General features: G+C 34.8%; 3 protein-coding genes, 4 long non-coding RNA genes and 1 pseudogene across 10 annotated transcripts; 2 read left to right on the top strand and 6 right to left on the bottom strand.

The window, feature by feature from the left end:
- Positions 1–7,890: 7,890 nt before the first annotated feature.
- Positions 7,891–16,016, bottom strand: LOC144568114 (uncharacterized). Of its 2 annotated transcripts, XM_078318348.1 has the most exons (9): positions 15,225–16,016; positions 14,711–14,817; positions 14,268–14,466; positions 12,699–13,774; positions 12,489–12,617; positions 10,592–10,645; positions 8,723–8,803; positions 8,432–8,504; positions 7,891–8,313 (listed from the first exon to the last, which is right to left on the bottom strand). In XM_078318348.1, the coding sequence occupies exons 1-9, from the start codon at positions 15,928–15,930 to the stop codon at positions 8,057–8,059; spliced, it is 2,682 nt and encodes an 893-aa protein (XP_078174474.1). In that variant the 5' UTR covers positions 15,931–16,016; the 3' UTR covers positions 7,891–8,056. The 2 variants fall into 2 exon arrangements, with proteins under 2 accessions (XP_078174474.1, XP_078174481.1); XM_078318355.1 differs by lacking the exons at positions 7,891–8,313; positions 8,432–8,504; positions 8,723–8,803 and adding an exon at positions 8,810–9,025.
- Positions 16,017–18,818: 2,802 nt separating this feature from the next.
- On the bottom strand, positions 18,819–20,880 carry LOC144548631 (small ribosomal subunit protein RACK1z-like). The gene is made up of 5 exons (XM_078297348.1): positions 20,628–20,880; positions 19,955–20,182; positions 19,296–19,594; positions 19,111–19,216; positions 18,819–18,983 (listed from the first exon to the last, which is right to left on the bottom strand). Exons 1-5 carry the CDS (start codon positions 20,874–20,876, stop codon positions 18,861–18,863), a joined length of 1,005 nt encoding a protein of 334 aa, XP_078153474.1. The 5' UTR covers positions 20,877–20,880; the 3' UTR covers positions 18,819–18,860.
- Positions 20,881–42,279: 21,399 nt separating this feature from the next.
- LOC144548705 (uncharacterized) lies at positions 42,280–45,124 on the top strand (annotated as a pseudogene). Its single transcript, XR_013509429.1, has 6 exons — positions 42,280–42,527; positions 42,622–42,731; positions 43,512–43,766; positions 43,869–43,971; positions 44,065–44,195; positions 44,851–45,124. The product of XR_013509429.1 is annotated as an uncharacterized LOC144548705 (transcript).
- Positions 45,125–45,438: 314 nt separating this feature from the next.
- LOC144550666 (uncharacterized) lies at positions 45,439–58,904 on the bottom strand. Its single transcript, XM_078298646.1, has 19 exons — positions 58,467–58,904; positions 57,560–57,957; positions 57,217–57,273; positions 56,151–56,288; positions 55,829–55,962; positions 55,515–55,725; positions 55,183–55,426; positions 54,916–55,066; positions 54,415–54,745; positions 54,234–54,289; positions 53,207–53,383; positions 49,459–49,874; positions 48,093–48,490; positions 47,312–47,449; positions 46,989–47,122; positions 46,668–46,878; positions 46,336–46,579; positions 46,069–46,219; positions 45,439–45,904 (listed from the first exon to the last, which is right to left on the bottom strand). The coding sequence occupies exons 1-19, from the start codon at positions 58,817–58,819 to the stop codon at positions 45,566–45,568; spliced, it is 4,281 nt and encodes a 1,426-aa protein (XP_078154772.1). The 5' UTR covers positions 58,820–58,904; the 3' UTR covers positions 45,439–45,565.
- An 11,389-nt stretch (positions 58,905–70,293) lies between these two features.
- Positions 70,294–71,190, bottom strand: LOC144548642 (uncharacterized). Its single transcript, XR_013509406.1, has 3 exons — positions 70,886–71,190; positions 70,612–70,668; positions 70,294–70,435 (listed from the first exon to the last, which is right to left on the bottom strand). It is a non-coding gene; the product is annotated as an uncharacterized LOC144548642 (long non-coding RNA).
- A 17,108-nt stretch (positions 71,191–88,298) lies between these two features.
- Positions 88,299–88,895, bottom strand: LOC144568148 (uncharacterized). The gene is made up of 2 exons (XR_013515601.1): positions 88,685–88,895; positions 88,299–88,514 (listed from the first exon to the last, which is right to left on the bottom strand). It is a non-coding gene; the product is annotated as an uncharacterized LOC144568148 (long non-coding RNA).
- Positions 88,896–89,053: 158 nt separating this feature from the next.
- Positions 89,054–92,806, bottom strand: LOC144568140 (uncharacterized). 2 transcript variants are annotated; one of them, XR_013515600.1, is made up of 4 exons: positions 92,579–92,806; positions 92,293–92,496; positions 89,892–90,004; positions 89,054–89,407 (listed from the first exon to the last, which is right to left on the bottom strand). It is a non-coding gene; the product is annotated as an uncharacterized LOC144568140 (long non-coding RNA). The 2 variants fall into 2 exon arrangements; XR_013515599.1 differs by lacking the exons at positions 92,293–92,496; positions 92,579–92,806 and adding an exon at positions 91,359–91,394.
- Positions 92,807–95,208: 2,402 nt separating this feature from the next.
- LOC144548647 (uncharacterized) lies at positions 95,209–95,912 on the top strand. The gene is made up of 2 exons (XR_013509407.1): positions 95,209–95,388; positions 95,745–95,912. It is a non-coding gene; the product is annotated as an uncharacterized LOC144548647 (long non-coding RNA).
- Positions 95,913–110,997: the final 15,085 nt, after the last annotated feature.

Genomic DNA, 110,997 nt, shown 5'->3' on the forward strand with positions numbered 1-110,997 from the left:
CAATTGTTGTATTAGGCTTGTAAATGCCCTATTATCACGCTATATAGAGTCACTGCTAGAGTGCCCCAAACGGCTTCTAAATGCCTTGTTATTTTGCTATATAGAGTCACTTCTACAGTGCTCCAAACACCTTCAATTGGAGTGTTGTATTAGGGTTGTAAATGCCCTGTAATCATACTATATAGAGTTACTGCTAGGGTGCTCCTAACCCCTTCAATTGGAGCGTTATATTAGGGTTCTAAATGCCCTTTTATCTTGCTATATAGAGTCACTACTAGAGTAGTCCAAACACCTTCAATTGGAGTGTTGTATTAGGGTTGTAAATGCCCTATTATCTTCCCATATATAGACACTTCTAGAGTGCCCCAAACAATTTTTATTTGGAGTGTTAAATTAGGGTTGTAAATTAACATATTATCTTGCTATATATAGTCACTACTAGAGTGCTCCAAACGCCTTCAATTGGATTGTTTTATTACGGTTTTCAATGCCCTATTATATTGCTATATAGAGTCACTACTACAGTGCTCCAAACACCTTCAACTGGAGTGTCGTATTAGGGTTCTGAATGCCCTATTATCTTGCTTTATAGAGTCACTACTAGAGTGCTCCAAACACCTTCAATTGGAGTCTTGTGTGACGGTTGTAAATGCCCTATTATCTTGCTCCATAGAGTCACTAAAACAGTGCTCCAAACACCTTCAAATGGAGTGTTGTATTAGGGTTCTAAAGGCCCTATTATGTTACTTTATAGAGTCACTAGTAGAGTGCTCCAAACACGTTCAATTGGAGTGTTGTATTATGTTTGTATATGCCCTATTATCTTGCTATATAGAGTCACTACTAGAGTGCTCCAAACTACTTCAAAAGGAGTGTTGTATTACGCTTGTAAATGCCCTATTATAATGCTATATAGAGCCACTGCTAGAGTGCTCCAATCAACTTCAATTGGAGTGTTATATTAGAGTTCTAAATGCCCAATTATCTTGCTATATAGAGTCACTACTAAAGTAGTTCAAACACCTTCAATTGGAGTATTTTATTAGGGCTGTAAATGCCCTCTCATATTGCTATATAGAGTCACTACTAGAGTGCTCCAAACAACTCCAATTGGAATGTTGTATTAGGTTTTCAAATGCCCTATTATGTTGCTATATATAGTCACTTCTGGAGTGCACCAAACACCCTCGATAGGATTGTTGTATTAGAGTTGTAAATGCCCTATAATCTTGCTATATAGAGTCACGATTAGAGTGGTCCAAACTCCTTTAAATGGAGTGTTGTATTGGGGTTCTAAATACCCTATTAACTTGCCATATATAGACACAAGTAGAGGCCCCCCAAACACCTTTAATTGGAGTGCTGTAATAGGGTTGTAAATGTCATATTATCTTGCTATATAGAGTCACTACTATAGTGCTCCAAGCACCTTCAATTGGAGTGTTGTATTAGGGTTGTAAATGCCCTATTATCTTACCATATAGAGGCACTAGTAGAGTGCACCAAACACCTTCAATTGGAATCTTGTATTAGGTTTCTAAGTGCTCTATTATCTTGCTATATATAGTTTCTGCTAGAGTGCTCCAAACAACTTCAATTGGAGTGTTATATTAGGGTTGTAAATGCCTGTTATCTTTCTAAATAGAGTCACTACAAGAGTGCTCGAAACACCTTCAATTGGAGTGTTGTATTAGGGTTTTAAAAGCCCTATTATCCTACTATATATAGACATTACTAGAGTGCCCCAAACAACTTCCAATTGGAGTGTTGTATTAGGGTTGTAAAAGCCATATTATCTTGCTATATAGAGTCACTATTAGAGTGCTCCGAACACCTTCAATTGGAGTGTTGTATTGGGGTTCTAAATGCCCTATTATCTTGTTACATAGAGAGTTGATATCTCCATATTTGATCTATTGTTCCGACCAATTCTTGTACCAAAATCTGCGTTTTAAACCACCAAATCGCGTATTTTACATTGAATATCCATAGAATGTGGTACTGCTGCGATTTCATTCTTATTTTGCAGAAAACGGGCGAATCAGGGAAGTTACTGAATTCTGAGACATCTGACGCGACCCTCATCAGAGTCGATGCGGGTAGCATCAGACCTGATGAGGGTCGCATCACGAGCTTCCAGAGCATACAGCAAAGGCCCAATTAAGGCCCAGAATTGAAGCACTCGTTTTGAAATGTCTATAAATAGACCACCCCTGCTACCAGGGAGGGGGTTCCGATTTTGAAGATTCAAAACCTCAAGAATTGGAGTGTTGATCAAGAAAGAAGGGAAGATCCTTGCTAGATTGCTACATTGGGTTCTATCATGATCTCTTCTCTTCTCTCTTCTTTTATGATGTTGCTTGAGTAGATCCTTTCTTGTTTCTAGGGTTGATGTAGTCTAAAGCTTTGATTGTATGTATTGCATTTGAATTTGAGTTGTTCTTGTGATCAATTGATTGAGTATTATTCTTTCATTGCTTGATTTTGATTGTTTGAATCTTGATTGTCTATTGTTGAATGTTTCTTGCATCTCTTCTAATTTCTTGACTTTGATCCTTCTTGCAACTTAATCAAGCACATGAGGTAGGTTAGAAATCTGAAAAGATAGATCAAATTGAACCGAAAGGTGAGATTTCCATTTATTGAGAGATAGTGGATACCTTTAGCAAACCGATCAATTGACTTAGATTGAACACGAATAAACGAGAGTTGAAAGTTGTAGATCTAAGAAGGTGAAATTGCAATTCCTTACTAGGTTTCTGGTGCTAATAAATGAGAGTTGAGGCTCAGGAATCGTAGGTAGGGTCAGTAGAACCTTGCACAATCGAATAACTCAGAAACAGGTGCAATACTGCATTCACTCGAGGGTCATGCGAGTCACATGGGAGACCATGCGGGTCGCATCACTAGGGTCGCATCAGAGATGACGCGAGTCGAGTGAGGGTCCAGAGAGGCAAAGCTGAGGATGAAATCTGAAACCCCGGAAACATCCTTTTAAACTTGACTGAAACGAACATTTATTTTCTTTTGCAATATTTTGTTATTGAATTTAGAAATTGAAACCAATTCAACCAAAGTTTGTCACTTCTAGTACCTAGCTAGGATAAGTAGCGATCTAGACTAGATTTTTACCGTCCCTGAGGATCGATACCTGATTGTACTATTGGACCAAGGTTGTGCACTTGCAACCTAATACGAAAGCTCAATCACGGTTTAAAAGGGTACAGCTAGCTGTACCTGAAACTTTGTGTGCACGCTTTTGTGTGAACAAGAGTCACTACTATAGTGCTCAAAACACCTTCAAATAGAGTGTTGTATTGGGGTTCTAAATGCCCAATTATCTTGCTATATAGAGTCACTATTAGGGTGCTCCAAACGCCTTCAATTGGAGTGTTGTATTAGGGTTCTAAATGCCTTATTATCTTGCTATATAGAGTCACTACTAGAGTGCTCCAAACGACTTCAATTGAAGTGTTGTATTAGGCTTGTAAATGCCCTATTATCATGCTATATAGAGTCACTGCTAGAGTGCTCCAAACGGCTTCTAAATGCCTTGTCATTTTGCTATATAGAGTCACTTCTAGAGTGCTCCAAATACCTTCAATTGGAGTGTTGTATTAGGGTTGTAAATGCCCTGTAATCATACTATATAGAGTTCCTGTTAGGGTGCTCCTAACCCCTTCAATTGGAGCGTTATATTAGGGTTCTAAATGCCCTTTTATCTTGCTATATAGAGTCACTACTAGAGTGCTCCAAACACCTTCAATTGGAGTGTTGTATTAGGGTTGTAAATACCCTATTATCTTGCCATATATAGACACTTCTAGAGTGCCCCAAACAACTTTTATTTGGAGTGTTAAATTAGGGTTGTAAATTAACATATTAACATGCTATATATAGTCACTACTAGAGTGCTCCAAACGCCTTCAATTGGATTGTTTTATTAGGGTTTTCAATACCCTATTATCTTGCCATATAGAGACACTACTAGAATGCTCCAAACATCTTCAATTGGATTGTTGTATTAGGGTTTTAAATGCCCTGTTATCTTGCTATATGGAGTCACTAGTAGAGTGCTCCAAACACATTCAATTGGAGTGTTGTACTAGGGTTCTAAATGCCCTATTATCGTGCAATATATAGTCACTACTAGAGTGCTCCAAACACTTTCAATTGGATTGTTGTATTAGGGTTTTAAATGCCCTATTATCTTGCTATATAGAGGCACTACTACAGTGCTCCAAACACCTTCAATTGGAGCACTTTATTAGGGTTGTAAATGCACTATTATCTTGCTATATAGTGTCACTATTAAAGTGCTCCAAACACCTTCAATTGGAGTGTTGTATTGGGGTTTCAAATACCCTATTATCTTGCTATATAGAGTCATTACTAGAGTGCTCCAAACGCCTTTAATTGGAGTGTTTTATTAGGGTTCTAAATACCGTATTGTGTTGCTATATAGAGTCACTGCTAGAGGGCTCCAAACACCTTCAATTGGAGTGTTGTATTAGGGTTGTGAATGCCCTATTATCTTGCCATATATAGACACTGCTAGAGTGCCCCAAACAACTTTTATTTGGAGCGTTAAATTAGGGTTGTAAATTCCATAACTATATATAGTCACTACTGGAGTGCTCCAAACACCTTCGATTGGAGTGTTGTATTAGAGTTTTAAATGCCCTATAATCTTGCTATATAGGGTCATGATTATAGTGCTGGAAACACCTTCAAATGGAGTGTTGTATTGGGTTTCTAAATGCCCTATTAACTTGCCATATATAGACACTACAAGAGGGCCCCAAACACCTTCAATTGGAGTGTTGTATTGGGGTTCTAAATGACAAATTATCGCGCAATATATAGTCACTACTAGAGTGCTCCAAACACCTTCAACTGGAGTGTTGTGTTAGGGTTGTAAATGCCCTATTATCTTGCCATGTAGAGATCCTACTAGAGTGGTCCAAACAACTTTTATTTGGAGTGTTAAATTAAGGTTGTAAATTCCATATTATCTTGTTATATATAGTCACTACTGGAGTGCTCCAAACACCTTCGATTGGAGTGTTGTATTAGAGTTGTAAATGCCCTATAATTTTGCTATATAGAGTCACGATTATAGTGCTCGGAACACCTTCAAATGGAGTGTTGTATTGGGTTTCTAAATGCCCTATTAACTTGCCATATATAGACACTACTAGAGGGGTCCAAACACCTTTAATTGGAGTGTTGTATTAGGGTTGTAAATGTCATATTATATTATTATATAGAGTCACTATTAGAGTGCTCCAAGCACCTTCAATTTGAGTGTTCTATTAGGGTTGTAAATGCCCTATTATCTTGCCAAATAGAGGCACTAGTAGAGTGCACCAAACACCTTCAATTGGAATGTTGTATTAGGTTTCTAAGTACCCTATTATCTTGCTATATATAGTTTCTGCTAGAGTGCTCCAAATAACTTCAATTGGAGTGTTATATTAGGGTTCTGAATGCCCTGTTATCTTGCTAAATAGAGTCACTACTAGAGTGCTCCAAACACCTTCAATTGAAGTGTTGTATTAGGGTTTTAAATGCCCTGTTATCTTGCCATATAGAGGCATTACTACAGTGCTCCAAACACCATCAATTGGAGTATTTTATTAGGGTTGTAAAAGCCCTATTGTCTTGCTATATAGAGTCACTAGTAGAGTGCTCCAAACACCTTCAATTAGAGTTTTATATTGGGGTTCTAAATGCCCTATTATCGTGCAATATATTGTCACTACTAGAGTGCTCCAAACGCTTTCAATTGGATTGTTGTATTAGGGTTTTAAATGCGCTATTATCTTGCTATATAGAGTCACTGCTAGAGGGCTCCCAACGCCTTCAGTTGGAGTGTTGTATTAGGCTTGTAAATGCACTATTATCTTGCTATATAGTGTCACTATTAAAGTGCTCCAAACACCTTCAATTGGAGTGTTGTATTAAGGTTGTAAATGTCATATTATCTTGCTATATAGAGTCACTACTAGAGTGCTCCAAAGACCTTCAATTGGAGTGTTGTATTAAGGTTGTAAATGTCATTTTATCTTGCCATCTCAAGACACTACTATAGTGCTCCAAACACCTTCAATTAGAGTGTTTTATTAGGGTTGTAAATGCCCTATTATCTTACCATATAGAGACACTACTAGAGTGCCCCAAACAACTTCAATTGGAGTATTGTATTAAGGTTGTAAATGCCATGTTATCTTTCTATATAGAGTCACTACTAGATTGCTCCGAACACCTTTAATTAGAGTGTTGTATTAGGGTTGTAAATGCCCTCTTAGCTTGCTACATAGAGTCACCACGAGAGTGCACCAAACATCTTCAATTGGAGTATTGTATTAGGGTTGTAAATGCCCTATTATCTTGCTATATAGAGTCACTATTGGAGTGCCCCAAAGACCTTCAATTGGATTGTAGTATTAGAGTTGTAAATGCCCTATTATCTTGCTACATAGAGTCACTACTAGAGTGCTCCAAATACCTTCGATTGGAGTGTTGTATTAGAGTTGTAAATGGTCTATAATCTTGCTAGTTAGAGTCATGATTAGAGTGCTCCAAACACCTTCAAATGGAGTGTTGTATTGGGGTTCTAAATGTCCTATTATCTTGATATATAGAGTCACTAGTAGAGTGCTCTGCAATTACCCTCTTCTCTTGCCATATGAAGACAATACTAGAGTGCTGCAAAGACTTACAATTAATGTGTTGTCTTATGGTTGCCACCACCCCTTCTCTTGCAATCCAGGGACGCTGCTAGTGTGTTGCAATGACCTTTAATTGGAGTGATGTATTAGGATTACAACTAGCCATTTTTTGTTGCCATTTAGGGACACTACCTGAGTGCTGCAAACACTTTTAATTGGAGTATTTAATTAGAGTTGCAACTACCATCTTCTCTTGTCATATGGAGACACTACTAGAGTGCTACAAAGACCTTAAATTGGAGTGTTGTGTTAGAGTTGTGATCATCAACTTCTTTTTCATTATTATACTAAATATACACTTCGAGGAACATACTTGCATCTAAGATTTTATTTTTTTATTATCATAAACTTATTTCAATGCTTAAAGCTGATTTCATAAGTTCTTCTCATGAAGTTTACATTTATCACAGTTTGGGTAGTAGTATACACCTTAGTCTTGAGTTGTACATCATCTAGATCAAATACAAAAATGCAAAAATTACTGAGTGAAAAATAATGGAAAAAGAAAGTTGCAAAACAAAAAAAGAAGAAAAAAAGAGAACCAATATCAGCTAAACATATATAATAGCACATTATCATAATACAAATCTAGTAATGTTGGATGTACTTCGACAAAAGCCCAGTGCGTCTTAATTCTTAATTAAAAAAAACCTAATTAAAAATGTCTACACTTAAGAAAGCTATTCTGGTGAGGCATTTTTAAATTGACATAGGAGACATACTTCAAACCCAAAGGCGATAACAAAACTCTCAGAATATTAGATCAACGAAAATTGATAACAAACTCTTCTCAGCCCAGCTTTTTCTATTAGATATTAGAGATGGCAATGCTCTGGCCACCCTGGTGGTCGCAACGCAATCACGCAAAGAGGTCCTCGAGACTCAAGAGTGAATCAACTAGGGTCTAGGGTTATGTAACTTCGGTCGGTTCGGTTAATGTCATTTTCATAATTTATAAACCCAACCAAATTAGAAAAGCATGTATTCATATCGTCTAAGGTAATATTTATGTATAGATCCGGACCGTCCGATCAGAATCCACACGAATATTAAAGGATATCCAGACCCTTGGATTATAGACGGTATGACTTCCCACTGGATTATAGACGGTAGGATTTCACACTAGAGTACGCACTCAATATTAAAAAAGGATATCTGTGATTGATTTTCTTTGGTAAAAATGAGGGTCAACAAATACGCACTCAATTTTACAAATCAGAAACAGCACTTAATATCAAACACATGAATCCCCAACATTTTGTTCAACCTCATTTTGAAACAGACATAATTTTTTTGTTACAGCACTGAGAGTTGCAATCACATCAGCACTTAATATCAAACACGATAACACCCGCTGCATGTTGTTCAAACTCCTTTTCAAGCTGACGTAATCTTTTGGTGACAGCATGACTCAGTGATATATCAAGAGTTGAGCTGAAACTTTGCATCATAGAAGAGGTTAACGCTTGGTCAATAGACACATCAATGCACGTACAAAAGCCGTGTCGATCCCAATTTGACAACCCATCAAAATTAAACTTCCCACTGATTGTCTCCGTCCATCGAAGAGGCCACCTGCCTGACAAAGCAAAAAATATATAAATTAATACAAAAAGTAAATTACAAGAAAGTCATAGGCTCCGTAAGAAATTATTTTACTACTGATAACTGTAAAAGAACAGAAAAAGAACTCGCACCAGTAACTGTCAAAATTAGTCCTATATAAGCATAACTCCAATTGGACCTGCCTGTCAGCCTACCAATAATCACCTGTTCAATTTTTATCCATAGAGAAACTCGAGTCAATGACATGAAATGAAATTAAGCAAGTCTTTGCATCAGTATTTTTGTTCTGACCAGTTTAATCCATTTCTTGCGCCAGGACTGCTAGCAAATTTCAGAATGGAAGGAAATAGATCACAAAAATATATTAAAAATTTTGTAAAAAAAAAAAAAAACTGTATTAGAGGTTTGCAGAAGCTACTCACTTTCCCAGGTAATACGTTTTGTACGCTGAAGAATTCCGGTTCATCTAGAAGGTCCTTGCAGCCAAGCAATGAAAGCATATTCTGAAATTAATTAATTTGTAGTCCATTGAGCATTAAATACATCAGTACAGGATAATGTAGTAACTGGAGAAATACATTCGCAAAATTTCAGAATAGAAGAAAGTAGATCACAAAGTCCAAAAAATGCATAAGAGGTCAGCGGAAGCTACTGACTATCCCAGGTAATACTTTTTCTACACCGGAGTCTGCTTCATTAATGCAGGCAAGAGATGAAAGTATATTCTGGAATTAATTAATTTATAGTCCATTGAACAATAAACACAACAGTACAAGATAATGTAGTAACTGAAGAAATACAGAACATGGAGATAGCAACTACTACTGAGAAAAATCTATACTTCCTTTGTGCGGGAGGGGGATTTAAAAAGGAAGGAAAGAAATTTATATATATATATATACACACACACACACCCATCATAACTTCATGATTTAGGTATTTCCCCATCAAAATTTGACATTTAGTTATATCCTCATTTAGACTCAATGATTTTATTAATTATCCTCATATAGATATATGCGTCAGGTTTGGCTGCTACTAATAAAGTCTAAAAATATGCCTTTCTCCTCTTTATAATATGAAACTATCAAATTAGTTGTCTCAATCTATAAGATAATGAACAAGGTATTGGAATTATTTTTATTTGAAAAGGAGGCTGAGGAGTGTGATCATGATATTGGAATTGCTATATAACTCTGAAAGGTCGATCAATCTCAGAAAAGCAAAAAGTTAATCTTTGTTCTAAATATTAAAGCGTGGTAATTATATATATTTTTATATAAATGTCAACTTTGAAATTGTTCATAACATTATAAATGATGTAAGATAACCTCAGACGAACCATCAGCTTATAAGAACAAAAGTAACTTGCAACCTGCGTTGATTCAGTCACCTTAAAGATTTACCTGATCATACAATGGTATAAGAAGCCAGAGACAAGAAATCATAAACACAGAAACTTAGAAGAAGAAAAAAAAAACTGAATGAACTAATGCAAAAAAACAACCAAGGGAGGATCTGAACTTAAAAAGGTGTACGATCTGGGTAAGCAACCAGGTGACATCATTGTGTACGAGATCTGGGAAAGTAATCAGGTGACATCGTTGCTTTCATGATAGTTGGATGCACTAGGAATGGTCATAGCTAATAAAACTGAGAAAAAATTGGATATTTCACAGCCCACTGTGATGGGAAAAAAAAAAATTCAGGTCATCACCTGTGATGATCATAAAATTTGAAAACAGGAGGAAAAAAATCAGAAAAGCAACAAACTGAGGCACAGAACTGCATCTCAAAGAAGAAGCTCTCTAAAGAGAGACGTAACCCTTTTTTGTAGCTTATTCCTGAATGATTAGTAAAAACTTAACCAATTTATCAGAAAGAGGAAATCCAATATTTTGTCCAAATAGAAAAGTAACTTCGTCCAGAAAAAGGTTTTGTACCAAAACAAAAATTTATGTCAGATAGATTAGTGACACTTCGGTAAAATCTAGTATGATTATACTGGTCATTGATAGCGCATTACAAGAAATACCCAAAGAAAAAGTCGAAGGATAAGAGGTTAGGACACATTATTTAGAATAAAGGGCAAAAATGTCTGTTCAACTTTTATTATTATTAAAATGTATTTTTAAATTATCAATTTAAGAAATGGGGATATTAATAAAATGATTTGAGTAATTTCCAAATATTGATGGGGAAATATCTAAATCAAGAAGTTATGATGGGTGTATATATATAAATTTCTCTAAAAAAGAGAGAGAGAATGATCAAAACAGCGGCATGCATACCTTTATCTTTTCGAATGTGCTGGACACAAGGCTACTGCACATGCAAACTTTTTCCTGCAGATACAAAACATAATAGTGGGTTCAGGACATGTATATGAAATATATACAGAGGTAAGGTAGGGTCAACAAAAACTTTAAGATCAAGATTACATACACGGAAGAATGATCCGACATAAGGCATTATTTTTGACCTATAGTCGCAGCAACACAGGTCGGAAAGACGGCACCTTAAGTTATTTCTTTGAACAAGTAATTCCATAATTTGTCGATCCAGCTCGTGAAGCTGCCAAGAGAATAATGCCAAATCAGTGAGAAGGAAATGAGAGAAAGATAATGGGTTTGTGGGTGGGGTGCAGGGGTGTTTGTTGTGGGGGGAGAGGGAAGGGGGGAGCGGGGGCTTATGATACTAACAAACCTTGTCAATGAGATGATGCTGCATCTTTGCAAAAGCATGCTTAACAGTGTCATTGCTTAAAGGAGCATGAGCTTGTTCAAGAACTCCAGAGAGGAATAGTAACTGGAAGAGCTGGCTGCTGCCAACACCCAACTCGCTAAAAGAGAGCTTGTGAAGCCACGTCACGAGTAGTGTCAGGGAGTGGTTTCCACTAAACAACATGTCATGGAGGCAATTCACAACCTCCAAGCTCTTCAAGTGTTTGCTCTTGCTACTTAAAAGACACTTTAACTCGCTGAGGTTATCCTGTAGAGGCTTAAAGACTTGAATGAATGGTTCGTGGTTTATGGAACTGAGCTCCTCACCTTCATTGAATTTCATTTGGGAGAACTTTGTCACATTTACCAGAAAATAACTACAAGTACGATCAAGACTGATACAGTCCTCGCCTGGCTCACCCTCTAGCCCAACTTGTCTGAACTCAACAAATTCCTTCCCGACAAAGGGTACCAACCAGGACTCATCATTAGAAAGGCCAAGCTGATGCTCATACTCCATATGCACCATATGGGACTCCCGATCCACGAATGGCTTTTTGCACAAGTAGCACCACATGTATTTCCATGACTTATTAAGCCTAAACCAGGCTCTCCCTTTCCACCCATCTGGGCAAGCCTGTTCAGAATGCCCCAGGATATCAGAGGCTGGGATATAAAAGAAGGTACCAGTGTCTTCGTCAACCAACCCCAGGTTCTCTCTAAGGGTTGAATCCAAGTTATCGAGGGTTGGATATTCCATCCAGGGTTCTTCTTCTCCATCTGATTCAGATTGGGCTTCACAATCAGAATACTCTTCAGATGTGGTCCCTTCACTGTCCTCATCACTGTAACCGGCTTCATAATCAAATATGTTCTCTTCGCATCTGATCTTGATTTTCTGCAGAAACATGATACGGGATGTAAAGAATCATCCTATAAACTACCTCTAATCCCACAATTGGCCATAATAATAAGGCTTGCCCGACCTACTACTTTCTGCAAGCATAGCTGTCAGCTTTCAGTTCCTCACACTTAACTCAAAATATCACATGGGATCAAATCCACTTGTGACACATTAGGCAAGCTCAAGCTTTAGGTTTTAGAAGCTGACAGCATTTGGTTTGCTTTGCAGGAGCTCAAGTCGAGCATTGCTCAATATGTATATATGTGGTCCATCAAGCCATTAATCTGCCATAAGATGGTGACCATTTTGGACTGAATGTTTATTCATTCATGATTTTTAATAAGATGGATGTAATATACTTTGTAACTCAATAAGAGCAACAAAAAAGGCAATAAATTCTACATTTTATTTGTTGGATTCATGCAAAACAATTAAATGAGACAGAGTCGATATTTGAGCTGCAATTGAGTAGGCTGAAAAGTTTTAGTGGCTTCCTGCCCAAAAAATGGGGATTAAAAATTACACACACACACAAACTGAGCATAGTTATAATTTGCTCACCCGAAAGAAAGATCTCAACAGAGGCAAAATATGCATGTGGAGGTCGAGGGCACAGAGATGGCGGACCTGAGGCTCCAAGCACTCTAGCTCGCACCCTAATTCAAGTTGATCGAGCTCCAATGGCTCCATCTGCAAAACCGGATGACAAACAACCGGATCAACAATACAACAAATAATGAGAAACCAAAAATAAGTTCTGAAATCCCAAACCTTAGATTTAAAGCCACTCTCAAGCCAGGGATAGCGGAATGATGCCCATTGGTTTCCGCAGATAAGTGCAGTAAAGCGAGATTTGACGGCCAAGACACTGTGCATTAAGGAGACCAGCTTGTTCTCCAATTCAACAAAGACCTTAGAGGCTTCAACAGGGACTTGTGTGACAGAACGATAGCAAGGTGCACTGCACAACCGAGAGGGAATGCTCCCCTCACCACAGCATGGAGATTCTATGCTGGCACGATCCAGAAGAAAACAGCCTTTTTGAAGAGAGAAGGAAACAGCATCCAGAATTTCACTCTTATTCCAGTCAACATCACCTCTGCTCAAATCCAACTTCCCATCTAGAGAAGGCGCTGAACCTTGCATCACGAGCTGGCACATCTTACTCACTAAATGAACAAAAAGGGAGAGAGCTTTCTCCTCCAAGAACCGGAAGGAAAGAGGGGAGTGTGCCAAAGTACATCCCAGAAATAGCACCTTGTCACTTGGGGCAACGCTGGCAACTATGTTCTCAAAAGCCAGGACAGTCATTTTTGTGAAGTAGCCTCTAGACAGCAACGAATAAGAAGCCTTATTTTCTTTGTTTAACAAGGTCCGGAAACCCCTTCCCAATTTTGCCAGAAGTTTGCTCCTCACAGGATCCTTAGATAGCGGCCATTCCAAAGAGCAAAACTGATCACATCCGGCACAAACATCAGCTTTATTAGCACATGCATGGTCTAGGTACATTCTGGAGAGCAGACCGAGCGCGCCTCGGAGATGAATAGGCTTCCAGACCATCTTACAAAGGGCATCAACACACCTTTTCCCCTCAGCTGGAATGTGTTGGGAGGGTGGCCATGTGTCAATTCGATGAAACATTGGGAGGTGCTCGTTTTTCAAGTGACTGATGAGTGATGCATCCTCCTTGAACCAACGAAAGCAACCGGGCTTGGGGCAGACATAAATCTCCCATGTACCGTGGAGTTTGTAAAACAGTACCGCATCCAACAGGAAATTTCTCACCCGTGAGCTCTCGAAATTTTTCACAAGTTTAAAGGCAGGCACAACCAAGAAACTCTGCTTAACTGTGGGATGGAAACAGACAAAAGGAAAATTACAATGATGACACTGATAACACAAACTTTTCTTTTGTCATAATGGTACAAGTAGGCACAGTATTAATAAATGCTTCCAAAGGTACAAACATGAAGTCATTTATTTATTAAGGTCTCAGCATAAACAGAAAACAAGACAAACAAAAAAGTACTATTCTGGTGTTAAGTACGTTCACAGGATACGTGAATTAGGATTAGGTCTATCACTTCGTAATATTACTATGAATTAAAACCCATTGAAAAGTTGAAATGAGAAATTAGCCTTTTAGGTAGATCAACATAATTTGTGGTTATGGATTTTTGTCTCTTTTCCAATTCAATAGTTATGTCAAGCAATAATGAATATGTCAACACAGCTTTTATTTTTCGTCTCCTATAGTCCGGAAGAAAGACGCACTACGTTATGTTCACATATTCACATCTGCAAAGCAAGTATAACTATAAGTGAAAATGAAATCCATACACTTGTCATCAAGGGAATCCAAGTGCGCAGCTGCCTTATCTGCAGAGCAAATATAACTATAATTGAAGGCATAACGAAAGAGATCAGACCGCCTCTTCATTTTAGGTGTTAAGGATTGTGCACGGACCTCCGTCCTTTCTTTTTTCTTTGATCCTCCATCTCCTTTTAGATACGCATGACGGCACATCGGACATGTACCCTATTCACATCAGTTTCAGATAATTAAATATAAAAATATCAGATAAGCCAGATTGCATGTCTGATATATATCATTGGCACATCCATATCAGATGCACATCTAGCAAGGGTTCGATGCTGGTTTGACATTACAGGGCAGCTTCGGTGAAGCATGCTCACTGCAAGATACAAGCAATGAAATCCCAAAACCAAGCATGATAAAAAAAAAAAAAAAAGATATATTCACTGGGTGACAAATGTACTACCTTCTCATCATTAGCGGTGGCTATGTCTACCTTAGTAGAGTCTGATGGTACGGTGCTATCCTCTGACAACGTGATCTTCTTGAGCTTGTCATTCCATCCAGCAGCATCTGCCAAAAATTAAAACACTATCAATCCATGCAGAAAATCTGATGTACTCTATTTTTTTGGGCACAAAACACACTGAATGACTGACCTCCTCACCCTAACAATAACATATCATAATTATAAAGGTGCATTATTGGCCCGTTACCAAACTGAATACCAGACCGGACAGGAAGCTCCTTATGGGAACTAATAAATTGAACAATGGAACAAAAATGAAAAATGAAGCAAGATTTGTAGGATAGGAGCTTCATTCCTTATAAATTCGATCCATCAAGTTTGTACGAACAACATGACCCAAGTTCATTCTGATATCATGTACTGGCAATGTAATCAGAAGTTAAAGCAATTTTAAATGTTGAACCGAATAGCACTAAAGTTACTAAAACTGCAATTTGTATAAGTGACTCACAAGTAGCGGTCGCCTGAAAAGCACTTTTATGTGAACCGATTTCATTAACAGGTTGTGAGGACACAAGAGGTTCCAAAAATGAGAGAAAATTTAGATCATTCTCACTCAACAAGTGCACCTCCTCATCAGTCATGTAATCAAATATGCAACATCCCCTCTCATATCTACGCGTCAGCATCACAACCGGGAACTCACTCTGGGACCTCACAGAAGCCAAATTGACCAAGAACAGCAAATTCTCAATCTGATCGTCAGTGTTAAAAAAATGATCAGATTGGTTAGGCTTTAGGTCACAAATTTGGCACAGCTCCTCTGCTAGGGCTGAGATAAGACGCGATGTAAGCTCACTTAACTCCTTTATTAGAGCCGTGACAATTGGCTTGGAACTAAGCACCTCCTCTTGTTCCTTCTTTAGATTTTCTCCTTTAGCAAGCAATTCCTCCATTTGGATAATGTGGTCGTACTTGTTGCGAAATTTTTTAATTCGCCTAGAAAGGGTTATAAGAACAGTGGTCGCCATTGTCTGGGGAAGTTTCTCCGCTAGGGCTGAGGTAAGGTTCGATCTGAGTTCACCTAATTCATTCACTAGAGCAGCAACGATGGGCTGACGTAGGGTTTTTGTTTTAGCGATCTTCACGTGTTTACGAATGCGTCTCCTGAGAAGTTCCAGAACGGGGCTCTCCGAAGACGACTCCCCTCTCGCCATGCACGGTAGAGTAGGATAAGCTAGGGTTTGGGGAATTGGGGAAACCTCGATTCGAGGGGTTACAGGATTAAAAGAACGGAGAAAAGATATGTTAGGCTTTCAATATATTGTATATATGTTGGTGCTTATGTAATGCTTGTAAAAACACGGCGTGTCCAACACGCGTGCCTACATACACGAATACGGGAAAACACGACACGAGATGTTACACGTGTATCCAGACGTGTCAGTCTTGTATTCTCAAAGGTGTTGTGTCTGATTTTAATACAAATGGTTGCCTGTGCCAGGTGCATTACTTGGTGAAAGTTCACGTGGGCAACAAAAAAATAGGGGCCCACCTATCAGTGTCATCAACTGTATTCTTTATTCTTTTAGAAAGCTATGGTTTATGGAGCACATATCTATTTTATTTCCATAGCCCGTTAATTTCTCGTACCACACTCCTTTTTGGACGTCACGGAATTCAAAAAGGCCGTCTCAGGCACTAAAAAAATAAAAAATAAATGAGTCTGATGGAATAGGCCGAAATTTTTTTATCTACAACCCCAGTAAATCACAATTAAATCATTACTGATTATTTGAATTTAAGATTTTATCACGAACGCATACCCAGTATGTGGATAGATTCTAATCGGAACGCATACCCAGTACGCGAATTGAGTATGTGTACAGAAATTGATTTTTTTAATATATTTTTTTTTATTTTTTATTAATTCGTCCACATACCCAGTTTGAACATAGATTATTTTAGTAATTTGTAGTATAAAATATTTACCGAATTGTGTGTAATTTGTAGCGATTTATGCATAATTTAGTACAAAATGCTGCTCATATTGTGTGTATAATTTGTTGTAGTAATTTTTAGTTTAAATTTAGTCAAAAAATTTATTTGTTAAATAAGTGTGTTTTATTGTCTACAATTTCACCGTCAAATTTTATGTGTATATATAATTCTAAATACCACAAAACGAAACATAATAGAACAGAAAAAAAAATTGGTCAAAAAAATTTAAACAATTCATAATAGAAAAAAAAAAATCCGTTCTCAAACTGAGTATGCAGACAGATCAATAAAAAATTCAAAAAAATATTAAAAAAATCAATTTCGGTACGCATACCCAGTCCACGCACTGATCCTTTCGTGTACTGGGTATGCGTTCCGATTGGGATCTGTCCACATACTAGGTATGCAATCGTGGTAGAATCTTAAATCCGAATAAACGGGTGGTAATGATTTAATTCTGATTTATTAGGGTGGTAAGAAAAAAAAATTCGATGGAATAGGTTGTGTATATCACTGTTATTAAAATCGGACCGGACCAGATGGGTGGATCGGAATAACCCAAAATCGGAACCATATCCGATTCGATTCGTTTATAAGACCAAATATGCATATAAACTGGGAAAAAATACAAAAACCGGACGGTTTTTCCAAAACTAGTGAACCAAACAAACTTTTCATGTTTTTATATTTATTCCTTGATAAAAGGAAAAGGCAAAATGAACCTAACATGTGATATTCTGTGAGCAAATTTTTGTAGTCTTTTGTGTTGTTATAATGTATTATATTTTAAACAATTATGTATTTGAACATGATATGTCGTCATAATATTATTTATTTTTTAAAAATAATTTTGAACTTTAGAAAATTTAATATGAATTATTAACAGTTCTTTTCTATCATAATAAATAAATTTTTAGTTTTTCATCTTTTTTTTGTTGATTTTTATCTCATCTATAGACAAATTAAACTTTTATTTTATATATTAGTTCAATAATACACATTTTAATATCCTTACACTTAGTTAGAATTAATCAATGACTAATTAATACTTTTATTTTATTTGGATAATAACATTTCTATTAAATAATTCATTGTTATTAAAAAATCAGCAGTTGAATCGGTTGATCCATCGGTCCGACCAGTAAACAATTGATCCGAAGTATTACCAGGTCGATGTTCGGTCCTGTTCTGATAACATTGGTGTATATATAAAAAGACTTAATTTAGACCTATTGTATAATTGTAATCAACTGTATTCTTTATTACACATGCTTGCTGCAATCTCTACATCAGCCTCTCATGTAATATAATTGTATAAACCTATTGTATTGTGTATAATGCATACCTACATGCCTTTTGGACATATTATATATACCAGTTGTAGTTCCTTCTATTATTATGATCAATACACAGATGAATGAAAGTGGGGAAAACCGGCACACAAATTTTAAACAAGCATACAAATTATTTCAACAAAAGAAACAGTTAAATAAGAACAACAGATAAAAGTGTCATTTTTCATTTAAAGTAAAATCATTTCTTTTAATTATATAGACTTTCCAATCAAAAATTAGAAATTAATTCATTTTTTTTCTTCTATTTTTATTTCGATCAATAAAATTTAATTGAAAATCATTTCAATTGAATACTATTGAATTGAAATCACTTGAACCCCAACAACCAAGGGCGGACCCATGTGGGACTAGAGGGCAGCAGGCGCCCCCTTCTGGATTTTGAGTTTTAGTGGTGATGTGTCAATTTCGATCGACTCTGCCCCTCCATGAAATTTTTTTTGCCCCTCTCTAGATATTTAATTTCTAATTCGGGTTAAATATAGGATTAAAATCAAAATAATTTTCTTAAATTATGATTGGTAATTAGAATTATAAGTTAGACAATCAGAAATTACAAGTTAGATTATTAGAAAATATAAGTCAAAGTATTATTTTTTTATCAAGTACTCAATTAGTTAATGAATTTAAATCCGATTAGCTATTTAAATCCGATTCGATAATTTTTTGCTCCTCCTTGACAAGAATCCTGAATCCGCCCCTGCCAACAACTGTTGTGTTCCGATCATACCCAAATTGCTTTAAATTAAATTGTCACCTCCCTTTTCAGCCCCTATTACTCAACCAAACATGACCTATTGGTTGGAGTTGCCATCAGTCACACCTGTCACACCCCAAACCCTAATAGTGCCATCTGAGTAGCCAGTGAAAAGGGTATTTCCATCTACACTCCAGTTCAAACTTGTGCAGTACAATGTCTACAATGAAATTACAAAAAGAGGTTAAATTACTAAACTTTGGATACAATAGACTCAACAAAAGACAATCTACCTTGATCAAGTATAACCATTAGAATTCTAACTAATTAATCATAAAAATAATTACCTGTTTCTTGCTAGGAGGCTGGTCATGCTTAAGGTCCTGCACAATGGACTTGCTCTCAATGTCCCAAATCTTGACACTATACCTGGTCGCTGCACACAGCCAGTACCTGAAACACCAACAACGCTTCAGTTTAAATCCACCAACATTTCATTTAAATCAAGCATGTACTAAAACTAGAATGATACCTGGTGGGGCTGAAACAAAGAGAATGAATAATGTCATCGGCATCAAGGGAGTAGATACACTCGCCATCTGTGAGGTTCCACAGAAGAGCGACACAATCCATGCCACCACTGGCACAGATCGAACCTTCAGGACTGACAGCAACAGCATTGACGGCACCATTGTGGCCTGTCAGGTTGTGGCGAACCTCGCACTGGAAATTCCACACCTTGACAGTGCCATCCCACGAACCAGAGACAAACACTTTGTCGATGACATCGGGGGAGTAGCGCACACAGCTCACGCCTTTGGTGTGAGCATTCTGCAAATGAAGATACCAACCGTCTTATATGCTATTCTATATATTAGAGAGATGTATCTAAATAGTTCCATGTCCACTTTTATATTAATAATATAATGGTCACAATTAGACGTGAATTAACACTAAAAAACAGGACTATCCTGATCTAAAATTCTATTAATCAACTCAAACACCAAAATCACAATCCTCCTTTCCCTAAATTAGCAAGAAACAATATATATTCAACATATTTATAATTAAGGGCATACATAATCCACATTTAATTTGATGTTTGTGTTACCAAACAACAGAGAAGCAACGAGCATTAATTTGATTATTGTTCAATCTGCTGAACTATTGATGAAATCTGTTGTTTCATACCCTAATGGTGTTTACGCAATCGCCAAGGCTGTTCCAGAGCTTAATTGAGCAGTCTTTAGAGGCTGAGACAATTTGACAGCTGTCAAAGGATAATGCTAATGCAAGCACATCCTCATGGTGGCCAATAAACCTCTTTGCGGTGTACCCAGTTGACAGGTCCCACAGCCTCAAATCAGTATCCGAGGAGCATGACAATGCAACCATCGAGCTTGATGAAAGCACAACATCCTGCATGCACAAGTAAAGGGAATTAAAAGTGCATTTATTTCACTTCAATTCGTAGTTAGGACCAACTATGTATTGATCGGTTTAATAATTGACTTGTAAGAGCAGCTAGCTTCATATCATATTAGACAAACATCTGATAATATAATTCACTTAGATTATTAATTTAATCCTTGAATACTGTGATCCTATATTACGCACCTTGGGAAGTAGTGCACGTAATGGTCTCAACTAATAAATTAGCGTTATATCCTTGATAAAATTTTACATTCTTTCTAAGAAATCATTTCCAGCACAGGCATATTGAACCATGCATACGATAAGTAAGGTTGTATTATCTACATGTACAACAGTAACCTCAGATGCAAATTGAATAAAATTCATACAATTCAACGATATATTTCAATAAATTTCCCTTAGATCTAATAAGATAAACCGTCTACCATACCTTGACAAAATTGCGGTGGCCGGTGAGGCAGCGGAAAGGCTTTCCGAGCACCGCCGAATCGCTCTCTCCCTCTCCGACCAATCCATTGGCTGAAAGGGCAAGAGGGTCGAGATTCCAAACAATCACGGACTTGTCATGTGACGAGGAGACGATCCTTGCTTGTCCGTTAATCGGCACGGTGATCGCTGTCACCCTGTCGGAGTGGCCGCATAGCATGCCCCGCAATATAAGGGTTTCCGTTTCCGCCATTGTAGTCTGAGAAAGATATATATATAGATGCAACGCAAGATGATGGTTTTTATATATATATAGACATAAAGCTAACGGATGTCGTTTGGCTGGAATTAAATCTGCTGTGATTCTAGAGGGATCGCAGGACCCTGTGATTTCAAATCTAACAGATAAGTTTCAACAAATTTCAACAACACTTATTTTTTATGCACGAATCTCTAGACAGATAAACGGATGGATATGGAATACAAGGTCCTGCGATCCCTTTATCACAGCAGAAGTAAATAGCGTTTGGCTAGGGTTTTGAGTCTCGATGGGATTATGTGTCCAATTTGTCTGAGACCAAAAATGGGTAGAGATTTTTATTTTCTTTAACAGACAAGTTTTAGCTGCATTGGATCTGGTGCGCACTGTTAAAATAGTTACGTCCGAAAATAGTAAATGGTGACATATTGATTCGTGATTATCCTAAATTGGCATTTCTTGTCAAATTGCCATTCTAGATGATCACTGTTGGAATTTTTTTTTTTTTTTTTATTGAAGCCCGTAGGCGAAACAACCTGAAATAAAAAAATTTATTGATAGGAAATAGAAAAAAGTAAAAATTAGAAATAGGTAAAGTTGGGTTGAAAATTGAAAAATAGAAAGGGAGGTAGAGGGGTTATGGCGTCCCGCGCAGGAACGTCATAGGACTATCAAAATCACAAAAAAAAATAAAAATAAAAAAAATAAAGTGGGATGCCATAAGCCACTTAAAATCGGAAAAAAAAAAAAAAAAACAGGACACCATATATGATAGAGGCAATATTTTTTTTAATTCAAAAGTTATCTTTTGCCAGCTAATATATGAGAGAGGTAATAATTCATTATACAAAATTTGTATGAAAAGATTTACAAACAATACAAATAAAAATTAGTTTGTAGATGTTAGTTTTTTTAACCCCTCCGTATGTACGTAGAACCTTAACCTAAAATTGCGTAGGGTTGTAAAAAGGGAAAAAAAAAAATAGTGCCTGATACCACTTGCTTTTAAAAAAATGCACATATTCAATTGTTTCAATTGAATGTTTTCCGGCAGTGTCACGGATATTCGGATATTAATTGAATATTCACATCTCTAAATTCTCGAATATGGATTAGATATTATTCATACTGTTTTCACTTATAAATGTTAGCATCCATTTTGTTTTTTTTTTTTTAAATCTATTTATTTAATTATTTACTTATTAATGTCATTACAAAAATCGGTGAAATAGAACATATGACAATATACTTATTAAATAAATTACAACGAGAATCATAGGGAATTTTTTTTTGTTGGGACATACCATGTGCTTATATTTTAAAGTATAATCACAATATTATCTGGAAATTAAAATAATCACCATTTGGATAAGTACAAGGTACTTGTAGTTTTCTAATTCCTTAGACAACATGTATCTGTCAATTCCAATTGCTTGAAAGAAAATATAATGATTTTTTTCAGGTTAAATTGAAAATATTATATATACACAAGCATGGAAAATCCGAGTAACCTAAGCTCCAAGCCACGCGAAAGAAATTCAAAATTCAAAATTCAACTATTTGGCGCGGCGTTGACCATCTCCATGGATTAAGTGCATAGCCTTTTCCAGGAAAAGACGATGCATGTATATATATCTTGTTGTTTTGCATATTACCCCTACCTATCTCCATAAATTATTTCAGATCAACAGTTCATTGAAATTCTAGTAATTATATATATATATATATGAACAGACCCAATATTTGTTTGATTAATGTTTCATAGTTCATACTGGTAACTTTTTTTACTTATTTAATTTGAGTAAAGGTTAAAGGTCAAACCATTTAAAAAATATATTTTATTTGAGTTTCAAACTTAATTATAACCTTTCATACAAAGGACAACAAAAATCAATCAAGTTAATATTTAGCAAGTAGCTAATTAATTCATCTTCAAAATTTATGTGACTGTTATATAAATATTAAATCATGTTGATTGTATTTTGTGGTGTATTATATGGTCTATTTTATACAGTGTACATCACATTAATTTGTATGTTATATTTAATTTATTATATTAACAGTAGACATACAGCTCTCAAAACAAAACAGTAGACATACAAAAAATAATATAGTTTCCACAAATAATGTTAATTAGAATAGCAAATTGGATTAAATATTATTATCATGATTATTAACAAAATGTGTTGATCATGAGGTCACTGATAGACCGCCAAAAGAAAAATAATTACCACCAACTAACAATTAAGTATGAGGAGGGTTCAAATGCCTCCATGTTTTTGTGCCTCCATCATGCCTCCATCTCTCTTCATCATTTTCAAAGTTCAAACAGTCGATCCGAACCGCTCAACCTAACCTCCATACTAAAATATGTTTGGAGACAAAATTTTATATTTTTAGGAATTTTTTTACTATTTTCTTAGATAGGTACAAAATCAGTCAATCTAAACCATCTAAAAACAGTATTTTTTTTACCTATCTAAAAAAATAGTAAAAAAATTCCTAAAAATATAAAATTTGGTCTCCAAACATATTTTAGTATGGAGGTTACGTTGAGTGGTTCGGATCGACTGTTTGAACTTTGAAAATGATAGAGAAAGATGGAAGCATTTGAACCCTCCTCATTAAGTATATATAACCAATAACTTTTTAACTCTCTGTTATAAGTGACAACTTTTCAAAAGAGAAAAAAAAGGGTTACTAAGTTTACTAAAAAAGCAACATATTTGAAAACATGTTATATATTACTCCCCCCCCCCCCCCCCCCCCCCCCCCCCCCCCCCCCCCCGCCCCACACACGCGCGCACACACACACACAACCACCACAAATAAAAAAGCCAAGTTAATTAAACATGTCTCCAAGTCCAAGATCATTTGCTAGGTGGTCATCAAAGAACCAACTCATCATCAAGACCTAGCGGCCATGGCTGCTGTTCATATCTATCACTTAATTTCCTCCTCTCCATCTTGGCCTTAGACCTCGCATCCTTTGTACTCCGACGCGCCAACAACCTCGGCCGGAACTGTTATTCGCCACTGGTGACTTACACTTCAGTAGTACCGGTCAAAAGTCGTCAGAGGATGGTGATTGTTAGTTTGTCTAACCAGGTGCAAGATGTTGTGTGGAAGAACAAAAAAACATACACGAAAAAAATGGGGTATCATTTTATCGATGCGAGTTGGATGGTCGATAAAAGCCAACCGCCAAGCTGGAGCAAGATCCTCGTCGTCAAGTCAGCCTTGCGGGATCATGACTGGGTGTTTTGGAATGATGCCATAAGTTCTTGTTTCATCATGCAATCTTACACATCATTTGAAAAAAAAATTTGAAGTCATGAAGAAGAAGAAGATTTAACATTTATCGATCATTTGTAATTTTATTGAATATTGTTATGTTTGCAATACACGGATATAACTTTTTATTTATTTATTATGCATTTTGGTTTATTAATAAGTGTTATATATAAATAAATTCTAAACTATAAAAATTTTGCATGTACATGCATCACTCACAAAGTAATTGGATTTTAACGATTTGAATTCGTAGTTCGAAGTCGATCCAATAGTCACCAACTCCTCTTGGTGAACACATCACACTCTAATTTTGCTCATTTAATTTCATATCTTTTGGTTAATTACAAACGGTCCATTTTATTTGCTCTCACAAATAAAATAATATATTGGCATACGTTTGTATGGTATCACAGGTAAGAAATTGAACTATTTGCTCGCTCAAACCAACAAATTAGCATACTAAATACTTTTGTATATATTTTTATTTCTTAATAAAGAATAAAATGAGAATTTACAAATCTAAAATGAGTTTTGATTGAAAAGATAATAAGTAAATTTAATTTGTGAGGTTTTAAAATTTAGAAGGGTAAGTATGATATTACAACCTTTTAGAAGGATATACATGAAATTAACCCTGAATATAATAGGACCTAACATTTATTTATTTTTCCCTTATTTTTGCAGGATACCTTAGTGACAAATCCGGAGATATACCTTAATTAAGTTATATACCTCTATCAATTATTTTAACAACGGATGTGACAACAGGGGTTATGTTATATGGTTAGCTACGTTCGGATTTTCTGTGCCAAATCATATACAGTCCAACCAAAAAGGGTCGACTCATTTAAAAAAAAAAAAGGATTTATCACAGTTTATGCCCCCAAGTTTCATAATTTTGGCCAAATGTTTGCTCTTTTTATCAATTGTTGAATTATTGTGTTGTAAAAAACTTTTGTTTAGATCGATTAATCAATTAATTAGTCGTGAACAGCGATAATTTTTTTGACTAATCGATCAGTTATTTCTAATTATGACCAAGTAATACACACGTGTATCCAGACGTCTCAGTGTTGTATTCTCAGAGGTGTTGTGTCTGATTTTAATACATGCACAAATGGTTGCCTGTGCCAGGTGCGTTACTTGGTGAAAGTTCAGGTGGGCAACAAAAAGGTAGGGGCCCACCTATCAGTGTAATCAACTGTATTATTTATTCTTTTAGAAAGCTATGGTTTATGGAGCACATATCTATTTTGTTCCCATAGCCTGTTAATTTCTCGTACCACACTCCTTTTAATTTGGACGTCACGGAATTCAAAAAGGCTGTCTCAGGCACTAAAAAAAAAAATTGAGTCCTGATGGAACAGGCTGTGTATATAAAAAGGCTTAATTTAGTGTTGTAAGATTAGTTAATATTTCATACTTCATAGTATGTAATTTCTTTATCATTTCTGCCATATATTTTTCATAAAATTTCTGTTTTCTTGTGTATATTGATAAATAAATTGGAAAGACTTTATCAGTTGAGATAAAAATATGTTAGTTGATGTATTTACTCGTACTCAGGGACTAATTAGCAGTTGAATTATGAATGAGTTAATGGATTTATTTACTGGTATTATGTGTGGATGTTGAATAATGCATACGAGTACTTTTGATTGGTATCTTTTTTTATTTATTTATTTTAGTTTCGCATTGATTGTTTGGTTTTGTATAAAGTATTGAATTGAGATTAGTGTTTGTAGTTTATTTTCAGACTTTTGGTTTTGTTGGTTATGGCTGAAAAATGAAAACAATTTTTTTTATGATAAAAGGTTAAAATTAGATATTAAATCTCATTGGATCTTTTAATATTTCAATACACTTGTTACAAAAAAGTTCTTACTGACGTCCTTTATTGACTACTGTATATAGTTATTCCAAAATAGCCATGCATATCAATATTTTGTATAATTGAGATCAACTAAAACTTGCATGGGTTGGGCATGTTAGCATAGCCAGATTTAATTGTACCAGGATCCTCTCTGTAGCATATATATACTAGTTAATTGTGTGACAAATAGGCCGAAATTTTTGTTACTACCCTCAAAATTTAAAAAGTTCCAGAAATACCCTCGAATCTTGGCGGTTAGGACATTTCTAAAAGTAAAAAATAAATTTGAGAGTATTTCTGAATTAGTTTTTTTAATTGAGAGTATTAACAATTTTTTTGAAAAATAGGCAACCATTCAGCCTCGCCCTACCCCATAATTTTAATTGCTTTATTATATATTTATTTAGTTAATTAATTAAATAATAATGATCCTTAAGAATGACCCCTTTATTCCTTAAAAGGATAAATATTTGCGCCTCCAAAAATATTGGCCATCTTTATAATGCAAAATTAGCTAGAGAGTAAAATTTTTAAAGATATATTTATCACTGTCTAATTAAATCGGGTTATAGTTTCTGAAAAGAAATATTAAATTTTATTTTCATTCTCACGTCATGTTGCTCTTAGTGCAAACTTTTTAAAATAAAAAAAAACATCCCTAATCTTGTATCTTAGTTTCAAACACCTCTTAATTATTTTTCAATATGTCGTGCTAATTAGAATTATATCTTTAAGACTATAGCACGTTAACAAACCACAGAAAATTCCTCATACTGTTGCAGTTTGTCTTATTATACATCACACCTTTTACAACATTCCTTCTTCTCTTCCTTAGAACACACACTACTTCCGCCTCTTCCCACTATCTGCTTTCGCCTCTTCCCCAACTTGTAATGGAGCAAGGTAATGCCACAACTACTCCACACTAGTGGAAAAACATGAATCAGGATCGGCCTATCTGGATCGGTTATATGAAACAACCGATACTAATACCTATCTGGATCGGTTTTCTGAACAAAACCGATCCTAAAAACTAGTTAGATCGGGTTTTTTAGTCAACCGATCCAAATTTGTGAACTATCAGGATCGGTTGTTCTAAAAAACCGATCCTGATACTATCAGGATCAGTTGTTCTAAAAAACCGATCCTAATAGTTAAACTATTAGGATCGGTTGTTTAGAACAACTGATCCTGATACAATTTTTTTTTCAAAATTGGTTCTGCAAAAAAAAAAAAAAAATCTGGGTCGGTTTTTTATTAAAAACCGACCCTATTTTTTTTTTTTTTTTTTTTTTTTTTTTTTTTTTGCAGAAATTTTTTTGAAAAAAAAAAATTGTATCAGGATCGGTTTTATTGCTAAAAACCGATCCTGATAGTATCTGGATCGGTTTTTAGCAATAAAACCGATCCTGATAGTATCTGGATCGGTTTTTAGCAATAAAACCGATCCAGATAGTTTTTTTCTTTTATTTGGAAAATCTTTTCATATGGTTATGTTTAAATAAATATAAAAAATTACATATTAGAAATATAAGTTAATTATTTAATAGAAATTTTAGAAAGCGTGCATTTTTTTTTCTCAATCCAAAATTAATGCATGTATCTAATAATCATGACTCATGAGAGATGAACCATATATATTATACGAGTAAGGCTGGGTGCTATGGATAGCATAGAGGCCTCTATGCTACGGCTCAATATTTCATATTTTAAAATCCAAACGGTCGATCCGAACCGTTCATCTTATTCTCCATATTAATATCTGCTTGGAGACCAAATTTTACATTTTTATGAAATTTTTTACTATTTATTAAGTATTTTACAAAATTGTTGATCCAACGGTGGCTGCACAAAACAGTAAAACCGTTGGATTAGCGATTTTCAAAGTGGCTTAATAAATAGTAAAAAAATTCAGAAAATTATAAAATTTGGTCTCCAAGCAGATATTAATATGGAGAATAAGATGAACGGTTCGGATCGACCGTTTGGATTTTAAAAACTTGAATATTGAGCCGTAGCATAGAGGCCTATATGCTATCCATAGCACCCCAGCCTTACTCATATTATACTTACCACTATATGTATATGAGGCTTACATCATTTGTCATATATATATATATATATATATATATATATACATTAATTAAAAAAAATGTAAAAGTTTATTGTCTTATTATTAATGATATTTGAGAATCTTAAAGTCATTTTGGTCGTTCTTTTGACGACCAATAACAATTCTAGTATAAAGAGCAACAATATTGGTCGTTGCAAATCTGATCATTTCAAACCGGTCAAAATATACATAGAAATTAATGAATTTGACATTGGTCGTCAATTGTTATAAATCAGAGAGAATCTCCTACATAAAAATCATATAAATAGCCATTGTTAATTTATTAACCCGATAACTGTTGTTTTAATAAGAAAGTTTCTTCCATAAATTATTATTGTAATTATACATATACCACAATATATATATAAAGATAATCAAATTAAACATATAGCTGAAAAAAAAAAATCCCCTTCCTTCATTTTATTTAAGTGTTGAAATGGAAAATAAAATATATTATATGGCACAAGTCATTGATGCATAACCATATGAAAAGAAAATATATTATATGCACAAGTCATTTGAAAATTAAATAAAATTTTTATTAAATAATTAACTTATATTTCTAATATGTAATTTTTTATATTTATTTAAACATAACCATATGAAAAGATTTTCCAAATAAAAGAAAAAAACTATCTGGATCGGTTTTATTGCTAAAAACCGATCCAGATACTATCAGGATCGGTTTTTAGCAATAAAACCGATCCTGATACAATTTTTTTTTTTCAAAAAAATTTCTGCAAAAAAAAAAAAAAAAAAAAAAAAAAAAAAAAAAAAAATCAGGGTCGGTTTTTAATAAAAAACCGATCCTAATATTATTAGGATCGGTTTTTTATTAAAAACCGACCCTGATTTTTTTTTTTGAAAAAAAAAATTGTATCAGGATCGGTTTTTTATAATAAAAAACCGATCCTGATACTATTAGGATCGGTTCTTTATAAACAACCGATCCTAATGATAACTTTCTATATAACCAGCTTAGCTAGGGTTCTTCTTATTTTCATTTCGCGCCTCTCATTTTCAATTTAGCGTCTCTGTCTCTGTCTCCGTATCTCCCTCTCAAATCCTCAGTACTCTCTCTCTCTGTCTCCGTCTCTCTCTCTCCTCCGTGTGTCTCTCTATCTTTCTCTCCCTCTCTTCCTCTCAAATCCGAGCATCTCGCACCTCCGGCTCAATTGTGCCAATTTTTTATTTTTTTTATTGTTTCAAAAATGAATTAATGGTGTTTGTATATTGTTTTACAGTTTTGAGGACATCTCTCTCAAGTTACTTAATCATCCGGCCGATCAACTATCATGGTATTAGCTTTATCTAATTTTCTCATTATTATACTTTTAAAACACATTTTTTTGTATTTTTTATTGGAAAATGTTTTTCTATCTAATTGTTACCTTTGTTTTTGTTTTTAGGATTTTTTTTAATCTCCAGTGATGTGATTGCAAAAGAGGTAATTATTGATTTTTTTATTGTTGTGCTTTACATTAATTGCATAATTGTGTATACTGCATAAATGTGTGTTAATTGAAGAAATAGCCCAATTAGTCACTTGTATGTTTGTTAATTAATTTTTTTTTTGGATTTAAATTTCTTGTTATAATATGTAATGCTTCACAAAACTTTGTATGAAGTACATGAATTTTTTGTAATAGTTTAAGATGTGTATGATAATTAATTTAGAATGTGTATATGATATTTAATTGATTATTGCTTCTTACTGTGCAAAAAAAAAAAATTTAGGATGCTGGCCAGCAAAATATATATGGAAGCTGGTCAAATAAATAAAAATATTTTTTTTAGCCTCAATAAAACATCAGGATCGGTTTTATATAAAAACCGATCTTGATAGTACGTATCAAGATCGGTTTTTATTCAAAAACCGATCTAGATATGTAATTTAAAAAAAAAAAATCGAAAATACTATCAAGATCGGTTTTTATATAAAAACCGATCTTGATATGTAATTTTTAATTAAAAAAAAATTCGAAAAAAATATCAAGATCGGTTTTTATATAAAAACCGATCTTGATAGTACTATCAGGATCGGTTTTTAGCAATAAAACCGATCCTGATACAATTTTTTTAAAAAAAAAAAAAAAAAAAAAAAAAAAAAAAAAAAAATCAAGGTCGGTTTTTAATAAAAAACCGATCCTAATACTATTAGGATCGGTTTTTTATTAAAAACCGACCCTGATTTTTTTTTTTTTTTTTTTTTTTTGCAGAAATTTTTTTGAAAAAAAAAAATTTGTATCAGGATCGGTTTTTTTATAAAAACCGATCTTGATAGTACGTATCTGGATCGGTTCTTAGTCAAAAACCGATCTAGATAACAACTATTAAGATCGGTTTTGTTAAAAAACCGATCCTAATAGTTTCTATTTGGATCGGTTCTTTAAAAAATATAAAACCGATCCTGATAGTATCAGTATCGCCTTCAACAGGATCGGTTGGATTCCGATACTGATATGTGTATATAACCGATCCTGATTCCATATTTTCCACTAGTGCCAGTAGTATCTTGTTTTACAATAAATATGTGTACGTGCTCCATAAGCTTCTTCCCGTCAGGTTAGTCCAAGCAAAAAGACGATTGATTGAAGCAGGCTACGAAGGGTGAGAGAGCTCAAAACTTATTTAAGTACATATTTATGGATCGTCCCTTTTCATCTTACTAGGCTCAGCCCTTAAATAAAGTACTCTTTAAAGAAATTCTACTTTTTATTTTAGAAGCGTAGAACCAAAGAAGAAATATATAGATAGGCATAGTAGGAATTACTCTTCTTCCCCCAGTATCCTTTTTTCGCAAAGGAGAGAATTTCATTTTCATAACTCTCTCTTTCAACCATTTTGGGGGCGGTGAGCAGGGCAAAATCAACATTACATTATTTCAACCATTTTGCTTTGTGCCCATTTTTTTTATTGAAAAAAGTCAAAGAAGTAATTTCAGAAGTGTAAGCACGGCACCAAACTGGTTCTGATCAGAATTAGTTTGAGTCAATTTGGATGTGGGACAGACAACAAACTCTTGAGAAGTCACCATGTTTAGCTGTGGATGTATATTATTTTAGATGAAACAATATACATGACAGTTTTCAAGAGTGGTAAGAGACAGTTGTATGTTAGCCCTGCTACAGGAATGACTTTGACTTATGCACTTGAGTGCGGACGGTTCTGGTCTCCGGTTGACAGGTTTAGTACCAGGGTGCAAAGGTATCTGATGGTCACTGGTTCTTTGAGGAGGTAGAGTTTTTGGTTCTTCAAACAGTAACACAGTTTTCAATTCTGGGTGAACACCCTAGTTTGGTACCCTTCCCCAACTCAGCAAGGCCAAACAACTAAGCTACAAATTTTGAAATCATCATCCCCAACAATATATTTTTGTTTCGATAATATTGAGTGGATTGGATTTGTCTATTCATATGTACATCTCAAAACTTGAAAAGTTTATTTCCAAACCGAAGAATCAAGAGATCTATATATGAAAGCACCTCAGCGCAAGCCACTATTAAACGTATATATACCACAAAAAGCATTACAATTTACTTAAATATTAACCAACTGTCTAAGCTGTATAGAGAAGCAGATGTAGAACATTAATAATTATCTCATTTCACTGGTTGAAGTTGGTTTCAGAGACTGACTTGTGGATCCCAAAGGTCTGAGGCTGCTTTGCACCTCCAGCTTGTGTACCCATAATATTTTTTATTTTGAACTGCTCTTTGCATCCAAATTTATGATTTTTGAGTGTACATAATAACTATAAACTTTAGTCCAACTAAACCCCTCTTCACTTTGGTGATTCTGCAGAGAATGTGTATTTTATTGTATTTGGGTTAACCAAAATTGTCCAATTAATGACACATTAGCTTTAGTTAACTTTTAGGATACAACAAAGCAGAATCCAGAGGGTCTGGTTGAGCGCTACAAGGCTAGGTTGGTAGCAAAGGGGTACAGTCAGACCTATGGCATTGACTATGATGAGACCTTTGCACCTGTGGCAAATATGAGCACAGTGAGGACACTGATTTTTGGAAGGGGCGCCCCCTCATGTACATGCCAAGCGGTGTACATGACCCCGATTGTGTTACCGAAAAACACGATTATGTTACCAAAAAAACACGATTGAGCGGGGGCAAAAAACACGTTTATGTTACCAAAAAACACGGACCACAGTGGGCAAAAAACACGATTATGTTACCGAAAAATATGGACTACAGTGGGCAAAGAACACGATTATGTTACCGAAAAATACGGACCACGCGGGATGAAATCCCCAGCTGTGGAGCCGGCGAAACACGATCGGGCAGGGCGTCTAAGCTAACATAATTGTGTTCTTTGCCCACTGCGATCCGTGTTTTTCGGTAACATAAACGTGTTCTTTGCCCACAGCAATCCGTATTTTTCGGTAACATAATCGTGTTCTTTGCTCAATGCGGTCCGTGTTTTTCGGTAACATAATTGTGTTCTTTGCCCACTGGGTCCGTGTTTTTTGGTAACATAAACGTGTTTTTTGCCCCCGCTTAATCGTGTTTTTTCGGTAACATAATCGTGTTCTTCGGTAACATAATTGTGTTTTTCGGTAACATAATCAGGGCCATGTACACCGCTTGATATGTACATGAGGGGACGGCTAGATACCTGCAGTCCACCATAAACCAGTGTAGACCACGCATGGACCGCGCTAAAAAATCCAATTTTTTTGCGCTTGAGGAGAATCGAACTCAGGAGCTCCCCCCAAGCAACATACAACACAACCACTTCACTACATCCAAAACCCTATGTTGCAGTGTACCGCCCGTATTACAATTTTCAAACCGTATCGGCAGGGGTCAATCAGGTGTCGGAGACCGTATCAGACGGGCAGGGACACGCCAGTTGGCGTGTAGTGTTGGATACGTGTCGGAAAATCCCTCATACTATTGCGGTTTGTCTTATTATACATCACACCTTTTACAACGTTCCTTCTTCTCTTCCTTAGAACACACACTACTTCCGCCTCTTCCCACTATCTGCTTCCGCCTCTTCCCCAACTTGTAATGGAGCAAGGTAATGCCACCACTACTCCAGTAGTATCTTGTTTTACAATAAATATGTGTACGTGCTCCATAAGCTTCTTCCAGTCGGGTTAGTCCAAGCAGAAAGACGATTGGTTGAAGTAGGCTACGAAGGGTGAGAGAGCTCAAAACTTATTTAAGTACATATTTATGGATCGTCCCTTTTCATCTTACTAGGCTCAGCCCTTAAATAAAGTACTCTTTAAAGAAATTCTACTTTTTATTTTAGAAGCGTAGAACCAAAGAAGAAATATATAGATAGGCATAGTAGGAATTACTCCTCTTCCCCCAGTATCCTTTTTTCGCAAAGGAGAGAATTTCATTTTCATAACTCTCTCTTTCAACCATTTTGGGGGCGGTGAGCAGGGCAAAATCAACATTACATTATTTCAACCATTTTGTTTGTGCCCATTTTTTTTATTGAAAAAAGTCAAAGAAGTAATTTCAGAAGTGTAAGCACGGCACCAAACTGGTTCTGATCAGAATTAGTTTGAGTTAATTTGGATGTTGGACAGACAACAAACTCTTGAGAAGCCACCATTCATGTTTAGCTGTGGATGTATATTATTTTAGATGAAACAATATACATGACAGTTTTCAAGAGTGGTAAGAGACAGTTGTATGTTAGTCCTGCTACAAGAATGACTTTGACTTACGCACTTGGGACAGATAACAGTTGTATGTTATCTGTGTCCAATTTGTCTGAGACCAAAAATGGGTGAAGATATTTATTTTCTTTAACATACAAGTTTTAGTTGCATTGGATTTGGTGGGCACTGTTAAAATATTTACGTCCAAAAATGGTAAATGGTGACATATTGATTCGTGATTATCCTAAATTGGCATTTCTTGTCAAATTCCCATCCTAGATCACTCTGCAATTTTCCAAGGCAAAAAAGGAATACTGATTATTATATGGGTCCAGTCCAGCCCAGCCCAGCCCAGCCCAGATTAGAATTAGGATTAGAATGATGTAGGAGGAATGGAGGTGGGCTGAAACACACCATATCAATTGGGCTTGCTTAAATTAATGAGCAGAAAGAAGTCATCACGTCACAACGAAAGAGAGGCCGAAGATTTTTATTAATATCCCTGAAACAAATCAAAATTTTAAAAATGCCCCTGTCCCCAATTTTTTTTTAAAAATGCCCTGACCGCCTGGGCCCAGGGCGGCCCAATATTCCCTGTGAGGCGCCACCCTATGGGGCGGCCCATAGCACAAGTGAGGCGCCACACAGCAGGGCGCCTCATGTGTGTGTTGATTTAAACCCCGTTTTCTGCCTCTGTCACTTCTCGATTTGAGAATTTCCCTCGAGGCGAGAAACTGAGTGAATAGGTATGTTTTTTAATTATAATAATTAGTCATTACTGTAGTTATTTTTTACTGTTGTAATTACTGTTGCGTACTGTACATTTACTGTTGCGTACTGTACATTTACTGTTGCCTACTGTACATTTACTGTTGCCTACTGTACATTGTCTGTAGCGTACTGTATGTTTAGGGTAGCAATTTAGTTGTACAAGCACTGTAGCGTACCGTATATTTACTGTAGCAATTGCTGTACACGTACTGTAGCAACATTGTAATTTTTTTTAATTATTTTTCAATTAGTCATTTATTTTTCAATTAGTCATTTATTATTGTACCCATTATTATGTCATGTAATACTTGTAATTTTTTTTTTAAATGTAGTTTGTTAAAGAAGAGATGTTAGTTGCACTGTATGTCGGCGGCAAGCTAGAAAGGGATGAAGATGGCGTGCATTACACGAAAGAAGTCGCATTTGGCTTCGAGATTAATGAAAATACCACATTTGAGGAACTGAAGGAGCTAATATACGAAAAGACATATGTAAACCCCAACAGGTATGAAATAGAATTGGCTACACGGATTGACAACTCACGTGTGGGGGGTAGACCTTACTTTGTTAAGTTTCCAATAACAGATGCCAATTTGTGGAGAGTTGTGTATACTCAATTTGTGGCTTGTGGGGTCCCGGTGATGGACATATATTCGAAGAGGGTTCCCCGGACGAGGGCTGGACCTTCAAGTTCGGCTGGGGCGGGACCTTCAGGTTATGACAATTCGGGTTATGACAACCAGGGGTACCACCAGCACTCCCTTTATGACAACCAAAGGTACCACCAGCACTCCCCTTATGACCACCAGGAGTACCACCAGCAATCCCCTTATGACAACCAGGAATATCACCAGCAGTCCCCTTATGACAGCCAGAGGTACCACAGCCCCGGTTATGACAACCAGGGGTACCACAACTCCCCAGAAAATACTGAAGAGTTGCCACCACCACCCAGACAGACACCCATAATCCCTAGATTTCCAACTATGCCAGAGTCAGGACCGGTACCCGTTAATCAAAATGATATTGATATTGATGTTGATGCTATTGATGCCATACCAGAAAGGGAAATGGAAACAGGGGACGAATACCAAGGGGTTTGGGAAGCTGATGACTTATCAGATGGTGATGCAAATGTACCAGGTTTATCCAGGGCAGAAAAATTCCCGATTACAGGTCGGGGAAGTAAGCATCCGGTCGCCACATTCAACGACACCACAGCTTTCGAAGAGGCAGACATTAGTTTCTTTGGTCCTCGTGTTGAATACAATAAAGAACTTGCCGCAGGGCAAGTTTATACCAACATAGACGAACTTGTAAAGAAAATAAATGAGACTCATGTTCACGGCAACTGGGAATGTATACTACACAAAAGGGACCGAACAAGGTTAGTTGTGCTGTGTAAAACTCACCCGCGCTGCGAGTTCCGCCTTTTTGCAACCCCTGTGGGTTCAGGGGAAGCATGGATGATTAAGAAGTGTGAACCACCTCATACATGCAAGTCTGCGTCCATAAGGACAGATCATGCGCAGCTGACGACATCACTAATTGCCGATGCAATTGAGGAGGACATTAAGTTGGATCCATCGATGAGCATCAAGGCGGTGGCTATGACCGTCAGACACAAATACAAATATGTAATCCTAAAATACAACAGGCTGTGGAGAGGTCGTGAACTTGCTATCTGCAGGATATTCGGTAGTTGGAAGGATTCGTATGGCTATCTGGCACCATTGCTCCAGGCCATGGCAAGTACAAATGTCGGCACCGTATATGAGCGATGGCATGGCCCTTTTTTTGATAAAGACGGAGTACTAATAGAGGGAGCTCAACAATTCAAGGGCATAGCATGGGCTTTCGGTGCTTGTATCCAGGCTGTGCCATACATCAGACCCGTTATCAGCATTGATGCATGCTTCATGTCTGGCCGTTACGAGGGGAGGCTACTGATAGCATGCGCATATGATGCTGAGAACCAGCTGTTGCCTTTGGCGTTTGCAATTGTTCATAAAGAGGACGGCGAGAACTGGGGATTCTTTATGCAGTTTTTAAGAAGACGGGTGATTGGGGAAGGGAAGTTTTTCTGCATGATATCAGACCAGCACAAAGGAATAAAATATGTTTTTGATCGTGAAGATTACGGTTGGTCAACACGTACTGGCCAGTGTATGCACAGGTTGTGTATGCAACACGTTGCGGAGAACCTTTCCAAGGCAACCGGGGGCGACAAGTGGGTTACTGATACATTTAGATGGAATTGCAGAAAGAAAAAGCCGAGAAGGGTGGTAGAGATGACTAGCAGTTTTGCAAAGGTACATGTATTTCAATTGTTTACATATATTATTGTACTTTAAGAAAACAATTTTTTTTAGTACAATTGTTTACTTACATTATTTTATTTCCTTATTTTTTATGTAGTACATGCCAAAGGCAAATCTCTACTTAATGAAGGTGGGCAAAAATAATCCCCGAGATGTCAACGAAGATCCAGCATACGAGAAAATATATCAATCCCGTGATGGAGGTTGGCGTTGGGGAATTATGACCACCAACGGGTCCGAGTCGCTGAATGCAGTATTCAAGCAGAGCCGGATGTTGCCTGTGGCTGCAGTTGTAGAGGACACATTCTACAAGTTAAATGCCTGGTTTCAGGAACGACGTGCTAAGGCCGCAGAATTAATAAGGATGAACCAGTCATTTTCAACAAGGGTGGAGGAGAAACTAAGACGACACAGGGACAAAGGTGCAACTATGACCGTGATCCCGATGGGTAATGATGGAACAGAATTCGAAGTGCAAAATCCAAATGAGTACGTTCCTACCAGCCGTAAACCAGACGGCACTATGGCGTTTGTCAAGAGGGCTTGCAAGTACGTGGTTAAATTCGGAGATGCCAGGGCGGTAACCTGTACATGCCAGGGACCCCAACTAAGTCACATACCATGCAGTCACGTGATGGCGGTATGCCGAGTGAGGAACTACTGCGAGGATCACTATGTTGCTGACATGTACCGTACCGATTACCTTGCTTCCACTTGGGGTGGATCTTTCCATTCTTATCCCGATCAGCACGAGTGGCCTGCATATGTCGGTGATAGAATACTCCCTTCAGAAGGATGGATAAGGAAGGGGAGGAGAAGACACAAACGTGCTATAATGACCATGGACGAGATGGGTGGTAGGAGGCCATCGGGAAATCAGGCTCGCCGTTCCGTTTCTGACAGGCGCAACACAGGTATGTAGCATTTTTCGGAATTCATTTATGATTTTATTATATTACTAACTGAATTGTATTCTTATTTTCAGATGCCATAAACGCGCACAACGAAAGAGAAAATGCTAGAGTTGTTGCTGAAGCAACTGGTAGAACACAACCCCCCCCTCCTCCGAGCCAATCATCTAGTAGCCAAGCCTCTACAAGTAATGCCGCACCTGCAGCTCATACCAGTACAACTAGTCGTTTGTTAGGTTTATTGAGACGTCGTGGCAGGGGCAGATAAACTTGCTATTTTGCTTGTGTGAACTTTTTTGTTTATTGTAATATATTTCTGATTGTAGTATTTTTACTATGGGACCGCTGTATTACATTGGCGCGCATATTTTATGTTGTTTGCACTTTACATTTCGTTATTGTAACACAGTTTAATAATACAATTAAAGTTGAACAATATAATTAAAAGCGTAACAATATAATTAAAACCGTTAGATGTTCAATCTATTATAAAATATGCTTGGAGACCAAATTTTACATTTTTTGACATACTCATAATATTTTATTTTTTGACATACACATATACATAAACCCTAAACTTTTTTCACAAAATTATTCAAATCAAAATACTAAGATTTCTCTAAAAAAAAAAAAAAAAACACACACACACATGAGGCGCCCTGCTGTGTGGCGCCTCACTTGTGCTTTGGGCCGCCCCAGGGGGTGGCGCCTCACAGGCTTTTTTGGGCCGCCCGAACCCCAGGCGGTCAGGGCATTTTTAAAAAAAAATTGGGAGCAGGGGCATTTTTAAAATTTTGATTTGTTTTAGGGATATTAATAAAAATCGCCGAAGAGAGGCAGTGGCTAGGGTTTCAGTTTTTTTTTTTTATTGAAGCTCGTAGGCAAAACAACCTGAAATAAAAAAAAATTATTAATAGGAAATAGAAAAAAGTAAAAATTAGAAATAGGAAAAGTTGAGTTGAAAATTCAAAAATAGAAAGGGAGGTAGAGGGGTTATGGCGTCCCGCACAGGGACATCATAGGACTACCAAAACCGAAAAAAAAAACAAAAAAAAAATAAAGTGAGATGCCATGAGCCACTCAAAATCGGAAAAAAAAAAAACACCAAAGTGGGACACCATATATGAGAGAGGCAATATTTTTTTTAATTCAAAAATTATCTTTTGCTGGCTAATATATGAGAGAGGTAATAATTCATTATACAAAATTTGTATGAAAAGATTTACAAACAATACAAAGAAAAATTAGTTTGTAGATGCTAGTTTTTTGAATCCCTAACCTAAAATTGCGTAGGGTTGTAAAAAGGGGAAAAAAATGGTGCCTATACCACTTACTTTTAAAAAAGTGCACATATTCATTGTTTCAATTGAATGTTTTCCGGCAGTGTCACGAAAACACTGGCAATACAAATCCTGGAATGTATGGATTTTATTCATTCTATTCGTTTTTTTCATCAATTGCAAGGAAGAAATTTCTGCTGTACTTGGTTCCAACTCAATAAGCTCATATTATACTATCAAGTATTCAGTTTTTTGCTAAGCTTAATAAAAGAAAAGACAAGAACTTTCATGATCACAAAATTAATTACCATCTATATAAAGAGGAGGGTTCAAATGTCTCCATGTTTTTGTGCCTCCATCTCTCTCTCTATCATTTTCAAAGTTCAAACAGTCGATCCGAACCGCTCAACCTAACCTCCATACTAAAATATGTTTGGAGACCAAATTTTATATTTTTAGGAATTTTTTTAGATAGGTAAAAAAATATTGTTTTTAGATGGTTCAAATTTACTGATTTTGTACCTATCTAAGAAAATAGTAAAAAAATTCCTAAAAATATAAAATTTGGTCTCCAAACATATTTTAGTATGGAGGTTAGGTTGAGCGATTCGGATCGACTGTTTGAATTTTGAAAATGATGGAGAGAGATGGAGGCATGATGGAGGCACAAAAACATGGAGACATTTGAACCCTCCTCCTATATAAATCATGTTATTCCACCTCAATTTATCTTGAAGGTTATGCACTATTTAGTTTTTTCCTAAGCCCAATAAATGGGAAAGACAAGAGCTCTCATAAATCATAATTCAGTGGTAAGCTTTGGTACCTTTCTGCTGGTACACTTTTGCTCGGGCTTTGCTGGTGCTAGACAATTAAGTTCATATTTTGGCAAAGAGGAAGGGATGTGAACAATTTATCTGTGACAACCAACACTTTACTTAAAAAAGGGAAGAAGCAGAAATGTTGAGGAAGAACATAAATATTATCTTCTGCTAACTAATAGATGATTCAGACAAGATTTATCTCTAAAGTGGAAAATATTAAAATAATTATACATGGAGCAAATCGACATATTGCTAAAGTGTAAAATTATGTCTTCCAATCAAATTAAAACCGGGTTAATTTTTTCCAAAATTTATCTCTAGCTCTAGCAAACATTTTTTGTACAACATAAAAGAGAGATGTGAGGTGAACAGACATTGGTACCTGGAAGTTCTCGGAAAAATGAAATTTAGAGATATTGTCTGTGAATCATTCTTCCTTCTCTACTGTGATCCTCATTTTATAATATTGTATTGATGGCAATGAAAAATAAAATTTGTAGATTTATCTGCAAACATGTTTTCAAAGCGTATAATTTCGGATTTCACTTTAATTTCATTAGTCCTCCTTTCTACATTATTAAGTTGAACACACTTTAATTTGACAGTGCTCGGTTTAACTGAACATTCTGTGATTGTGTTCATTTCTAACTAAACCCAGAAAACGGCAAAACTTAAGAATGCAGTAGCGGAAATTTGTATTTTTTTTCTTTGATACTTTCATTTATTTTTTGATATTATCAAGTTGAAAATATTTAGGAGATACTAGCTAGACCATTCTAATAAATTCACAAGATAGCCCATTTTTGGTATACTCTTAATTTCTAACAGAGTTAACCATATATGTATTAGTTATTAATTAGAATATTGCTTCTTTGGTTTCAATCAATTGAAGAACATAATTCTCCCCACAGTTTAAAAACATAAAATATATATATATATATATATATATATATATGACGTGTGGATAGTACTTTTTTTACTTAATTTACTATATATATAGTAACCGTAGAAAACTAAACTTATCCTGATCTGAATTTGTGAAATAAGTAAACATTAAAGTATAATCACACTATCTGCTCATTCATATTTAACGAATAATGAGACTAATTAAAATAAAATTGGATAAATACAAGGTGCAAATTTGGTATATGCAAAATTTTATGATTGCGGGTAGGGGTGCAAACGGATTCATTTTCAAATACGCTTTTAGAATTTTATTACAGGAGTCAGACTATATATGATAGTATGCGTATTACGCACTATGGACACATATCTCGATTTTCAAAGTTTAAAAATCAATTCGGAGAGTTAAACACGATCTCCTTGTGAAAATGTAATTAGAAATCAAATTTTACATTTTTATTTTTTAGATTTACTCATTTAGATAGATACAAAATTACTATTTTCGAATGGTCCTAAAAATTTTAGATCAAATGATTCTCTAATTATGTGAACTTTAATCTCTAAGTACATTTTTATATAGGTATAACGTTTTCATATGGAGTCATGTTTATATTTAACGGTTCGAATCAGCTGTTTGAAAGATATAGATTCATAGCATGGATCAAGTTGTAACATGCATATTAGCATAGCTTCATTCTTCTTACAGTAAGTGTAGCACTTTTTCATAGAGAAAATTTTGATAATTGATTTTGATCATGTGATACATATATTATGGGCAATATGAAAACAGTACGAATATTTAGTTTTAGTGAAAATTTGCATCTAGCGTGAAGAATCTAATCTTATTTCAGTTTTCACTAAAACTAAAAACAAAACTAAACGAGTGAAATTAAAAAAAAAAAAAAAAAGACAATGAGACCCGAAAAGAAAGAAAGAAGAAGAATGATATTTAATAGCCCCATTAAATTAAACCAAGTTCAGTGCTCCAAATATCAAAAGTACGCTTTTTAAATTTTCCAAGTTTCGTTTGATTAGATGCGCCACCTCAAAAGGAAGCAATGATACAGTTTAAACTTTCCACCCGTAAGAAAGACTCATCTTTTGCCCGCTACAGATTTGATGCACAAATTTATCCAGTATTATTTTCAACCCTGAGATATCTCATATTTTGCGCGACCGACTTGTCCGGTGCCTATTCGGGCGTGACGTAGGGGCCAGTATTATTTGAGCTTTAAGATTCGCGCAGAACGTATTACAACGGTTGAGATTTTCCAAAAAGTCACGCAAAATATGAGATATCTCAGAAGATGCGAATTCTAGCATATCAGGCCCTCAGCACGAATCATAACTAAAATAGATGGCTGATACTCATTCTAGACGAGGCTGCACTTTTAATTGGGCCTTCAGTCCTTGATCTCATGAAACCCAGGCCTCTATTTCTTATTGGGCCTGGGCTTGAAGTTCGATACCAATTGTTGAAGAGCATTCTTAGAAATTAGAAATGGAGATCACCAGTTCGTCGGAGAGAGAGGCGGAGTATCATAGCACCGACTTCGACTGGGAACAACTTAGACAAGAGATCGAAAGCCTTCCTTCATTCTCTTATCACCTCTCTCCTCACAGCACTGCCTCCTCCACTTCCGATTCTTCACTTGTTGAGGCCGATTCATGGAGGCGCTTCCACCGCCGCCACTATACTGCTCGTTTTTTCAAGGTATCATTTTAATGTTAAAGAAATTTTCAGATTAGTCTATTACCAGTAGATGATTAAGATGAGTCTACCTCTTGACATAATCTAGTAATTACAGGAAAGAAGGTACCTTTTGAAGGAATTTCCTGAATTGCTGAGCTGTCATGACTCAGTGAAGGTTATAGAGGACGGATACGGGAATGGCAGCACTGTTCTTCCCATCTTATGGTGAAATTCTCTCATTTGCAAACTTTATATAGTACTGAACCCATTACCAGTTTTTCTTTGTTTCAACCTGAAAACATTTTTTGGGTGCAGTTGATCAAACAGTGATTTTGTTCTCTTAGTATATGGCGCATGTACAATATAAATACATACTTCATATTGGGTTGCAGTACAGACTACAGAGTGGGTTGAGCTGACAAAAGTCTGTAAGACAAATCCAGTTTCTTCATTTCTTATTTTTTCGTTGAAAAAACTTCTCAAAAAAAAGAAAAAAAGTTGGTTGTTAAGCTGTCCTTCTCACCAAACAAGTCGAAATTTAAAATGCACCAAATTTTCCTTAAAATTTTGGAAAAATATAATAATCATGTTGGTCCTTCAACATTGACTTTTCACCAAGTTTTCCAACATATTCTGTCGAATTCCATGGGGCCAAACAGCACCATAAAGGACTAATTTGGTTCTTTGTGAGAAGTTCAAGGACTACTTGGTCCTTGTTTGAAGGTGTAAAGCTTGGACTTTAGTGGCCAACTTATTTCTGTAAGAGTCCATGAACCAATTGGGTGCAAACAGAAATTTGGGGACATTTTCTTTTGTTTTTTTTTTTTTTCTTGTGAGAAAATTTAAGTACCAACGCTGAAATTTTCCCTTATTTTATGTGTTTATAGTTGGACTTTTGGATATTAATTATGTTAATTTTGAAAGAACGAAATACAGACTACAAAGTAAATGTTCATATAAGTAACTGGTCTTAATACTTTGTAGTATATATTACCTTTCATGCAGTGCAAGAGAAAGCATTGTAGTGTATGCTTGTGATTGTAGTGAAGAAATTATACAGAAGGCAAAGGAGATTGTGTTCACTGCCAAGAGCATCACTCGAAACCCTAAACTATTACTTGCATTTCACATGTAAAATTCTCTTAAATTCCTTCTCTTCCTTTCATCTTAGAAAATAGCCATGAAACCGAAGAACATATAAATTCGTCTATCTTGGAAGGAAACAGATGTTGTGTTGGTGGTGTTGATTTTGTCACCTTGGTATGGATTGGCTCTCTTTCCTTGATTTCAGATTATTTTTTCCCATTTGTTATACATAAGACTTGTCTTAACACATTATTTATTTTAATTTATTTCTATCAGATATTCACTTTATCAGCAGTACCATTCAACAAGATGCCATCTGTTATACAAAAATGCAGCTCTGTTTTAAAGCCTGGTGGTCTGATTTTAGTTAGAGACTATGGTAATCCCCCACCCCCCCCGGCCAACAGTATCTCTCTCACACGCATGCGCGCTCACATACACACAATTTATTTGCGATTTTTTTTTTTTTCAGGAGTGTATGATATGACAATGCTGAGATTTCCACCCGAACAAAAATCGGGAATCCGATCAGATGTAACACTTTCCTATTTCTTTTCATTAGATGTTACAAGAGACCTCTTTTGTGAAGCTGGGCTCACTGAGGTATTAAGCTTTATAAATGTTAGCAAAACCAGTCCTTTTTTACAAGAGTGCAAAAATGCTTTGAACAGAATTGATATCTTTGGGAAAATTGCTTCTTTGAGTGAGGCTATGGTAATATGCATATTACAACCAGTGTTATGAACACATATTTCTATTTTTAAAGTTCAAACAGTCAATCTGAACTGTTAAACGTAATATTCATATTAAAATGTACTTGTAGACCAAATTTTATATTTTTTAGGATTTTCTTACTATTTTTTTAGATAGGTAGAAAGTTGTTGCTTTTGAATGGTCCGGAATTTTCAAATCAAGTGATTTTCTACCTATATAAAAAAAAATAGTAAAATAATTATAAAAATATAAAATTTGGTATGCAAGTACATTTCCATATGAAGATTATGTTGAACGGTTCAGATCGACTGCTTGAACTTAAAAACAAAATACGAGTCCATAGTGCGGGCCAATGGGTAATATGCATATTACCATAGCCTCACTCTTGTTTCTTTTTTTTTTCTTTTCTTTTTTTAACCAAAATACCACCTGCCTTTCTTGGTCAAGACAATGTAGAACAACAGTAATTTTTATGTTAATTAAATTTGGTCAATAAAATGGCACTAGAGGCGGCATTTGACAATTTCTCTCTTTTACTCAATAGGTAGAGCTTGAATATTGTTGTGTAAGGTCCGTCAATCGCCGGACTGGGAAGGAGATGCGGAGAGTTTGGGTGCATGGTAAACTTCAAAAGCCTGTACTTCAATATTTACATAATTTGCCGTGAGTTAGCATTTTTTGTATTATTCTTTTCTTTGTTTCGTTGTTTGAATTTGGTTGTGTGCCATTTTTTTTAGAAAAAAAAAAGAATTAACAGTGTATTAATGGAAGAATTATTAAATTAGTATGCCCGTGCGAAGTACATGATCAAATCTAGATACTCTCAGAATAAAAGGAGTAGAATAAATAATACTTCCAGGTACAGGAGTAGAGCTATATATCTCCGATTTGTTTTTATTTGGTATTTAATTTATTAGTGCAAACTTAGTATATGTTTTTTAATTTTATTAATTGTACTTTAAATTTGTACTGCCCTTAATTCCAATTTTACTATTTTAAATTTGATAAATTAAATTTGTTTAAGAAGTGCTCTATTAATCAAAATCGTGGCATGATTTGATGTAATAGACCATAGATGTGCCCATCAAACCCAGACCTGATCCAATGCCCATCAGACCAAAAGAACCTACCAGAAGACTACCTTTCCCTCACATACTACACAATTTTTTCATTTTAATTTACAGTAAATTGGGTACTTTATAAATATAAAGGAAGTTTAGTAGAAAAAAATTGGGAGTTAAAAAAATCAAGCTCTCCCACTAAAAACTATGGAGAAAACTATTATCTTCGGTTTCGTCTCCAACAACAGTGGAGATGGTCTCCCTGCTGCTCAAATCGGTAACGACATTTTCATCATCCTCAAACATAGAAACATCTGCTCCCCATATAGATCTTGGATGTGGCAAAGGTGGAAGACTCGCAATCGATGAACTATTGAGCATGTTAGCTACCGTTTCCATGTTCGGCCTATTTGATGGATTCGTTTGTAAGCATAGGAGTGCTATGTGGATGCACTTTGTTACCTCTTCTATGCATTCTTTATCCAATGTTGGATCTTTTAGTTCCTCTACTTTTCCTTCACACCAATTCTTCCATACCTAATTGAGTTATCATTTTTGGTCAAAAATTGTTTTTGCCAGTAATTAGCTCCTGTAGAAGTTACAATATATATAGTGATCTGAACATTCTGGAACTTGTGTTAAGGTAGAATTGAAACAGAATGTGCTAAAATTGAACTATTTGTTTTCTTTTTTGAACTTACATGATTTGTCAGGCCTGACATGTACATGCTGCCTGGAAATGAGCTATTTTTTCTCCCAGTTACAATCTCTAGAACAAGGATGCCAAAGCTATATGTATCTGACTTAGCTGAGAATGTACCTCGCATGCTACATTCTGGTGCAATATATCCACTGCATTAAATTAAACAAGAAATTAAAGCTAGTGTAAATTAATCCAAAAATTTAGTTTGAATTTTGGTGCTACATATATTTGTTTTACTAAATTTGCAACGATGCAACAAACTAACAATGTTCCAGCGAGGTGAGCTGTGACGGTTTGGGTTTGGTCTCTGTCAAAGAGCTTTGCAATCCCAAAATCTGCAATCTTTGGATTCATATCTCTATCAAGCAATATATTACTGGCTTTGAAATCTCGATGTACAATTTTCAATGGTGATTCCTCATGGAGGTAATGTAGACCGCGACAAGTGCCTTTTATGATCCTGTAACGTCTACTCCATTCAAGCTCTTTGCATTTGATATCGTTAGATCCTGCAGTAAGAAAAAAAAGGCATTTCTGATATTTTTCTTATATTCATAATATATGCTTGATTCTCTGATCTGCTGATGGAAACTTTACCAAAAAGGATCTTATCAAGGCTTTTATTAGGTAGATATTCGTAGCAAAGCATTCTCTCATCCTTGGATATGCAGCATCCCAGCAATTGTACTAAATTGTTGTGCCTAAGTCGCACAAGTAATTCAACCTCAGTCTTGAATTCAGTTGCTCCCTGGGACGAACTTGTTGAGAGCCTTTTAATAGCTATTTCTTGACCATTGGGAAGTTTTCCCTGCCAAAAAATTATCTTATCATGTTATTTGACAACATTTTACTGTTGTGCATACTGTATAGTGTATACTGCTTGAAAAATAGTGATATATGAAGTTCTGATTGGTTTACTTTAAAAACTGGTCCAAAACCGCCCATGCCAAGCTTATTTTTATCAGAGAAGTTATTGGTAGCATTTCTGATGGTAGTGAAGTCGTAAATCAGAAATTCTGAAGCTGCAACTTCCTGTAATTCCTTCAAAAACACTGCAGTACCAGCACCAAGACAAAAAGGATATATGTATAAAAAAAATCTTACTAGGTTGATTTATTAAGATAAAATATTAAGCATTAACCACAAATTGGATCTTTTGTCATCAATATATATGCTTAATTATAGTTAAGTTTCAATTTTGTGCACTTGGAAATTGAAATCAATTCAAATATTTGACGTACGTTTGAATCCACCCGAAAGAGACCACTTTCTTTGAAACCAAATGTAAATTGTTATAACGACTAGAAGAGAAGCAACACCACCAACTACTGCGACAACTACAATTGTATGCGATTTCGTCAGGAACTTTTTACCAGTACCTGCAATCATGTGTGATATCAAATTTCCCAGAATTATCTCAAATATGGATCATTCAGTTGACTTAACATTTTACTACCAAATAGAAATATAATTGCAATTTGAAGATTTTGTTCTATTGACTCCCAGAGCCCGCTATAATTCACCTTTTAAACCCCCAATAAGTTGTAAAATGTAAACCATGTAGCAACCCTAGACATGCTTAAAGTGCTTTCATAGAGATGGTTCAATTCAAAATTCAACTCATAAACTGAACAGAAGAACATAATAAATTAGTTAATATTCATTTATTAGGTTTTCCTGATCCCCTAAATCAAACAAAGAGCTAGCTGGTTCAGTTACTGGGACAGCATTTTCTGGGGCAGGACTTGTGCCAGAAGCTATGCCTACGGGGACAGAAGAAGGTCATTGAAAAATAATACATATATTGTTATGAATAGTCTTATGAATTAATAGAAATCTTGTAAACTGAATGGATCATAAATGAATTTTTCTTCTATTCATTCATTGAACTGTACATATAAATATTTTGGCTTACATTTGCTATTAATTTCTCACAAACCAAATCCAATGGAGGCCCTCAAGTCAGTTCAATAATGTAAGATGAATTATCTGGGATGTTTTGAACATTTCACTGAGATATACCTTCAGCAGTCTTCATGATAGGAAACATCTCGTAATGCACAAAGCAAGAAAACCCGAAGTACCGCAAACCTACAGTATATGCGAGCAGAGACGGTGGTTGTAGGTCACTGATGAGTGAGCTCAAGCATTTGTAGCACTCCTGATTATTTAAATCCCTTGTACACTGTAACATCCCATACAATTTATCAATTCCATTCACACTTTGTTGCCCTGAGGCCACCATATTTGCTGATACATTTGTTTTAGCAATTAGAGCGTTAAATAATGTGTTCCGCGCATTGCCAAAGAGTTCCCTGTCTGTATAGTTCTCGGAAGAGTAAATATAGTATGAACTAGTGTTTGCCACACCGAAAAAATTCTCATTCGAGTAGCGAATAACGCATGGTCCTGATTCCAGCCTGCATTTACAGTAAACCAAAACTAATGTTATTAATTAGCAAGTATACTAAAAATATATATTTCATTTTGCATCTTATGTTTGATTTTGTATTTTGTGTTTTAAAATAGGTATGGAATCTCATGTTATTTCGGTACAACCATTTAATCATCATCTTGTAATTATATATTATGTATAATTAGAGAACTAAAAAAAATATGATAATATTGCGCATAATGATGTAAATATTCTTCTTAATTCTTTATTAATGAAAACGACAGCGTTTTGCTGTCCTTCAAAAAAAAAAAAAAAATACTGTTCATAAATTAGCAGTGGTCTCTGCTGAATAAATGCTACTTCTTAATTACAGATTGATTGGAGAGAAACAAGACAATCAAATGGCGATTTTCCTAAGTATACTTCCAATTTAGCCAAATTTTGACCCCAATGTAGACCGGTTCATTGTATTTTAACCATTCATTTTTTACTGTAACTTTCTCCTTTGAAAGTCAAGTGATGCTAATGACTTGATGACTTGACAGGGACAGAGATAACAGGGAGAGAGAAGAGCATCGTTTTCTTTCTTCTTCTCTTTTTCCTTTTTGTTGAAGGAAAATCTTGTAGGATAAATTTAATCTCGTCGAATGAAATCAACCGAAAAAATTATCTTCTATTTATTTAGCTCGGTTTACAAATCCAGTGTTGAAAACATTGACGCTTCATTAGTTTCTCTCACGAAATCAACGAATTATCAATGTTAAAAAGTAATTAATTTAGGGATGATGTTCTGGACATCGAGTGAAAGTAAAGGCATATTGATCAATTCACACGAGAATTGACTATTTTAAAATTTTATTTTTTATCTACGATCTTTGAAATTCAGTACCAGCTATAAGCCTGTAACCAGTTCATGTTTGTGACCTTTTACTTGAAAGCCCGGAACCCATTTATATAAATGAAAGAAAAGTAATGAAGTAGTTTATTGATTACCAGGTACCGGCGTCTTTGCTGTCAGGGCAATCGTTGGTGAGTTTAGAGGCAACTGTACTAAGGCAACTGTTGCATTCGGTGAGATTGCCACTGGCATAGCACATGCCGAGGCCATAGATTTGATCAGCGCTTGAGCCAACTGTGTCATTGAAGTAGCCGCTATTTGATTGGGCACTGGTGGTTATGGACATGAGAAGGCTATGGAGATTATTCTTAAAGGTAGTATCAGTATCTGAGGTATTAACAGAGCAGTAAGGACGTTGATTTTGAAGCCGAGCATGAGCGGTTCCACTATAATTGTAAAATATTAAGAGTAGTATAGATGGGAAGAATTTAAGGAGGCAGAGAGCCATTTTTTGTGAATTTGGTTCCCCAAGTGCCAAGCAGGAACAGAGAAGAGATATTGTTATCAGAGACTATACCAGTTGGGACCCTCTCCTACAGTAGATGCAAATGACATCCAGAATTTTTTATTTATAGAAATTAATATAAATTAATATATGGTTTTAGAAAGAGAGGTGACGAATTATGATCTGAAGACTTGATCAGGAAAAAAAATTGCCTTCAAAGTTTGAAGTCAAAATTAATACTCGACTACAAAGTTTAAAGTCAAAATTAAAACTCTCTAAACTATAGCAACATACATCATCATGCTTGAAAAATAAAATTCATCTGCTCATCAAAAATCAAAATTGATTTTTTTTATTTTTTTATTTTAGAGACAGGTACAAATAATAAAATATACTAGATCTAAATTATTTTTAGAATTCAAAAGTAGGCACTTTCTTATGTAAGTAGGCACTTACTTACATAAGTAGGCATTTACTTATTTATAGAAATTAATATAAATTAATATATGGTTTTAGAAAGAGACGTGAGGAATTATGATCTAAAGACTTGATGAAGGAAAAAAAATTGCCTTCGAAGTTTGAAGTCAAAATTATTACTCGACTTCAAAGTTTAAAGTCAAAATTAAAACTCTTTAAACTATAGCAACATACATCATCATGCTTGAAAAATAAAATTCATTTGCTCATCAAAAATCAAAATTGAATTATTTATTTATTTATTTTAGAGACTGGTACAAATAATAAAATATACTAGATCTAAATTATTTTTAGAATTCAGAAGTAGGTACTTATGTAAGTAGGCACTTACTTACATAAGTAGGCATTTACTTATTTATAGAAATTAATATAAATTAATATATGGTTTTAGAAAGAGACGTGAGGAATTATGATATAAAGACTTGATGAAGGAAAAAAATTGCCTTCGAAGTTTGAAGTCAAAATTAATACTCGACTTCAAAGTTTAAAGTCAAAATTAAAACTCTCTAAACTATAGCAACATACATCATCATGCTTGAAAAATAAAATTCATCTGCTCATCAAAAATTAAAATTGAATCATTTATTTATTTATTTTAGAGACAGGTACAAATAATAAAATATACTAGATCTAAATTATTTTTAGAATTCAGAAATAGGCACTTATGTAAGTAGGCATTTACTTATTTATAGAAATTAATATAAATTAATATATGATTTTAGAAAGAGACGTGGGGAATTATGATCTAAAGACTTGATGAAGGAAAAAAAATTGCCTTTGAAGTTTGAAGTCAAAATTAATACTCAACTCCAAAGTAACTATAGCAACATACATCATCATGCTTGAAAAATAAAATTCAGTTGCTCATCAAAAATCAAAATTGAGCTTTTTTTTTTATTACAGAGACAGGCACAAATAATAAAATATACTGGATCTAAATTATTTTCAAAATTCAGAAGTAGACACTTATTCTTGAATCTCTTTGAATCCTCCCCTCGATGTATAACTTCAAAATTATATTATATCATCAAACAGTCTAAATTATATTTTGATTTCTGGAAAATATTTTACTTTCATCACATAACCCATCCGATTTTTAATCGTATGAATACACATATAATTAAAATAGAGCTGTGAATACTCATCTTGGCGTACCAATTAGAATTGAGTATTAATTTAATTTGGCAACAGAAACACTATCCCACAAGAAAGATGCTGTGGGGCCTTTGTTGATAAAATTTGTAGGACCACAAGGAAGATGCTGTCGGCCTTTCTTTTTATTTTCCATGTGTGCAATAGTCGTAAATTATTCGATTCCTGTACACACACAAAATTGAAAGAGTGAGTCTATGGTACTATGCATATTACGATTTAGTATCGTGCTACGGCTCTATATTTGAGTTTGCAAATCCTAACAGTCGATCCGAACCGTTCATCTTGTTCTCCATATTAATATGTGTTTGGAGACCAAATTTTACATTTTTTGAAATTTTTTTACTATTTTTTTAGATTTATTGAAAATCACTGTTTTTGGATGGTCCAGAATTTTCAGATCAAGTGATTTTCTAAATATCTAAAAAAATAGTAAAAAAATTTCAAAAAATGTAAAATTTGGTCTCCAAACACATATTAATACGGAGAACAAGATGAACGGTTCGGATCGACCGTTAGGATTTGAAAACTCGAATATAGAGCCGTAGCACAGTAACAACCCGTGATATGCATAGTACCATAGACTCACTCAAATTGGAATAAGGTAACAGGGGTGTTATTGGATCTGATTTATTTGATATTTAACCGAATCAATAAGTTTTGGATTGCATTCTTCGGTTTGGTTGATTTTTTTTTTTATTTAGTTTCATTTAACATAGACGGAGAAAGTACAATTATGCCCGTTATTGTAAGCGATCTTGTTGTAGAATTTTTTAAAAATAGAATTAAATAATAAATAATATAATCATTTAGGATGATGGTGTTTGGATTTTGAAAAATGGAACCAACAGTCAAAAAAATTATATTATTATTACTTAATTTCTTAAAAAAAAAAAAGGTGCAAGTGGTTTGTGCGTTGCTATGATATTGACACAAACCGCTGGTATTTGCTCTGATATTGACAGTGCTTTCAATGATATTAAAGTAATATAAATTATATGTTCCTCTCGCTACTGTGTAATTAAATCGTCAAAATCAAAGCTCTAGACCATTAATTTGATCCCGAAATTTTTTATTTATACCATATTAAAAACACACACACACACACACACCCACACCCACACCCACACCCACCCACCCCAAAACACTCCAAATTCTGAGACTCATAATTTGGTTCAATTGGTCTTAGTTGCACAATTGAGAATGAATCCAGACTTTAATTCTGCTTAAAGCGATTTATGTTGCACATTTGAAGGGTATATTCGGACTTTAATTGTGCTTGTTTGGGGCCTCATTGTGCCCAAAATTTGCAAACTTGATTTATGTGATCAAAATTTATTTTGGTTAAATAGAAGAAAATTCTTCTCGGTTTTAAAATTTATTCCTCCAAATGAGCACTAAATAGGCTAGCCTAACTAGGTGTAAGCCTAAAAGATGTACTGGCCTAAACTAAACCACTTCCTCAAGTACCTTAATTTTGTGTTGCATCGTGGACCCATTGTCAGTGACTATATGCAAATTTTGCCTCTCTTCTTTAGATTTCAAGCAAACATGAGTAATTTAAGGCTTGCCTAAGTCGGAATAACCAACTTAGGTCTCCTTAACTTTAATCCTCAACCAAACATAATTGAGTCTTAATTAATATGTTAAATTGACCTAATTGACACTTAAACTAACCATTTAAAGTGACTATTACATGTATAAGCTGACTGATATCATGACCTAGTTAAATCACCTTCTAACCTTTTTTTTCCCATCATTTTAGATACATCTGAGGTAAGACAGGTAACAAAACCAAAAAACCCAGTATTATCTAAGGTTTTACAGATTGCCACATCAGCCCTACAGACATATCGGTCGAAGCCTGTGTCACACTGGATCCTCCTAACCCTATTTTGTGGTCTCATGCTGACGGCATTTCCGGCCTCAAGCCTACTGTCACGCCTCTACTATAACAATGGAGGTCAGCAATTGCTCACTGACCCTCAAAAAAAAAAAAAAAACAATGGAGGACAAAGCAAGTGGATACTTTCGTGGGCTGCTGTTACAGGATGGCTGCTTACTGCAATTTTACTGATTCCAACTTACATTTTCACCAAATCACGACTGACCCCACTTTCCTTGAAACTTGCATTCTGGTACTTCTTTAATTATTTGCTTTGTAATTTAATGATGCACTTGACCTTGTCGATACAGTAAACTCAAAAACTGCTACCAGTAACTGCAAATGTAATTTGTGGGATCCTATGCTGATTCATATATCCGGTTTACTTTTACAGTTTGTACTTTGTAATCAATGTACTATATATTTACAGAAACTAATATAATCTAAAGTTTGAATATATTGCTAGCGTGAACAGAAGTTCGGTCCATGAACAAATGGGCTGAACAGTTATCAAATTACTATTGAACAGGCTATACTCCGAACAAGACCCGAAGTTCGGTCCATGTTCAAATTAGTTCTTACATACGAACCGGATCTGAACAATTATTGGACAGCCTGTTGAACATTTTATTTCCTTGTCTAGTGAACAGCCCGTTTGAAGCCCGTTTGAGCTATATAGCTAATACTTCCAAGTACAGGAGTAGAGCTATATATCCACGATTTGTTTTTATTTGGTATTTAATTTATTAGTGCAAACTTAGTATGTGATTTTTAATTTTATTAATTGTACTTTAAATTTGTACTGCCCTTAATTCCAATTTTACTATTTTAAATTTGATAAATTAAATTTGTTTAAGAAGTGCTCTATTAATCAAACTTGTGGCATGATTTGATGTAATACAGTAATAGACCATAGATGTGCCCATCAAATCCAGACCTGATCCAATGCCCATCAGACCAAAGGAACCTATCAGAAGACAACCTTTCCCTCACATACTACACAATTTTTTCATTTTAATTTACAGTAAATTGGGTACTTTATAAATATAAAGGAAGTTTAGTAGAAAAAAATCAAGCTCTCCCACTAAATACTATAGAGAAAACTATTCTCTTCGGTTTCGTCTCCAACAACAGTGTAGACGGTCTCCCAGCCACTCAAATTGGTAACGACATTTTCATCATCCTCAAACATAGAAACATCTGCTCCCCATATAGATCTTGGATGTGGCAAAGGTGGAAGACTCGCAATCGATGAACTATTGAGCATGTTAGTTACCATTTCCATGTTCGGCCTATTTGATGGATTCGTTTGTAAGCATAGGAGTGCTATGTGGATGCACTTTGTTACCTCTTCTATGCATTCTTTATCCAATGTTGGATCTTTTAGTTCCAGTACTTCTCCTTCACTCCAATTCTTCCATACCTTGAGTTATCATTTTTGGTCAAAAATTGTTTTTGTCAGTAATTAGCTCCGGTAGAAGTTACAATGTATATAGTGTTCTGATTCTTCTGAACTTTCTGGAACTTGTATTAAGGTAGAATTGAAACAGAATGTGCTAAAATTGAACCATCTTTTTTCTTTTTTGAACTTACATGATTTGTCAGGCCTGACATGTACATGCTGCCTGGAAACGAGCTATTTTTTCTCCCAGTTACAATCTCTAGAACAAGGATGCCAAAGCTATATGTATCTGACTTAGCTGAGAATGTACCTCGCATGCTACATTCTGGTGCAATATATCCACTGCATTAAATTAAACAAGAAATTAAAGCTAGTGTAAATTAATCCAAAAAGCTAGTTTGAATTTTGGTGTTATATATATTTGTTTTACTAAATTTGCAATGATGCAACAAACTAACAATGTTCCAGCGAGGTGAGCAGTGACGGTTTGGGTTTGGTCTCTGTCAAAGAGCTTTGCAAGCCCAAAATCTGCAATCTTTGGATTCATATCTCTATCAAGCAATATATTACTGGCTTTGAAATCGCGATGTACAATTTTCAATGGTGATTCCTCATGGAGGTAATGTAGACCGCGACAAGTGCCTTTTATGATCCTGTAACGTCTACTCCATTCGAGCTCCTTGCATTTGATATCGTCAGATCCTGCAGTAAGAAAAAAAAGGCATTTCTGATATTTTTCTTATATTCATAATATATGCTTGATTCTCTGATCTGCTGATGGAAACTTTACCAAAAAGGATCTTATCAAGGCTTTTATTAGGTAGATATTCGTAGCAAAGCATTCTCTCATCCTTGGATATGCAGCATCCCAGCAATTGTACTAAATTGTTGTGCCTAAGTCGCACAAGTAATTCAACCTCAGTCTTGAATTCAGTTGCTCCCTGGGACGAACTTGTTGAGAGCCTTTTAATAGCTATTTCTTGACCATTGGGAAGTTTTCCCTGCCAAAAAATTATCTTATCATGTTATTTGACTACATTTTACTGTTGTGCATACTGTATACTGCTTGAAAAATAGAGATATATGATGTTCTGATTGGTTTACTTTAAAAACTGGTCCAAAACCGCCCATGCCAAGCTTATTTTTATCGGAGAAGTTATTGGTAGCATTTCTGATGGTAGTGAAGTCGTAAATCAGAAATTCTGAAGCCGCAACTTCCTGTAATTCCTTGAAAAACACTGCAGTACCAGCACAAGGCAAAAAAGATATATGTATAAAAAAAATCTTACTAGGTTGATTTATTAAGATAACATATTAAGCATTAACCACAAATTGGATCTTTTGTCATCAATATATATGCTTAATTATAGTTAAGTTTTAATTATGTGCACTTGGAAATTGAAATCAATTCAAATATTTGACGTACGTTTGAATCCACCCGAAAGAGACCACCTTCTTTGAAACCAAATGTAAATTGTTATAACGACTAGAAGAGAAGCAACACCACCAACTACTGCAACAATTACAATTGTATGCGATTGCTTTGGGAACTTTTTACCAGTACCTGCAATCATGTGTGATATCAAATTTCCCAGAATTATTTCAAATCTGGAGCATTCGGTTGATTTACAATTTTACTACAAAATAGAAATATAATTGCAATTTGAAGATTTTGTTCTATTGACTTTCAGAGCCCGCTATAATTCACCTTTTAAACCCCCAATAAGTTGTAAACCATGTAGCAACCCCAAACATGCTTAAAGTGCGTTCATAGAGATGGTTCAGTTCAAATCGAACTGAAATATTCAACTCATAAAGTGAACAGAAGAACATAATAAATTAGTTAATATTCATTTATTAGGTTTTCCTGATCCCCTAAATCAAACCAAAACCTAGCTGGTTAATATATGATTTTTCCGTTTAAAAATTTTTGATACACCAATATATGAACAACAATCTTTGTGATTTTACATTACTAACATTACCTATATAGCAGTGCAACACAAGACAGACTTAATCTATAATTAATGACACAAGGTAAAGATACAAAAAATCTTTATAAAAGTTATGTTTCCTGAAATCCACCGGCATCAACTCATAAAGAAAATGCAAAAGAAATTCCCACCTGGCTCTTCTGTCCTCTTATATAATTTTTTTAGCAGAACATTCGAAAGAAAGGCAAAAATATGTACACCGAGACAATGTAAACAGAACTTAGAGGTTAGTATGTATAGTGCGTGTATTCTAATAACTGCAAAGGAATTCTTGGTTAAACCTCAGGGATTTCAATGTTTGTATCCATCCTAGAGACCTAGACCTCACATTCTACTCCTGTAACAAAATAGTTTGATATAGATTGATTCATGTAACAAGATATATAGTCTGACATGGAACCATGTACAAAAGTAGTTTGATATTGAAATTGTTTCCATTTTATAGGAATAATTACTGTTTGATGAACACATCGGCAGATAGAGAGACAGGATTTATACCTGGTTCAGTTACCGGGACAGCATTTTCCGGGGCAGGACTTGTGCCAAAAGCTACGCCTACGGGGACAGAAGAAGGTCATTGAAAAATAATACATATATTAATTGTTATGAATAGTCTTATGAATTAATAGAAATCTTGTAAACATATTGAATGGATCATAAATGAATTTTTCTTCTGTTCATTCATTGAACTGTACATATAAATATTTTGGCTTACATTTGCTGTTAATTTCTCACGAACCAAATCCAATGGAGGCCCTCAAGTCAGTGCAATAATGTAAGATGTATCATCTGGGATGTTTGAACATTTCACTGAGATATACACACACACATATATATATACCTTCAGAAGTCTTCATGATAGGAAACATCTCGTAATACACAAAGCAAGAAAACCCGAAGTACCGCAAACCGACAGTATATGCGAGCAGAGACGGTGGTTGTAGGTCACTGATGAGTGAGCCCAAGCATTTGTAACACTCCTGATGATTTAAATCCCTTGTACACTGTAACATCCCATACAATTTATCAATTCCATTCACACTTTGTTGCCCTGAGGCCACCATATTTGCTGATACATTTGTTTTAGCAATTAGAGTTTTAAATAATGTGTTCCGGGCATTGCCAAAGAGTTCATGGTTTGTATAGTTCTCGGAAGAGTAAATATAGTATGAAGTAGTGTTTGCCACACTGAAAAAATTCTCATTCGAGTAGCGAATAACACATGGTCCTGATTCCAGCCTGCATTTACAAAACCAAAACTAATGTTAGTGCCTCTTATCTTACCCTTAATTAGCAAGTATACTAAAAATATATATTTAATTTTGTATTTTTGTGTTTTAAAAAGGTACAGAATCTCATGTTATTTCGGTACAACCATTTAATCATCATCTTGTTATTATATATATTAATATATTATGTATAATTAGAGAATTAAAAAAATCCTATAATATTGTGCATAATGATGTAAATATTATTTTTAATTCTTTATTAATGAAAATGACAGCGTTTACTGTCCTTAAAAAAAAAATTACTGTGCATAAATTAGCAGTGGTCTCTGCTGAATAAATGCTACTTCTTAATTACAGATTGGGATTGGAGAGAAAACAAGGCAATCAAATGGCGATTTTCCTCAGTATAACTCCAATTTAGCCAGCTATAAGCCTGTAACCAGTTCATGTTTGTGATCTTTTACTTGAAAGCTATAAGCCTGTAACCAGTTTAAGTAATGAAGTTAGTTTATTGATTACCAGGTACCGGCGTCTTTGCTGTCAGGGCAATCGTTGGTGATTTTAGAGGCAATTGTACTAAGGCAACTGTTGCATTCGGTGAGGACACCATCGGCATAGCACATGCCAAGGCCATAGATTTGATCAGCGCTTGTGCCAACCGTGTCATTGAAGTAGCCGCCATTTGATTGGGCACCGGTGGTTATGGACATGAGAAGGTTATGGAGATTATTCTTAAAGGTAGTATCAGTATCTGAGGTATTAACAGAGCAGTAAGGACGTTGATTTTGAAGAAGAGCATGAGCGGTTCCGCTATAATTGTAAAATAGTAAGAGTAGTATGGATGGGAAGAATTTAAGGAGGTAGAGAGCCATTTTTTGTGAATTTGGTTCCCCAAGTGCCAAGCAGGAACAGAGAAGAGATATTGTTATCAGAGTATAATCAAGGGGACATAATTTATTGACTATACTGGTATAGTCAACTATACCAGTTGGGACCCTCTCCTACAGTAGATGCAAATGACATCCAGAATTTTTTATTTATAGAAATTAATATAAATTAATATATGGTTTTAGAAAGAGAGGTGAGGAATTATGATCTAAATACTTGATCAGGAAAAAAAAATTGCCTTCATAGTTTGAAGTCAAAATTAAAACTCTCTAAACTATATCAATATACATCATCATGCTTGAAAAATAAAATTCAGCTCTCATCAAAAATCAAAATTGAGCTTCTTTTTATTTATTTCAGAGACAGGCAGAAATAATAAAATATACTGGATCTAAATTATTTTCAGTTCACTTACTCCTGAATCTCTTTGAATCCTCCGGTCCTACCCTCGTTGTATAACTTCAAAATTATATCATCAAACAGTCTAAATTATATTTTGATTTATTGAAAATATTTAACTTTCATCACATAATCCATCCGATTTTTAATTGTATAAATTCACATATAATTAAAATACAGCTGTGTATACTCATCCTGGCGTACCAATAATTGAGTATTAATTTAATTTGGCAACAGAAACACTATGCCACTAGTAAGATGCTGTGGGCCTTTGTTGATAAAATTTTTAGGCCCACAAGAAAGATGCTGTCGGCTTTTGTTTATATTTTCCATGTGTGCAATTAATAGTCGTAAATTATTCGATTCCTGTACACACACAAAAATGGAATAAGGTAACAGGGGTGTTATTGGATCTGATTTATTTGATATTTAACCGAATCAATAAGTTTTGGATTGCATTTTTTTTTAGGGAGAACCTAGCTATCCCCCCATAACAATCCCCCATTTATCCCCCAGTTATTAACTACCTGGATAACTACTAACTATCTAGGGGGACCACTTACTATTTGGGGACCATCTAATATTTGAAAGATTTTAAAATTGGCGCGCGAAAGTATTCATCTATAATGTATCAAGTATTCATCTATAACACATCAAGTATTCATAACTAATATATCAAGTATTTAAAAAAAAAAAACTGGACACATTTTTAGAGGTGGTTTTTTTTTTCCCGTTCAATCTAATCAATATTTCTGACGATCGGTGAGGAATTTTGTAAATCTAAAACCACGAATGTTTTCTACATAATTTTATCTTTCAAATGAGATCCATGATGACATACTTTCGAGTTGTTCGTTGCACAAGTATTCATCATCATCAAGAAAGTATTCATTCTCGTCGTGCAAGTGGAAATATAAAAACTGGACACATCACTCATCCATCTTTTACACGTTTTTAGAGGTGGGTTTTTTTTCTCCGTTCAATCTAATCAATATTTCTGACGATCGGTGAGAAATTTAGCAAATCTAAAACCACGAATGTTTTCTACATAATCTTATATTTCAAATGAGATCCATAATGACATACTTTTGAGTTGTCCGTTGCACAAGTATTCATCTCTCATCGAGAAAGTATTCATCCTCGTGTGCAAGTGCAAATTAAAAACTGGACACGTCACTCATCCATCTTTTACACGTTTTTAGAGGTGGTTTTGTTTTTCCGTTCAATCTAACCAATATTTCTGACGATCTGTGAGGAATTTTGCAAATCTAAAACCATGAATATTTTCTACACAATTTTTATCTTTCAAATAAGATCCATGATGACATACTTTCGAGTTGTCTGTTGCACAAGTATTCATCTCTCGTCACGGAAGTATTCATACCTCATCAAGAAAGTATTCATACTCGTCGTGCAAGTATAAATATGTAAACTGGACAAATCACTCATCCATCTTTTACACATTTTTAGAGATGATTTTTTCTTCTCCATTCAATTTAAACAATACTTCTGACGATATGTGAAGAATTTTACAAATCTAAAACTACGAGTGTTTTCTACACAATTTTATCTTTTAAATGAGATCCATAATGATATATTTTCGAGTTGTCTGTTGTACAAGTATTTATTCATACACGTTAAAGTATTCATTCGTATACCTCTATTTTTTTTCAAAACAAAATTATTGAAGTAATGATAACAATATTATTAAGAAAAAAACAAATTTAATAGAAAGTATTCACACTTGTGCATTGATGTGTGAATATTTACATTGTAGAGTATTTTATTTCAACATATTGTTAGATAAATATATTTTGTTACAATTTTTTTTTGGAAATTGATGATATTAATGTGTAATATGGAAAGTATTCATTTATTTACATTGAAGTATTCATTCATAAGATATCAAGTATTCATACATACACGTTGAAAAATTCATATCCAAGATATCAAGTATTCATAACAAAAATATCAAGTATTCATATCTCTATTTTTCTTAAATTTTTTTTTTTTTTGTCATTTCTTAGTGAAGTCTAATTCACCATTAATGAAGCTTTGTTCTTTGGAAATAACTCGCTACTTTAAGTTAATTTTAATACATTCATTTTTCAATTTTTTTGCCGCTTGATTTGATACTAAAATAACTCGAAAATATAAAAAGTTTGCATGTAAACGCATCACTCATAAAGTAAATTGGTTTGAAAAGTTTGGATTCACCATTTGAACCCGATTTGATAGGTTTTGAAGTTGGTGTTATATAGACTGAAACGACATTGATGTTATATTAGCCATACTCAATATTAATACCTAAGACATCAAGTATTCATTCATACACGTTGAAATATTCGTTCACACACCTCTATTTTTTTTTTAAAAAAAATTTTCCTATAATTTCTTAGTACTTAATACCAGTACAGTCATACACAGTTCATATACTATATAGTTAAAATAACTACTAAAAGCCAATTGAAATAAAACAAAGTATAATCTATTAAATCCATATTAAGGTGTCTCATTGAAAGCCTTGCTTGCTGTAAACATCTGGATCCAATTGTGTCATTGTGTGCTGGTACGCATAGCACAAAACTGAAAAAATAAGCACCTGCAAAGGTCTGACAAGGAAATGAAGTAAAAAAAAAATGCAAATTAGCCCTTATAGCCATTCAAAGTTCACTATCTAATCATTAAAATCAACCGGTACCCAAAGTTTCGGTAAACTCAAATTATAATCAATCTAACACTACTCACTCATGAGTTCAGCACTCAAGCGAGTCTCATTTCAGCCTGTGACCCTGGCACAATAACAGTACCAGATAAGTAGAGTAATGTATGATTTTCAGCCCGTCTTAACAGCATTCGAAACCTGTCTTGACAAGCCCTTCCAGATGGCATCATTTGTTTTTTAAGATCAGAAACTAAGGATCTCAGGTAGGGGTGTTCAAACGGTCGGTTCGGTTTAAACCGAACTAAAATAATCAAACCGAACTTAAAACCGAAGTTTGAAAATCCAACCGAACCGACCGAACTAAAATAGCAAACCGAATTAAAACCGAACCATTTAAACCGATTTAAACTTCGGTTTGTTCGGTTGAACCGAACTTTCTCAAAAATCAAAACTCAATACATCTATAATACTCAATTTAAACTTTGGTTTTGATTAATGAACCAATTTAAACTTTGGTTTTGATTAATGAACCAATTTAAACTTTGGTTTTGATTAATGAACCAATTTAAACTTCGGTTTTGATTAATGAACCAATTTAAACTTCGGTTTTGATTAATGAACCAAAATAATACTAGAAGTCTTGACCCTATCAATAAAATCGGTCGGTTCGGTTTAATCGGTTTTGAGAAATCAAAACCGAACCGAACCATTTAAACCGAACTAAGTCACAAAATCAACCGAACCGAACCAATTCAACCGAACAACCGAACCATTTAAACCGAATCTTACCGGTTCGGTTCAAAACCAAATAAACCGAACCATTTGAACACCCCTAATCTCAGGTACATTATATTTGAAGCTATTTAAGTTGAAATTGACCCTGAATTTCTAATCTCAAATCAAACCGAAGTTATAACATCAGTTATTCCTAGTAGAGCTTTGCTACAGGAAAACCGATAATATTAATCGTGAATCGCCATAATTAAGTCAAAATAGTAAAACAAGTAGTAAATTTCTAGTGGTTTGATTGAAATCACCATCTGCAATCCAATTTACATCAGTTCAATTGATCCAATTTTAATTTCCTAAGTCGATTTATCATAAGGAGTTGACCTTGATCTGCTGAAGAAAGAGGACAATGGAGGAGTGCGCCTGAAACCCGCTTGAAAGCTTACAGCTACGATCAATGAGACCGGCAGTATCATCTTCGCAACCAATGGCGATCTTGCCTCTACCGCTGGAGCAACATTGGATCCTTCCAGTGATCTCGGCAAGGATCACCGCCTTCCCACCGGATTTCTCCTCGAAGAACTCGAACTTGCCGCCATTGATACATCTTGCTCTTTCTGATCTGTTTCTCTCCGTCAAGAAGCCTTCGTGTCCAGGTTAGAGAGAGACGGTGGACAAATCAGAGGTGAAGTCGGAGAAGAGATCGAGTGAATACTTGAGTTGTCAACGAACGAGAAAGGGGAAGGAAAAGGAGAACGAAGGGATAAAGAAATGGAGAGGAAGGAGAGAGAAGGTAAATGGAGAAATTAGTTTTGTTAAGTCGTTAGTATGGATAAGGAGTTCGGGGGATGAAACGGGGGATGAAAGCCCGGGGGAAATTATAATTACTCTTTTTTTAATTTAGTTTGATTTAACATAAACGAAGAAAGTACAATTATGCCCGTTATTGTAAGCGACCTTATTGTAGATTTTTTTTTAAAATAGAATTAAATAATAAATAATATAATCATTTAGGATGATGGAGTTTGGAATTTGAAAAATGGAACCAACTGTCACAAAAATTATATTATTATTACTTAATTTCTTATGACTTTTTTTTGGTTACTTTTATTTTTCTACCCACTCATACATTTTAACTTTCTTAGATTTTATTTCTTTATTTTACTGAACTTTCATATCTCCACCGAAAGCATTCAGCACCCCCAATTATTTTATTATTATTTTTCTATATTTTGTCGCTATAAACTTTCTATCTGGAGACTTTGAATGCCATACTAGCTCTGATGAACTATATTTTATTATTTACCTTGAAAATAAAACCACCTTGTGCTTTCAAGGTCACATTGACTTTTGTAAATAATTCCGTCAAGAAAGACCCTGCAATTTGAGGAAGAATTTTTTATAATTAGAAAATATTCAAAAATATGACAAGGAACTAGAAGATTACTCAGAAATTTAGATAAATAGAAAGACCGGTCCAAACTGAAACCCTTGGATCCAGTCCAATGTATGTTTTTATGCGGAGGAGACTTAGAGTGCATCGGTTAACAAAAAAAAAAAAAAATTGGGACCGAAACCCTCGGATCCGATCCAAAGTATATTTATTTATTTTTTGTGCAGGAGACTTGGAGTGCGTCGGTTGACAAAAAAAAAACTTTGGATTGAAACTCTCGAATCTGGCCCGAAGTACTTTTTTTTTTCCAGAGGAGGAGACTTGGAGTGTCGACGTTAACAAAGAAAAAAAAATTGGGTCAGATATGGGGTTTTGGACTGTAGCTGGTATACCTAGGGATGAAAACGGACCGGATATTATCCGACCAAATTCGGATTCCTATTCAAAAATTAGATACGGATACTATCCGAATATCCATGCAGATAGTGGTACAGATATAGTTTTGAATTTTAATTATCCATATCTGAATAGTAGATATGTACTATATAGTTTAAGAGGAGAGTTCAAATGCCTCCATTTTTTGTGCCTCAAAAATGCCTATATTTTTAAAAACTTTTATAACTCAAAATTTAGAACTTAAAAGTCAAATTAAAACCGTTGAATGTGATCTACATCATTTTATCTATACACGTGTAAAAAATTATGACATTTCAACATTGTTTTTATTGTCATCAAGAGTTTGTAAAAACGTACTAATGTGAATAATTTCTAGACGTTGATTTTTCAAATGATTAATTCACAGAAAAAACAAAATCGAAATATGATATTATTCTTTTATTAGTACATATAGAAAATAATATAGATCACATCTAACGGTTTTATTTTGATGTTTATGATTTAAATTTTGATTTATTAATGTTTTTAAAAATGAAGGCATGGTGGAGACACAAAAATGGAGGCATTTGAATCCTCCTCATAGTTTAATACATATTATGAAAATATGTATGTATATATCTACGGATATCAGATATCCGATCCGTATCTGTATGTATCCCTCTAATATCCAATTCGTATCTGTATCCGGAAAAAAAAAAAAACGGATACGGATATAGTTTTACCACTATCCAATACACCGCTAGGTATACCGGTCCTTCTACCTATCTAAATTTTAAAATAATCATTCTAGTTCAGTATCTTATTTTTGAACAATTTCTAATTATAAAAAAGTAGCTTTTGAACGAGGTCAAGAATCAAGCATAATAGGAGATTGTAATATTAAAAAATGGAAAGTACGCGGTTTATTGGGTCCTAAAACATTTTCTAATACAACAGCCTTTATAAAAAAAGTAAAAGGGAATCATTGAAATTAGCTATACATATTAAAGATCGAATTGTGTTACACACTCACTACTAGAATCTGAGTTATTTTCAATTCATGGATATTGGCTCGTATTTCCGAGTTTTTTAAAAATACCCAAATTTATTAATATTTTATTATAAATAACCAGATGTTTGGCAAAATTATATTTTTGCCCAAACCGTAAGGAAATTTTACGGTTTGAATTAAAAATTCAAACCGTGAGATTTCCTTACGGTTTGAAATTTTTTTTTTTTTAGCCCAACTTTGCACCTCTGGTTAACATATCAAAACACCTTCAAAAATCATGAAAATTTACCGACATGCATTCTTGACTTCATAGAATAAGACTGTGAAGTTTCATACAAAATCTCAAAACAGATCGTGAGATATCGACTTTCAAAAATTGCCCGAACTGCTGAAAGAGTGCTTCTGAGCCCAAATTTGCACCTCTGATTAACATATCAAAACACCTTCAAAAATCATGAAAATTTACCGACATGCACTCTTGACTTCATAAAACAAGAATGTGAAGTTTCATACAAAATCTCAAAACAGATCGTGAGATATCGGCTCTCAAAAATTGCCCGAACTGCTGAAAGAGTGCTTCTGAGCCCAAATTTGCACCTCTGATTAACATATCAAAACACCTTCAAAAATCATGAAAATTTACCGACATGCACTCTTGACTTCATAGAACAAGAATGTGAAGTTTCATACAAAATCTCAAAACAGATCGTGAGATATCGGCTCTCAAAAATTGCCCGAACTGCTGAAAGAGTGCTTCTGAGCCCAAATTTGCACCTCTGATTAACATATCAAAACACCTTCAAAAATCATGAAAATTTACCGACATGAATTTTTGACTTCATAGAATAATACTATGAAGTTTCATACAAAATCTCAAAACAGATCGTGAGATATCGGCTCTCACAAATTGCCCGAACTGCTGAAAGAGTAACAGAGGTGTAAGCGACCTTGTTGCAGAATTGTTTTTAAAATATAATTAAATAATATAATAATTTATGATGATGGAGTTTGGATTTTTTTTTTTTTTACTTTTCTTTTTCTACCCACTCATACATTTTAACTTAGATTTTATTTCTTTATTTTACTGAACTTTCATATCTCCACCGAAAGCATTCAGCACCCCCAATTATTTTATTATTATTTTTCTATATTTTGTCGCTATAAACTTTCTATCTGGAGACTTTGAATGCCATACTAGCTCTGATGAACCTTTTTTTTGTACTATATTTTTTTTATTTACCTTGAGAATAAAACCACCTTGTGCTTTCATGATCACATTGACTCTTGTAAATAATTCCGTCAAGAAAGACCCTGCAATTTGAGGAAGATTTTTTTATAATTAGAAAATATTCAAAAATATGACACGGAACTAGAATGATTACTCAAAAATTTAGATAAGTAGAAGGACCGGTATACCGATTCCGGTCCAAACTTTGGATCGAAACCCTCGGATCCAGTCCAATGTATATTTTTATGTGAAGGAGACTTAGAGTACGTCGGTTAACAAAAAAAAAACACTTGGGACTGAAACCCTTGTATCCAGTCCAAAGTATATTTATTTATTTTTTGTGCAGGAGATTTGGAGTGCGTTGGTTGATTAAAAAAAAAAACTTTGGACTGAAACTCTTGTGGTCCAAAGTACTTTTTTTAATTATCTGTGCAAATAGTGGTATGAATATGGTTTTGAATTTTAATTATCCGTATCCGAATAGTAGAGATATATCATATAGTTTAATACATATTATGAAAATATGTATGTATATATCTACGGATATCCGATATCATTTCCGTATGTATCCATCTAATATCCGATTCGTATCCGTATCCGAAAAAAAAAAAAACAGATACGAATATAGTTTTACCACTATCCGATACACCCCTAGGTATACCGGTCCTTCTACCTATCTAAATTTTAAAATAATCATTCTAGTTCCGCATCTTATTTTTCAACAATTTCTAATTATAAAAAAGTAGCTTTTGAACGAGGTCAAGAATCAATAAGCATAATAGGAGACTGTAATATTTTAAAAATGGAAAGTACGCGGTTTATTGGGTCCTAAAACATTTTCTAATACAGCAGCCTTTATAAAAAAGTAAAAGGGAATATATCATTGAAATTAGCTATACATATTAAAGATCGATCGAACCGTGTTACACACTCACTACTAGAATCTGAGTTATTTTCAATTCATGGATATTGGCCCGTATTCTATGTGGGGGTGTTAAACACCGATGAAAATTAATTCTTTTTGCAATGAAACAATTATCAGGATATGGCAATGGTCAAAGCATCTGTGAAGGAAACGGCAAAGGTCGCATATGACAATGAGTTGTCCTTCTGTGTATTCATTGCAGTGTTGTTCTCATTGTAATTGTATTTCTAGTTAACCAATTATAAGTTACTGTGTTATATTTTCATAGGTTTTTCTAAGTTCTAATACTAGTAAGGTAAAATTTACAGTGTGGCGTTGTACAAATCGACTTGTATATTTTTTTAATACAAAATTAAGATCTATCCACTATATTTTATCTATTTTTTGTAGCTCAATTTGATTTTTTACTTCCTCAGAATGTTGTGTCAGGCTATACTTGCTGGTATTATTGACACCAACTTCATTTAGTTTTTTGTTATCTTAGATAGCCTTAATTGTATTTTCAAGAAATCAAGGACTAAGATTTAATCGTCCTTTGTTATATTTAATCTGTACGAACATGTACTAAGTATGAAAGTACACAATTTTCATTTTGTGTTCACATAACTATTGTATTTCTTGCAGTTAATGGCCTGTCATAAAAATAGATCAATAATATCTGAGTTTAGAGAAAGCACATAGAAAAATAGAGGTGATGTGTGTGCGCGCATCTACATCATAAAAATATATACAAGATAAATTGACAAAAAGAATGTTTATTATATTATTTAATTAAATCAACTACATATTGTTGACGATGGATACCGCTACCTAATTATTCTACTTTAAATGAAATTATTACAATTTCGAACAAATCCCATTCCCCAATTTAATATGTTAGTATAATTAGGCTCGCTGATCTTGTATACTTTTTATTATCATTGTTGTTAAACGTTATCAGTGTGTATAATATTTAAATTAATAAATATAAACACTTATATATATTTTAAATTATTTCAATTACATACATATAAGAAATTATAGATTTTTAAATTATTTCAATTGCTAAAATTTTGATTTGTTGATTTTAGTAGCTCTTGATACATATTGAAAAAAATGACTGTAATTTTTTGTAGATCCATATTAATTATATGATGTATAATTATCTTATTAATTATTTTAATTTTTTTTAAGTATGAGATTCAGTTTTATTGACACGAATTTGATATCATGATTTCTCCTTTTAAATTGGAAAAAAAAAGTTACTATTTTTGCATGCTATCCTTTCATGTTTTACATTGTTTTTGTATAGTATTTCTTGCTAAATATTTGTCATCATTAAAATAAGATGGTTATAACTTCTAAAATTATTAAAAAAAAAACCCACAAATTGTCGAAAAGAAGTTGGTCGTGATAAGCTGTCACTACTAGATTTCTGACTTTTTCCAAGGGTCCGAAAAGGGCTTGTACCAACGGAATTCGGTTGGAAAAAGCCCAAAAAAGGTCATTTCCAATGGTTACTGTTGGAAATACTACCGTCGCAACAAGTCTCCTTGGAAATAGCCAAAAAAATGTTCATTTCCAAGGGCTACTCTTGGAAATAGTTTTAATAGGCTTTTTCCAACGAAAGGCCCTTGGAAAAAGGACACTTGGAAATAGTTTGACACCTGACCCACGTCAGTATTATTTCCAAGAGCATCGTGTGGGGCCCACATGATTATTTCCATGGACATCGAACCTGGGACCCACTGAGTATTTCCAATGATAGTTAAGGTGGTGCCCACTTGATTATTTCCAAGGGCGTTGAACCTGGGACCCACTGAGTATTTCCAATGATAGTTAAGGTGGGGCCCACTTGATTATTTCCAAGGGCGTTGAACCTGGGACCCACTGAGTATTTCCAAGGGTGTCGAACCTGGGACCCACAAGGGTGTGTAGGTGGGTCCTACCAGAGTATTTCCAAGGATACTAAATGTGAGACCCACTTGATTTCTTCTATACACTAATATTTCCATGGGAAGATTATTTTCATTATTCTATGGATATACCATGGAAATGCAAGCCTAAATATCATTATATCAGTACACCCTCATTCTACAATCCTCCCTGTACCAACCCGGTACTGTTACATATTCCCCACTTTCCAATAAACCAGATAAAAACCAACACATTTATATATATATATATATATATATCAATCAAAAGCAATTAATTCACATTAACATAATATAGTCATCATACATTGTACCAAAATATGTACAAAATACATTACAAAAACATAACTATATTGAAATTGAAAATTAAACCAACACATGAGCAAATGTTGCTTTATACTGTGATAGAATTTCCATTAGTGCTCTAAGATGGAATTTCCATTAGTGCTTTATACTGTGATGGAAAATTAAACCAACTATATTGAAGTTTTTTGTAACCGCATCAAATTCATGCGTGACCTCTTCACCTGCTCCATCAAAACAGGCACTAATCATAATATTTTACAAAATTGTCTACTAGCCATTGAGAGATGCATAGTATACTTAATTTTATAAAATTATCTAGTAACCATTGAGAGATGCATAGAATACTTAGTTGAAGGATATAACCTGAAAGTATAAGGGCAATGCACAATTTCATGTATATCCTTGAAAAATCCAAATTCAAATGGTTAAAGAAGATTTACCTCCGAGAGATGGTAAAAGCTATAAATCTTCTTTGGTCTCATGTATGTTCTATATCTGATTGGAACAAGCAATAACTTACATCTACATTCAACTTGGTAAAATGATAACAAGAAATGAGATCATTACCTCCGACAAGTAATCCTTTTCAGATGGTCTCGTCTCTTTCAGATGGCATTTCCTTATGCTATTATAAGATACTGCCATGTAGTGAAATCTAGTACAACCAATATTTACAAGTTAATCTTGAGAGTATTATTGCAACTACTTGTTATTATTTTCATATACCCACCAAGCATATATATATATTTCGAATAATATCAATTAATTTTCACATTGTGCTGGCAGTACACATGTTAAGATATAGCAAATATTTTTGACAAAATTACTTACATGTCCATGACAATTGCATTGTTGGATCCAGGATAGTTCCAATCCACATCCCAATACCTAATATGTGCATTTAAAATGACCATTAGCATCATCACATTTCAGCATGAATTTCAACTTCATCAAGAGCACCATAGTACAGTTTTAACCTTTAATTGTCCTCCACCCCCACTTTAAAAATGAAGGTCAAGCCTCTTTACAACAAGCAACTCATAGAACAAAATAGCACCAAAATTTTCACTGTTTAAAAATAAAAAAATAATAACAAGGACCTTACTGTAAAATTGAGAGAAGAGGACATTAAGGCATAATGCTGATCTCAGTTGAGTCATGGAGGTCACTGATGTCCTATGATTCTTCCTACAGAAATATCATTTAAATGTACATAATTGTTGTTTTAAAATTAAAAAGAAAAAAATAATAAATGTAAGGACCTGTGTGAAAGAAAACACATCACTGTTGACTCGAGAGGCGTATAAATTTATTCTAAGTTCATAGTTGTTTCTTATAGCCACTGGATATGGACATCATTCAATTAAAAAGACTTATTTTTAAAAATAAACTAGTTACAAGAATATAGGTGCAAAGCTAATTTGTTAATATTGTTACAATAAGTAGAACCACAAGGGAAATGACTATGACTGCTTTTATGCTCTGCATTTGTTACAATAAGTAGACCACAAGCTGATTTGTTAATATTGTTTCTTACTGCCTTCTCTTTTTTGCTTTGGATCCCACCTGCTTATTTCATAAATAATACACATAAGTGAATTCTACTATACTATGTTCATACGCACTTCCAGTATCACACTAGTCACTTGATAGAATAAAAGTATGTACCACACCGGTAAGGTCCTATGTCTGTTTTACCACACCGTGAATTTTACATTCTTAAAATTTTCTGTGGGTAAAAATGAAAAATTGTCTAATTTCAAAAAGTCAGCAAGAAGTAATAACTAATACATTTGCATCTATGCTACCGGATTGAGTATGAAACTGATCATACTAAGTTCATGTCAATACACACTACAGAAGCAACATGTACTATGGGTCAGTTTGTAGTGTCCTTGATGCTCAATTTGATAATTTTATCACAAAAATGTATGCACAACTTACCCAAAGACCTTCATACAGCCTGTGTGCATGTTTTCCTTAATTTTTTCAATATTTTTAACAATTTATTTCATCACTTTTCAGTTTGTGAGGTGCAGTTTATATCATTCTGACATGTTGTTTTGTATTTTTTGTGTAGAACAAACCATAGATCCAAATTGGATGTTTTTTGTGTCTAAAATTTCAGGAAGTCATGATCTGCACCCACAATTAATTTCAACTCATGTATTGCCTAGAACTATGCCAAACTTAAGTTTTTCTCAATATCAGTTTTTGTTTTGTACCAGTTTTTTTATTTCCTGACAACCAGTTTTGTATAATTTTCACAGGACAAACTACAACTCCAAATTGAGTGTTCTTGGTGCCAAAATTCTCAGGATATTAAGATCTTTTACCATGATTTATTTCACATTTTTATGGTTTTTCTAAATGAGTTGAATTTGGGGTTTTGTACACGGAAGTACTGCACCAGCAGCACTATTGTACCAGTTTTTGCATTTCATGAGAAAAAAACTTTTGAGAATTCATTATAAATGGTAGTACCTATAGTGTCATGTGTTTTATTTGGTTTAGAACAAAAGCATGTTTAGCAAATATATCATCTCTTTAATTGTTTATAATTTCTCTTATGATCAAATGCTAAAAAAACCATCAAGTGCTCAACTCTTTTATAATTTGACAAATTTTGTATGCATAGGAGCAGCATGTGAATTATTGTTGCTTTATAATACCTCCATTTATTTGTGCCTTTTCAATCATATGTTTTAGTTATCACAATTATAACTTGCTTGCTGTTGTGAATTGTTTATTTAAACAATTCAAAGGGAGATATAAAATATACAAATATGTTTCTAGCTCCAGAAACTAAACATTTCCAAGGGCTAACTCTTGGAAATAGTATGACCAACTATAAAATAATATAAACTGAATCAATAAAACATTTTCATGAGCATTTTCTCAAGTATTTCCATAAACATTCGCTATAAAATAATATAAACAGACTAAGTAAATATTTTCAAGGGCTAACTCTTGGAAATAGTATGACCAACTATAAAATAATATAAACTGAATCAATAAAACATTTTCAAGGTCATTTTCTGAAGTATTTCCATGAACATTCACAATAAAATAATATAAACAGACTAACCAAAACATTTTCAAGGGCTAACGCTTGGAAATAGTATGACCAACTATAAAATAATATAAACTGAATCAATAAAACATTTTCAATGGTATTTTCTGAAGTATTTCCATGAGCATTCATAATAAAATAATATAAACAGACTAAGTAAAACATTTCCAAGGGCTCAGCCGTTGGAAATAATATGTCCAGCCATAAAATAATATAAATTTTATCAAAAAAACATTTCCATGAGCATTTTCCCTAGTATTTCCATGAGCCTTCAATATAATATAATATTTGGTCTGTTTTGGTGGATCGCGGGTCATGCCAAACTTTTTTCAAGGGTGTAAATTGTTACACTTAGGGGCACCTTTAATTGCTCAAAAACTGAAATTAAATTGCAATTGAAAGTAAAGATATAAGTTTAGAGAAATTTGACACACGGGGTGATAACGGAGTTCGGCAAAACAAAGGCCTACGTCTCCGGGGCTTCGCAACCTTGTGAGGTGCGCCTTCCTATTACCCAATACGAAAGGATTACAACTTGTGAACCGTTGAGCCCTTACACACCAAGCGGGAAGTCAAACGGCCAACTCAAAGAGATGAGAACAAGGTCTCGATTGTCTAGGAACACAAGAGAAACACTCAATAGATCACTCTAACATAATCTATATCAAGATTAGTGAAGTAGGTTTAAGGTTGCTTGAGGGATTTTGAAGTTTTAGGCTCTTACAACAATGGAGTATGCTAAGCTCTCAGAAAATCACTTTTGAATTAATTAGGGTCGGCTGAGATGATTCTGAAAGTGATCCCTTCAGTCTATTTATAGTGGCAGCTCAAAAATGAGCTGTTTGACATAAAACGTTACCAACGTTTTGTTCAAATGCGATTTAGGGTTTTAATTCTCTGACAGCTTAGTAAAACGTTACCAACGTTTTATAAAACGTTACAACGTTTTAACCTGTAAAAACTTGATCAAAATAGAAGTTATTTGAAGCTTAAATATTCCTGAAACGTTACAACGTTTTATAAACGTTACAATGTTTTATAAACGTTACAATGTTTTATAAACGTTACAACGTTTCATGTTGGTACAGTTCAGCTGTTCTTCAGCAGTTCTAAAGCTATTAATCGTTACAACGTTTGTATAACGTTATAACTTGATTCTTCTTTTGATCAGTTTGTTGCTTCTGATTATTATAAAACGTTACCAACGTTTTGAAAACGTTCATAACGTTTTATCCCAATTTAATCAACCTCACACATACTTTACCAAGCTTTTGATTTTACAATTTGTATTCTTGATAAAAGTCTTCGTGATTTCTTCAGTCCAAGCTTATTATATCGCAGTTCTTACTCTTCTTGAACCTATACGAACAACAATCTCCCCCTTTTGGCGATTTGCAAAGACATACAATGTGAGTAAGTGCATAAATCGAGAATTTTCAAAAATTAGTTAATCCAATTTTGATTTTGCATTTCAATCCATTTGTACCAATTTCTCCCCCTTTTGGAAATCGACGAAAGGGTGAAAAATTAGCACTAATTTAAAGTGCTCCCCCTTAAATTATGCACTCCCCCTTAATTTAGTAATATAGCAACAATAATTTACAAATAAAAATAAAGTTGAGGGCATAACTTTAACATGCAAGACAATTCAATTTCAATTCACCATATCAACTTATATATATCAATATGCATAAACCATGCATATAAGATATTTCGATTCATGCAATCCAAGCAATTTAATAAGACTTGTCAAGGCGCCAAGATATCAAATTTTGCAATTTTGCAAAATAGCCCCTTACAAGTTAGGAATTCATACACAATATTTAAGATATCTATGTCTCATACATATCCACACCAAATTTCCAATAACACAATTCAATCAAGTCATGCAATTCAATCAAATTAAACTAGTTGAAATTCACCAATTTAACAATTCAAAACAAATTTAAACCATTTCAAAACAACCATTCAATTAACACAACTAAATTAAAAACAATTCAAACAATTAAAATTAAACATGCAATCAACAAACAATTCATGCAGTTAACACACAATTTAAATTAGCAAGTTTTTAATTTTGAAACTAGTGCGGTCTACTCGTCATTCATGGGGTCGTTTGGTGCATCGGCCACTTCTTCTTGACCTTCAATTGGGATGTCCTCTTCTTCATCATCCAGATCTTCTTCCTCAACCAGATGCTCACGTGCTCGTGCCGGGCTTCCCGAGGGACCATATTGCTTGATAAAGCGATTGGAGAGACTGGATTGTGCTTCATCAAGCGTATTGAGAGCTCGAGCATGTGCCTGCAGTTGTTGTCTTATCTTCATTTGCCCCTTTTCAAGCTTGTCGAACCTCCTTTGCGTGGCTTGATGATTCCGTTGAATCTCAAGGCTTTGAGCATGCATTTGTTGACAAAGCCACAACATTTGCGCTTCTTGACCTTGTGGAGGGACAAACGCACCCACTTGTGGCACAAATTGAGGTTGAGGTTGAGCCGGTGCCACTTCTTCTTCCGGATCCCAATATTGATTGGGTAGGGCCTCTTGATGGTTTATCCATTGGTTGATGGCTCTTGCATCGGGTTCATAGCGCCTCAGACCCGATTCTGAATGACCATAGACCCACCCGATTCTTGTCAAGTGGTCAACCAAATTGGTCGGGAAGGATACTTCTGCATCTTCAGGTAATTGGATACCGTTGAGGCGGATGATTTTGTGAATGAGATGGGCATAAGGCAGAGAGTGGTTCGTGGTTGAAAATGCACCATTAATCTGACGAAGAAAGAAGTAGGGTATGTTGATCCTTTTTCCATCCATTTGAATGAGATGACGAAGAAAGTACATGGGTCCCCACTCAAAATTGGTTTTGATTGTGGCTTTGGGCATGAGGATGTTGTTGATGAAGAGAAAAAGCAACCGATGTAGAGACGGAAGGTGAGAAACATAGATTGAAGACCCGGATATGTAGTTTCGGTCAAACCATTTCTTATAATCATTTGAGGTTCCATCGGCATAAAGAGGCCAACTCCTCAAGGGGTAGGTTTCCTCCCCGTCATTCTCAACCCCAAGCCATTGAGCCACATTATTCAGAGAAAGCACGATTTCTTTCCCGCCAACCCAAGAGGTGATCATGAAGGGTTCATCACTAGTTTTGATGTTTGCATAGAACGTGCGGGTAAGAAGTTGAGTGTAGGGTTCAAAACAAGTCACAATAGGTTCCCAACCCCAATGATTCACATAATTAATTACCTTGTCATCCTCGGGTTGGGAGAAGGTGACTACGGATTTGTCAAACCGGTAGCATTCGGTTATTTTCCTATTCATGAAAGAACTCACATAGTTCTCATAGGCAACAATATCCCGGAATAGGTATCTATTTGACCGGTGAATGGTCCAATTTGGTTCTAGATTCCCCCCACTTCCTTGACCACCCTCCGAGTCCACACGTCTTTTCTTACTACCCTTAGCCACCGCATCTTTCTTTGGAGCCATTAGATTAGGTTTAGAGAGAAAGTTTACCGATTGAGAAGTGAAGCGCTAAACCGAGAAGAGGAGAACCCTAGAAGTGCAGTGGTGAAGCCGGATCGTCAATCCAACGGTCGGATCGCCTAGGGTTTTGGCTAGGGTTTTGGAGAGAGAGAGATAGAGAGAGAAATGAGATTTGGAGAGGAGAATAGAGTAGAGAGAAGAGAGGAGAAGAGAAATCAAGAAGAATTTCTTGATTTGGTGAAGTAAATGGCTGAAATGGGTAGAGATAGAGAGAGAGACGGAGTAGAGGAAGAAGAAGAAGAAATGAGGAAAGATGAGAAAAATGAGAGGAAGGGACGGGTCTGGAGGTATTATAAGCATTTTTCGCTATAAAACGTTACCAACGTTTATAAATCGTTACCAACGTTTGTTAAAAATACATTGTTTTTACCTAAAACGTTATGACGTTTTTGTAACGTTTTTCCAACGTTTTTGTGAAGCTTTCGGACTTTTGAAGTCTCACAAACCGTTACCAACGTTTGGAAAGCGTTACAACGTTTTCATTTGTAATTTTTGCAATTTTGGTCCCTTGTCAGGTAACCGTTGTAACGCTTTACAAACGTTACCAACGTTTTGAATGAAACTTTTACAATTTTAGCCCTTGTCAGACAAACGTTGCAACGTTTCTAACAACGTTGTGACGTTTGTCAAACGTTGGAACGTTTTTGAAACGTTTGTGTAACGTTTTGGTGCACTTCTCGGACTTTTGAAGTTTCATAAAACGTTACCAACGTTTTCCAAAACGTTACAACGTTTATGGTGTAGTTTATCTCAGAATTTTGGCTAAGTATTAGAAGTAAAAAATTTACAATGGTTTCAGAAACGTTATGTAACATTTTTATGGTGCCTTCGGACTTTTGAAGTTTCACAAAACGTCACCAACGTTTTCAAAAACGTTATAACGTTTTATTTCTGTAGAACACTCTTTAAATGAACTATTTTGATTGCAAATGATTATTTTGAAATAAGTTATGAATATGTTTATTCTCTAAGTTCAAGCATGCCTAATTTAAATCTCAATTCATTGTGTTGTTGAGTATTTAGGGGTTTTGTGAATATATTGGCAATTTGTTCTTTGGTGTCGATATGTATGAGTTCAATTTCACTTTTTTTTATATGATCCCTAATAAAATGATGCCTTATCTCTATGTGCTTGGTTCTAGAATGAAGGACCGGATTTTTGGATATCATAATGGCACTAGTATTGTCACACATAATTGGTACGTTGCGGAAGCAAATTTCATAATCATTTAGGGATTGAATCATCCAAAGAATTTGTGTGCAACAACTACCGGCCGCTACATACTCGGCTTCCGTTGTGGAAAGGGCAACCGAGGTTTGTTTGCGACTTGACCAAGATACAAGTGAACCACTAAGAAATTGGCATGTACCACTTGTGCTTTTTCTATCCATACGGTCTCCGGCAAAATCGGCATCGGCATATCCTATCAAGTCTAAATCCGATTGTTTGCCATACCATAATCCCAAATTTAAACTACCCTTGACATATTTAAGAATTTTTTTAACGGCTTTCAAGTGCAATTCTTTGGGATTTGCTTGATACCTAGCACATAGACATACCGCAAACATTATATCGGGTCTACTAGCAGTTAAATAGAGTAGGCTACCTATCATGGCTCGGTATTGAGTGATGTCCACCGATGTGTCATTAGGATCCGAGTCAAGATTTGCATTCGTAGCCATTGGAGTTTTACTTGTATTGCTTTCGGTCATCCCAAATTTCTTGATCAACTCCTTCGCATACTTGGTTTGGCTCACAAAAGTGCCATCCATGAGTTGCTTGATTTGAAGTCCCAAGAAGAAATTCAATTCACCCATCATGCTCATCTCGAATTCACTACTCATAAGAGAAGAAAATTCCTCAGCAAGTGCCGCATTAGGTGAACCAAAAATTATACCATCTACATAAATTTGCACTACCAATAGTGATCCATCTCTCTTCTTAGTGAAAAGAGTTGTATCATTTTTGCCTCTAATGAATTCATTGTCAATTAGAAAGGAACTTAACCTACCATACCATGCCCTAGGTGCTTGTTTGAGTCCATAGAGTGCTTTGGTGAGTCTATACACATGATTAGGAAATGTTGGATCAACAAAGCCTTGAGGTTGATTAACATACACCTCCTTATCTATGAATCCATTCAAGAATGCACTTTTAACATCCATTTGAAATAGTTTGAAATTTTTGTTTGAGGCATATGCTAAAAGCATTCTAATGGATTCAAGACGAGCTACGGGTGCAAAGGTTTCTTCAAAGTCAATACTCTCTTGTTGTTTGTATCCTTGAGCTACCAACCTAGCTTTGTTGCGAATTACATTTCCATCTTCATCCTTTTTATTTCTAAAGACCCATTTGGTTCCAATAATCATTCTATCATTTGGCTTAGGTACAAGTTCCCAAACTTTGTTCCTTTCAAATTGAGCAAGTTCATCTTGCATGGCACAAATCCAATTTGGGTCTACATTTGCATCTTTAAAAATTTTAGGTTCTATATGAGATACAAATGCACAATGATCAATCATTTGATTTAATTCGGATCTTGTTTTAACCATTTTCCTAGGATCACCAATTACATTAGAAAGAGGATGAGAAGATACTTCCCTTAGGTCTTGAGGAATTTGATATTCAATTCGTGAAGGTTGTATCTCTTCGGTTTGCATTCCTTCAACTATTGGATCCATCTCATTATTGGTTGCATCTTCAATTATTTGATCCGTTTCAATAATGTTGGTTGTATCCATTTCGGGTTGAGTTTGCTCGGGTTGATTCTCAATTGTGTCGGTTCTTGTCTCAACTTCATCTTGATCAAGAATTGACACTTCAACACCTACAATCTCAATACCTTTCTCGACCTTGTGATTAGCATTTTCATCAAATTTAACATGCACGGATTCAATTACAATTCTTTGAGATGGAATGTAAATTCTATAGGCTTTACTTGAATTTGAATATCCTACAAACATTCCCTCAATTGATTTAGAATCAAATTTAGTCACTTTGGGAGATTCATCAAGAACAAAGCATTTTGAACCAAATACTCTAAAATGAGATATCTTAGGCTTGTACCCTTTCCATAGCTCATATGGTGTTTTATTCAATATGGTCCTTATGCTTACGCGATTTACCACGTAGCATGCCGTATTTACCGCCTCGGCCCACAGGTGTTTAGGTAAGGAGTATTCGTTTAGCATGGTTCGGGCAAGCTCAACTAAGGTTCGGTTCTTCCTCTCAACTACCCCATTTTGTTGAGGTGTGCGAGGAGCCGAATACTCATGTTTGTATCCCCTTTTAGAGCAAAGTTGATCAAATTTTGCATTTTCAAATTCCCCCCCATGGTCGCTTCTAATTCTAATGATTTTTGACCCCTTTTCATTTTCAACACGTTTGCAAAATTCAATGAAGTTGCTAATTGCATCATCCTTGTGTTGTAGGAATAAAACCCAAGTAAAGCGACTATAGTCATCTACAATTACATATGCGTATTTCTTTTTGGCCAAACTTGGTACACTAATTGGTCCAAATAAATCCATATGTAACAATTGCAAAGGTTGATCGGTTGAAACCATGTCTTTGGATTTAAAACTACTCTTGGTTTGTTTACCTTGGACACATGCATCACATAATCCTTCAAGTTCTAATTTATGTGTTGGTAACCCACGCACAAGGTCTAGTTTGACCAATTTCTTAATGGTATCAATTGAAACATGACCTAACCTACGATGCCATAACCATGATCCACTAGATACGGCACTTAGACAAGTTTCATCGGAATCAAAATGAGTAAAATACAAGTAATAAACATTTTTCTTTCGTTTACCCGAATAGATTAGAGCATCATCCGAAGATTTAACTATGTGACAAGCATTAGCATTAAATTTGGCATAGTATCCCGAATCACATAACTTACTTACACTAAGTAAGTTATAGTATAATCCATCAACAAGATATACATTGGATATGGTCAAGTGTTGGTTACCAATTGAGCCTATACCAATAATAGAGCTCTTTCTTTGATTGTTTTCAAAGGTAACCGTACCTCCATCATATGGTTCTAAGAATTTAAAATTAGATTTGTCACCGGTCATATGGTGTGAGCATCCACTATCAATGATCCAAGCACTTTCCTTTTGAGATGAAATCAAACACACCTACAAAGTATATATTAGTTATTATTGAGTTAGTAACTAACATATACCTTGTTTTTAATCTCCCCCTTTATGTTTGGCAATTACAAAATTTTAGGGGAGATTAAGTGTGAACCTAAGCTATAATAGATTTAGGAACCCAAACAACACTATGTTTGTTGTTTACATTCCTAAATCCACATTCTAAGGAAGTGTGCCCAAGTTTACAACAATAGTTGCACATTGTAGTTGATTGCTTTAGTGTAGTAGAACCTTGTTTGAGAATGGATTGGTACTTCACTTCATACAAACTACTCTTATTACTATCATGTGACCTATTTGCAACTTTAGATGCAACACTCTTGATTTTGTTAAAATTAAATCTATTGTGATGTTGGGGAACATTTCTGGCTAAACCATTTCTTTGAGTTTGGTTTTGTAAAGCACTTTTATTTTTGAATTCATAAAACCATCCATCGGGTCCTTTGAAATATGTTTTGTTTGACCCCTTTGGATTAAGAGTGTCCCTCTCACTATCTTTAGAGGCATTCTTGTTCTTGGAATTTCTTTTATTGTACTTGTACCTAAATGCATAGTTTGGTTGTTTAGCATTTGAGCATGAGAAGACTTCAATTTTGATGACTCATTGTTCAAAGGAGTTAGACCCTTTTTAGTAAAAAATTGATAATTTGAGTATTGTTCACAATTAAACTTTAGTTTGGCATTTGGAATACTTGAAGTTTGAGAATGTTCTCCTTTTTCTTTAGGGCCTTGCATGTGATTAGATTTAAGTGAGGATTTACCCTTCTCAAATCCAAGACCAACTCTATCATTTTTATAATAGGATTGATCATTTATCAACTTGCTCACATAGTAGGGATCTAGACTAGTGACTTTTGATAATTCACTAGGAGATCTCAATGCCCGGATTTCGGTTTCCAAAGTTTGAACTTTAACTTTTAAAATGCCTATTTCACCTAAGTGTGATGCTTTTAATTTTTTATTTTCAAGTTCTAGCATGTCATTTTTAGCAATTAATTTTTGGATAATACCTTCCTTCTCAACCAAGGTTCTATTGGACTCATCAAGGAGTGATTTCAACCTAGATTCATTATCATCGTGCATTAGAATTTCATTATTGAAAGTGCTTGCATCATTGGTGTCTAACCGATTTATACTCAAGTCATTATTGGTCTCATTTGTGATGATACAATTTTCAATATCAATTTCACCACTATATTCTTCACCACCTTCATTTACAAATTCAAGTTCGGTCTCATAACCATCAAGACTAAGAGTTGAATGTACCTCACTAGCAAAGTTTGTTGAGGTGTTGACCCCTTCATCTCCCTCCTTGGCATTCCTTGATTTAACAAGCTCCATGAGAAAGTTGATGGTTGTTTCATCGGTGATGTTCTTGCTAGCTATAATTGAGTCTATATCAATTTTCGAGGGATCTTCATCTACACTTGCCATCAATGCAAGGTTGATCTCCTCTTCATTCTCCGATTCCGTGTCGGATTGTTCCGTCTCACTATCCGAGAACAAAGCTTGCATAGCTTTGGCCTTCTTCTTCTTATACCCATCATACTTTTGTCTTGGTTTTCGATCTTGTTGTGTTTCGCCATCCGTATTCTTCAATTGTGGAAATAGCTTGAAACATGTTTGAATGGAATGCCCTTCTCTATGGCATGCGAAACACATTACCCTTTTGTTCTTCTCTTCTCGTTCCTTGTTGTATTTTCTTTCAAAGTCAAGCATTCCTTGAAACATCTTGGATAAGAGAAGAGCATCCTTGGATGTTTCATGATCAATTTTGTTGATAAATTGATCATTTGAGAGACGGGTGTTTGAGGAGCTTGGGAAGTTCCGGTTTTGTGCCGGAAAAGCTACGGTTTTGGATTTTGAGCTTTGCTTCAAATCACCGGATTGTCGAAGTTTTTCTTCAAAACTTCTAAAATGGGCATAGAGGTCATCCGGTGTGAATGTGTCGTGCGTGCCTTGGATTGCTTCTATAGCACTCACCAATCCGGACCATCTATCCCTCATGAGCATCACTCTCAATAGCTTTCCTACAATTTTATTGTTAGAAAGTGGTTCTCCCAATTCGGTAAACTCATTTTGGATATGCATAAGTCTATTATACATATCCTCAATGCTTTCACCATCTTCAATCTTAAAGATTTCAAATTTTGCTTCTAAACCGGTTATTTTGGTTTGTTTGATTTGGGTATTGCCTTCATACCGGTTTACAAGAGCATCCCACATTTCTTTCGCACTTGATGCACTACCAAAGAGTGAGGCTACCGATTCACTAACCAAATTGAATATGGCATTGGTTGCTAGGTCATTGTCTTTCTTGATTTGTTTGGAATCGACGGTCTCAATTTTGGCATCGGTTGAACCCTCGGTAGCTACACTTGAGTATGTTGGTGTATACCATTTTTCAACCACATACCATACCTCAAGGATATTTAAGTAATTAATCATGGTTTTCTTCCAATGCATGAAATTTTTGGTAGTGTTACGTTACGAAATTTTAATAATTAAAGTCAAAGGATTTAAAAGTAAGAATAAAAAATTTTGCTAATAAAATGGAAGTTTAAACCTTAATTAAGGTTCCCCTAAATAAGTAAATTAAGTATGAATCAAAACCGCGTTGAAATTTCGAGATTTTGAGATTTTATAGGCTGAGTGCGGATGGGTTGACCCGCACTGCGGGTGGGTGCATCCGCACTCATTCAAACATGTGTTGATTTGAAATTCTGAAAAATTGGCTAAGTACTAAGTGCGGGTGAGTGACCCGCACTGCGGATGGGTTCAGCCGCACTCATGAATTCCTGTATTGAACTGAAATTCCTGAAAACGGCTAAGTACTGAGTGCGGATGAGGTTGACCCGCACTGCGGGTGGAATTCATCCGCACTACGCTCGGACTTTTCCTGAACTCTTGCCTAAGTCCCGAGTGCGGGTGAGTGACCCGCACTGCGGGTGAAGCCACCCGCACTGCGGGTGATTTCTGTGTTAAAATTCATTCCAAAAATCTACTAAGTCCTGACTGCGGGTGAAGCCACCCGCACTGCGGGTGATTTCTGTGTTAAAATTCATTCCAAAAATCTACTAAGTCCTGACTGCGGGTGAAGCCACCCGCACTGCGGGTGATTTCTGTGTTAAATTTTACTTTCGAAAACGACCAAGTGCTGAGTGCGGGTCAAGCCACCCGCAGTGCGGATTGGTGCATCCGCATTTAGGGTAATTTTAACCCTAAAACCCAAATCAAAGCTTCTCTCTCTCCCATTTCGCCATTTTCCCCATTTTCAAGTGATTTTTGGCTAAGAGAGAAGAAAAAGAGCGTGTGACTTTCCGTTCCTTTCAAACCTCCGATTGTTGCGAGAAATCGAAATCGGAACCGAGTAAACTGCCGAGGATCTCTCCGAACTCTCCTAATTGGTATTTCTTTCTCTCCTTCTTTCTTTCGAAACCTCGAATTTTCTCAATTTCTCAGGTTCTCGTTTTAAACTCGAGATTTGTGTTCGAATTACTCGAGGACTAGTTCCTCTACACTCCTTACTAGTTTGTTTGTCAATCTTTTTCCCGATTTCTTCCGATTTGTGAAATCTGATTTCTAGTGTTTCGTGCCAAAAATGAAAGTTGGCATAATCGTGATTTGATTTGCTTAACCCAACCAATTAGACTTGTAATCGGTAGGGTTGCTTCCTGATCATGAATTTTTAGAACATTTAACGACTGATTTGAGGTTTTGACCAAATTAGGGTTAACCAAATGGTAAATCGAATTGATCCGAGAACCAAAGTAGTGAAACGGTGATTGATGGTTACCAAAGTGAAAGGGTATATGGCTAGAGGGCCTAGATGCAATTGTGCACCGTTCTATGAGATTTTTAATAAGAAAGAAGGAACCGAAAAGAATCGATACCAAGACATAAGAATTGATTTAGGACTATACAAACCCTAAGTAAACGTATGGACCACTGAATCCAAATTAAACCAAGTATACGTATAATATAGGTGTAGGCTCGGTTGAGCAAGACTTAGCGAGGCAATACGAGACGTCCGATCCTTAAATTAAGCGGTACGCTCGTCATACTAAGGTGCGGGATTCTTGGACTTGTTTGATACTTTATTTTCAGGAATTAAACAGTTTATTCGTTTGTCATGTTGAATGATTAATTGTTGCATATTTTGGAATTCATGCTGTAGATTGATTCTTGCATAACTGAGAATGATTTGAATTGTTCGGTTAAGATTATTTGGCATGTTGGTATGGTTATTATTTGATTAGTTCTATTACTTGTTCTTGATGTGAATGAATCTGCCAAGCCGACCTGTTTAGGTGGCTGGATAAGGTGACGGTGACCTATCCGTTGACCTGTGTTTATGAATTTGCCAGACCGACCTGTTTAGGTGGCTGTATTAAGGTGACGCTGCTGACTTATGCGTTGACCTGTTAGAATTTTGCCAGACCGACCTGGTTAGGTGGCTGGATTAAGGTGACGCTGCTGACTTATGCGTTGACCTGTTAGAATTTGCCAGACCGACCTGTTTAGGTGGCTGGATAAGGTGACGGTGACCTATCCGTTGACCTGTTTAATGAATTGTGCAAAGCTGATAGCTGATTGTGATTCTATTTGAATGAAATTGCAAAGTTGAGCGGTATGGCTGACTTTGATTCCGTGTGATTGCATTTGTGTCAAGCTGACCTGTATAGGTGACTTGTAACCAGACCTTAGGATATGGTTAAGCCAAACAGCTACAGATGGGTGTCGGATAAAAGGGCCCAGCTTGGTTGGCCATCTATAGGCACCTGTAACCCTACAGATGTGGGTTTGATAACGGTCCAGCTCGAAAGAACATCTGTAGTTGCTACAAGCCCTAATGAATTAAGTTAAGCCAAATATATGTTGTGTTTTGAAATTCATCTTGTAAATTCCGTGAACTGTGTTTCAGGTTGATTAATTGTTGTCGAGCATTGGTATACTGTTATTTATGATTATATACATCTGTTTGCATTGTTATTGTTTGGGTTTCATTGTTGAATATGGAGTTTGATTGCAAGTCCAATAGTTTGAACTGTGGCAAATTCGCACTGAGAATTTATTCTCACCCCCACCCTCCCGGTTATTTTACAGGTACTGGTGCGACTGATTCCGGAGAGGCACGCGAGTAGTAGGCCATAGAAGCTTACCATCTCAGGACCCTAGATATTTTGGTGTATAGTTTTAGGGTAGGCCTCATGGTTGGTATCCGGATGAGATACTTATATTGTATTATTTACTGTCCAGACTGTGTACTCTGATTTTATATAGAAACTTGTTTTGAATTGTGTGTTGTTTTGATTGAATTGTTAATTGCCTTGTAAGCATACACGGCGTTGTATGCTTACGGCGGGGGACTGTTACGACCCGTGGCCGCGGGGTGTGACAGGTAGTAGTACCAAAAATTAGGGGTTCTTTCACGGATCTATAGGGTGCCATTTGTCAAGTTGATCTAATCTCCAATTAAGTGTGTCTTAATTCGAGTAACTTGCTCTGATACCACTTTGTTACACTTAGGGGCACCTTTAATTGCTCAAAAACTGAAATTAAATTGCAATTGAAAGTAAAGAGATAAGGTTTAGAGAAATTTGACACGCGGGGTGATAACGGAGTTCGGCAAAACAAAGGCCTACGTCTCCGGGGCTTCGCAACCTTGTGAGGTGCGCCTTCCTATTACCCAATACGAAAAGATTACAACTTGTGAACCGTTGAGCCCTTACACACCAAACGGGAAGTCAAACGGCCAACTCAAAGAGATGAGAACAAGGTCTCGATTGTCTAGGAACACAAGAGAAACACTCAATAGATCACTCTAACCTAATCTATATCAAGATTAGTGAAGTAGGTTTGAGGTTGCTTGAGGGATTTTGAAGTTTTAGGCTCTCACAACAATGGAGTATGCTAAGCTCTCAGAAAATCACTTTTGAATTAATTAGGGTCGGCTGAGATGATTCTGAAAGTGATCCCTTCAGTCTATTTATAGTGGCAGCTCAAAAATGAGCTGTTTGACATAAAACGTTACCAACGTTTAATAAAACGTTACCAACATTTTGTTCAAATGCGATTTAGGGTTTTAATTCTCTGACAGCTTAGTAAAACGTTACCAACGTTTTAACCTGTAAAAACTTGATCAAAATAGAAGTTATTTGAAGCTTAAATATTCCTGAAACGTTACAACGTTTTATAAACGTTACAACGTTTTATAAACGTTACAACGTTTTATAAACGTTACAACGTTTCATGTTGGTACAGTTCAGCTGTTCTTCAGCAGTTCTAAAGCTATTAATCGTTACAACGTTTGTCAAACGTTATGACGTTTGTAAAACGTCACAACGTTTGTATAACGTTATAACTTGATTCTTCTTTTGATCAGTTTGTTGCTTCTGATTATTACAAAACGTTACCAACGTTTTGAAAACGTTCATAACGTTTTATCCCAATTTAATCAACCTCACACATACTTTACCAAGCTTTTGATTTTACAATTTGTATTCTTGATAAAAGTCTTCGTGATTTCTTCAGTCCAAGCTTATTATATCGCAGTTCTTACTCTTCTTGGACCTATATGTTCTCAAAAATAGAAGAAATCGTAAAATTCAATAATTGTATGTTTTTGCAAATTAGTCAAATAGACGTAAAAGATTATTGTACGAACAACATAAATAATACATTTCCATGGGCACACATCAAGGATTTCCATGCACTACTTTTTCCAAGGGCTTGCCATTGGAAATGGTTTACAGTGGCAGAACTGTGTCAGAAAAGCCCATTTTAATTCCAAGGGCCCTTCATGCTCTTGGAAATGGCTTTTCGGACTCTTGGAAAAAGTTGAAAATCTAGTAGTGTGTTATTGAATATCTTAATTTTAGTGTAACTTCTATCCTGACATAGTTCTTTTAATCTATATATAGCAGTGTTGTAAAAAATGACTATTTAAACTAATTAATCAACCGATTAGTTATTGACGACGATCAAATTATTACATATTTTTCAACTAATTGATTAATTATTTCCGATTATAATCAACTATTTTCAATTATTTTTTATTAATCACTTACACTACTAGAATCTGGGTTTGTTGCATGGATAAAAATAATTGTTGCATGGTTAAGTAGTGTCCATGCAACAAGTATTGACATTTCTGACACAATTAAATTTGTTGCATGGACAGTCCCATGCAACTGTTACTCATGCAACAAATGTGATAGTTAACCATGCAACTGTCTCTTATTTATTCATGCAACAAATATTTGATGACCCATGACCCATCAGCAGAAATAGAAAGTATATTTTAATGAATGTCCATGCAACAACTCATTTCATATCCATGCAACAAGTCTCCCAAATTTAGACTAAACTGTTGCATGGGTAACCCATGCAACAATTATTTGAGAACTATTTGTTGCATGGACTTGTCCATGCAACAAATCTCTAAAATCTAGACTAAACAGTTGCATGAGTAACCCATGCAACAAATATGGAGGATTATTTGCGAACTATTTGTTGCATGGATTACCCATGCAACAAGTTTTGACGATTTTTTTGAACTATGTGTTGCATGGGCCTACCCATGCAACAATTATTGAATTTCTGGACAGTGACTTTTCTATATATATTTGATCTCTCCTTTCAAATTGAATATATTCTTATAAATTACAACAAGTGATACATTACAGCAGTATATTAATTTCTTCACATCCTACTTAATATTGTTCAAATTTAGAAGGAAATTTGATCTCTCCTTTTAAATTAAATATATTTTGTAAATCATAGTAAAAAGAATTAGAGCAGTATATTACAAAATAAAAGAGATACACAAATAATTCGGAAACTTAAATTGTAGAATCTTGAAATTTTGGTCTTGAGAGTAAACATTAGAAAGTTATTGAGAGGACGAGCAAGCGATGAGCAGAGCCTTCATTAATTGCCTTCTCCTGTAAGTATTTCAAATAATAACCATCTTAATCAATTTGCTATTCTTTTCAACCATGCAGTTCTGCTTTAACAAGTTCCATATGAAATATATATTTTTGTTTTTATTATAATTAATACAAACTTTATATAGTTGGGAATTTGCCATGCAACCCATTACACAAAAAATTACCAATTAATAACCATCTTCATCGGATTGATCTTCGAGGTTTAGTCCGTAACCAAGTCCTTCCTCAATTTCTTGCATGTCATACTCTTGCTCCGTGTCATAACCTTCATCACCTCCCTCTATAGGGTTCTCGTTATCCGCCACTATTGGTGAAATCTCCATCGTATCGTCTACTAGTTCGAACTCATTTTCTCTAATTACCTCATTGTCCCAATTAAAGCCCTCTTCATTTGGTTCCAATACTCTTTGTATTATATATTTGATCTCTCCCTTCAAACTGAATATATTTTTATAACATTACAACATTTATAACATTACAACAGTATATTAATTCATTCACATCTTTCTTAATATTCTTCATATCCTACTTAATATTCTTCAAATTTAGAAGGAAATTTGACCTCTCCTTTCAAATTGAATATATTTTGTAAATCACAGCAATAAGAATTAAAGCAGTATATTAAAAAGTAAATGAGATACAAATAATTCAGAAACTTAAATTGTAAAATCTTGAAATTTTGGTCTTAAGAATAAACATTAAAAAGTTATTGAGATACACAAGAATAAGCATTAGAAAGTAATGCCAGAAAGTATATCAGGGAGTATTCATTTAATTAATTTACAAAAGACCGTCACTAATTTACAAAAAACCGCCATTAATTAATTTACAGTTCTTCCTCAACCACACATCAATGATTCCAATGCGGCTAGCAACAATGTCATGACCTTGTTCACAGTAAAAACAAACACAGATCAGAACAACTAAATCAATTAAGTTCACAAATTGCACAATGTATTTTGCCATAATTACAAATAATGCCTTACATTTATCATATTTTCAACTGACAATTAACCAATATTCAGGATTATATGCAAATAGGAAATATTTAGATAGAAACAAAGAGATGGTTGCTTTGGAAACACTGGACATCATTGGCTCCATGACCTCGTATGTTTTTTTTTTTTGCATCAAACATGCCAGTAGGCTAATTCCATCAATCAGAATGAAAACTGTTACATCTTAAAATGCTTGAAGACACAAGTAAAAAACCAGTACCAGTTCGAACTACTACACAAAACTAGTATGCTTGGAAGCTCCCTGTACCAGTATCGTACCTGCTCCTCTATCTACCCAAACTGTACAAGTGCAATTTGAAACTTATCAAACTGTATACTTGAAGGGCCTCTAGAATAGATAGTGGTGTCTTACCCAAAGAGAGGACGAGCGAGCGATGAGCAGAGCCGGGTCGAGCGAGTGCCTTACCTAGTCTGCATCCTATCACCTTTGCTCCTTCATTAATTGCCTTCTCTTGTATACAACTCCTACAGTTATGAAGAATTTTAAGAGGGTTGTTTACTAACATATCATATAAAACATGTAATTAATCTGATATGCAAATATTTCAACTTAATCAATTTGCTATTATTTTCAACCATGCAGTTCTGCTTTAACAAGTCCCATGTCAAATATATCCTTTTGTTTTTATTATAATACAAACTTTATATGGTTGGCAAGTTAGTAGGCCCTTATGGGACTTGAAAATGTCATGGCATGTCAGACCATAAAGACAAGACAATACTTTTTTTTTATAATGAAATTAGCTTACTGTCATAGCTAGATGCCCTAATAGATTCTACAATGAGTTAAGCTAAGGTGAACGACTTGACACAAGTCAACATCTCACAACATAGTAAAAATAATGAACTGATAAAAAATAGCATTGCCCAAGGGAAATAATATACAGGGCAGAAGAAGTTCGATATTTCCAAATAACAAGAAATGATCAAACCAAATCAAATCATAAAAATTAGGGACAACGAGACTAAACCAAAGCATGCAAAAGATATTCATAAGATAGGATACATAAATAAAAATGATGAAACACATCTTCAAATAATGAGTTAAAATAAAATGATCCCACAAAAAAGCATATATCAACTGAGCCAATTACCTACAGATATCCAGAAAATCAGTTTTTCCTTTAAATTGATACTAACATCACCCAAGCTCCAATTCGTTCACATTTACTATATAAAAAACATAACTAGCAAAGATGTATTAAAAGTTAAAACAATAATTTTATTTAATTATTTAAAATTATGTTTCCAAGTGCTAAGGCATGATAAATACTGCCCCAAGCCTTATGTTAAGGATATTACACTGAGCAAACAAATTTCAAATTTTAGATGTTTGTGGAGAAGACAGATGCAGAAGCTACCAAAAAGATGTGAGAATATGAATACTATCATAAAACAGATAAAAGAACAACTCCAAATTATTCAAACAAAGATATGTGGCTTGGTCTCAATTCTTATGCCCACACTGAAGCAGCAAGTTTACAGAATTAACACAAGGATCTAAATAAAAAAAATAAAAGATGAAACAAAACACATGCAAATGAAATAAACTTTAAATATAGAAATAATTTTGATTCACAAAAGGTATTGTCAAAAAGTGAAAAAAAAACAATAAAAAGTATTGCTAAAACTTGGGTCTGGACCCGTTTGGCTGAGGATGTTGATGCCCAAAAGGGGCCGATACGAGCCCGATCAAGCACAAATCAGGGGCATTTCACAGTCAGGTCAAAAAGGGTCGATGCCCACATGCCATCACAAGGCAACACAGAAAATAATCAAAGAAAAATAGAGATCGTCAATTTATTGAAAAAGGAAATACCAATTGTATTTCAAACCGCAGCATGATGTCATCCCCTCCCCAACTACCTTCAAGTGGTGCCTGCAAGTTTTATACAAAGAGAGAATTATCAAATTTGCAGAAGGAAATAAAAAAGGAAAGTATAAGACGGTCGAGTGATATTCATCTAGTGACCAACATATGCTAATTAGATGGTCCTGAGATATCAAACCCATTTAGGCATTTCCACAAATAACTTATGTGCAACACATTGTTAGTTCCTAGATTGATGAAATTGAAGTGCCAAATTTTGGTCAGAGAATTTTTCTTGATAAGTTGTTAGTGTATGGTTGGTTAGTGAGCATGAAAGCAAATAAACAATGTATTTATTCTTTTTTTTTATGTTGCACCAGTTTCTAGGTCAGAAAATATTCCATTAAATTGAGCACGAAATTACAAGTATACAAAAAGATATAGACATTTATTTCTTTGCACTAATTTCACATCACAAATATGTTGCAATGTTAGCCTTCACCAAGTACAAACCCGAATAAACTTAACTGGTGTACTCATGTTCAAGTTCACTGCAACTCTAGAAAAATATACATAGATTGGAATTTTAAATTGCATTTTCTCGATTCTCAGTTGCATACTCTACACCATATCAAGCGATCCTTCACAATTATTGCTTTAAATTGAAGGCAATTATTTGTTCATACAACTTGTAATTAGACATTTTTTTTTAAAAACACTGACACAAATTGCATGAATTAAGACCACATTTAAAACCTAAAATGACTAAGATTTGTAAAATTCTTCCTAGGTGCCACAAATTGAAGGCTTCAAACCATTTGATTTGGGTGTGTAAAGAGTCCTAGTTTCAGACATTTTTGCCAAGACCCAGTTTCTCAAAAAAATCAGCTTCGAATAAAATAGATATCTTAAAATTAAGCACAAATTGGTCAAAACAAACTACCTCAGCAGCAAAATACTCGAGAACAACAGCGAGATAGACAGACGCACCAGCATCGACGCGCTCAGCGTATTTCCTGATCTTCAGAAATTTTTCAATTCAATCTACGGGGAATTGCAGCCTCGCCTTCCTGCCCCGCCTTTGTGACCTCAGTCGCGCCGATCGCCTTTCCTCTTTCTGCCATTGTAGGTTTCTCTTAGCTGGGTACTTCCTAATTGAAACCATACTGTAACTATCACTATTTGTGAAGTAATTATTTGTTTAAAAAAGAAGATGAGAAGGACATAACTGATGAAGGCCACCATTGCAGTCGAAGAAGTGAGAGATTGGCCTGATGGTGAGCGCAACAGCCGCGACGTTGGCGGTGCGCGCCGGTTGGACGGTCAAAGCCCTAGTCGGGGCGGCAGAAAATAAATCAAGAGGGAGCGGAAAGGGTGGAGAGGTTAGTGGCGGCGGCACCAGATCGGCTTTGTGTCATGCGCGTATTTTTAGGGAGAGGGAAGGTAAAGGAGAAGGGTTTTTTCCAAAACGCTTCAAGTCCAGTACAGAGATCCTTCTCTGTGTCTCATTTAACATATTTACTCCCCTCCATCAACTTCTGCTAAATATTTAACTAAAGTAATGTAAAATTATCTATGCAGATCATTGCCGCTTGATCCATGCAGCACGAATCTTGAAGGATATGGAGCCTTCCACCTGGGGCGGATAAAAACCTGATGGATGGTATTACCTAAGAAAACATTATCCCCACATAATTCATTTACTAAAATGGAGGCCTCCTTTTAAATCAGAACAGTTCATCACACATCAGAGGGCTCTGATTAATCCAGTGGCCAATTAGATAATAATTGCACAACAAATTATATGTACAAAATTCCAAAAAATAAAATTCTGCATTTTAGCGTATCGGATAAACAAATTATACTTACAAATATCAACTTTATACAATTTCATTATTATTTGCCTCTTAAAATAGTGTCATTAAATGTGGACCGTGCATTTTCACGTTATAAATCGACGGTTAATTTTTCATGAAATGATTCAAAGTTAATATTTAAATGATCAAGTGAGAACCCTTAACATATACAACATAAATGATTTTGAATTTGGTTATGTCTAAGTTTCGATCCGACGTGATGTGATTATAGCCATTCGATGGCTTGATATTCCGTAAGCTAGATGGATGTGAAAATCAACATAAATTTGGACAAAATTTTCACACAAACAAATTAAGCTAGTAATCTTTAATTGTAACGGTTCCGATCGACCAATGCACGACATTTTTGTTCGTTCCTTCATTAGCTTTCACAACTATTGTTGTTGTTGCATGACAAGTGTAGCATATGAGTTGTTAAGACAACATGCATGTACTAACATGCTATTTTATGTGTCTAAATCATTTACTAAGATGCAAAAATAGATTTTAACATACATTATCTTGTAAATTTTACTATTAATTACAACTTTTACAAAATTTATATCATATGTACAAATATATATTCTTATAAATCCACACGTAACTATACTAAATTTGCACTTCTTTTAATTAGTTACCTATCTCAATGAATCAGATTTCGCACGAATATTAAAGGATCCATTGCATTTCACTTACGATAGATCTTAACATAAATATTATGTTAATCTTTTTAATATTATTTGTTGTACATATGTAAATTACAAAATATATTTTGTTTCACTTTTAATTTTATAAAAGGCCACTCAACTATTTAAATAAAAATAAAAAATATTTCTCAAACAAAAATAAGAAATATTTCTGAAATAAAAATATTTCTCAAAATTTGATTTTATAGAAATGTTATAGTGAATAAGGTAATACTAAGAAATATTTCTCAAATAAAAATATTAAAATTCAATCTTAAATTTTTGTGAAATTTTCACTGAAACTTTGATTCCGTCAATTTTCGCTCCTATCTCTCTGAAATTTCGTTCCCCGCCTCAATTTTCACTTTGCTGCTTTGATATTTCGTTCCCCGCCTCAATTTTCATTTTTCCCTCTTATATCTCTCTCCCCGCCAAACCCTAAATCTCCACTAATTTCTTATCCCTCCAAATTGACAATTTTCATCTCAAATTTTCGTCACAAAAATTTCGTTCCCCCCCAGACCCTTAACCCTCACTCGATCCCCCGCCCAACCATTTCCTCCCAGGTCCCCAATCAGCCGCTCCCGGCAGCCCACTTATTCTCTTCCCAATTTCATATTTTTTTTCTCTCTTACGGTTCAAACCTACAATTTGAAATTTTTTTTTCTCTTCCCCAATAGGATGGTCGGTACCAAGACTTGGTCAGCATGACCTTCTCCACCCTCGTCGAAACTACGATTTGAAATTTGACAGGTGAGTCGGTACCAAGGCTTGGTCGGCACGACCTTCTCCACCCTCGTCAAAACTGCGATTTGAAATTTGATAGGTGAGTCGGTACCAAGGCTTGGTCGGCACGACCTTCTCCACCCTCGTCAAAGCTACGATATGAAAGCACTTACGGTAAATCTGCCTAACCGTTTTGTTTTTCCTTGCCTCAGTGATACTCATGGTGATAGTGGGTTGAGCCTTCGTGTTTAAACTGTTTAGTTTGGTCCAGTTGTTTAGTAATCTTACAAAGGCATTATAAATTAGGAAATGTCAAAAGATTCATGCGTATATCCTTCTTGCTTACAAGGTGTTCGACGGATTGCCTTAATGAAATTATTTTTACAAAACATTTTCTTTACTTGCTGTTAAATATTCATGCAAAGTATCGTAAGCCCCAAATTCTTCATGCATACCAGACTAATTGAAATCCCCCCCCCCCTAAATGTTCAATCATGCTTTCATTACCTCCATTACTGCAGTCATATCTAATAATATAAAATTTTATTACATAGCTATGGTACGTAACAGTACTCTTAGGGTTATTATGCTTATAAGTTATAACTACCCCTATATTTATTTGATTATCATATTTGGTTATTATGCTTCTTAGGGTTTGAGATATTGGCATTTCCATGCAACCAGTTTGGGGGTCAGGAGCCAGGAAGCAATGAAGAAATCAAGGAGGTTGCATGTGCCAGATTGAAGGCTGAGTTTCCAATTTTTGATAAGGTAAACTAAAACTGGATATATACCAATCAAAACAGTTAATTTGATGATGGGTAATTTTTTTTCAAATTTGACAAATGAATTATTGTAGGACTTTTACTGGAAAAAAGGTATAAATTAAGACAGTGATATTATTTGGTTTAGTCATACAAGAACTATCAATTTATGTCTTTTAATTGCCCCCTTATTATGTTGTTAATTTCCTAATTTCAGTTTTTTTGTAACAAAGCAGGTCTTAAAAAATATTGCCAAAAGAACAAAAAAAGAAAAATAGGAAACATGATTGGAATATACATGATATATCTAATATCTTTGTTTAACCATAGTGTTCTTTTTTTCATTTTCGCTATATATAATAGGTTGATGTCAAAGGCAAGAATGCATCACCCCTGTACCACTACTTTAAAGCTAAGAAAGGTGGCATTTTTGGAGATGGTATCAAATGGAACTTCACTAAGTTTCTTGTGGCAAAAGACGGTACTGTTTTGGAGCGATACGCACCAACCACTCCCCCCTTGAAGATTAAGGTATTGCTACCTATACTTTTGAACTAGCATTATGCTCTATGGTAAATGTGCAGTCAAATTGTTAATAAACTACACATGTTAAATGTGGTAAGTGCAAACAGGTATGGTTTTTGGTGTAGATGATTATCCATACAAGGACTTAAAGTCAAACGGAAAATATCTACATGCCTTAAGACTTAAAGTCAAACAAAAAATAGCTGACCTAATTTAGCTTTTATTTGGTAATCTCTATTCCAAGAATTATCCTTCCTCTATAAGGTAGCCTAGCTGAAATAAATAGTCTTGTATAATACTAAAAATGGCTTATGAAATAGTGATAGAGTAGGGTTTATACACTGGTCAAGAACATTTGTGAGTTGAAGAGTGGACATTAGGTTTTAATGCTTCTCCAGTCTTTGTACAATGTATCATCAATATTAACTTCCATTCTATGCTAATGTTGTATATGTAGGGTCTAGATGTTGATTTTATAGAATCAAATGGGGGAGGCACATTCCAAGCACTCCTCATTCCTGACACCCTGTGGTTTGGGGGAGAAAGGCAGAATAACCAACCCTTCTAGCTATTGTGGCGTGTTGTAAACCATTATCACATAAAAATGGTTTTTTTGCAGCTAAAAAAAGTTAGCCGCTTTTTGTAGATTTTTTGGTGATGGGTTGTGTGTATATTTTGGTTATAGAAACAAATTATTTATAGTATTGTGGTTGCAATTTTTTTTGGTCTGATGTTTCAAGGAAAGCTTGAATTTACTATAATGATTAATGATAATTAAAATGTTACTTTCCATGTTTTATTGTGTTGTTTTTCTTATTATGTTTTAATGTGTAATGTAAAAGATTTCTTGGTTGCTTATGGGTTGGTACCAAATCGGTACAGGTACCAAATTGGTACGAGGTGAATTATAGAATTGGGTCTGAATTTTTTTTTTGGAAACGACAATTTTTTGTATCGTAAAATCTATACAAATATGGAGACCAGACAATATCTTAGCAAATAACATGGTGGGGCCCACCTTCTTTGTTCATGCAACTAATAGGTTAATTACCCATGCAACAAACCATGTGAGGCCCACGACATTTAACCATGCAACTACTCACTCCTTATCATTGCAACTAATCCATGGGACCCACACACTTTATCCATGCAACTACTTAATGCTATATCGTTGCAACTAATCAATGGGACCCACACACTTCATCCATGCAACTAATCAATGCTATATCGTTGCAATTACTTCCTGCAACTGATTTGTTGCATGGGTACTTATTGCATGGACACACCGTTGCAACAAGTATTCCAGAAGTTATTGCATAGTAAACCCATGCAACAAGTCCGAAATTTATTAGTTGCAACGGGGGTTGTTGCAACGGTATTTTTTGGGGGTTGTTGCATGGGTAACCCATGCAACTGACATTTTTAGGAATTGTTGCATGGGTAAGCCGTTGCAACAAGCCAAATTTTATTCATGCAACAAACCGAGATTCTAGTAGTGAATTAGCAGTAGCCTATCTATCTATCCGACCAAGGTATGCCGTTATTTAAAACAAATTAAGATCTATAGTTATTCTCTCATTCCCCTCTATTATGTTTAGTTTATTCTTTTAGTCACTCTTTCTTGTGCATGTGACAGCCTGATGACACCTAATTAGGGGAATTCGCATCCTCTGTGATATCTCAAACTTTGAGTGTTTTTTTTGAAAAATCTCAACCATGCATTGATCTACTTCCGCTCGAATCTCAAAGCACGAATAATACAGGTCCCTGCGCTATCCTCGAATAGACAGGAAACAAATCTGTTGCGATCCGAATTTGATGAACAGTACGTACCCTGCAATCCCTGCTTTTCCAAATCCAATTGTTGATTTATTTTGAGATGCGTGCATAAAAAACTAGCTGTTTGGAGATGCGTGCACAGAAAAAGTTGAATGGTTGGATTTGAAAAAGCAGGGATTGCAGGGTACTGTTCATCAAATTCGGATCGCAGTAGATTTCATTCCGAATAGACACTGTACACGTCAGTTATGCAAAAGTTGAGATATCTCGGATGGTACCCACGCACATATTTGCTATAAATATTTTATCAGAGTTTATATTATAAATATATTTTTTATAACAATCCATTATGCACAAACTACTTAATTAGTTATATAAATTCTAAAAATATATTCATGAATTTTTTTATAAAATAATAGAAAATATTAAAAAAAATTATAATATACATTCTGAAAAAATATTCATGACAAACTTTTACGAACATGAAAATTATTCTAGTAAGCAAATTATCTTTAGAAATAACAAAAAAGGTCAAAAAAAATACCAAATGATATATGGAAGTGGCCACGGAAGATCAATGCATGTGAATCCAATAATAATAAAGAGAAGATATTGTGACATTAAAAAATATTCATTTATTAAACAGGCCAGGTTTATGAAAGTTTAAATGTATATTTTTATTTTTATTTAAGAATTTAAGAATAATCAAGATTTTCGTATATTCTGAAATAAAATATACTATCTTTTCTATTTATTACTCGTGTAAAATTAAAAAAATAATTAAGAGTATACAATGTCTTTTATTGTGTGAAAACTAAAAATTATGATTGTTTAATGTCGATTTAATATTGATGGACTTCTCTATGATAACATTAATTAAATTAAGATATTGGGAATATAGAAATACGAATTTTAAGAAGCCAATTTGATTGAATCATAAAATTTATTAACTATGCCACATCATCTATGATATCATTAATTAAATTTTATTTCTCTCATCATTTATTTTGATCCAAACTAATATTTTTTTTATTGTTCTCCTCAATTGAGATATCTGTATTATGAGACTAAGGTACAATACAACTTTTAAACGTTTAAATAAATACAAATATTTTATATTCATTGACATGAATTACGTGTGACTAAATAGTGTTTTTTTTTATCATTATATACGTCTGCAGTATTAAAAAAATATTTGTATACAAATTTTGCTCATATAAATATTTTTTCTTATTTTAATTATCTAAATTTTAACTTAATAACTATTTTTTTTTCAAATCAAAGTCTAGAAAACATTTCTAGTACATACTCTAGAAAACATTTTTTATGTGAAGTTCCTATCATCAAAGACAAAAACACAGTCACATAACAATTCAATATCTCTTCATGAAACATTAGTTATTGATTTTATATTATTTTAGATAACATGGTTCTAATTATGTGTATGATTTTCAACTTAAAATCTTACTGCGTCTAATATTATAAGACATTTTTATTAACCCCCCCAATCAGAATATTTTTTACAAACCATAAATAGAGAAACGAATTTTAGGAACCAACTTGATTTTTTTTTTTTTGCAAAAATCATATGTACCGAATAGACTATTTGGTACCTCTCATTTACATCTAAGAGGTATTGAATAATCTATTCGGTACAGGATTTTTTGGTACAGAGGTTTTTTGTGGTAATTGTTGGGAATGTAGCCCCGTTTGAATTCTTCAAAATTGGGGTAAAATGTTGGGACCAAGTAGCCTCTTCAGTACAGAGAAAAAACAGATTTTCTGTGACGAATTCGGGTTGGAACCGAATAGGCTATTTAGTATCTAGACGTAAGTTGTACCGAATTGTCTATTCGGTACTTGTGATTTTTGTAAAAAACAAACCAATCAAGTAGGTTCCTTAAAATTCATTTTTTTTTGTTAAAAAAAAAAATTACCCCAATCATAAAAAATAAAATCAGAAATTAAATAATTAATTAACACAAACGAGCAGCGCCGGCCCTAGTTTCTATCAAAAAAAGTACATGTTCCGTTTCTCCCAAATGATATGCTCACATTTTCTCTAAACGGAAAGCAATAAATTTTTTTATCCAACAATTAAAAGATGTCAAACTTTATGAGATGCGCCTATAAAAGCCTTATTATATTCAATTTCTCTCTAAATTGTCGACTAACTTGGCAATTTTTTGTTTTGGTTTCATGGAGAATTCAAAGAAAGTTGTTTGTTGTGTGCAATGTTATCAGAACCGGACCGGACGTCGACCCGGTAAAGCTCCGGTTTGACGGTTCACTGATCAGATCTTTGGTTCAACCGGTTTGACTGCTGATTTTTTAAATACTTACATATTTATTTATAAGATATAATTATTATTATAAATAATTATGTTTTATGTAATAAAAATTATAATATACATATTAACAATGTAATATAAAAGGAAATTTATATATTAGAAATAATAATTTTTTATTAGAAAATAATATATCTATTGTAGCTCAAATGTAAAACTTATTGTTAGAATTAGTAAAATAATTAAATAAAATATTATGAAAGATTTTTTTCATGGAAGAAATTTTATACTTCATAAATAAATTGAATAATTACATAGAAATTCTTTAGTTTTTGTAATCAAGTGAACCCCTAATGATCCATATTAGAATTAATATTTAGTTTATAAAAAAATAATATTGCAACAGATGTTGGATTATTCTTAAACACATAATTATTTACAAAAGTATGTTACAAAACATAAATGACTACACAAAGTTAGTCACAGAATAATACATATTAGATTCTATTTTTTCTTCTAAAAAGTTGTTCCCTTTTCACCTCAAAAGTTGTTCATTTCCATTCAAAATTGGAAATAGTCACATGACAACAATTGACAAAAAACCAATATAAAACCGGTTTTTTTGCTTTTACTCCGGTTTTTTTATATAAAACCGGTCGGTTTAATTAAATATATCCAGTTCTATTGCATATCCGGTCCAAATAACGAACCAAACCGTAAACTTGTCCGGTTTCGGTTTATTCCGGCCGAACCGGCCGGCCCGGTCCGGTTTTAATAACAGTGGTTGTGTGCTTCTCATGTTGTTGCTCTCTTCTTATGGTAATTCTAATTTCTCTATATTAACAAGTTTTATTTATTTATTTTTTAAATTATACCCAGTGCAATCTACTTAGCTGATTTGATGGATTTGATTTTCGTTTCATGCAAAAGAAATGATTGAGAACAAAAGTCAAATATGCTTTTTATTTTTATTTTTAATAGCTTTGGTTTTTTTTCCCTCAATCAGGACAGCTTTACGTTTATTTGTAGAAAATCAGGGCAATTTATTTTTATAGTTTTGTTTCTTTTTTCCCTCAATCATGACAATTTTAAACAAATATTTTTTGAAGTAAATGGATGAAACCGAACTAATAATTCGGTTCCATTGATTTTTACACCAACGGCCACACAATACACAATGTTCCTTTGGTTTCAAACTTAAATGTAAATTCATTTGTATACTAAATTCACATCTTGTATTGTGTTTGTGATCAAATCAATGATTTGATTCTAGTATTTTTTTTTAAATTTCGCTGCAATTTTCAAACACTACTGAGACAGAATTATTGATTTCGTCCCAATAGATATCCAATAAAACTAATTTTTAGTTCAGTTACATCTATGAGATCATAAAAAAAAAAAAATCATCTTTATTTTTTAATTTATAAAAATAAAAAAATTGCAATCAGAGAAGTTCCTTTAATTATTATCTGTACATTCTCTGTTCAACAAATCTACGACTTTTTACTTTTAGGCAGAACTTTTAGCGTGGAAGCTGACGAGGCTGCCTGTTGGAAGCCAAGTAAAACATATCCCAAGGCAATTTGGTGCAAAATTCACAAATGCAGGAATGCTTGCCTTTCTGAAGGTTATGATATGCCTAGATGCTCATGGTTTGTTATAATGTTTTGTGAGTGTAAAAAGAAAGATTGCCATTAATTTTTGTAACTGTGATCAATGATTAACTCAAAAATAAAAATAAATATTGTCCTCATTTGTTGATTGTTTCAGGTAGATTTTCATGATACACTCAAAGGGTGTATAACAAAAACATTACTATAAAGGGCTGTTAAAATTGACTTATAAGATATATGTTTGGAAAAGGAATAATCGCTTTATGTAAGCATGTTATCTCCTCCATAGAGAACATTGTCTTTAATTAACAAAAATCCAAGTTATTGGCTAATTAAGAGTACGAAGAAGGGTTATTTGGTATGCAATATTATTTTTTATTACATTTGATAATTATTAATCATCATATATTATTTGTAATGGGATTTTTCTAATATTATATATAGTTGTATTATTTAAATAAGTAATTGATATTTATTTAAATATAAGATCAACAACTGCATACATTTTTGTTTATATAATGGTAGTAATAGTATTCATATGTTAAATTTTATATATCTAAGTATATTATTGATTGCTATTTTTCAATATGTAAAATTTGTCCATTAGTTGTCTAGCCTTAGCGAAAAGGAAAGATAAAATATGAAAAAGATTAATAATTAATAAAATAATAATAAAACTATTTTTGTTAGATATGTATATAAAAACATTTATCACACTACAATATTTTCTCAATTAAAGTCAGCCTTTCAAAATATCGGACTAATGATTGCATAACTCGGTATGAAACCCACACATTTCACTACAGCAGAAACTATTTTCTGCGACCGGATTTCCGATCGCAGAAAGTTCTTTCGCCGGTTGCAGAACATAAAAGCGGTCGCTGATAGATGTTTTCGGTCGCTGATAGCCCGATCGCAGATGCTCTTTTGCTGACGTAAACGGTCGCTGAATGACGTCAGCCGGTCGCTGATACTTTTCTGCGACCAAATTTTTTTGGTCGCTGTTTGTTTTTGCTGACGTCAGGATGTAGCTTCAACAACCAAAGGAACGGTCGCAGAAACTTAAAAACCGGTCGCTGAAAATTTTCTGTCAGTTTTTGAGGGTTTGTAATTATTTAAATTTGCACCATTTAATAATTAGTACGACATGTACCAACATACAACATAAACATCGATATATACAATACATAAATACAAAACATCGATACATACACATAATAGAAGACATCGATACATAAAAAATAGATATAAACATAAATATCAAAAAACTGATAATATATTGATCAAACAAAAACATCGAAATGTCAAGTATTATATCGATCTAAATGTCGCATAACATAAACAGATAATCTAAATGTCAAGATAACATCTGAACAAGCTATAAATAACTAAACTAAACAGTACCATCGTCGCCGTCATCCTCGTCATCTTGAGGAGCGGGAATTGAGGCCGACTGTGAGCCTGAACCTCCCTGTGAAGTTGTAAAGGGGTATTTTAGATAATTATGATTTAGGATTTACATTTCACAATTAAAACATACTTAAATATTGAATTTCGTACCGGAGCTCTGAACCGAGCCTTCAACCGAGCCTCCAACCGAGCCTCCACCTGAGCCTCAATGCGAGCCTCCATCTTATCAAGTAGCCGGGAAGATATCCTCTCAATATCTTCTTCTGTGAGATGCGTCGATGGCGGCATAGAAGAATATGACTGTGACGAGTGCGACCGAGCACTGCTAGACTCACCAGAGCGAAACATGCCTCTCGTCTTGCCTGAAACATGAAAAGTAAGACAATTAGAATTATCTGACAAAACTAAAAATAAATTTAAAATTTCAAAGAATGTTTATTTTACCTAGAGCACCGAGACCATAGTTATCGCCGTGGGCATTCTGATCATCAATGCCTGTAGTGAACCAGAGATCGCCGTCGTATCTGGGCCATGTCTCTTTATCCTCTCCATACTTGTCCTTCATAGCTTTCTCATATTTTAGCTGCAAATTTTGTAAAATATAACAATAATGTTACGGACAACAAGAACCGTGATATTTTATACAACGATTCGAAAGTACTATTACCTGTGCATTTTTAGCCTTAGTACTAACGTATTCCCCCGTCATCTTGTTCGTATGGGTAGGCTGAAACAGCTCATCGCTCCATCTGGGTTCTCGCCCTTGTGTTTGCTCCTGTTAAGTATTTGAAAGACAATTTCATTTAGAAAAATATTATCAAGGTTAGTTTGATTATATTCAATAAGAATCAAAATATATTAATTTAATGAAAAACAACTTACGAAGCGCTGTTTGTGAACAAGCATGTTCACAGAGCCCGTCGAAACCCCTGCACCTTCAACATTGGCCCTATTTTCTGCATTTCGCTGGCTCCGACTAGCAAAGGCGTCGCTGCACTAATGATCGACGAGTCCGGGCCAGTACGCTGGCTGGATCCAGGCGTCGTAGGGGCGAGGAGCAGCCCCACGCTCCTTCCACTCGAGCATTGACTCTCTGTACAACTTTTTTGCTGCCGCCTTGCATTTATTCAGCATATCCTGAAGCCGTATGATACCTCGCATATTTAGCCTATATTTGACTTGATTTCGTACCAAATTCACGTTCTAAATTGTCAAAATCATGTGCATTTCATTGATATATCCTTAGAATTTGGTACTGCTGAGAGTTTGTTTGTTTTCTGCAGGATTGGAGCAAAATACACGAAGAAATGGTGTTTTTGGACTCCCTGGTACGACCCTTACCAGGCTTGGTACGGCCCTTACCAGGCTTGGTACGGCCCTTACCAGGCTTGGTACGGCCTACCCTTACCAGGCTTGGTACGGCCCTTACCAGATTTGGTACGGCCCTTACCAGACTTGGTACGGCCCTTACCAGACTTGGTACGGCCCTTACCAGACTTGGTACGGCCCTTACCAGACTTGGTACGGCCCTTACCAGACTTAGCCAATCCAGCCTTCCTCCCATCTTGTACGGCCTGGCCGTACCACTTTGGTACGGGCCGTACATAGATGCCGCCTGACAGAATTCAAATCTTGGCAGAGGCTATATATAGCGGGGGATCTCTCCATTTTCGAGGATTCCACTTCATTCCAGATTGAGAGCTCAGTGAAAGAGAGAAAGAGAGCAAAGGAGCAAGAAGAGAAGATCAAGGAAGAGGAAGAGGCGAGAATCGACGGATCTACACCTTCTCCATTCCCGATCTTCAATCTAGTTCTTTCATGACTTTCTCTATCTCTTTTCTTGTATATCTGGACAGATCCATGACTTGTGAGTAGTAGACTTTCGTTTCTAGGGTTTGTAGATGGATTTTCTTGATTTGTGTTGCTTTTCTTGATTTGGATCTTGTATGAACTCTTGTGATTGATTTGATTGTGAATTTGCTTGTCTTGATTGCTTTGTGTTGCTTTGATTGCATGTGGTGTGCCTATAGTGGTAGATCAACCCTAACAAGGTCATGTGACCATTGCCTTCTCTCAACCAAACCAATCCCTTTAGGTAGATTTGATCGAATTGAAGCCGAAAGGTTGAATTCTCCTCTAATCGACAGATTAGAGGTTACCTTAGATCTCCAATCAATCAACTAGAGGATCTGGACCAAAACACGAGAGTTGAGGTTTAGAAACCCTAGAAGGTGAAGAATTGAATCCAAAACTTAGATCTTGAACCAACAAACGAGAGTTGAGGTTTAGGAACCTTAGGTATGGTCAATTGAACCTTTATCAAGAGTTTAATACGAGGTACCAGCAAGAAATGCATCAACTCGAACTTGTAAGCTCTGTTTTGGTAAACCAGTACGGCCCTTACAAGAGTGGTGCGGCCTACCCGTACCAAGCCCCATACGGCTTGGTCATACCAGGTTGGTGCGGCCTGGCCGTACCAACTTGGTAAGGGCCGTACCACTAGAGGCAAATCAGAGATGAAGTCTGAAACCCTTGAAACACCTTTTATCCCAAATCAAAACACAGTTTATACCTTTTCTTGCACATTTACTATTCTATATCATTGTGTGATTGCTTGAGTTGATTCCTTAGGAAAATTAAACACCAAAACCCCTTTTTCTCACTTCTAGTCTTTAGCTAAGCTAAGTAAAATTCTAGATAAAGAAACCGTCCCTGTGGATCGATACCCGATTATACTCCTCGATAGGGTTGTGCACTTGCAACCCTAATCGGAAGGTGTAACCGAGGTTTAAAAGGTACGCTCCCAAGCGTACCGAAACTTGTGTTGCGCTTCACGCCGATCACCGTACATCAGCTATCTTTCTAAATACAGTCCATGTATCTGTCAAAGGTATATCCGGATGAAACTGGTAGTGCTTCTGCAATATATAGTTAAGAATTAATATCGTTTGTTAGCTTTAAAAAAAAAACAAGTAATTATTAGAGGGTTTTGTTTCAGAAAGATTTACTTACTAAAAACTCTTCCTGGATAACATCTTTATTATTCTTGGGGAAATCCGTGTACCTGTAGTACGGGCCAGGATAATTCTAACGTACTGTCTGCGAAATAACTTTCGCGACTTGCTTCGTCTTCTCTGGATGCCCTACATCAAAAGTCCTGCAAATAGAAATAATTATTACAAGCACTACAATTAATGCATAATTACAAAATACACAAAAAAAGAATATTACTTGTAACCCCCTATCCGAAGCACTGGTCGCAAAGTCGGATCTTGCTGAGGTGCAATATAGGCATTTGGACTGCGACCATTTTTCTAACTAGTCTCTCCTTCCTCTTCCGCCGGTGCCTTTCCCTTCCCTTTTCGACTCGGTGCCATATCTAGAGTTGAGATGATAAAAATTAATTTGGCGACATTATAAGTAGCACAACAATATTGTGATAAAAATAACAAATATCATATCTCAATCTAGTCGTCGAGATCGGAAGAGAAAGGACGCGGTGATCCTTCTTCCAAGAACACCTTCTTTTATGAGATATTAACAAACAAAAGGACTAAGCATATATTATAATCAACTTTCAAAAATAAAAATCAACTTTCAAAGCCTTTGTTATCAAAATAATATAAGTTAAACTTATATATATATATATATATGGTTGCAAAATCAAATGATTCACTTATTATGGGTTGAGCATATATAAAAGGAACAAAAGCATGGGTACTGTGAACTAACTATATAGACCATACCATGCATTTGTGATTCCCTAAATATATAGGTCTGATTCAAATGGACATAGTGAACCATTAATTGATAATATAGATGTTGATCAAATCGTTATTTCAGAGGTACCACCTATTCCTTCTATTCTCATTTCATATTGGGGCAAGTTTCCTTAATATTCTGAAAGGGTGTTTATTTTGATGAGAAGATAGTCGTCAAGGGAATTAGTTAACTATTCAGATGTTCCTGTACCAAAATTGAAATATCTATTAGCAATTGTGCATTGATATTTATGTTGGATTTAGAGACGTCTAATTACAATAATTAAGTTGGACATACGTGCATTATGATTATGATATCAAATACTGTCACAAGATTACATTTATGTAATTATTAAAATATGCCAAACAATGTGATTAATTAAGTCATGGCATTATACGTATTTAAATAAGGTTTTGGATACGAATACATATAGAATAATGTTAATCAATTATAATTGTTAATGGACCGATTATAGTTGATTAAAATAATAGCAGTGATAAATTTAGACAAACTTGTCTCACAAGTTTTAGCTAGGCAAACTTGTCTCACAAGTTTTGCACTGCTATAAAAGGACTGGGTCTCCATAACCTTGAACTCATCATGATCATTCTCCACTGTCTTGCTCCATAAAAGACTAGATATTATGTCTTCAATTCGTGAGACAGAAACAAGTAAGAGAGAGTTCAAGAGTTGTGGAAGGACTCGCTAGCCAAGTAATTTTGTAGGTTGTGCGTGCGAGCAAGTCAATCAAGCCATCTACATCGATTCCTTTGATATTGCTTGAGAGGCAATAGACGGAAGGCCATAAAGATGGAAAGTAAGTAATTTCCGCTGTGCTTATTTAATTCTTACATAGATCTAGGTTAAGGTTTTAAGTAAATTAGAAAAACCTGACCTTGGGCCAACATGTGGTATCAGAGCCACCTATGTAGGAATTTAAGGTAATTATGATCTAGAGAAGATGTTATGCCATCTTCAATTATTTTCTGTTTTTCGAATCAAATTTATTGTTGCAAATGGAAATTGTTAAAATTCGCTTTAATTGTTTTTTTTTATGCGTATTTTGTTCGAATATTCAAATTGTGCCAATCCTTGCGCTTCGTGCGATATTGGAGAGGTTTTGTTCGATTGTTTTGATTTTAATTCGCATAATTTATCACATTTTGGTGAAATATACGAAGGTGTGCTGTGTCTGCCTTCGAAAAGTTTAATTATGCAACAAATCAGAATTTTTCGTTTCTAAAATTTGGAAAAATAAGTAATTATTGCATCTGTTTTTTTTTTTTTTTTCGTATATGGAAATGCTATATATGGAAACCTATATTAATACACCACGTATTAATATACCCTAGATAAGCAAAATGCTATATTAGGCCTAATTATTATATATACAATATAGTTTATAATCTAAAATTAGCTAGTAGCTAATTAAAGTTCCGATTCTGGAATATATTATAATTTGTGCTAATATAGCATAAAGTTATTTAAAGAATAATTTAGTTAATAATCTAAAATTAGTTTCTCAACTAATTGAAGTTAGGATACTTTCTAAATTACATTTATAACAATTAAAAATTATTTTGAACACCACATGTTGGCCCAAGGTCAGGTTTTTCTAATTTACTTAAAACCTTAACCTAGATCTATGTAAGAATTAAATAAGCACAGCGGAAATTACTTACTTTCCATCTTTATGGCCTTCCGTCTATTGCCTCTCAAGCAATATCAAAGGAATCGATGTAGATGGCTTGATTGACTTGCTCGCACGCTCAACCTACAAAATTACTTGGCTAGCGAGTCCTTCCACAACTCTTGAACTCTCTCTTACTTGTTTCTGTCTCACGAATTGAAGACAGAATATCTAGTCTTTTATGGAGCAAGACAGTGGAGAATGATCATGATGAGTTCAAGGTTATGGAGACCCAGTCCTTTTATAGCAGTGCAAAACTTGTGAGACAAGTTTGCCTAGCTAAAACTTGTGAGACAAGTTTGCCTAGCTAAAACTTGTGAGACAAGTTTGTCTAAATTTATCACTGCTATTATTTTAATCAACTATAATCGGTCCATTAACAATTATAATTGATTAACATTATTCTATATGTATTCGTATCCAAAACCTTATTTAAATACGTATAATGCCATGACTTAATTAATCACATTGTTTGGCATATTTTAATAATTACATAAATGTAATCTTGTGACAGTATTTGATATCATAATCATAATGCACGTATGTCCAACTTAATTATTGTAATTAGACGTCTCTAAATCCAACAATCTCCCACATGGACAAGTGCAACCTTTTGATTATATATCCTTAACTTTATTGCATGCAACTTTTCTGTCTTTACTTATCGTATTTCTTAAACAATTTCGTCCATCAATTATGCTAACAAAGGACTTAAGCGGTATTCGTCACATTTATTCGCAACTAAACCGACATAAATCACGCTGCCAACATAATTGAATGACATGAATCTGATTTGGACATATAGTTTAGAAATTACACGCAAGTGTGATTAGACGTGCCTATTTCTAATTGAGTCACCTTAACTTTACTGTATGAGGTCAAAAATTTAAACTTTAAAGAGAGAAATAATGAAACTGAAACTGAATGCAACTTGTATATATCAACAAAACTGTTTACAATTACATTACATAGAACTTTTAAAACATATTTAGACTCCCACATTTTCTAACTATCCTAAACAGATATTACACCCATACGAGCAACATGTTCGTGAAACTGCTTGGGTGGTAATCCTTTAGTAAGAGGATCCGCAATCATGGAGTCTGTACCTATGTGTTCTATACATAATTCATTATTCTGCACTCTCTCTTTTACAACCAAAAACTTAATGTCGATGTACTTCGACTTTGATGAACTTCGGTTGTTGGTTGCGTATAACACTGCTGAATTGTTGTCACATAATAATTTGAGTGGTTTCTGAATAGAATCCACAATTTTCAGCCTTGTGACCAAGTTCTTCAGCCATACGCCATGATTAGATGCTTCATAGCATGCGACAAATTCAGCTGCCATAGTGGAGGAGGCTACCAATGACTGCTTAGCGCTCTTCCATGATACGGCACCGCCTGCCATCATAAAGATGTATCCTGATGTTGACTTCATGCTGTCGACACATCCTCCAAAATCAGAATCGGTATATCCTATGACCTCGAGCTGTTCCGATCTCCGATACGTGAGCATATAGTCCCTAGTTCTTTTTAGGTATCTCAACACTCGCTTGACTGCCTTCCAGTGTTCCATACCTGGGTTACTTAAATATCTCCCTAGCATTCCAGTAATGAACGCAATATCCGGACGCGTGCATACTTGTGCATACATGATGCTACCTACGGCTGAGGCATAGGGAATATCTTTCATGATGTTTTTATCTAAGTCAGTTTGGGGACATTGTTTTAGACTAAACTTATCTCCTTTTGATATAGGGGTATCTCCTGGTTTACTGTTTTGCATGCCAAATCTTGTTAGAATCTTATCGATATAGTTCCTTTGGGATAACCTTAGAATGCCTTGAGATCTATCTCTAAGTATTTCAATCCCTAGAACAAATGATGCATCACCAAGATCTTTCATTTCAAAGTTCTTAAATAAAAAATTCTTAGTTTGATGCAACATGTCCTTATCATTACTGGCAAGCAATATGTCATCTACATATAAAACCAAGAAAATAAATTTACTCCCACAGAACTTAAGGTATATACATTCATCTACTATGTTAGACTCAAAACCAAATGAGCTAACAACTTTGTGAAACTTATGATACCATTGTCGAGATGCTTGTTTTAGCCCATAGATAGATTTCTTAAGTCTGCAAACCATAGACCCTGCATCACCTGATACAAAGTTTTCTGGCTGCTTCATATAGATCGTTTCATCAATGTCACCATTGAGAAATGTCGTCTTTACATCCATCTGATGAAGTTCTAAATCATAATGTGCTACAAGTGCCAATATAATCCTTAAAGAGTCTTTTGATGAAACTGGAGAGAAAGTCTCTTTATAATCAATGCCTTCTTTCTGTGTGAAACCTTTCGCAACAAGACGTGCCTTGTATTTTTCAACATTGCCTTTAGAATCCCGTTTAGTCTTAAATATCCATTTGCAACCAACGGGTTTCTTATCTTTAGGCAACGGAACGATATCCCAAACGTCATTGTCATACATAGATTTCATCTCTTCATTCATGGCATTAATCCACATTTGAGAGTTAG

The sequence above is a fragment of the Carex rostrata genome, chromosome 2 (genome assembly GCF_964058835.1).
Source record: "Carex rostrata chromosome 2, lpCarRost1.2, whole genome shotgun sequence".
NCBI lineage: Eukaryota > Viridiplantae > Streptophyta > Magnoliopsida > Poales > Cyperaceae > Carex > Carex rostrata.

Excerpts from the sequence above, each read along its gene's own strand:
- LOC144568114 (XM_078318348.1), bottom strand. The coding sequence starts at position 15,930 with ATGGCGAGAGGGGAGTCGTCTTCGGAGAGCCCCGTTCTGGAACTTCTC. Across the intron at positions 13,775-14,267 it reads GGATTCCCTTGATGACAAGT|TTAAGCAGAGTTTCTTGGTT; the intron begins GTATGGATTTCA and ends TCCATCCCACAG. Across the intron at positions 8,804-10,591 it reads GCACATTCGAAAAGATAAAG|AATATGCTTTCATTGCTTGG; the intron begins GTATGCATGCCG and ends AATTAATTTCAG.
- LOC144548631 (XM_078297348.1), bottom strand. The coding sequence starts at position 20,876 with ATGGCGGAAACGGAAACCCTTATATTGCGGGGCATGCTATGCGGCCAC. Across the intron at positions 19,217-19,295 it reads CTTTGTTTCAGCCCCACCAG|GTACTGGCTGTGTGCAGCGA; the intron begins GTATCATTCTAG and ends TTGGTGTTTCAG. Across the intron at positions 18,984-19,110 it reads AGCCTCCTAGCAAGAAACAG|ACATTGTACTGCACAAGTTT; the intron begins GTAATTATTTTT and ends ATTTCATTGTAG.
- LOC144550666 (XM_078298646.1), bottom strand. The coding sequence starts at position 58,819 with ATGGCTCTCTACCTCCTTAAATTCTTCCCATCCATACTACTCTTACTA. Across the intron at positions 55,726-55,828 it reads GTTTTGGACCAGTTTTTAAA|GGAAAACTTCCCAATGGTCA; the intron begins GTAAACCAATCA and ends ATTTTTTGGCAG. Across the intron at positions 55,067-55,182 it reads GCTCACCTCGCTGGAACATT|TGGATATATTGCACCAGAAT; the intron begins GTTAGTTTGTTG and ends AATTTAATGCAG.